The sequence below is a fragment of the Arvicola amphibius genome, chromosome 1 (assembly GCF_903992535.2).
Source record: "Arvicola amphibius chromosome 1, mArvAmp1.2, whole genome shotgun sequence".
Taxonomy (NCBI): Eukaryota; Metazoa; Chordata; class Mammalia; order Rodentia; family Cricetidae; genus Arvicola; species Arvicola amphibius.
The window spans coordinates 192,583,729-192,721,757 of NC_052047.1; the positions used below are offsets into that span (position 1 = coordinate 192,583,729).

The 138,029-nt window shown below is 45.3% G+C and overlaps 2 protein-coding genes across 7 annotated transcripts; one reads left to right on the forward strand and one right to left on the reverse strand.

Annotated features, from left to right (window-relative positions):
* The first annotated feature begins 14,547 nt into the window (after positions 1-14,547).
* Positions 14,548-79,019, forward strand: Mxi1 (MAX interactor 1, dimerization protein). Of its 3 annotated transcripts, none has more exons than XM_038312391.1 (6): positions 14,548-14,836; positions 34,955-35,087; positions 50,578-50,607; positions 74,042-74,156; positions 74,777-74,948; positions 77,304-79,019. In XM_038312391.1, exons 1-6 carry the CDS (start codon positions 14,563-14,565, stop codon positions 77,465-77,467), a joined length of 888 nt encoding a protein of 295 aa, XP_038168319.1. In that variant the 5' UTR covers positions 14,548-14,562; the 3' UTR covers positions 77,468-79,019. The 3 variants fall into 3 exon arrangements, with proteins under 3 accessions (XP_038168319.1, XP_038168328.1, XP_038168337.1); XM_038312400.1 differs by lacking the exon at positions 14,548-14,836 and adding an exon at positions 33,342-33,577; XM_038312409.1 differs by lacking the exon at positions 14,548-14,836 and adding an exon at positions 34,077-34,259.
* A 6,801-nt stretch (positions 79,020-85,820) lies between these two features.
* Positions 85,821-97,617, reverse strand: Smndc1 (survival motor neuron domain containing 1). 4 transcript variants are annotated; one of them, XM_038339690.2, is made up of 6 exons: positions 97,407-97,617; positions 96,313-96,432; positions 91,316-91,458; positions 90,563-90,724; positions 87,660-87,813; positions 85,821-87,031 (listed from the first exon to the last, which is right to left on the reverse strand). In XM_038339690.2, exons 2-6 carry the CDS (start codon positions 96,430-96,432, stop codon positions 86,894-86,896), a joined length of 717 nt encoding a protein of 238 aa, XP_038195618.1. In that variant the 5' UTR covers positions 97,407-97,617; the 3' UTR covers positions 85,821-86,893. The 4 variants fall into 4 exon arrangements, with proteins under 4 accessions (XP_038195618.1, XP_038195626.1, XP_038195610.1 ...); XM_038339698.2 differs by lacking the exon at positions 97,407-97,617 and adding an exon at positions 96,956-96,983; XM_038339682.2 differs by lacking the exon at positions 97,407-97,617 and adding an exon at positions 96,809-96,949.
* Positions 97,618-138,029: the final 40,412 nt, after the last annotated feature.

A 138,029-nucleotide genomic window follows, 5' to 3' on the forward strand; every position in this document is an offset into this window, starting at 1 on the left:
TTGTTATTCTGTCTTCTCTGACATCATTCCGGTGTAGGTGTTGCTATTCTGTCTTCTCTGACATCATTCCGGTAGAGGTGTTGCTATTCTGTCTTCTCTGACATCATTCCGGTAGAGGTGTTGCTATTCTGTCTTCTCTGACATCATTCCAGTAGAGGTGTTGCTATTCTGTCTTCTCTGACATTCCGGTGTATGTGTTGTTAGATGCTAGCGTGTCAAGTGGAGAAAGGGTGGGACCACAGGTTTTCCATGGTGTTTGGCTGTAGGAGGGTGACTATTATAGTGGAACTTTCTGTTCTGGAAGGTAGGTTGGCCCTGGTCATTTGGCCTTTTTCTGGTCTATAATTCCTGGTGTGTCTGGGATGCTAGCTTTTTTAGATCCATGACTAGAATATAGAAGGTAAAAAAATAAAATCCAGAGAACCAGTTCAATGTTATTCTTCTGACCTGAGCTCCCTGGCCAGTCTGCACTTTCCTCTTCTTTCTAAGACATCTTACATGTGTTTTTCACATGATGTCCCAGTTTACATGTGTTTTTCACATGATGTCCCAGTTTGGAAGAACAGATAAGAGGACGTTTAACTTGTATTCCTGGAAGTAGTTTTCTCCTCTCCATTTTTGTTTACCTTTTAGCCAAAGCACAGTTACTCTGGAATATCAATTCCAGTTTTTAGTCTAACTCACCAACTTCTCAAAGTTCTAGAAGTCTCTTACCAAGAGAATGTCTCCAGGAGATATTTTGAGTCATTCTTTCCAGAGGCACAATGAGGCCTAAATAGTTTGAGCGCATTTCTGGGTAGCTCTGTTCTCGCAGTAAACTTAACCACATGAAATGGTGTTATATCTTGATAACTCAGAGGGAGAAGACAGCATTCCATTTGCTATGATTGCCTCGAAAACTCCACCATGACCAACTGCTGGGTCTTGCCAAACCTCTAACCAGCACCCGATGATGTGCCCCAAATTAATTATCGGTAACCCCCACTTCACGTTCCAGGCTTGATCTCCTGAAGATGCAGCCTAAATTCCTATCAGGCGTTCTTTTCACCAGAGTTGAATCAGAAACAAACCTCTGGATCTTATCCGGGAAGGAGGGGTCTCCTTGGTGTCCCTGGAGCCAGAGTCTCTCAGAGATTTCCTGGACAGCTTCAAAGGGAGCCCAGAACCTCTATGGCTGGTTTCATCTCAAGTCCTGATGGAGACAGACTTTCTCTCAGGACAACGATCAGAAAGAATGTTTGTACATGTCCCCTTGTTAAGACAACAGTAGCGCAACCCCTCCGTGGAAAAGACCCTAATAAAATGGTGTTCTTCCTTGGTGGGAGGCAGCTGTTTCTCCAGCTCTGAACTCTGTTTGTGGGGGGGGGGGAGGGACTGGAAACCCAGTGAAGACTTTTCCATGGGTTCCTAGTCTGTTCTTAGGGTCATCCCCATGTTGAACAAACACGGGCAAAACGCTGCCTGTTGCAATCAGACAGAATAAGGCCTTTTATTGCGCTATTACTTGAGTCATTTGGGAATTTGGGGGAGGGCTGGGGGGCGGTTAATTGCGACAGATGGTCAATGCAATTATCACTAGAAAAACAGGTTTGTCCTTCAGAAATGACAGCAGCAGTGGACTCTCAATGGCAGGTGAAATTTTAAAAAGGATTAGGGAAGGATTCCTACCAGGAGAGGGACAGGTGCGTCCAGAGTGCCCTGGTGATGGGGGAGGGCCTTCAACTTTTGAGCGATGCCTTCAGAATAGCCCGTTCGCATCTCAGCTCCGTCCTAGGAAGTTTGACAATGGTCAGGAGTGGTGGGTTTGGGATCATAGTAAAGAAATCGGGGGTACAGACAGCTTGAGGGTGGAAGTTTCCCCTCCATCCTGTGAAGAGAAAGTGTAACCTGAGCATGGCGTGCTGTGCAGTTTTAGTGAACCAGATGTCCATATACATCTGAAGAGAGGGCAGGAAACCCACAGCTCTCAGAGTGCCTGCCCCACGTGAGCCCTGCTGTTGCATTTCAGAGCCCTGGGAGGAGGCGGCAAAAGCTCCGTAATTCTCCAGGGGTGGCTGTGAAGGCAAGGCCAGAATTCCCACAGGCCGGTGGGTCGCAGAACTGTGAACGAATTGATCATCTGGCCCAACCCTGAGAGGCTCAATGACCTGCCCTAAGTCATCCCCGGCTACTGCTAAGCTCATGACTCACGCTGCTGGGTCCCTTTGTTTCTGTCAGCCCTTTCTTTTATTCCATGAGTGATCCCATTTTAACAGACGTGGCCCACGATTTAGTTTTCTCCTCAAAGCAGCAAAGGGATTGCCTATGAGGGTCTAGGCTGTATCCACAACCATAGGGAGCAGCAGTCCCTGCTCCCCTTTTGCTACCGAGCCTGTGAGGGGCTTCCAAGAGTTAGGAATGAAATAATAACTTCTTGACAAAGCCTCCTCTACAGCGAGCACTGCGCTAGACATTTTATAGACATAATTACATTTAATGTATCTGGGTCATGAAATGTTTTGGAACTGCAGAGATGGTTCAGGGATAAATCACTCATCGTGCAAGCACGAGGACATGAGTTCAAATACCCAGCACCCTCTCTCTAGCCAGGCAGTGGTGGCACACGCCTCAGGAGACAGAGGCAGAGGCAGGCAGATCTCTGGGAGTTTAAGGCCTGGTCTACAAAGTGAGTTCCAGGACAACCAGGGCTTCACAGAGAAACCCTGTTTCGAAAAAACAAAATAAAACAAACAAAACAATAAATAAAAACAGAGCCCCTCTCTCAATCAACATGGAAGATGAAGATTGGCACCTGAGGTCATCCTCTGGTCAGCAAGTGTACACCATAGTATGTACACACCTACACACATACACCTGCACACACACCTATACACTTACACCACATATATACTCACACCTACATACACACACCACATATACACATGTACATATGCACAAACCTACAACACACATACACACACCTACATACACATACACTTACACACACACCACATATACACACACCTACATATATACATACACCTACATATACACACATATCACATATACACATGTACATATACACAAACCTACACACACACATACACACATACACACACATACATACACATACCACATATACACACACATACCACATATACACATGTACATATACACAAACCTACACACATACATATACATACCACATATACACATACCACATATATACATACACCTACACAAACACCACATATATACACACATATATATACACATACACTTACACACATATACCACATACACAGCACATATACACAGACACAAAGATTTTTTTAAAAAGAAAATGCAATTTGTATTTATTCAATGTCCATTTCTTCATGTATAGGGCATGATATTATAACTCATGGAACAATTTTAAGAGTGAAACAAATTGTGCATGGAAACTAGGCCCTAGAATATTTGAAGCATTAATTACATAAATATCAGCTTTTACACTTATAGATGTCCCCTTCTCAAGCCTCAGGATTTATGTTTGCTAGACAGCTACACCACCACTTGCCTGAATTACAACATCTTTAACACAATATGGGTCCAGAGTGGTACTGTAGGCCTGTAATCCCAGTACTTGGAAGGCAGGAGGGTTATGAATGGGATTCATAGTGATAACTTCTTTCAAAAACAAAAACAAAACAGTGTAAGATCACACAGCATGCATTTATTCTGCATTAAAAATGTTCATGTACAAAGGATGTAAGGTTAAAATTCACAATACAAGAAGACATTTATTGTGGAATATTATTTTAGGATGTGTAACATCTGTTCATGCTGTGTAATGTTTGTTTAATGATGCAAAGATGTGTTGCAATTCTTTTATGTTACATTTGTTTAACTCTGTGAAGCTGTGTTACTTTGCCTGTCTAAAATACCTGATTGGTCTAATAAAGAGCTGAACGGCAAATAGCATGGCAGGAGAAAGGATAGGTGGGGCTGGCAGGCAGAGAGAATAAGCAGAAGGAGAAATCTTGGAAGAGAGATAAAGGAATGAGAAAAGACGGAGGAGAGAGGATGTTGATAGAAGTTTCTGTCCCATTTGGTCCCATAGCCATTCAGTCCCAAAGAAACACACAGAGGCCTACATTAATTATAAACTGGTTGGCCTATTAGTTCAGGCTTCTTATTAACTAACTCTTACATCTTATCCCATAATTCTTGTCTGTGTTAGCCACATGGCTTGGTACCTTTTATCAGTGAGGCATTCACATCTTACTTCCTCTGTATCTGGGTGATGACTGCAGACTGAGCCTTTCCTCTTCCCAGAATTCTCCTGTTTTGGTCACCCCACATATACTTACTGCCTGGCTATTGGCAATCAGAATTTTATTAAACCAGTATAAGTGACAGATCTTTACAGGGTACAAGACCATTGTCCCACAGCAAGAGAACATCAGGTGCCAGTCACCCAGCTACACAGCAAGCCACGGAGTAAGAAGTAAAGAGAGGTATATAGAATAGAGAAAGATAAAAGTCCAGAGGCCAAAGGTAGACAGGATAATTTAAGAAAAGCTCCTAGAAACAAGTCAAGTTAAGGCTGGGCATTCATAAGAAAGAATAATTATTTATTTATTTGAAAGCTGAGTGGTGGGCCCCCTCCCAAAGAGCCAAAGAGTAAAAACACAATCAACCACAGACATTTTTTTTTTTACATAAGTTCAATATAATGTTTAATACAGCTTAGTTCTTGCAGGATGTGGAAGAGGAATCCGTGAAAGGAAGAAGGCTGTCAACCCTACCCTCTATCTTAGGAACTTTCTACTTAGTTTGTCTGTAATGATGATGTAGTTCACTGTCACGGGTCTGGAGCAGGCTCCTGCATCTGTTTGCCAACATGTTATTGTTGTGTGCCTGCCTGTCTGGGGTGGGTGTTTTTAGAGTGTAGTTATATGGAAACAGCCTCTGATTATGCTCCTGACTTTGGCAGGTACATTATAATTTCTGACAGTTGTTTTGACGTGATTCTTTGGCAAGGCACACATGTCTGTGAGGCGCTTGGGCCTTTGTGCATCGGGATGATGCATGACTCTCCTTAATTTAACTATTCTGAGGCTGAGGGTGTGACTCGGTGCAAGAGGATTTGCTCGGAGTATATGAGGCCCTCAGTTCAGTCACCAGCACAGGAAAACATTGTTTAGCTTTTCTGACACATCATGCGTTATGTCTTTGTAATGCTGAGGCAAATGTGATATGCAAAGGGTCAGTTAAAAACACGAAGAGTAAAGGGGGAAATGCAGAGAACCTCTCCTCATTCTCTGTCGCGACTATTCCTGTGGTATATGGGAGGATACAGAAGCCAGTCTGTGTAAATCCTGCTCTAGACCCTACTTGGAGTTTTCATTCAAGTTGTCTGAGGGACACAGGAAACAAAAGACTTGTCTTTACATGTCTGTATGTGTGTTGTGTGTATACTCCACGTGTGTGACTAAGAAATGAGTTTTGTGAGGGCCGGAGGTCTTGCCTGCTCACTGTCGTGCCCATATTCCTAAAATTAGCCTGGCACATGGCAGACTCACAGTGTCTTCTGATGGCATGAACTAATGTGCATGCAGAATGCGTGCTGATGAATCTGTTACCCTGGATAAACACACTGACTTCAGAGCTCTTTAGTTCTGTTACCCATGAGCCCTGTGCTTGGGTCAGGAAAGGGAGGCTGAGAACAATTTATACAACTTTAGGGCCTTAGGAAAAAGAAATCAAAGGGGGGGGGGAGAGGGAGAAAGTGGAGGGGAAGAAGAGAGATGGAAGAGGGGGAGGAGAAGGAGGCAGCTATGACTTCTTAAGGGGAGGATGATAGCTTATACCTGTAATCCCAGCACTTGGGAAGCTGAGGCAGGAGGATTACAACAAACTCAAGGCAGGCTAGGTTACATAGTGAGTTCCAGTCTGGATTACAAAGTAAGATCCTGTCTCAAAAGTATAATAATGTAAGCTTGGTGGTGGTGGGATTGCACCTTTATCCCAGCGCTCAGAGGGCAAGAGACAGGGGTATCTCTGTTGGCCGAGTTTTCTGTCCCACCTGGTCCAGCCTGGTCAGGCAGCCATTCAATCACAAAGAAATACACAGAGGTCTATATTAATTATAAACTGACTGGCCTTTTAGCTCAGGCTTCTTATTAACTCTTATAACATATTAGCCCATAATTCTTGTGTGTGTTAGCCACATGACTTGGTACCTTTTTCGGTGAGGCAGTCACATCTTGCTTGCTCTGTGTCTGCCTTCCTCTGTGTCTGGGTGACCACTGCAGACTGAAACTTCCCTCTTCCCAGAATTCTCGTTGCCACCCTATACTTCCTGCCTGGCTACTGGCCAATCAGCATTTTATTAAAAATAATACAAATGACAGGATAAAAGACCATTGTCCCACAGCAATTCTCCTTGAATTTGGGGCCAGGCTGGTCTTCAGAGAGAGTTCTGGGACAGCCAGAGCTACATAAAACTGAGACAAACACACACACACACACACACACACACACGCACACATGCACACATGTGCACAAGCGTATGCACATGCGCACATGTACACAAAGTAAAACGTTTGTCAGGGATTAGGGACAGCAGATTCCAGTGTGAGAGGCCAGTTTTTCATAGTCCCCAGGCCTGTGGCTCATGGCCTTGGGTCTGGAGCTTCCACATCTTGAAGATTTTTCCTCCCACTGTTCTGTCTTTCAAAAAATAACCAGAGCGCCAGGCCTGTAATTCCGCTCTTCTGGAGGATATGACAGGAAGCTCACAAGTCCAATACTTGGCCATAGAGTGAGTTTGAGGCCAGCCTGTGCAGTGTACAGAGAGCCTCTCAAATAAAAAAGTAAAATTGGGGGGCCGGGCGGGATTGAGAATACAGTTCCATGGGAGAGAGCATTTGCTTAGCATGTATGACTCTCTAGGTTCAGTTCCCTGAACAGAACAAAACAAGAACAAATGAGAAACAGGCTTTTGCAGAGATAAGGCAGATTAGGACTAAGACACCGTCTCTGCACTTTGGTCTAGAACTTAACCAGCTCTGTGTGGTCACGCTGTTCTTCTCATGCTGGTCCAAGGCCTGTTGGGCAGTGACGTTCCAGGCTGTAATTAACGGACATAGGGAAAGTGGGGGATGAAGGAGGAAGTTGTCTAATGAAGCCTTGTTACCTCAAGTGAGGACAGTGAGACCCCCTGGGAGGGGGGCAGCATTGCGCAAAACCACACGCGGTGCCCTGGAAGAAATGTCTCCCTACGCTGGTCCTCTAACTCTTGCTCCCTTCTTCTCATGGCTCTTGTTTGTTTTCCCTAAAACCCTTCCAGGACTCTCAATCTGATTCTCTCCCGACATGTGTGCTAACAGGTCCGCTTCCAAGCTTCCTTCCGCTCCCTTTTTACAAGGCAAACGTGGTTCTCCCCGTTTTGCAGACGAAAACACAAAGGCTCTGAGAAGTTAAATGACTTATGCAAGGTCACACGGCATATGACTAGGAAGAAGACACCATTCTGCTTGCAGTTTCCAATTCCTGTTACCTAATATCTCGTTAGATCTCTGTTGTCTTGGTTTGCAGCATGAGCTGCCTTTTATTGCAAATATAGAGAGCCATATTTAAGCTTGTTAATTGCTGAGATCTCTTCGCGAAAGCTTAGAATCTTTGGCAGAATTCGTCTTTTTATGTCCATATCTGTACACACCAATGCACGTGCAGATGCACGCACGCTATGCATGTCTGTGTGTGTGTATGCATGGAGGCCAGGGGACAACCTTGAGTGCCGTCTTCAGGCATGCCGTCCATCTTCCTGGAAATAGATCTCTGTGTGGTTTAGAGCTTACCAGGGAGGTTGAACAAGCTGGCAAGTGAGAGCTCACTCTCATCTCTCCCTCCCCACACTGGGGTTACAAGTGCACACCACCACAGCTGGCATCTTTATGTGCATGCTGGGCCTCAAACAAGGTCCTCATGCTTTCAAAGCAGGTACTTGACCGACTAAGCTATGACCCCTCCTCTTCAATTCACCTCCCCCATTTTCGTATAAGTATGGTGAGGATGTGTGTGGGCACGTGTGTCCAGACACTCGTGTGAGCACATGGAGATGACGGGTATGTGTGTGGGCACGTGTGTCCAGACACTTGTGTGAACACATGGAGATGACTATGGGGTTGATGTGTGTGGGCACATGTGTCCAGGCACTTGTGTGAGCACATGACATCAGGAATCATTCTTAATCACCTTTCCGTGGCATTCGTTAAGGCAGGGACTCTCAAAGCTTGCTATTGTGGCTAGTCTCACTAGCCAGTTTGCTCTGGGAACACTCTGCCCCTGCCTTTAAAGGCTTGACTTGCAAGCTGGCCATCAGATGCACCTGGTGTGCTATGTGGGCTCTGGGCATCTGAACTCCCATCCCTGAGGCCATCTCTCTAGGCCCTAAATATGGAATATTGATAGCCAGGCATGGCAACACATGCCGTTAAGCTCAGGAAGGGAAAGCAGGAGGACATCTGAGAGTTCGAGGCCAGTGTGGTCTACATAGCAGGTTCAAGGACATCCAGGGCTACACAGAGAGACCCTGTCTCCAATGGTCTCCCGATATAAAAGAATTTGGGAAACAGTCTAGAACATGTCGATGAGGGGAAGACTCCAAGGGATTCCTGGTCTTGCCCTAGGCCACATCTGATTGCCTGGTAATTAGAAGAAAGAAAAACAAAATGAAAAGGAACTTTCTACATGGGGCATCTTATTCCAGAGGAGCCCATCTTGTCCCCAGATCTGTTGTTATTCAACAGTAAAGACAGAGGACAACAGAGCCTCTGCGCCTTTTCGTAAAGGAACCTCAACCATCTGGCTTCAACAGGCTTCTGGCTTCTCCACAAAGACAACATTTAAGTATTTAAACTTTAATGTGAGCCGTAGAGACTGTCAAATAACTCTTCTCGCCACCCTGGAGCTGCAAAGCCGTGCTAGCCAGGAAAATGTATCCATCGCTCTGAGCCCCATGACCAAGCAAGGCCTCCTGCTTTATGTCATGTATGTTCTATAGCTAAGGGCAGGAGCCAGAGGACGGAAGTGTCCTTCTTGCCCTTTGGTGAGCTCATAGTCCAAAGAACCCTGTATGTGTTGGGCATTAGGTAGAAGGAGCTTGGAGCTTGGCTGAGCCTGGTCAGAAGAAAGAGGATATATGTCACCGAGAAGCAGGGACACCCAGTCAGCTCTCATCTAGGGCAGAAACTTCTTGTCCTCTGCCCAGGTCTCTACCCATAGCTGAGTGAGTCTGTGTGCTGGGGGGGGGGTGTTGAAGGTAGGGAGCGTGCCACAGAAGAGGCCGATGGCCAGTTACTCCACCTAAACCAGTAGAGGGTTCAGAGACTCAGGATTGTCCTTGTCCTTGCGAGAGTATTCCATATTCCAGTCCCTTGCCATCTATTTTAGGGTTCTCTCTGACAGTCAGAGGCAAGATTAAGACTGCCAAAGATGAGAAGCTGGCTCAGTTCACTGCCAGGTGATTAGTTTTCAAAGGCAAACACACTCTGAGTATGAAAAGCATGGCTAGGGAACTTCTGCAGATCATAACTCTGGCCACAGAACAAGGGGGCAGGAGGTCGCTTGACCGTGTTTATGAAGATTGAGTGCAAAGACCACGGGGCAAAGAGCAGGGAGGAACCTGACTGAGACCTTCTGACCAGGTACAAGGAAAAGCCAGAGGTTGGAGTGACAGCCTCAGGCAGAAAAGGCTAGGGAGGGGAGAAGGGATGAGGAAGGAAGAACAGAGTCCCTGAGAGCCCAAATGGTCCAAGAGGTAGAGCATCCCTCCCAGTGCAAGACAGGGAGTCTCAGTGGCAGCTCTTCCATCGCCTTCTCAGTAATTTACCGGCCTCTGTGTACATGAAGGCATAATTACAGGCAAAACAAGTCCTTTGAAGTAAGAGTATAGAATGTCTAGGGGAAGAGGGATAAATAGAGAACAATCTCACTTTAATATGTAAACGAGTTGATAGAAAAAAAATGCTACTAAACAAATAAATAAGCCCAATGAACACGAGGTTGGGAAAACAAGAGCCAGGCTGAGCAAGCAGGCAGCCCACTCTCCTGGTCCAGCCAGTGTCCTAGCTGACCTCATTGGGCATTTCAGTTCACATACCTTCCTGCCAGGGCGGCTGCATCCTCATTCCCTACCTGTTCTCTGCAGATATTCTCAGCAAGTTTCCAAAGATGCCTGTTTACTTCTGGAATCAAAGCCCCAGAGAGAGGAGGGGTTCCAAAGGGCTTGAATGGCTCCTCCTGGGAAGCAAAGCTAATCGGGAATGGAGCTGAGCTTGTAACCCCGAATCTCGCATGCTTGTCCTGTGATAGAGCCCCTGAAATACCACTCTTTCTTCAGGGGCCAAACTTGATTAGAGAATCTGTTAATTGGGGGGTAGGAGGGAGATGAGAGAGAGAGAGAGAGAGAGAGAGAGAGAGAGAGAGAGAGAGAGAGAGAGAGAGAGCAAGGCGATGCTAATATGATTTAACACTTGATGGGCTCTGAAAAAAAATAAGGAAGGGGCTTCAGGCTTTAGTTTGGCATATTCATTGTTCCACATACATGCTACCAAAATGAATATATGCAAGTAAAGTTTCTGCAAGACTCCAGGGGCACAATTGCAGAAAGACTTTGGGAAACAAAGAGGCATTTCTCCTGCCTGCACTGTGTCTCTTGTGTGTCGCTGCCTGGTGCTAAGAACTCCCATAATAACCAGAAACAAAGCCCCTCCGATGGGGGGACCTGATTTGGCACCAGCAGTGGTTTTTTTCCGTGGGAATGACGTTGGGGCTGTGGCCGACTGTGGGAATAGTGCAAGTCAGCACTTTTTTTTGTAGATTTTCTTCAAACCATTGTTTATTTTGGCTTTGGTCAGATCCGTAGCCCAGCTTGAAGATTCCCACTGGGTTTTCTAAAGCCCACAGACCTATGAGAGATGGAATAGGGAAAATAAATAATTACAAAACACCCTTTCCCTACCCCAGCGGTCATGTGTGGTGTGTGTCTGTCTCAGTGGGTGTATGCGCACACACATGTGGTTTGCAGTACCGTATATATGCAACCATTCCACCAGTAAGGAGTTAAAGAGAAACTCTGGATTAGCGGGTTCGTGATATCACTATCATCTTTTATTTGGGGCAAAGGAGATCAGAACTGTCTTTAAAAGTACCAATTATTGCAAAAAAGGAATCAAATAAAGATTGTTGGGGATTATGTCTACACAAAGCTTTCCAATAGTCCTTAGATGCTTGTGGACATTTAAACATGAAAGTTCAGAATCAGAAGGCTCTTAGAGAAACAAAGAGAAAAAGTTAGTCATTGTGCTGGTTATGGAATATGAGCACTCATGAATGATAGCTCACAGCTTATCAGGAGGTCCTCGTTTTAGTCTAGCCCAAGGGTGCAGAGTTCAACCACACAAAATCTGTCCCAAGATGAAAAAGCGAAGAAAGGCTAGGTGGACAGTTGCTGTATTCTGTTCCAAAATTGGAATGTGTTTATTTCTAAATGCCAGAAATGGTCTGTTCCTGTCGTAGAAGCAGGTCAGTACATAGGTCCGTCTTTTTTTAAGTGTGTGCCCGTGTGGTGCACACAGACACATGCATACATGGCACACCTGTGGAGATGAGACAACTTGTGAGAGAGTCTTCTTTCCTTTCATCATGTGGATTCCAGGGATGACAGCCAAGCCACTGAGCTTACCCCTAAGTGCCTTACTGGGTAAGCCATGTCACCTGACCATGTACATTCTTTAAAGATCTATTTCATTTTATATGTGTACAAATGTGTACCTGAATGTATACATGTGCGTCACATGTTGCAGGTACCTGAGGAGGCCATGCTGGATCCCTTGGAACTGGGGTACCAGGGAAGTGAGAGATGCAATGTGGGTGCAGCATTGAACTTGGGCCCTCTGCAAGAGCAGCCAGTGCTCCTAGCGGCTGAGCTATCACTCCAGCCCCTGGCCTGTGTTTGTTTTATTCATTTATTAAAATTTTCTGTATGTGTTTGGGTGTTTTGCTTTCATGCATGTCTGTGCACCACATGTGTGTGTGGTGTCTGCAGAAGTCAGAAGAGGGTGTCTGATCCCCCTGGAACCTCAGTTACAGATGGTTGTGAGCTGCCATGTGGGTGCTGGGAATCAAACCTGGGTCCTCTGGAAGAGCAGCCAGTGCTGAACTACCTCTTTCCTATACATTTATTTTTTAAATGTATGGATGTGTCCCTGGGGTTGAAACCCAGGGGTTTGTGCAAGCTGGGCAAGTTGCTTTAACCTGTGCCACAGCCCAGGGTATAACATTTTTCAGAACACACAAAGGTCTTCTTGCAGGTTCTATATAAGAGGTGTGTATACAGGCTCTATGTGAGGGGTGTGTATACAGGCTCTGTATGAGGGGTGTGTATACAGGCTCTATGTGAGGGTTGTGTATACAGGCTCTGTATGAGGGGTGTGTATACAGGCTCTGTGTGAGGGGTGTGTATACAGGCTCTGTGTGAGGGGTGTGTATACAGGCTCTGTGTGAGGGGTGTGTATACAGGCTCTGTGTGAGGGGTGTGTATACAGGCTCTGTGTGAGGGGTGTGTATACAGGCTCTGTGTGAGGGGTGTGTATACAGGCTCTGTGTGAGGGGTGTGTATACAGGCTCTGTATGAGGGGTGTGTATACAGGCTAAAGAACATTTTGCAAAGAAAATATTCTCTATTTAAAAAGTTATCATTTTCTGTTTTTGTGACAAATATGTATGAAAGTGTTAGGGGCTGGTAATAGCAAGACACAACTCCAGGGGGCAGCACTCTGTGCAAGTGACTCCTTTAGAGAACAAGACCTGGTGTCCCAGGCAGATGTGGGGGCACACATTTTTAATCCCAGCACTCAGGCAAGAGGATCTCTGTGAGTTCAAAGCCTGCCTGATCTACAGAGCTAGTTCCAGAACAGCCAGGGCTGTTATACAGAGAAACCCTATCTTGGAAAAACCAAAACGAAAAGAAAAAGAAAAAAAAAAACCCAAAACAAGACAAAGTGAAAATCTTTGGAAGGATTTGTTTTGAGATGTTTTCCGGTGAAATGTGGAAAAGTCTTGTTTACCTCATTCATTCTGACTTAGATTCAAGTTACATCAGCAAAGAGGACCTAGGTTCCAGCTGAAAAAGGTCTCACAAAGGGGCTACTGATGTAGCCCAGGGTGAGAACACGTGCCCAGCATGCACAGAGCTTTGATCTTCAGCAACAAAACAAAACAAAAACTTCTCAATACCACCCAGGATGTGCCAGGTATAGTTTTAACTTAGTCCACCCACTCCACATCTTATCAGAGGTTTCAGGGATGTGGAAATGTTACCCAAGGTGGGTTAGAGGATTTGTCCTGTCTGCATGTAACAAACCTAGAATTCCATCGCTTCTTTAGCGGGCTCCAGAACACTTCTCAGCTCTCCCGGTGTCTCCCACATACCTGTCAGGCCTGGCCGCTCTGTTTGTCAGGATAGGGATAAGGGTATAGGGGTGGGGGAGTGAGTGCCGGCTGCTCTGAGGGTAGTCGAGGTGGTTCCCAGCCTGCCACTTCTCTCTTTGGGCCACTCTGTCACATAAAGGGGAGTCAATTGTGGAGCTACCCTACCGTGAGCTTTGCACAGCTGGACTGAGTTGTGTGGAGAGAGGCTCACATCTCCTCCCCCTTCCTGGAAAATAACTTTGCATTTGAAGGTTGCAAAGGAGTGGGTAATCGGTAAACCGGAGAGGGCAGCCTCAAGATTTCATTTGCTTGTGTGAAGGTACACACAGGTGTGTGCGTCTCTGTGTGTGTGTGTGTGTGTGTGTGTGTGTGCTCACGCGCGTGCGCGTTCACGCGGAAAATGTTTGTGTTGGGAGGAGTTTCTAGTTACTGGTGCTGTTTCGATTCTCCCAATCAGAACTGGACTTTTATTGTTTGATTTTGAAACAATGTCTTAACATTTAGCTCAGGCTAGCCTTGACCTAGCGATCCTCCTATCTCAACCTACCGAGAATTGGACTTTTATTTAGTAATAATAATTTTTTAAAAAGCCCTAGCAGCTGTTATTTACTGGGGACCTACTACGTGCCAGGCATTGTGCTGAATTATTTTACTGTGAAGAAAAACGTTTTTGTGCAGATGCACCTGGAGGACATCGAGTATTTTTTTTTTCCATTCGTGTTAAAAGAACAGTACTCTTTTAACTAGGATTTGGGGAGAGGCGGGGAAGGGTGCTGGGATCGGCCAGGGGGCGGGCCCTGCCTCCCTAGTCTCCATTTATTTTGACCGGTCTGATGGCGACAAACTCGCACTAGGACCCAGGCGCCACAGCGCCTCCGTCTGTCCTGTAGGTTCATTCAATCTCCCATACACACAGACCCACACCGCGAGAGCGACACACACTCACACTCACAACTGCACTCAGCGAGCCTCGGGAAGGCAGGCCCGCTCCTTGCCCGGACGCTTTCTCGGCTCCAGCAGGCCGGCTCTCCCAGGGGGCCCGCAGCTCGGCCGGCCGAGCAGCCCCGGACCAGGACCAGCTCGCCGGACCCCCGTGCCTCCATGGGCAAACGCGGGCGGCCGCGCAAGGAGGCGCGCTGCGAGGGCTCGGGGCTGGTCCCCGTCGCGCCCCTGGCCATGCCCCCGGCCGCGGCCGCGCCCCAGCCCCCGGAGCAGCCCGAGGAGCCGGCGGGGGCCAAGCCCCGGTGCCCCTTCTCGGACATTTTCAACACGAGCGAGAACTCGATGGAGAAGCACATCAACACTTTTCTGCAGAACGTGCAGATTCTGCTCGAGGCAGCCAGCTACCTGGAGCAGATCGAGAAAGAAAACAAAAGTAAGTTTGGGGGCCCCGGCTGCTCGCCGGCGCCCAGCTCTTTCTTTCTCGCCCCCTTGGGCGACCCCTGTCGCCTGCTCGGCTCGCTCCCCCCCCCCCCCGCCCTACACACACGCACACATACATGAACCCTCGGCAGTAAAGCCGATGACACGGGAGAAAGGACACGCACGCACGCACAAAGCTGCTAAAGATGTAACAAAGACAGCGAGGGGGAGAGGGGGCCTGTCGGTGCCTTGGTCTGTCGGTCTCCAGCAGGCCCGGAGGACGGCCTGGCCGAGGAGTGGGGGAGTGTTGTTGTTTGCTGACAACTGAGCTGGGAGGCTGCGAGCTCGTCTCTCCGAGGTCGCCTTTCTTCCTTTATTTTTTTTCCTTTTTCTTTCCGGAGCCTTCTCGGGCAGACAAGTGTTGTTTTTTGTCGCTCGTTTCCAGGGTTGGGTGGGGATTAGAAGCTGAAAGTTGGAAACGGTAAACAGAGCTCGGGCTTCCAGAAAGAAAACACAGACACATCACAACAATAACAACCACCACCACCACCAAGCAGCTCTCCACGCCGTGGGCCCTGGCTCTGGCTCTTCCTCCTGCCTACTTCGTTTTTCCTCCCTTCCCACTGGGCTCGGGCCATCGTGTCTAGGGACACAGTTCCCCTATGCCTCCTTGGCCCTGGGATGCCACGGCCTCTGGTCCCCTCCAAGAAACAGGCCGGTGGAGCCAGGCAGCGCCAGCAGCTCTCCCTGGACCTGCGGTCCAGCGCGCGCTGGGTGTGGGGGAGACTTGGCGAGGGGGATGTGGCTAAAAGCAAACTTTAGGATTCCACAGAAACAATAGTTGGGGAAGAAGCTGTTGTGTACGTTTTCTTTATTTTCTGAGAGACGCACAGGGCGAGCAAGGCAAACGCCTTACTGGGTACCGTGTGTCCCCCCCCTTCTCCCTCCCCCCCCTCAGGTGGAGACCGATGCTAGGAACCCCACCCGGGCCTGGGCTTCCTTTCTGTATTTGTTTCCTTTTTGTCCTGCCAGTCGGAGCCCCCAGCTCTCGCCAGGCATTCGACTTAGCACCCTAAGGGGGGCACGCGTGTGCTGCCTCTCCAGCACTGTCCTCAGAATAATAGATGTGAGAAGGAAGACCGGGCCGAGGGGGGGAAAGACTCACAGAGAGGAGAAAACCGAGATGTGTAATCTGCCAGAACAAGTAGGAAGATCAATGAAAAAGCGAGAGAGCTGATTGCAACGTGTCAGATCTTGCACGCCCCCCCCCCCCCCGCCGCCGCCACCACCACAACAACCATCAAAACACAAAAACACCTTCACCAAATACACCCGGGCCTTTAGGGTTAAAGTAACCGAGTGTTGGCAGCGCAATTGTGGGGACTTGGTAAGACCAAAACAAGGATCTGTGACGGGAGGTCGGTGGTGCGATCTTTTCTTTCTCTTGTCGCCTCTTTGCTCAGAGTGCCTGCCTATCTTGCGAGAGGCACATCGCAGTCAGGCTGTGTAGCCGAGTCGCTGCACGATTATTCATTGGTGTGTGTGTGTGTGTGTGTGTGTGTGTGTGTGTGTAGGGGGGATGAGGGTGCGTTCATCTGGAGAATAGTTTCTGAAAAGCCCAGGCTAGTGGGGAGCTGGGTGAAGAGGTGGTTTTGTTTGGTGTGTTTGCTTTTGTTGCAGGGGGAGGGGCGCGATTTCTTTAGTCGTCCCCCTCCCGGATCCCCCGTCTCTGGAGTCTGTCCCGTGGCGCCGACTCTAACTCGGGGGGTGCACCCAAAGAGGGCACCTTGGCAATGATCAGCGAACCTCGTTCCCCCCCCCGCCCGCCTCGCGCAATGAGATATGTTAGGAGGTGGCCAGAGATTCCCCAGCGTCTCGTGCCCCCCCCCTTTCATACCCGGAGACAATCGGAGCCCTACCCCCCCCTCCCGCGCCCTGGCCGCCTCCACCTCCTTGTTTACCCCGTGTCGGGGCTCCGGCGTGGCCACCAGTCACGTAAGCAGAGAGCCGGGCGCGCCCGGCTGGGCTGCCCCGCGCGGGGCGGGCCCGTGGTAGCCGAGCCAGGGCTCCAGAGGCCGGTACAGTTGAGGGGCTTCCTCCCGGCCCCTCTCCCAGGGTGTCCGCTCTGCAAGCCCACCAGCCCTGGAGAGGGGCTCCAGAGCCTCTGCACCCCAGTCAAAGTCAACTTCATGTGCGTAATCAGCCCCTCGGCCCGCAGCCCCCCTCCTCCGACCGGCTCCCCGCGGGAGTATTTTTAGCACTCTCGCGTCTTTTCGCCGCTGCTGTTTGGCTCGAAATGACGTGATGCCAACAGCCCCCAGATTTCCCCGAGAGCGTGGGGCGCTGCGCCGTGCCTGGCTCGGCTGCAGGGACTCAGCTCCAGGCCCTCACTCTCTCCGCGACAGCTCACGTAGGCGGGGGTGACCCTCCCGCAAACTCAAGGAGACCACCCGTCGGACCCCCCAGATTATTTTAACCGAAGTGGCTCACTCTGTCCACTTTACCCCCTCCACTCTCCTCCTCCCCCCGAGTATGGCAAACGCCGAGCCCTACATCTGTATCGCTTTATTGGGGGCGCTTCTCCGCGCAGCCGGCGCTCGCCGTTGTTTTCTGCTCGCTGCACACAATGCCCGCGCGTCACGGCGGTCCGCGTGTGCACAGCAATAACGCGAGTCGGGGGGCGGGTCGTGCGTGCGCCGGGCTCGGGCACTGCGGGTCGCTCCGCGCGCGCGGGGCTTGTTTTGCTCCAGAGCTCTGCTTTCCGAAACGCTTACATCATTCAGTTGTTGTTGGGGGGTGGGGGAAGGAGAGTGGATCTGGGCGTTCCGATAGGATTCCAGCATTTCCCTGGCCCAACGCTTTTTGGAGGAAGGAAAGACCCTCGTCACCTATGCTTTGTAGTTATTATGGTGGGAGTGGGTGCCCAGGTTTTGTTTGTTGTGTGAGTCTTTTTTCTTTTTTTTAGGTCACTACTGCAAAGGGCATGGCTGGCGGGTTCAGGTGCACAACCTCCCCGCCTTCATTTCAGCGAGTTCCCCTGTAATCACTTGATCTCAGTTTCTCCGCCTCCTCCTCCTCCCCCTCCCAGCACTAGACACATGGTTTCCACATGGAGACAAACTTCTTTCCTCCGACTGGACTTGACCTAGCTGCATCGTCCAGCCAATCGGCAGCATCCGCCTCTTTTGACGTCACGCGTTGCTGAGGCCGGAGGCTGGGGGGCGGGGCAAGGACGTGAGCCAGGAAATCACTATGCGCTGTGGAGCAGCCAGCTGGTCCAGTCTTTTCTTAAAGGGACTCTCTTGTCGGTGACAAGCCAGCCCTTTCGACTCCATTTCGTGTTCTCTGAGCTCTTCTTGAGATGCGCCGAGAGCGTCTGATCACGCGTTCACATGTTTGGTCTCCAGAGTTTGCAAAGTAGTCACTTGGCTTATTTTCCGCTGTAGTCAGAACTACTTTTTATTGCCTCTTTGAGGTTTCCGTACTGGGAGTGTTCACCAAATTTTGGCCGGCCGCAGTGATGAATTATTTCCATTAGATGGGGTGATTTTCTTGAGGGAGGAGTTTGAATAATTTCTCAGTGTTGACCATGCACTAGCAAGGAAAGGGGTTCCCTAGGTAATGCAGGTACAGTCTTCTGAAATGTCACCTGGTATGAAGCTTCCAGAAATATTTATCACAGTAGGCAGTGACGCTGTTTTCACAGGCTCGGAAACAGCCCGTGGCATCATCGCCTATACACCCGTGGAACCCACTGGAAGGGAAACAATTACGGAGTACTACTCAAAAAAAGGTTTCTCTCTATTTTGACAAAGCCTAAAACTTACAAAATAATTGTTCTCTGAATAAAACTGGAAGTTGGGGGCTGGAGAGATGGGTCAGCTGTTGAGTGCGTTCTGTCCTCGCAGAGGAGCTGAGTCGTGTTCTGTTCTCAGTACCCGTGTTGGGCATCTCACAGCCAGCTTTAACTCCAGTTCCAGAGAGACCCAACGCCTCTGGCCTCCATGGGCATTTCCACAGATGTATACTCACATACCTGCACATATAAATCCTAAAAGCAAAGCCCCTGTAAACCGGAAAAAGTTACAGTGGCCCGAGTCAGCTTCCGGTGTTTGGGGCAGGTGCTTTGGAGGCGGCAGCAACAGGGGAGTGTGCCTGGCTGAGAACAGAAGCCGCAGTGTACTCTGGAATGGACTGCCCAGGTCTGAGGTAGGGCGTGTTCCTAGGGGCATGGACAGGCCCGAAGCAGCTTCCTCCTGTTGGTGTAGGAAGCTTCGGCTGGAAGTTGCTGCTGTGTGGTATTATTTGGCCCCACCCTGCCTTCCTGACTTAATCTTCTACGCCTGGCCATGAAACCTCAACTCTTGTCCAGCAGGTCCACCAGCAATCAGGGTTCACAGCCATGCTTCCGTCCTTGACTCAGTTGAGGACACCCTCATTCACCTACTCCCCAGGTTTCTGTGTCCTACCCTTCGATCATGACTTAGGCTAATTCCCACCTCCTCCTTGAAGGCTATGGGCTGTTTCAGCTCACAGGCGTTAATTCCTGAGTCAGATTAGTTAAGAGTTTGGAATACATTGTAGTCAGAAGGAGCAGAGGCCCAAATTCCTACTCTGTTGTTTGGACACAAGTTGCTTAGACTCTCCAAGGCTACCTTTCGTAAGTAGGGCATGTGAACATAATGATACCAGTTACCTTACATCATCACAAAATGACTGAATCACCAGCTTTAAGCATTTCGAGCACCTGAAATACAGTACATGCTCAATAAATCGTGACTTATGGGGCTGGAGAGATGGCTCAGCAGCTAAGGGCTTGTTGCTCTCACAGAGGGTTTGAGTTGTCTTTCTAGCACACACACCAGGAAGTTCACAACTACTTTGACTCCAGCTCCTGGGGATACAACACCCTCTTTTGGCCTCCTTGGGCAGCAACGTGCACTTGGTAAACACACACACACACACACACACACACACACACACACTTTTTTTTTAATAACTTACCTGAGCGTGACAATCTTCAGTTTGTTTCCTATGTGTTAGCTTTATCTTTGCAGGGATAATAACGTCTTGCGTGTGTATGACTGCAGGATGTGCATGCATTCAGTCGGGTGTTGGATGCATGTGTGCTTCTCTCATGTGTGCTCTGTAGAAGCCAGAGGTACTTTTGAGAGTCCATTAATGAACTTGAAGTTCACCGATTGTCTAGAATGGCTGTCCTGTGAAGTCTGGGATTTGCTTGTCTGCCTTGCCCCCAGCACTGGGGTCACCAGTGGGCGACTTCATACCTTGTTTGTCCATGAGTGCTGGGGATCCAAACTCAGGACCTCATGCTTGAGTGGCAAATGCCTTATTCGCCGAGCCACCTCCCCAGCCCATTTATTAAGGTCTTACAGGATCAGACTCACTACCGTATTTTCATATGCGTCATCTGTAAGGTAGGCACTTGCTATAGATTCCTTCATGGATTGCATTTGCCTTTTCTTGACTGTGGCATACGGTCAGATTTGGAGGTCAGAGGCATGATCAAAGCTGGAAGTTCTGAGTTCTGGTTGTTTGGGAACAATAAGTCCAGGGCCTGCAAGGAGATGATGGGTCAGTTCTGGACAGCTGCATCTACATTCTGTCAATAGCTGATGGCCGAAGAATGAATAGATCCTTGGTTAGAAAGTAAGGGACGGGCTGGAGAGATGGCTCAGAGGTTAAGAGAACTGACTGCTGTTCTAGAGGTCCTGAGTTCAATTCCCAGCAACCACATGATGACTCACACCCATCTATAATAAGATCTGGTGCCCAGAACACTATATACATAATAAATAATTTTTTTAAAAAAAAGTAGAACAGATTTAAAAAAAGAAAGTAAGGGGCTAGAGAGACTTGTGCTAAATTGGAGGGCATTAATGTTCAAACAGGTCATATCTCTGCAGGGCAGGCATCTCTGGATGAGTCCATTGCTTCCATAACAAGTACTGAGTGTCTTTCCCCCTGCAAACACTGGGGGTTGTTGATTCACAGTGGGGTGGACAGGTAGGGGGTTCATTTTCAGAAGAGCAGTATAAAGATGATTGCTAAAGCAGGCCCCCGTATCCCCCACATTTTAGACTGTTCTTGGATTGGATGCAGGTCTAAAATGTGATAGATGCCAGAAGAATGTCATTCTGGCTTTCAGAACTCCGGAGCTTCCAGGTACTGGGTATCCCATGAAGGGGATCCAGGGGGTGAAGACAGGATTGTAGGAAGTTAAAGCTGAACTAAGCTGTTGCTGCTATGGAGGGCTGGGGGCTGGGGGCTGGGGGCTGGGGGATGGAGGGTGGATGCTCCCTCAATTACATAGGCAAAGCAGCAATGGTTCAAACATCTGTCTTTAAGTCAAACCATTTTTCACTGGCACACCCAGATGTGGCGTCTTCCTTTGGAGATGGCTGAGCAAGAGCTCAGAGGTGAGACAGGAAGACAGAGGGTGCCGGCACACAGCAGCTGTGGCAGCTAATCACATGGCCCAATATTAGAACTGCCTGCCATTGTTGAGTACGGAAAATGGTTAGCATGAGACTAGCCAGGTCTTATCTTTTCCAGTCCACAACCACCCTACAGCGCGTGTGGTTTTATTGCCTCTGTTCTGCAGTGGGGGCTGGGGGACTGAGGAGCAGGGATGCTGGGTAACCTCTCCAAAGGTCATGTGGCTAGTAGCTGAGTTTGCCACCTGGGCCTCCAGTTCCAGAGCCCACATGCCTTCGCCAGCATACACGTGTACTCATTTAACAGCCGAGGAATGAAGTCCAGGCAGGTGACATGACTTGCCTAAGGTCGCCCAGCAACACCAAGTGCAGCTGGTATCTGGAATGCCCTGTTGGTTTTCCAGTCTTCCTGTACACACCTTGTTTAGAGAAGTGAGAATGAGCAGCCAATCAGAGAGGTTTTTTTTTCCAATTCTTAGTTATTCAACTATCCAGGCCTTAACTCAAATTCAGAGCTCCTAGGAAACACTGCCCCTTCCTGCTGCTTGTCCCAAGTCTGTCCTCTGGGCATGTTAGAGGACTGGGGGCTGTTGCTATGGTACTGAGGCCAATAGCAGGTTCGTCAAATTCTACATCTTTCGCCAAAAACAAAAAGAAAAAAAACCCAAAAAACAAACAAAAAGAAAAAAAAAACAGACCTTAAAGAAGCAAATTGGCCACTAAGATTAAGATTTGCATCAGTCATTGTGAGGGTTTTTGTTGTTGTTGTTTTCGATCCCCTGACTCCCTGCCCCACTCCTAGCCCCCACCACCACTTTCTATAAATACACTTGGATAAATATTGATTTAAACTGGGTTTCTGGAGGAGAAACACATGCTTACCCTGGCTTGGTTTTCACTTAGATCCCACCAGCACGTCAGGCCTGACACACCTAACCCCACACAGCCAGCCCTGGCTTCCAAGTGACCCTGTTCTTTTGGGGAGGTGAGATGTGGTTTTGTGGCTTTTCGGTTTCTTTTTTTTTTTTTTTAAGCGAGAGAAGGGAAAAAGAGGGAAAAGGGGCAACAACTGAGCAAGAAATGAGACATTCTGCAGAACAAGGAAGAAGCAAGTGGTTTTCAGTGGGCAGGAATCCCATTCCCTCCCCCCCCCCCACCACCATTTTCAGTTTTGTGTTTAAAGGTTGCAGGTGGTAAAACAGCCTCCTGGCCACAGGGAGTCCCTGCAGCCCCGGAGCACCCCCACCAAGGGGACACACACACACAGAGGGCAGAGAGGGACAGCCACTTGTCCGCGGTGACACAGCAGAGGCAGAACAAGGCCTTTCTGTGCCACGATCTCCTCTGTGTGATAGGAGACGGGGCCACAGACAGAGCCCCATGATCTCCTCTGTATGATTGATAGGAGACCGGGCCACAGACAGAGCCCCACGATCTCCTCTGTGTGATAGGAGACACACAGACAGAGCCCACGATCTCCTCTGTGTGATTGATAGGAGACCAGGCCACAGACAGCTTTTGTTTTCCAGGTCAGGTGCTGGTAAAACCAGCACTTCTCAAGCCTGCCTTACTGAGCCCAGGGTGTGTCTGGTTATTGCAAAGGTCATTGCCACATTCTCTGCAGTCTTTCAAAATGAAGCTAATTTGACTTTGCTGGACTCAGAGAAATGTTTTCTCTCATAGATGAGGGGAGGTGGGGAAGGAATCAACAGGCTGGTGACAGCGAAGCTCACTCCAAGCCTTAACTGGAGGAGGAAAACTCCAGTCTTTCCGAGGGGACCAGGTTGGGTGCAGTTCCAGACTCAGAGTGGCGGAAGAGAAAGAAGTGGGGGAGAGAGAAGAGAGAAAGGGCTCAGACCAATGGGCACCTGCCCCTGGGATCCTGAGCTAGAGGCTCAGTCTTTGCTTCCTCATCTTGGCAGGATGCTGGGCTGGGCCCCTCGTTTGAGAAACACTGGGAAAGTTCAGGTGAGTCCTTAAGCAACAAGTCTCCAGGAAACACATCGACACAGAACCCCTTTCAAAATACTTAGGCCAGAGAAATTCCTCTTAAAGGCTTTTATTTTATTTGTACTTTCTTTGTAGACCAGGCTAGCCTCGAACTCACAGAGCTCCACCTGCCTCTGCCTACAGAGTGCTGGGACTAAAGGCGTGTGTCACCATGGCTTGAAGGCTTTTGGAATAAGACACTGAGTTATGTTGTGGACTAGTAATCGCCCTAAGTCAGTTATGTGCATTCATCCACTTATTTGTTCAACTGCTGCCTATGGAGCTCACATTTGCCTTCCATTCGGCGTGGTGCTAGGAGAGCAGAGCGCAGTTGTCACTGTCTTGTGCTGGGTGCTCTATTTCGGTGTCAGGATTAGAAATTTTACTCTTTTTTTTGAGAGTCTCATATAGCCCAGGCTAGCCATGAAACCTACTATGTGGATGAAGACGACCTTGAACTTCTGATTAACCTGCCTTTACCTTCCAGTGCCGGGGATCCTAGGCATGCGCCACCATGTCCGGTGTATGGGTGCTGGGGACCAAACACAGGCTTCATGCAGGGGAGGCAAGGACTCCATACACTGAGCCTCGTCTCTCTTCAGAAACTCAGTTGTCTCAAAGTGAACCCCAACAGTGGGTACAGTACTGAATTGATATTTGTGTATTTGGCTCTATCCCCCATTATGAACAGAATAAAAACTCATTCTGAGGTTTCAAAAGGCATCCCTGTATTTAATCTCAGCGTTTGGGAGGCAGAAGCAGTTGGGTCTCTGAGTTCAAGGCCAGCCTGGTCTACAGAGCGAGTTCCAGGACATCCAGGGCTACACAGGGAAACCCTGTCACAGTGTATGTGTGTGTGTGTGTGAGTGTGTGTGTATGTGTAAGAAAGGAGTTCCTCCCTACCTGCTGCACCACCACACACAGCTGCACCCTAGCCCCCAATCAAGCATTTAAAAAGCCTTATGTTTTTGTGCCTCTAACGTCAACAGATCCGATGGGCCCTTCTGCACTTGGAGAACATTTCCACCAGGTCACGATACCCAGCCCACTGCCCAGATAGCATGTCCTTGGCCACCAAGCTCCAGTGTCTTCTAAGGAATCAAAAGCCCTGCAGAATTAGAAAGATAAACACGCTGTCCTGAGGGAGGACGAAGATTAGGAGATTTTAATTTAAACCAAAAGGGAGAGATTTGGGCTATCTGGCATTTGAAATGGTTTACTTTGTATATTTATTGTCATTGCAAGGACACAGGAATGAAGATCATTTGGGAGTTTCAACAGACAGGCTATTGTTTTAACGTAGAGGGCAGGCCCAGGCCATGGGTGGCAAACAGGAGCTGCTGTTGTCCTTGCTTTAACTCGACAGGGGCCAGAGCTCCAGAATGACTCCCACAGCAACCTGACCATTCCTGCCATGTCTGCTTGTCCCTTACATTCTGATTGCCTTGTGTACAACCTCCCTTTATCCTTTTGGACCAGCCGTGAAATTCAGCTTCATGCAAAAAGAAATATCTAAACCGGCCGGGAGCTAAACTCTGTACTTGGTGCTCAGAGAGGGAAGCATGCCGGCTCTCCAGGTCAGGGGCATATCTCAGTTCAAATATTAGCCAGATAGAAACCAATACCCAATTCTAGTCTGTCTCCTGGGAGTCTGGTAACCAGTCCCCAAGAGAGCTGCTGGCAAGCGCAGCCTCCTCTCTGTTCTCCAGAGGAATGGTGCTAATGCCCCCTTTTACTGGGCATTTACTGTGTGCCAGCACAGTGCTAAGGGCTCGATATTAAATCCTTGCGAGCATCCAATAAGCAGGTGCTGTAATTACCTTCATTTTTATAGCTGCCCAGGGCTTCAGCCTTAGCCAGGCTGGCTCACTTTCCCAAGCCCACATGCTAACAGTGGTCGGCCTGCAGCTTAAACCCACTGTTCTTCCTTTGGGGTTTGGGAAGAACCTGGGGGAGCCTGAAGTTAACAAGAGGCAAGACATGGAGCCTGGGGTGTTGGTGGTACAGGCTGAAGGCTCCAGGAAGACTGCTCCCTTGAGTGACTTCCTTTTCTCAGCACTTATCCTAGAGAGGAGAGAAGCAGCCAGAAGCAGCCAGGGTTTTTCCAGCATTGACACAGAAGCCATTCCCTGGAGACTGATGGTTTGGGGTGTTTTTGCTTACTCCCTTATGCCACCTTGCCAGCACCCTCTGAGAAACTCACCGGACCAGTAGGGCACCTGCAGTGCTACAGGCTGGCTCTCAGGGCTCCGGATCCACACCCTCTCAGGCTCCAAGACTTCCTGGGACGCCCCAGCTTGTAGGACAACTGGGCTGGCGGTGCTTGGCGCCAAAGGCTTCTGCCGAGAAGGCAAACGAGGAAGGCAGTGTGGATTTCTGAGAGGAGCTTGAAGTTCCAGTTGCTGCCGGACAGTGTGGGCCAGCTGGTTCCTGTCAGCAGCGTAGGTCCAACCCCCTCTGGTCCTGAGTAGGGCTCTAGAGACAGGAGTGGTGTTAAATATAACTGGGTTCATGTCACTCACATGTGAAAGTCCTTCCACGGTTTATTTCCTGCCTCACTTAGGATAAAATCCAAACTCCTTGCCCTAACTTCCATCCTTGCTTCTCAGAGTACAGAGATCTCTAGGGCAGGTCGTTGAGCCTCCCAGCCTCCATGCCACCTGCTAAGCCAGAAGCTGCAGTTACCATGGTTCTTTGTCATAATTTACAGTTTTACTTGCTTCTCCTCAGTCTGTCTGCCTAGACTACAGCACCCTGAGGAGAGGGAGCAAGCTCAGTTTTGTTCATCAGTGCATAGCACGAGGTGGATATCTAGGGAATATTTGCTGGATTAATGAATTTTCTGAGCTAACTTTTAAGAAGAGAACCACTGTGCCAGTCGTGGGGGTCTGCAGCTATCATCCCAGCACCGGGGAAGCAGAGGAAGGAGGATAGCCTGGGATACATAGCAACATTTAGAATAATCTTGGCTGTACAGTGAGCCTTGTCTTGAGAAAAAGCCACAAAACAAAACAGAAACTGAGAGCTATTATTTAGACAGCAGTGCAGAGTAGTCTAGAATACCGCAGGATGTAGCACCGTTGGTTCCCACCATTAAATTCCATGGAAATCCCATTCTAACAAAGTTGAGGCCTAGCTCAACCTCCTCAGGATGAAAACCATAGACCTAAGCAACTTTGCCTGGTCAAATATGTGTGTGTGTGTGTGTGTGTGTGTGTGTGTGTGTGTGTGCGCGCGCGCGCATGTGTGAGCACAGGAGTGGGGGGTGTTAGAAGATCCACCTTCGAATCTAGTCACTGCCTGTGTGGCTTTCTGGGCCTCATCTGTTACACAGGAATCTCAGAGATGTGCTGCGGGTTAACCTGGCAGACTGAAGAGGCATCACAGCGCATAGTTTGTGGTGGTTTGAGTTAAAATGGCCCTGCAGGCTCTTAGGTAGTAGAGAAAGTATTAGCTTGGCCTTGGTGGAGTAGGTGTGGCCTTGTGGGAGGAAGTGTGTCACTGGAGGTGGGCTTTGAAGTTTCAAATGCTCAAGCCAGGCCCAATGTCACTGTCTCTTCTTGCTGCCTGCGGATGCAGATGTAGAACTCTCGGCCACCTCTCCAGCACCATGTCTGCCTGCACACAACCATGCATCCTGTCATGACGATAATGTACTAAACCTCTGACACTGTATGCCAACCCGGATGAAATGCTTTCCTCTATAAAGTACTGTGGTCAAGGTGTCTCTTCACATCAAAAGAACAGTGACGAAAATACATTTACAGGGCAGCAAATTGGTAAATGGATTCGTTTTGTTCTAGGCTCTGTCGAGATTCCTAACATTCTAGAATCAAGGTTGGAGCTTGAAGTGGGGGTGAGGTGACATCATGGATCTCTTCAGACGAGCAAGAGCCTGTGTTTTATTGTAAACGCTGTACCTGAGGCTGAGCCCCAAGCCCTGAAGCAGAAGGGGCTAGGCGTGTGACTTAGTGCCCAGGGCGTGCTGGGGCCTACTATGACCCTTCACCAATCTGTGCCAACAGGAAAGAGGGCAGGGAGAAGGACCACTCCAGGCTAGCCTCCTCAAAGGGCCGTGGCAAGAACTTGAACCCCGCCTTTAGCAGTGGAGTTGGCCTCTGGCATATTTTTAGTTTTTGGTTAGTTTATTTGTTTGAGACAGGGCCTTGCTACATAGCCCTTCTGGCTTGGAACTGCTATGTAGATCAGCCTGGCTCCAAATTCACAGAGATATGCCTGCTTCTGCCTTTCGGAATTAATTCTGGATTAAAAGTGTCTCCCTAGACACTCAGCTCTTTTGATGATTTCATTTCATTTATTCATTATTTTTCGAAGGCTCTAAAATGAAGCTGCTTCTAACTGGGGTGGGGAAGTCAGTAGATGACAGCCTGCTGCACAACCTTAGACCCAGGGGCCCCACGCTCACGTAAAAGTCTGCATGGTTGCAATTTCAGCACTGAGTGACTGCAGGAAGAGACAGGGGGGTTGCTGGTTTGGTTGGCCATTCAGCTTGGCTGAAAAACAGAAACCTCCAGGTTCTGTAGGAGACCTTGTCTCAAGAAGACATAGCACAGAGGAATAAGGCAGGATATTCAAAGTCTTCCTCTGACCTCGCATTGGGCATACATTTACATGCACGTGTGTGAACACACACACGCATACACACACATACACACACATACACACGCACACGCACACGCACACACACATCAATAGGAAGTTAATTTAAAAAAACAAACAGGGAAAAAAGGATCTTTGTACTAGCAAAACCTGAAAAATGAGTTAGCCTGGTAAGGTGGTACAGGCCTGCAATCCCAGAATTTGGGAAGGTGGAGGCACGAGGATCAAGGAGTTCAAGGTCATCCTTGTAGTGAGTTTGAGGCTAGCCTGTGCTAAATTAGACCCTGTCTTAAAACAAAACCAAAATTACTATTTATTTATTTATTTATTTTCACGATGTTAGGGATTGAATCTAGGATCTCAGGCAGGCTAGGCAAGCTCTCACCCCTGAGCCGCACCCCAGCCTTTTCTAGTTTATTCCTGTTCTTGAATATAGGTGAAAAATTCTAAGTAAAGCACAAATTATAGGTTTCAGAAGGGCTCCGAAAAAAATACCATCCCATGGTTGACCAGGTCGCATGCACAGGCATCGCTGACATCATGAGATCATACGTGGCTGCAAAAACAAATTACAGGCGATTATGTGACACTCGAGACAAAGATGAGGTCTTGAGAACAGGACTCGGGAGGCATTGCGAAGGAAGGAGGCTGCATTACTCAGCAGGGACCTGGGGGTAGAAACTGTGTCCTTAGAGAGGGACCCGAGGTCAGGTCTGAGGCTTGCCATCGTCACCGGTGAGAAAGCAGCTGACAGGCAACCTTTCTTTAGGGAAAAATGAGCCTTGAACAGGAAAACAAAGCAGATTTGGGTTGCTTTCGGATCCTTTAAGAATGTAACTTAACCGTGACATTTACAGGATTGAGATGGGGGGGGGGGGTCCCCACAGGCCTAAAAGATCTGAAAACTTACTGTCCTTTAGAGAGTGTGTGTGTCCCTTTTCCTTTCTTTGACGCGTGTGTCAATCCGAAAAGAAAATTCTAGAGAGAAGAAGGGAACATCTTAAGACCTATGTTTCAACTCTTTCTCCACCAGTATGCTGGCTGTGTGGCTTTGGCATGTTGGCATACTTCACTGAGCCTGGATGTTCTGAACTGAAAAAATAAATGGACTCTCAAGCTGAGAAATCGGTTTAGTGATAGAAACTTCCGGGACAAAAACTATGAAACATTTTTGGGGAACATTCACTTGGCATCAATCTACCAAAACCCTTTTGAGTTCCTTACCCCTCCCTATGATGGCCCCCACCAGGGTTGGGTTTGAGGTGTGTTTTCTCGGGTGAGCAAACACATTCATATTAACAGAATCCTGCAATGCAGACTTCTTGGATCCAAGTTCATGTGACACACACACAGAGAGAGAGGCAGAGAGAGAGAGAGAGAGAGAGAGAGAGAGAGAGAGAGAGAGAGAGAGAGAGAGACAGAGACACAGAGAGAGAGACAGAGACACAGAGAGAGAGACAGAGAGAATGAAGAGGACATTTGAGAGCTTCATACACCAATACAACCACCAAAATAGGCAGCCGTAATAAGGGTCATTTAATACCATTTAATAAAATGTAAAAAGCCCTTTTCTAAGGTAAGAGATGGGTCAGGGTGGAAGTCAAATGCAGCTGTTTGAGCCTTTGCCAGTGGTCTGATCTCACCAGAAACACTGGAGTTAAAAGCAACAAACTTCCAGATTCAGCGATCTGGGATTAACCACCGCCTCCTCTGCCGCTACCCCCTCCCCGTCCTCTCCGTTTCTCCCGAGCCTGGGCACCTGGGTCGCTTGGTGCGTTTCCATGTGGTTGGGAAGTCAGCCGGCAGCCCTGGCGACTGGAGCCCTGGGAGACGGCAGCCACCTCTCGGTTTAGCATTACGTCATCCCTTTAGACCCAAATTTATCTCGGCTGCACTCAGCCCCGCTGCTCCGAGCTGCCGGTGACTTGAGAGCTTATGCACCAAGTTAGACAAGGCTGACTCACTGGGCAGAGCCAAGGTTTTCAGTAGTTCTTCACGTTTTTGGACCCTGGAGGGAGAGGAGGCTGCTGCCGTCATGTGGGAGTGGGTGTGTTGGTGTGTGTGCAAAAAATGGGTAACTGTTCATGTAGTTGATTTCTAGGACCTCGGAATTCATGCTCCCCTGTCCAAACCTTGGTTATCTGACAGACAGCCTTACCGATAATTGCTGAAAACTGCCTACATGGCAAACACTGTGCAGATTCCAAACCCGAACAACGCCAGTGTCCCCAGCAACAATGACTACGGACTTGTGACTGAACTCCCCGGACTTTTCCTCCTTTCTCCATCTCAACTATCTGCCGAGACTATATGCTAATCAGCCTCCAAGTGTGAGTCTGCAATATATCCCTTGGGAATTGACGTCTACCAAACTGTACCCGGGGAGTGGAAGGGCAGGAAAGGCCCTAAGAGTGGAGAACTTGGCCTGTTTCTTCTGAGGCAGATTGAGCCCATCCACTCTCGACTGTGGTAGAGCTGGGGGTCGAGAGGAAAAGAGACAGAGATAAGAGGCAGGCGGATCTCTGTGAGTTCGAGGCCAGTCTGGTCTACAAGAGCTAGTTCCAGGACAGGCTCCAAAGCTCCAAACCCTGTCACCAAAAATCAAAAAAAAAAAAAAAAAAAAAAAAAAAAAAGCAACCCGTGTCTTCCTGTTTTCCCAGCCATGTTTGAAGTGCAAATTGGCTGCGTCTGAACAAAAGCAACACCAGGGCTGCCTCTGGGCTCCCCCTGGCTAAGCTGAGGGGGATGTGTGGATAGCAGTCTCTTTAATTGCGCGTGGAAAAGGCTGGAGATTTCTGTACATGTGTCAGCCCACTGTCACTGTTGCCAGTGCTCCTCCACATGTGCAGGTGGCCTTTGGGGACTCCTGTGTGGCTTTCCACCCCTTCGTCAGCCTCTTGGTCCGCGCTCTAGACTAGTTCATGTGGTGTCAACTGTGACATCTATCCAGACTTTCCCACTAACCTTCCCTTGGCTTTATAATTTAATCTATGGAATCAATCTGTGGACATTTTCAGGTTTTACTGTGTTTCTTGATTGCATGCTACACGGGCTTCCCTCTCACTGGTACTGTAGACAATCTTGCTATAAAACTGACTTAAATTCCCAGAGTCCTTGGAATTTGGAGTTGAAAACTTTAAGGGGCTCTGCAAGTGATAAAAGTGAACTTTTAAGCCCATAATCTTTCTTTTCTCTGCCCCCCCCACGTGGTTTCACAATATAACCAGGAACTCACTAACTCACTATGTAGACCAGGCTAGTCTCGAACTCACAGAGATCTATCTGCCTCTGCCTCCTGAATGCTGGAACTAAAGGCGTGTGCCACCACACCTGGCCCTTAACCTTATTTTTTTTTATTTTTCTGAATGAGTGATACTTGTTTTTTTGAGACAGGTTCTCTCTTGGCTGTTGTGGAACTCACTGTGGAGACTAGGCAGGCCTCCAACTATAGACACACGCCGCACACTCGCACACACAGAGAGAATTTCTTCCTACCTCTATCCAGTAATGCACTTGGCGGGGGATGAAGGGCGGCTGTTACCAGTCCGCAATGGGAAAACCCATATGATCTATCCCACAGCTGAAAAAGCACAGACCTTCTTTAAAGTCTAGAAAAGTCCCCCTGCTCCACTGTGGCTTGAGAACACCTGCTCCTTTTGGGTTTCACTGAAATTGATGAATATCTATTTCTTAAATGCTGTGCCAAGTGTAATATTTAAAAGGGCCTGTGATGTCACTGGGGATACCACTCATGAAGAAGAAGGAGGAGGGGAAGGAAGCAGAGAGAGGGGAAAGGAGGAAGAGGGAAGGAGAAAAACCAAGTAGAGGAGAGAGGGCATTAAAATGCAGCACAAAGCTCATAATGTTTTTGAGAGGGTAAGCGATCCATCCCAAGATGTATCTTTTGCAGTAGCCGTAACATGACCACAAGGAAGGGCACATTGTCTCCTTACCAAGAAAAGCAGGAGAACAAAGTCGGAGTGAGACAGGTTGTGGCTGGTTTCCACAGCTCCCGCTTGCTCCTAGAGCGTGCAGCACTTCCGCCATCTTGTCTTTTTTCCTTTCCCCGGAGAGTTCTCAGCTGGCATGGTTTTGTCTCAGGGGACATGTGGCAGTATCTGGAGGCATTTTTGGTTGTCAAGGGATGGTGGTGTGCTACTGGCATCGAGTGGGTAGAGCCTACGAGTGCTCTGGGCATCCAACAATGCACAGAACAGACCCTGGCTTCCAGGAGGAATCATCAGATCCAAAGCATCAGTAATGTCAAGGTTGGGACATCTCCTAGACGAAGGGCTTGGAGAAGAGGGTAGTTAAGAGAAGTGAGTGGCTGCTTTTCAGTGTGAACCCTGCTTTTTGTTTTTCTCTTTGATTTTTTGAGACAGGGATTCTCTGTGTACCCCTGGCTGTCCTGGAACTCACTCTGTAGACCAGGATGACTTCCCGAGTGCTGGGATTAAAGTTGTATGCCACCAGCCCGACCCTCCCTGCTTGTTCAAGTCCCTGCTGTCAGTTTCCTTAAGAGAGGAGACCATGGGCGGAACAGCCATGTTCACTGAGCGCCTAGAATGGACCTAGTGATGGAATTATTCCATTTAGACTTCACAAGGAAGCTTACTAAATAGGTATGTTTCCTGGGAACAAACTCCATGTCTGTTTCTCTCAGTACTATATATGTGAAGTCTGGTTCAGTGCTGGGCACACTTTTGACCTCAACACCATGCATAAATGGAAGACTTTAAACCCATTTTACATAGGGGGAAAAGGAAGCTTGAGGAGTCCACGCAGCCAGAGCTCCGATTCCAATACTAAATCTTTATGTCCTTTCCTTGTAGCATCAGAATAGGTTTCTGTCTAAAAACACCAGCGAGACACCGAGTAAGAATCCAGTCCACAAAGAAAAGAGGTTGGAAAACCTTTTCGTCAGTGTCGCGGCAGAGAGGGAGGACCGCATGGACGTCCTCTCTGGCTCTCATTAAATGACCTCATGTTTCTGAACAGCAATTTTTGCTTCTCAAAAATTGCAGATACGCTATTTCGCTGTGAGGAAACCGAGGCACTAGAGTGCCACGAGTAAGCAGTAGAGGACAGATTCAGTTCAAAAATGGATGCTTTAGGCCTTGAGCACCAGCTAAGAAATGAGTCTCCTTGGGAGCAGACCCAAAGCTCAACCAAATCTTTTCCTCAGAAGCAAAGTCATGTAAATTTAGTTAGTCCATCCCTGAACGAGAAAACGAAAGCCAAAGAGACTACATCTCCCAGAGGACATCACGGAGTCCTCCATGCGCAGGCGCACTGAGGCGGCCCGTGTCCCTAGACTCCCGACGTGCAGTGGCGGGGGCTGGACTACATTTCCCAGGAAGCATCGGAAGGGGCGGGCGGGGGCGGTCCTCGCCACTGCTCGGGTCCCTCCCTCGTGCTCGCGCGGAGAAGTAAACAAACCGCGCGCGGGCTGCAGGCTGCGCGGCGGGCGCGGCGGGCACGGCTAGGGCGGCGGAGAGCGCGCCGAGCCGGGGCCGAGCTGGCCCGCCCGCCCGCCGCACATGTCCCGGGGCGTCGTGGGACTGTAGCCGTCTGTGGCGCCTCCTGTCGGCGGGGGGGTGGGAGCGCGGAGCCCATGGAGCGGGTGCGGATGATCAACGTGCAGCGCCTGCTGGAGGCCGCCGAGTTTTTGGAGCGCAGGGAGCGAGGTAACGGCTGGGCGCCGTCGCTTCGGGTTCCGCGCGGGGAGTGCTGCGCGGCTGGTGAGGGGAGGTGGTGCGCGCGTGTGTGGAAGTGCGTGCACCGGTGAGAGGAGGTACGCGCCCGCGCGCGGGGAGAGGGGCACGCGCGTGTGGGAAGGAGTGTGCACGCGTGCGTGCGCGTAAGTCCGCGAGCGCGGGTGGAGAGGTGGGCGCTCCGGGAAGGAGGTTTGCTCAGGAGTGCAGGTGAGTTCCCGAGTGGAGGCGTGGGAGACGCGAGCGAGCGAGCGAGGGCCGGCAGGTGCGCGTGCGTGCCTGCGGCGTGAGCGGGAGCTTGGGCGGGGTAGGGGGTTCCGGGGGAGGACCCGGGGAGAGGGCGGAGGGCGCTGGACCAGAGCTCTTGCAACTTGAGACTAGTGGGTGGGAGCTGGGGAGGTGTGGACGCAGGTGGTGCGGGAGGCGGGGCCTGCGCGAGCCCGGGGCGGAAAAAATGTCCCCAGAAGAGCGGCTGGGCTGCGGGAGGGACGGACGTGCTGTGAAGTGGAGACCGGAGGGGAAATGGAGAGACTGGGGTATTGGGGCGTGAAGAGCAGCAATGCTGTCGTCAGGAGAGAGGGGGACCTTCGTAAGGCTTTGTGATCGAAAGAGTTGAGGCACACAAAAATGCGGAGCCTACAGAGGCAGTGAAGAGGTGAGAGTCAAGCGAAGTAATTTTTTTTTTGTTACAAGGCAAGTGAAATCTTTTGGGGTTGCATGGGTAACTGGTGTTAGAAACTAGGACTTTTAATAAGAATCCGTGGTGCTGGAGAGATGGCTCAGCCGCTAAGAGGCTTTGCTGCTGTAATGGGGACTCAGGTTCAGTTCCCAGCACTCAGGTAGGGCCTTCCTCTGTGACCTGTGGCTTTAGTTCCAAGAGATCCACCGTTTCTGCAGGCTTCCAGAGAACATGCACACATGGTACGCTTACATAGATTCCTTCACACTTATATACACATAAAAATGAGATCTCTCCTTTTTAAAAGAATTCTTCAATGAAAAGGTTTTAGAGAGGAGGGGGGAGTTTGCTTTGGAAGCTGTATCGTATCTCTTGGCAGCAGGTTGGACTGCGTATGCTTCCTGATTGATGTCCAGACAATGAATTTGTTCCTTAGGGTAGGGTCTTGTCACATAACTCAGGATCTTCTCACCTGGGCCTCCTGGAATTAAAGGACTGTACAGACATTGGCTACACACTGGGATTTTATCTTCTAATCAGAGAGAGTAGAAACATTTTACTTTTTCTACTTTCAAAAAAACAAGTGTGTTGTTACAGGGCCTTGCATTTGTAGATCCATGGATTTGGCTGTTTGTATCCTTCTTATACCTTTCTTTCCTTGCTGTTTTTAGAGTGTGAACATGGCTATGCCTCATCGTTCCCCTCCATGCCGAGCCCCCGGCTACAGCATTCAAAGCCCCCACGGAGGTTGAGCCGGGCACAGAAACACAGCAGTGGGAGCAGCACTACCAGCACTGCCAACAGGTAGGGTTTGGGGCGGCTGGGGAAGAGAGTGAAGGAAGCCAGACTCCAGGACAAGCACTGTTGACCACTTTCCCTCTGATTCCAACTCCAGAGCATCCACCTCCCCCCCCCCCCGTGGGGATTTATCTATAAAAATGAAATGCAGAAACCATACCCTGGCTTTGTATGGAAGAAAATGCAGGACAATCTCAAGAAGGCAATTAAAATGTTCTTGCTGCTGTGATTACAGTGTCTTCATCTTCAGCCTAGAGGACAGTGAATTGAGAACTGTAGGCTGTGCCCATGCTTGTAGCCAGATGCTAAGAGTGTTGTGGGACCAGTTCTCATTTTTCTTTCCAAGTTTATGATAGCCCCAGAAGAATTCTTAAAAATCAGAAATAGCCCTGGCGAGATAGAAAAGAGAGTCAAGGCTTTGTTAAAGAAATAAAAATATTTGGATATGTTAATGGGCCTTGTCTGTTAGATAAGGGGTGGGGGAAGAACCATGCAGTGCAACATTTGAGTCTTATTTCATGGAAACTGGTTGGTAAGGAGGTTTTAAAGCAAAGATAACCAAGATTCCTGTCCTAGGACGGATTTTTTTTTTTTCCAGAGCATGCTTGTCTACAGGAGCTGAGACATAAGTGACTTCCCCTTCTGGTTAGCGTTTGGCTGACTCTTCAGAATTTTGGTTTCAGAGAGCCAGTAAATCCCAAGGATTTGTGTTGATAAGCAGTTTTTAAGAAACCTTTCTTAAGACAAGGGGATTTTTCCTTTGATAAGAGGGAAGTTAAATGAAACCTTTCTCGTCCTGTAAACATTGTCTTTATTAAGAATGATGTATTGGGCTGGGTTGGGTCCCTGCAGGTCCCTACAGGCTGTGGGGAGCTCCAGCCAGGTGGTTTGGGTTGAGGAGGTGACACAGTAACATCGAAGCTAAAAGAAGCTAAAAGGCAGAAAACCCTAGGTTCCTGTAGATAACAGTTGCAGGTCCTGAGGTTGAATCTTTCTGAGCTGCATTTTGACATCCTTGAGACAAAACTGAGTTTATCTCCCTCCCTCTATTTACACCTTTAGAGCAGCATGTTCTCTCAAGACTGATATTTTTAAAATTAATTTTCTTAACTATAAAAATAGCCTTATGTCTAATATGCTATATTTATTTATGAGTCTAGATGATCTCTTGTGGTATGATTTGTGCATGATATGTGCATGTATGTGTGTTAAATATATAATGATAAATGTTTAGAACACGTATTTGATTGTCTTTGTAAATTTTTTGGTTACACTGTTAGGAATTGAGATGTATTCAGGAATTTATCTTTTAATCCATGTGTAGATTTGTCGTAGTTACTTTTCTGTTCCTGTGACAAACACCACAACCAAGACAATGTATAGAAGAGTTTATTGGGTACTCTCTTACTGTTTCAGAGGGTGAGTCACCATTGTGGTGGGGAGCAGGCAGGCAGGCAGGCAGGCACTGGAGTAGGAGCTGAGAGCCTGCATCAAGGCAGAGAGAGAAAGAGAGAGACGGACAGGCATTTAGACAGAGTGCCTGACTAGGATGGTAGGGGCTTTTGAGACCGTCAAGCCTGCCCCCAATGACACACCTCCTCCACTAAAGCCCCATCTCTTACCCCTTCCAAAACAGTTGCATCAACTGGGACCAAGCATTTGAATATTTGTGCCTTTGGGGGCCATTCTCATTCAGACCACCACAAGATTTAAAGGAAAAGTAAGAGGATTTTTTTTTTTTTTTGACATTTATGGAAAGAGTGCCATTTAGGAAACTGGGCCTGGGTTCTGTCTTGTTATAAGTGTTTAGATCCTGTCTTCTAGAAGTCAGATCTTTGACTTCATTGCACGTCTCTTCTGGCCCTTACTGTTTTCATCTGTAAAATAAGGTGTATTAGATACTTACCAGGTCCCTCCCCCTCAGTTTTGATTGACAGTTTTAGAACCTGGTTACTGTAGGTTAATGATAAATTACATGTATCACCTCATCATTACACATGTGGCGTTTTTCTAACAGTTCATGGGCAGCAGAGACATTCATAAGACATGCAGTTCTAGATTTTACTAATTGCAGTTCTTTAATTTGAAGGTTTTGGTCCCTTATTTTATTTTTTACACTTAACACTGGGCTCACCTTGGGTTTGACTAAGATTTTCATTCATGCTCCTATTACTAGGATTTTTTTCTTTTTCTTTTTTTGGTTTTTTTGAGTCAGGGTTTTTCTCTAGCTTTGGAGTCTGTTCTGGAATTCACTCTGTAGACCAGGCTGGCCTCAAATTCACAGAGATCTGCCTGTGTCTGCCTCCTGACTGCTGGGATTAAAGGTGTGCACCACCACCGCCTGGCAGGATTTTTAAATATGAAGCCATAGTGTTAATTATTGTGTCTTAGCATAATATGTCAGATACATTTTAAAACTATAGGCATTTTAGGATTTTGGTAATGTTCAAGGGAAAATATATTTACCCTGCACCACTTAAAACCAAGGTTTTTTGTTTGTTTGTTGTATGTTTTGTTTTTTGGTTTTTCAATACAGAGTTTCTCTGTGTAGCCCTGGCTGCCCTGGAACTCATTTTGTAGACCAGGCTGGCCTCAAACTCAGAGAGATCTGCTTGCTTTTGTCTCCCGAGTGCTGGCATTAAAGGTGTGTGCCACCACTGCCCTGTGAGAAATAATTTTTTCATGGGAACATAAATAACAAGCAAACAAGAAAAAGAAATTGATATTTTTGTTTTGTATTTTTCCAGACAGGATTTAGAAATCGATAATATATTATCTTAAGGTAGGTCCAGGCCTATGCATGTTAGGTGAAGGTCTGTGATGGAGAACTAGCTTATTAAAGCAAAACGCTAGGAATTATTTATTAGTCATTTGTATAAATTTTCTGGTCCATGGAAATAGGGAAGCTAAATATAAATTTCTAATACCAGGTATTTTGGACTTGGGTCTGTTTATGAGGGTCACTGTAAGCTTCCTGTCATCTCAGGCTTACCATGAGCCTTATTTATACTTACCATGATTCTTATTTATACTGGTTCTATAAAACAAAGATGATGTATTGAAATTCCTGTTGTGAGAGACCAGAGTGTATATGACACTATTTCCTGTTCAGTCATCTGTGTAGAAGTTGTTCCTCTTTGTAGCTTAAACATTGATAACCTTTCCTTTTTTAATCGTGTTTGTCCCTGGGGAATGAACCCTTCACTTGCATCTGCTAGCTAAGTACCCTGCCACCGAGCTGTACCCCCAGCCCAGGGCTGATGTCTTCTGTTACCAGTGTTACCATACTGTCTGTCATGAAGCAGTATTGTTTCCTGATACTGTAGCATCTTAAAGATACAGTGACTGCCTTTCCCCCTATTGTTCTCAGGTATACTGTGATGTTCCTGATACAGAATGTTACTCTGTAAATTTATGTTTGGAGTTATTGACTCATAACATAAATTTTCTCTTCCCCTTCCCCATAAGTCTTGAAATCATATTTTTACAGAAGTACAAAGGAGAGAAAATGAATTATATAATGTGATATTATAAATATGTACCTTGCAAATGCTAGAAATTTTATCTGGCAGTTGGGAGGTAGGACCTATAATATATAATTATTTTTTAAACACATCCTTGATTTTTCCGTAATCTTGGTCATGCCTTTTTGGCACGTGCCCTAAAATTGAACTTACTAAAATGCTACTTAACTGCTGCTAGAGAAACCTGTTACAGCCGATATCTACATGGGAACAACAAAGCTCAGAATCTCAGCATGGCTGTTAGGTCTTACAACTGAGAAAAATCTCAAGAGTTGTCATTTTTAAAGCTGTGCTAAATGAGCCGTGGCTTAGGTGTCATACTGTCATAAAAATTCAGAGCCAGATATTGGGGTAAATGCTGAAAGACAAAGGAGCAAGCCACAGCCAGCTCTTAACCCTGCTAACTTCTCGGCTGAAAAAGGGCCAAGCTCCTGTCTCCTCCCGCCTTATATTCCTTTCTCCACCCAGCTGTATCACTTCCTATCTGTGTACAGACCTCCAGACCTCTGTGGTTAACTAGTGGCTAGCTCTGCCCTCTGGTCTTTCAGGTAGGCTTTATATGTTAGAGCACAAACAAAATATCACAAGAACTCTTGTAGTCTCAGCCATCGTCTCCCCCTAACAAGTGGTAACCTCCTCCCTGGTCTGGTGCACTTGGGACTATTATTCTCATGAATTACACTGGCTGCCTTTAACATACCATGTTTCCTTCTACTCCAAGGTCCGTGTATGTGTTCTGTTCCGCGTTGGCAATCATTTTTCCTCCCTCCTTGCCAATTATCGTCAGTGTAGTCATAACTTCCTCCGGGAAGCCATTCTTAATCTGCTGTAGAAGATCAGGTCTCTTTGAGATAGGGTTTCATGTTGTGTAAGGTGACATCAAGCTTGGTTTGAGGCCCAGGCTGTCTTTGAACTCCTGATTCCCCCGCCTCTGTCTCCCAAGTGCTGAGATTACAGGCGTGGGCCAGCATGCTCGGCAGTAGATGAGATCTTTATTCCATGCCACCCCTGCTTTCCTTTTATAACACCCATTGTACTGCAGAAATACCATCATCTACTTGTTTCTAATATTTGTGGCCCATTTGTTAGGCTAAAACATTCCGTAAGGACATGCCGTTTTCTTTTCCCTTCTGTGTGAACTAGGGTCTTGTGGAAGGCAAGATGGTCTCATCTCCCACGTGCTTCTGAGGTTATAGGTGTGCACTGTTTGCCTGGCTTTTGTTGTAACATTTATCTCTACCACCTGGCAACACGTAGTAGGTGTTACTCAAAGTATGGAAGATTGTCACACTCCAGGGGGACAGCTTATGAGGAAACGGAGTGTTTCTTGTACCAGGTACTATATTAGACTGGAAGGAAAAACAATCTAATAGAGTGCAACTCCTGCTCAGCAAATTCTTGTACAATCGTGTTGTCAGAAATGTTAAGGATAATACATTTAGAAAGGTAAAGGGCGGGTAGTAGGTGAGGATTGAAAGTCTTCACGTTTGAGACAAGTGTACATTCTTCTAAAACAAGTGTGTCACTGCAGACTGCAGAGTGTTACATTTCATTTTAAAGAGCACTTGTTGTCATCCCTTGTCATGAAAATGCCGTCAGAAGAACTGTCAGTGTTGGCGGCAGTGCGTATGTGAACCTGTGACACATACGTGCTCCTTGCCTTGTCGCTGTCTTGGGTGAGCTGGAAGAAGTCATCAGCCAGTTCAGGCTTGAACTTTGAGTTGGTGTGTGATCTCTTTATTGCCACGTGGCTATTCGAGAATGCGGAAGCACCAGTAGAGTTCCAGCTGCCCCTGCTAATATAAAGGAAGATTTTACAAAACCCGTCAGGTTTTCTTGTGCTTACAGAGTTTGGTTTAATATAGTCTTTAAACACAAAGATGTTTTTTGTTTGTCTTAACTTAGAAAGAATGATTGTATTTTCTATTTCACCTTTATTCCCTTTTGATTGTCTTCAAGAGTTTGTAATTTTTGACAGGAAAGTAGGATGACTTTTTCTGTTTGTTTTTGTTTTTTGGAGATGGGGGTCTCATTAATTAGCCCTACCTAACCTGAAACTTTGTAGACTAGGCTGGCCTCCAAGTCACAGAGATCCACCTGCCTCTACCTCTTCAGTGCTGGGATTAAAGGTGTGTGGGATTAGGCCCAGCACTTTTTTTTTTAAAGATTGTTTAGTGTGTGTTTTTTTAAATGTAGGTGTTTTGTCTCCATGTATGTCTCTGAATCACATGTGTGCAGTGTCATGGAAGCCAGATGAGGATGTTGGATCCCTTGGAACTGGAGTTAAGCTGTTTTGATCCACCCTGCGGACCAGCGCTTATTTTTAAAGGGTAGTTACAGAGGATTTTTCTCAGTGGTAGCAACTTCAGTGTTTTATCTTTAAGAATGTTTCTGATGTTTGGAGAATTGCGTGGAGAATCATTTTCATGAAATTCCTTTTCCAGTTTCTATATTTTTCATATTAAAAACAGTTTCTGGGTCTTAGTGCTGTAGAAAACTCGTAAAGCTTTAGAGCAAAATTGCAGACTATTAGCAGTTAAATTCTTCATGATGTTGACAGTATTCTTTAGTACTTCCTACATGGTGAGTAACAAACAGGTCCTTTAAAAGATGTTTTGTGGTACTGTCTTTCACCAAAACTGAGTTAAAGGAAAAATTTTCAAGAATTATGTGTCGCACACTAAACGAACTCAGATTTCCATTCGGGGCTTCATTGAAGCCCAGGCTTGCTCTTAGGTTTCGAAGACTTGAAGGATTTCTTGTATGTCAGTAGACACATGACGTGGAACTCCTTACGTCTTTAGGAAATTCTTGGTTTTATCTGTTACAGTTCTCTCCTTTAAATACATGTGGCCACAAGATGCTGTAAGTGATTAGCTATGGCACAGATAGTGATTAATGTTAATAATGGGGACAGTGCCTCCCCCAGACATTATGATAACAGATAAAGCCCAGTGCCCAGTTTAGGTAACTCTTTGAGTTGTTGGTCAGTGAGATCCATAGGTTCCCAGAATTACAAGCTCTTGCCATTGCTCTTGGTTACTCTTCAGAACTTGATGGTTAGAACTTACAGCTGAAGACATCACAAACTTGAGACATAGGACGTGAAGAGATCAAGCAGGTACGGACCTAAAAGCTTCTTCTCTACTGGTTAGCTTTCATGGAGCTACAAGGTTCAACAAATGCTAGCTACCAGGGAAGAAAGGTTACTTGCAGTCTCACCCAGCTGTGAATCTTGTGAGCTGCAGTAATGCTGGCTTAATACAAGATGCCCGCTCATATAGTGGAGGCACAGATGTTACGGAATAACCAATCACTTTTTTTGCCTGGAGATTAAAGCTCACTTCACAAGATGGAGCATATGCCTGATACTGTCATATGTGGCTGGGTAGGTCATAGACCCAAGGAAAGAATATAGGACTACTATTCTGCTAAGTGGACATCATATTAAACCGGCCTGTAAGATTAATTCATTCATCTTTCAACTCTCATCGAAGACGCTTCATTTTATAGTAGATGGTGATTAATACAGAGACCCGCCCTGGCTGGAATCTGGAGAATAAAGAGGCGGAGCACTCACCTCTAAATGTCTGTGTCACATTGCTTCCTGCGAGGCTCAGGAACCATCACAGAAGGGCGGGAATAAGGATTTTAAGCGGCAGAGCTAGTAGAAGCCTGCAGAAAAATAGCATGTGAACTCTCACCGCCTGGGACTGCATGCAGAAGACCTGCACAGGATCAAGCCCGCCAAAATCCCAGCGAGGATGAAGGGGGATCAGGAAGTCCCACCCCTCTCTGAGGAGGTACTGACAGTTGATACCTGCTGTGGGAGGATGTCAGTTTTCTTCAGGGATTCTGGCTCTGACGGGCTACTGACACACCAGTAGATGGACCCGTACCTGTGCACATACATGTGGCAATAAATGGATTTAGTGAACATAAAATTTAAACAATAAAAGCACACAGAGTTGTTAGGGGATAACAGTGAAATTGGAGGGAGGTGATGGAGATGGATTTGATCAGAACATATTGTATGCATATATGAATATTAAAACTTTTAATATCAAGCTGAGTTTGAAGACGTGTTCATAGTTGCAGCCTGATAGCATGAACTGATATGAAGAAAAGCTTTCTTACCTTGATTTCTTCTTAGAAATGAGACAGCATGATCTTCATTTTTGATACACTTCTGTATCATTTTTTTTCTAGTGAAGATAATTTTCCAAATATTAATCCAACCAAAAAGATTTGATAGTATGACTGAAAAACTGTATTTCCAGATACTATTTTTAGTTTGTTGTAGAGCTAATGTAATTTAAGCATGCATTATAGGTCTCCCCCCCCATTTCTTGGTTATGTATATTTTTTATTTTGACTTTCTGTTGTCCTAGTCTGCTTTCTGTTGCTGAGATAAATATCATGACCAAAAGCAATGTGGAAAGGAAAGGGTTTATTTGACTTACAAGTTATAGTCCATGATCAGGGGATGTCAGGGCAGGAACCTGGAGGCAGGAGCTGAACCAGAGACCATGGAGGTGTGCTGCTTGCTGGTTTGCTCAGCTCCCTTTTCTAGACAACCCTGGATGGCCTGCCCAGGACTGGCACTACTTACAGTGGCCTGGGCCCTCCCTCATCAATCATGGGTTGGGAAGATTCACTGTTGACCTGCCTACAGGCCAGTCTGGTGGAGGCATTATCAGTAGAGGTTTCCTCTTCCCAGACGACCCGTCTGTCAAGTTGGGGGCGGACATATTAGCCAGCACATCTACAATTAAAAATGTTGGCACAGTGCCAAACGGTGGCATATGCCTTTAATCCCAGCACTTGGAAGACAGAGAGAGGCTATCCTCTTGAGTTTGGGGCCAGCCTGATTTACAGAGCAAATTCCAGGACAGCCAGGGCTACACAGAAAAACCTTTTCTCTAAAAAACAAAACCAAAAGTTAGCACATCCCCATTTGGCATATGTAGGTGTATTTACATAAACACACTGTATTTCTGTTCTCATGAAACTTCCCACCTAATGAAAGAAATACTCATGTGAATATATTATTTCAAAATATGATGAGCTTCATCTTGGAAACACAGAACCCAGTGAGGCGTGTAACAGGGCCTGGTTATCTGATCCCCGAGGGAGCTTCATGGCTTTTGACTATTATAACCTTGCTTTTCTTACCCTGAACATATAAAAACTTTCTCTAATAAAGTTTCCATACAAGGATATGGTATGTGTCATGTTCCCTTCCCTGTACCTGCCTACTTCCCCTTGTTCCCCCCTACCACCGTTAATGTGCTTTCTTTTCCTACACAGTTTGACTCGACTGCTGTCATACATAATGATTGTGTGTGTGTGTGCGCGCGCGCGCGCGCGCGCGCGTGTACATGTATACAATGTCTGGAAACTACACAAAGGAAAACATCTTTTTCTGAAACTGACTTAGTTCAGTTATTAAAGAAACCTATAGTTGCATCCATTTTCCTGTAAGAATTTTATTTTTCTTCATGGTGACAAAGTCCTATTGTGCAAATATTTTTCTCATGTTTGCATATCTGTGACGTCTTAAGTTATTGTAGATATTGTAGTTTTGTTTCGTGAGTGGTAGTATATTAAACCAGTTAGTTGTCTTTTGATGACATTCAAATAGTCTGAGGTGTTTTCTTGTCCTTCCAAGTGACTCAAGGGCTGAATTATGCTGCACGTACCTTGTATTGTAAACATGGAGACTTAAAACTGTGTCAAAGGGTGCATTCCTGTGGGTACAGAGGTGCATGCCTGTATTCCCAGCACCCGGAAGACTGAATTTTAGACCAGCTTTGTCTACATAGTGAGACGTCATCTCAGAAAGAAAAAGGGGGAAAAAGGTAGGCTCCATCTTATAAAAATAGTAATAATTATCACCTGCGTGTAATATGCTAGTTGTGCATTTATAAAGTCCATAACATACGTTATCATCTCATTTCGATCTCAGAAAACTGTATAAATGGTAATTGTTTTCTTCAGTTTGTTCTTACATAAGGATTGTATTTGGATTGTATTTCATGCAACATCCTAGGTAGAACTAGAGAAGGAAGTAAAGGTCCTGGACTTGTTTCTTCAGGATTAGCAAAGACTTTTTAGTAATAGTTCACCTGAAAATTAAGACTCAGACCTAGATTTTCTGTGCCAGTGTTCTGCCTTTGCATCAGAAGCCCGAAAAAGTGGTCCATGGCTGATGTTTGTGATGCCATTTGAACCTTTATTTTATTTTCCAGTAACTGTTGAAACTGCTAAATTTGATAAAGCTGTGGACTGTCTTGCATTCTGCATTTAATTAATGAGCCAATCCAGTAAATCTTTGAAGACTCTAATAAGAGATCGCAAGGCCATGCCTAGTAAGTTTGCCTTGATAGTAAGAAGAAACGCGAGTTTCCAGGCTAGTCCTGCCATCACATGACCTGTATAGAAACTCTGACCAAAGTGTTCTCATCACACTGAACGTGCTAATCTTAGTTTCTGTGTTTGATCTTACTCTGAGGCCCAGACTGTTGTTGAACCTGAAGTGATTCTACTCTTCAGCATCCCACATGCCGGGATGCCAGGCCTCCATCCTCACACTTGGCAGCAGGGTTATCTCTTCCACATCTGCAGGTTGCCGGTGTGTTGTCCTCAGAAGGCGGTGTCACAGTTTTGTTTTTGTTGCTGTGGTGAATTGCCCTGAGAATCCGCTCGAGAGACGAGGTGTAGCCTGGCTCACAGTTCCGAGTTAGGCTCTGTCAGTGCACGAAAGACACTGCAAGGCTTCAGACAGCTGATCCCATTGCATTTATCCTCAAGAAGTAGTGCACAATGACCGCATGCCTGCACGGTAGTGCGTAATAGCGCAGAAGGATCGCATACCTGCATGCTAGAACGTTGTAGTGCAGAATGACCTCATGCCTGCACACTTGTATGTAGTAGTGCAGAATGATCGCATGCCTGTGATGGAGGAGGGTCATCTGCATAATAGTGCAGAATGGTCACATGCCTGCATGCTAGTGTATAGTAGTGCAGAATGGTCGCATGCCTGCATGCTAGAACGTCTTAGTGCAGAATGGTCACATGCCTGCATGCTAGTGCATAGTAGTGCAGAATGGTCACATGCCTGCATGCTAGTGCATAGTAGTGCAGAATGATCGCATGCCTGCATGCTAGTGTATCATAGTGCAGAATGGTCGCGTGCCTGCATGCTAGTATATAATAGTGCAGAATGGTCGCATGCCTGCATGCTAGTGTATAGTGGTGCAGAATGATCGCATGCCTGTATGCTAGTGCATAGTAGTACAGAATGATCGCATGCCTGCATGCTAGTGTATAGTAGTGCAGAATGATCGCATGCCTGTATGCTAGTGCATAGTAGTGCAGAATGGTCACATGCCTGCATGCTAGTGTATAGTAGTGCAAAATGGTTGCATGCCTGCATGCTAGTGTATAGTAGTGCAGAATGGTCACATGCCTGCATGCTAGTGTATAGTAGTGCAGAATGATCGCATGCCTGCATGCTAGTGTATATTAGTGCAAAATGGTCACATGCCTGCATTCTAGTGCATAGTAGTGCAGAATGGTCGCATGCCTGCACACTAGTGCACAGTTCTCCATGCTTACACAGTTCAGAACCACCTTCCTAGGGAATGGTGCCTTCCAGATTCAGGGTGGGACTCCCTGCCTCAGTTAACACAATTAATAAAACCTCTCACAGATATGCCCACAGGCCAGCCTAGACCAGAGACCCCTCCTTTTCCAGGTGACTCTGCATTGAGTCAGGTTAACAGTTCAAATCAACCCCCACAGGGGTAATCACACAGAGAGCAGTTGGCGTGTCCACCAGCCAATGGGTGGTCCAGGACAGGGGTAATCACACAGTGTGGATTAATTACTGTGCTCGTTGTAGGTTTTGTTATTAAGGGGAAACATAGTATGAGACTGTTCCCTGCAAAAGTTTACAAAATTTAAATTTTGCCATCTTTACTTACTTTTACTTTAGTGTCTTTTACTGCCTTTTTCTCAAAAAAAAATTAGATATGTCTTTAGTGGAAACATGGACAAAAATACTCTTTAAAAAAGTAAAAACTGGAAAAAAAAGTAAAAACTGGGTGTGTACATAAGATAATAAATAATAATATAGTCAGTATACTTTGAAGTTTTGCTCCACTGATTCCCATAGTTCTCCTTGTCTACCCTTTTTGGATATAGGCATCAGAGACCCTCTCCCTGCAATAGCTGCAGTTTTCTGGTGTGTGTGTGTGTGTGTGTGTTATGGGCTTTAAGTTATGAATTAGAAGATACTCAGTTTTCATAGATAATATTTAGTTCATTGCGTAAGAGCAGCGTTCATTAGGTAGTTGAAGGTTTAGAAGTAAATGTGTGGACTAATTGGAGACCGGCTCATTAACTAAGCGGATATGTCGTCTCTGTGCCGGGACGGAGGCTGTCGTTTTCCTCTCTTGGCAGTGATTTTATTCAGGTTCAGTTTTCTCGTCAGCTCTTTCACTGCACCGACTGTGCCCTAAACGCTGAGGAGTTTGTGTTAGAGTTCTGTTGTAGTCAGAGAAACACGGGTATCTACTCGTGCGAGATAGAAGTGCCCAGTATGGGCCACACAGAAAGTCTCTCTTAAAGTGATGTTATTGGCAAAGATCGCCTGTGATTCGGTGCTAAACCAAAGATGTTTTTCTGTCTTTGGACGTTGATTCAGCAGAGAAGAGCCGTCTGAAAGGAAGAGCTCGCTGGCGTTTGCTCTCAGAGCTGCGTCTCACTTGAAGGGGAGCATCAGCTAACCAAGAGGCTTTTCAGAGTGCCCGAATCTTGTGGAGAACTTGTGATTGAATGTTCCCTGACACATTGGGACAGCTTGGGTGGACCACAGGTTGTCAGAGAAGCAAAAGGTTGTTTGGGAGTGTGTGGGTCTGCAGGAGATCAGTTTACTCATTATTACTAGCATCATCTGCACTGATTTCTGGGTGTGTATAATCAGGCATCTTCGTCTCATACAGCTGATCCGAGGTTCATCCTTGTATCATCCATATAGTTGGCTAAATGGCCAAGGGGCTTAGTTACTTGTCTTCCAGTTTCTCTTTTCTTTGTAAGAATTATTTCCAGGCAAATTTCATGTGTAACTGAACACCTGTCAATTTGTCTCATGCAGTATGCTTAACAGTGTTTATAATAATAAAGATTTAGTTTTGTAAAAAAATAAAATAAAATTACTGGTGCTGGAGAGATGGTTCAGTGGTTGAGAGTGTCGGCTGTTTTCTCCGGAGCTCCAAGGCTCAGCGTCAAGCCCCGTGTGTGGCTCACAACTGTCTAACTTTAGTGCCTGGGAATCCAGTGCCATTTCCTGGCCTCTGAGGGCACCAGGCACATGGGTGCTACACAGACATACATACAGGCAAAACACTCATCATGTAAAAAAAAATTTTAAATGTTACCTAGACGGGGTGGTATGGCCTGTGATTGTAGTATTTGGGGGGTTAAGGCAGGTGGATCAGGAGTTTCAGGCCAGGCTGGGTTACCTTGCCTCCAAACAATAAGGAACTAACATTTCCTATTAGTAAGTAACTAATGTTCCCTGTGATTTTGCACGTTTTTTTTTTTTTTTTTTCTCTAACTCTCACTATAACCTGGTGTGGGACAAATGCTGGCCAAGGCATGATGATATTTGAATTGTACAAATTAGGAAACTGCGAACCAGGTTAAGTAACCTTTCCCAAGGCTACACAGCTAGTGTGAGTGCCAGACTTTTGTTGCCTGACACTCTGGGTGTGTGACTTGTGTACGTTGGTGTTCCCTGGTGCCCCTTTGGACTGCTCCGCTCTGCTTGTTTTCCTCTTCCTTCTAGTTGAAATAATCCCTTTAAGTAGGTTCCAAACTTGACCGATACCAAATATGTCCATCAGTTAAGCCCCAAATCCGATGCTACCTTCTCTGGGGTTTTCTCAGTAATCCCATACTGTCTGCCCTCCTGTGACAGTTTGTGTCTTTCTTTGTGAACTTAGTTTACCTTTAGTTACAGTGACTCCTGTACATGTGTGAGTTCACCAGCCTTTCATTTCAGTGTAGAACACGGAAAGCAGTCAGTATTTGCTCTCTTAATATTATACAGAAAAGGAGTGAACACTGGAAGACCAAGGCAGTATGGAAATCGTTAGTATGTGTGTGATGCTTTGTTTCTTGCTGTTTGGGAACCACATTAAATTCTGTGGTGGTGTAGCTGGACGTGTCTTGGGTTTCCTGCTTCAGTAAAAAGGTTCAGATTTTTATCGTTTGGTTTTTTTTTTTTAAATAAGACAAAATAATAAGTCTGTTCAGGACGGGCAGAAGGGACCTGCTGTTTTAATTTTGTTCACAGCAGTGGGCCCGATTATGCTCCTTTGGTCTTAGCCTTTTATAATAGGTTCAATATAGTGTTGGAATTCCACCATTGGTTATCAGTGAATGGATTATTCTTTGTGTTTATGGCTACCAGTGGGATTGCCATATAGGTAAGCATAAGTTTATGGTAAACTCGCACCTACTTTTCTATAAATACAGCGTTGCTGTTGATGGTATACTGTGGAATTTTATAGAGAGATTGTCTCTTATTCTGGTATTACTTATCAGTTTTATTTTTAGAGGAAGGCAGCTAAACATAGACTTTCCTTGCCAAGAGGGCACAGGAAATCTCACCATTGATTTTGAAGGATTTTTAAGAAGTTAAATTTCTCAACCATGCCTTTGGGGATTGCTGAGATATCTCTGCTGTGCACGACTGGCGGTCTGAGTTCAGTCCCTGGCACCCACGTAAAGGTGGGTGGAGAAACCCTACTCCATAGAGTTGTCCTCTGGCTTCTGTGTGCACCACGGCATACATGCCCACACATGTACACACGTATGCAACATTAGTAATGGGTAAATTATATCTATCATTTCCTTTTTAACTTTTTTGCTTGAGCATTTCACGCAAACCAAAAAAAAAAAAAATCAAAACTTTGAATAAACGTAGAGTGGTAGAGCTTTAAAGCTCTGAGCTTTAAGGTCCAGGTTGTTTTTATAGTCTCTTTAGCCTGAATTGTACATACATTTGCTGCTCATTTGGCTGAACTCTTGAGAGTTCTTTTTTCTTTTTCTTTTTTTGAGGGAGAAGTGCTTCTATTAAGATAATCTCTTTGCAATGAGTATCAGTCTTTTTCATCATGTGGAACTTTAATTGCCAATAAAGCAAAAGGTAGACAGACAGACAGACAGACAGACAGACAGACAATAACTCAGTCCTCTGGCTGTTGAACTCAGGACTTCAATTCTCACAAATTGTGAGGCTCACAGAAATACTTGTTAAGATTTATGAATCTACTGTGAAATATCCATAGGGAAGGAGGATAAAGTTAAAGCAGTCAGTTATGTAATATTTTGAAAGCATTTGACATTAACAAGGGTATGTAAAGTTATATGGGGCATTGTAGCTCAGCTGGAGAGTGCTGGCTAGCATTCATGAGATTGTGGATTTGGTCTCAGTGCCACATGAAACCAGGTGTAATCGGGCATGCTCCCAGCACTTGGGAGGTTCTCAGTTACACTGTGAGTTTGAGGGTTCCTGGACTACAGGAAACACGGGCACTCACAACGTAAAATGATCAAAGTTTTAGTCCTAACAACAAGAACTTAAATTCTCTTTTATCAAAGTCATGTTTTAAATTCTGGGCTATTACAGTAGTAGCACACTTATTTAAGGGAACTAATGTAGCATAATTGTGATTCTTGGTAACTAGCTCACTACATTTTGCTGTTTAGCATAGATTTGTTAGCCCTTGTAACAGTCATTTGAGGCAAGTGTCATGACTCAGGTCAGCTGAGTTGAGGTACAGAAGTCTGAACGCTGTGTTGTTGAACTCCCTGGTTGTGGTAAAGTGCTGTTGAAGCCGGGGTGCCTTGTGGCCTTATTAACAAGCCTGGCTAACGCTCTCTCTTTTTTCTTCTTTTAGATCTACACACAATGAGTTGGAAAAGAACCGGTGAGTCAGTGATGAAGTGCAGTCTGTGTTTGTCTGAAAGTAAACTTACCGTTTACCTGAGAAAGGAAAGTGCTTAACAGCGATGGATAGTTGTTATTTTATTTTTAAGATGTGTAAGTTATCAATTGTGATACATTGTGTTTTCTGGAAAAGGTGATTTAAGAAGTAAGCATGGTACTGAGCTCACTTGAACTTGAGTTTGTGGGATGGCTTCCTTTCTGTCTTTGAGAACGGGTTAGCTGGGATAGGTTCATGGCTTAAAACATGGTCTGGCTAAAGGATTGTGTTTCTGGGTTAGGTAATAAAGTGACAGACTTGAGTGCATTGGATCTTTATGGTTTGCTCGCCCGGTTATTCATCCCGGTTATTGCCAATGAGAACTGTGTGGCCTCATTGCGGGACACACTGGGGAGTTCGCTGAGAACGGAGAAGGATGTTTAAGGCCATTTGGTCCTTAAGGAACAGGAACTCAAGTTTTGTGGGTGTGAGAGAATTGGGTACGATAATGGAGGAACAGGGTACTTACTAAAAGATCATCAGGATGGTCACTTAACTGTCATTTGAAGAGTCTTGAAAGGCTCTGTTAGTGAGTGAGTGAGCAAGAGGTTCCACATTGAGCATGAGCGGTGGTCATGTGCACGAGGTACTAGGTTCCATCAGTGGCACTGCAGTAAAATGAAACAGAAACTTAGAGCACGGAGTGCCAGGTGTGGCGGCACACATCTGAAGACCCCAGCATCTGTGACTCTGAGGCATAGGAGGGTCTTGAGTTCGAGGTTCACCTGGGCTGTGTAATAAATTCAAGAACAACCTGGTCTCTTTCAAACAAGATCCTGTCTCAAAAACAATGGGATTGGAGAGCTGGCTCAGCAGTTAAGAGAATTTACTATTCTCACAGAGGACCCAGGTTCAGTTCCCAGCACCCATGTGGTGGCTCTCACAACCACTTGTTACTCCAGTTCCAGGGGATCTGACGCCCTCCTCCGATCTCCCTGGGTACCAGGCACACACGGTGCACATACATACATACATACATACATACATACATACATACATACCAGGCTAAACACTCAAACACATAAATAATACAAAAGCAACAAAACAATAAGACAATTAGAATATATCTTGCTTGGGCCACATGAGTTAAATATTGCTAAACAAGTGGATTTTGTAATTATTTCCTCCTTATGGATGTGGCTCTCATTAGAAACCTGGCAAAAAGCTTTTAACACACGTAAATACAGTGTTTGGTAACGATGTGGGTAAGGACTTTGGAAGAATTGAGTAAATTTTATTTATTAATGCATATCATCGCTGGCTTCACCACAGCATAGAAATGTGAAGGTGGTGCTCACCCCTCGTGTAAACAACACCCTGCGAGTTGTTGAGTCCTCTGTCCTCTGCCATTCTAGACAGCCTTGCAGGCTCAGGCCGGGACCTTAGGCTTGTTCCATGGTCTTCTGCTGACCGTCTCGCAAAAGCTGACCGACAGCTTCATTTCTTTCTTCTCTGATTATTTTTCCCTTCCGTGCTGCTGCTTGTCTGCGTGCTTTATTCTTCTTTCCATTCCCTGGGCCGCCACTGAAAGGTAACCTTTCCGAGACACAGCCGTAAAGGCTTCTCTCCATGAGGAATAAAACTGTAAGGTAGCAGCATGCATAAGAGGGCCAGTGCCAAAAGGAAAATCAAATTGAATACTTACGTCTTTCCTCTGGAAGGCTGCCAGCTTGTGGTTGAGCAAGACATAGGAAGATTTACAGGGGTGGGGGTGTTTCTCGGGAAGACAGCACAAGAACGTTTAAAAGCTCAGCCTGTATTCCTGGATATTTTTAGTGCCCACCAAGTATTATTTAATAGTTGTTATTTCCAGGGTACAGTTTTTATTTACACTGTTAATTTAAAAAAAATTGGTCACCGTGGATTTTGAGGCTTTTGAGGTCAGCGGCCTTAGCACAGGCTCTTCACTGAGGGAATGAGTCTGTCAGAGCAGCAGAGCAGCCTGTCTTCGTCTGGAAAAGGCGTTCCTGGAGTAATTTTGTATTCTTGAAATTTTGCCACTTTATATATACATATACATATGTGTGATATATTTATGTCAGAAAAAAATCTTTTCTTTTTAGTTTGCTCTAAGATCTCAACCTAAGGCTCTCTCACTGAGGCCAGTGCAGTGGGAGTGAGAGTAGGTGGTGTACAATGTTAACGCATAGTAGGGAAATTCGAGGCAGTTCTCCTAAAGCCCTGAGCTTGCTGAAGCCTGGGTTCTGGCCTCGAAGAGATAATAGCTAACAAATATTGAGGTTTGTAGTCTTAGGTCTGAAAGCCCGAAGGTGGAGACTTGGGGCCAGGGACCCCCATAGTATTTGGTTCAAATCACCATTCCCAGATGCCTGTAGCTCCCTTGTTCCAGAGCTTTCAGCGGCTCGGACACTTGGGGAGATCTCTGGAACTGGTTTCCTCCTGGCGTCACTGAGTCAGGAGGGCGTGCTGAGCTGGTGCAGAGCACGTCCCTGATCCCTGATCACGTCGCCTCCACACAGGCCCTGACAGGCCCAGCACGTGCATGTTCAGCGACTCCACGTTCCTTGGGAACCCGTGTGAATTGTCTCACAGTAAACTGCCCCTCAGGAACCCCTGTGAATTGTCTCATGGTAAACTACCCCTCAGGAACTTGTGTGAATTGTCTCATGGTAAACTGTCCCTCAGGAACCTGTGTGAATTGTCTCATGGTAAACTGTCCCTCAGGAACCTGTGTGAATTGTCTAACGGTAAACTGTCCCTCAGGAACCTGTGTGAATTGTCTCACGGTAAACTGTCCCTCAGGAACCTGTGTGAATTGTCTCGCGGTAAACTGTCCCTGAGGAACCTGTGTGAATTGTCTCACAGTAAACTGCCCCTCAGGAACCCCTGTGAATTGTCTCATGGTAAACTGCCCCTCAGGAACCTGTGTGAATTGTCTCATGGTAAACTGTCCCTCAGGAACCTGTGTGAATTGTCTCATGGTAAACTGTCCCTCAGGAACCTGTGTGAATTGTCTCACAGTAAACTTCATGAGTCTTCGAGATCCAGGAATTAGGATTTACTTGTCTGTTGGCTTTCCATATGAGTTTGGTCCTTTGTCAAAGAAGAAACTGTTCAGTGCAGGTCTGGATGCCACTTCATTGGGTTTTCATTTCCTTAACTCAGATTACTGGTGATGTTTTCTGCAGATTCAACAACTTCAGCAGGACTTTAATGGTCAAGTACCTTAGTGCTGACTGCAGGGGAGACCATTCAACCTTAGGAGATGCCATTCAGCTGAAACACAAGGCTCACCCTTATTACCGCTTTGGCAAAGCTGGGAGGGCCAAATGAGGACACTGATCTAAGAACGCCTCTCTAGGCGGGGGCAGCGGCTGTGATAAAGAGAATTAAGTTCAGTGGATGGTAATGGGTGTGCTCCATACGTAAAGACGTCCGCATCCCTGAGGGAAGGATGCTCCCTATCTCACAGGGCTGTTCTGATTCCAGAAGGTAGGGAAACAGAAACTGGGGGTCATAATGTATTGAAAACTGGCTATTCTGGCCATTACAATTACCATTTGAAACAGGATGGATGTGAACATAAAACAGTCCTGACCATGCCCCTGGCTGATATGGTGCCTATGTTATTATTAAACTTTCTCTTTAGTGACGATTAATAAATACGCGGCATTGTGATACATAAAATGAAAAATATGATTCAAGCTTTATCCTGTATCCTTAAGGTTAAAGTCATCATGGTTTGGTATTCTTAGGTTTATCCTCTAATGACGTGATCTAGTTTAGGGACCTGTTAATGTCTGAAAGGGGCACCGACAGTGTTTTCAAACTGGAGCCTGTTAGTAGTGTGTGATTTCGTGAGCCAGAGAAGAGAGTAGAAAACCCTGTAAATGCAGAACCGTAAAACCTGTTTAAACTCGATCTTGACGTCAAAATGCTGTGTGCTGTAGTAAAAGACACTGCTGTATCACCAGGAAGAATGTGTGCTGAGCTGTGACGCTGTAGGAAGTGGTCAGTGTGACAGACCTACAGAAGCAGGACGCTGGCACGCAAAGTTCCGTCCGTGCGCCGGTGAGATGGCTCACTGGGTACAAGTGCCTCCTGTGCACAAATTTAACAGTGTGTATGTGTACTCCAGCCCGGGCACAAATCTGACAGTTTACATGTGTGTACTCCAGCCCGGGCATGAATCTGACAGTTTACATGTGTGTACTCCAGCCCGGATCCACTGTGGAAGGACAGACTTTGTTTCACAGGTCACCCTCTGACCTTCCCATGTGCATTGTGGCACGTGTGCCCACGCTCTGTCATATACATCATATACACGTGCATATGCAATAAAAATTATGTCCAGAAAGTAAGAGATCACGTTGATTGGTGGGTTAGCAGAGCCCATCACATTACTAATAGGAGGTAAGACCAGAAAAGCAGTGTGGGTTGGGCTGTGGGATGGTGCTTGTATGTCATTTGGTTGGCGGTGATATTTGAGGCTTGTGTTTGTTCTTGTAGTGCTGGGAATTGAACCGCAGGGCCCCAGGCTAGGTAAGTGTGCCACCGAAATAATTACCCAACCAAGAGGATATGAGGTTTTGTAGGGAAGATAAAGGGGTGACCAGAGCATTGACGGAGGAGGGGCTTACCAGCTGGTGTTGCCCGCCTAAAATTCCTGTCCTATCAGGGCGTGAAGGCCGGCCCCTACTACGTAACCAATTTGAGGCCAGCCTTGGGTACATGAGACCAATTAGTAATTAATGATGAAATAAAATGTAGCTATAGAAGATGGGAGACCGATTTGGGTGCTTTTGAGATGGTCCGTGAAGTAAAAGTTCTGGGGACAGAAGAGGACAGGATGAGAAGTACTCAGAGTACTGTTACCTGCCCCTGCTCAGTGTCTTTCCAGTCTCAGAGCGGCAAGTGTGGTCTCCCGAGTATGCTGTGGCATTTCTCTGTGTGCAGCCCCTCAACTGCCTCCTAATTAAATCACATAAAACCTATGGCCTGCGAGTCCCACGACTAATGTCCCACAGGAGAGTCCCAGTTTCCTGTGCTCCACCCCCACCCCACAGAAGCACTGTGCTTGCCTGAGGACTTCGTGCTTGTTTTCTTCTGTTGGGAAGCCTTTCCTCCAGTTCTCAATCATTGCCCAGTTCTCAACCTTAGATGTCTCCTCAGTGGTAGAATGTTTCTCTGTCATGTGTGAGGCCCTGGGTTCAAACGTACAGATGCACTCTATCTACCTAGCCAGTGTATCAGGTTATAGTTACTAAGGAAAACTGAGGAATATATAAAATACCCTCAAGATCTCAGCATGAGTGATAATTTCATAGAGGGAAATAGAAAATTTAATGAATTATTGAAATGTAAGCAAAGTATATGGTCTAAATTTACAAGTGGGGACATTTTATGGGATTTTTTTACCTGGCAGAAAACAAGTCTCTTTTTTGAGATGCTTGCTTGGTGCCTCCTCCTGTGCACTGTGGTACTGTGTACGACACAGATAAAAGGAACCAATGTTCTTTATAAAGTTTATACTTTGTGAGATCTTACTCATTTCTTATTGTTTGCAAATGGTTAAGCATTTTTATGAAGAAAACTCACGTATGCATAGTAAAAGGATAAAAATCTCAAATCATTTTAACTTTGTCTTAAAATTTTATTCTTTTTTTATTATTTTATCTTTTTGAGACAGTCTTGGTCTGTACCCCCGGCTGGCCTAGAGCACAGAGAGCCACTTGCCTGCCTTTACCTCCTAAGTGCTGAGATTAAAGGCACACTAGAATATTTGATGTGTTCTGTGTATCACAAGTGTTTGGTCATGGTAATGAATACTTTTTTTCTGGACTCTATCATGTCCCGCGGACATTTAGATAAACTGGATTTCCCTTTTGACATTGACCCTCTGTATGCATGCTGCTAAATTAGAGTTTTATTTCTAGAGCCCAGAGAAACAGCCGTTTCAACAGTGATTGCTTTGGTCTGCCCTCATCCGACTGTTGAGGATTCCTTGGTGGGAAAAGCATTTCTTAATTTGGTTTTAGCTACAGGTTCTGTGTTCTTGTAGGACATTTGTTTAAAAAAATACTGTACACTTTTATGCACAACAAGCACATTCTGGGAAAAAGAACACCTGTCCTATTAGGAAGAAATCCTTAAACTGGCTAGGCTGAACTTTCAGTAATGCCTGAACTAATAGTATTTAAAGCAAAATTAAAGTAGGTTTCTGTAGTTTTTAGCATGTTTGTCTCACAAAGCAAAATTATTTATTTGTGTATAATTAAATGTCTGAGGAAAGTGCATGACCAAAAGAGATACATGTCATCTTGGCACTCCTGTTAATGGGGAAAATACCATGTTGACTTTATTTTTGGTTGGAGTTCTTGTAGCAAGGACACCTTAGTTGTGAAAGTGTGCGTGTGTTGTATGTGTGTGTATGTGTGAAGGTTTTTTTTTTTTAAGGCAATGATAGTAAACCAATCCATACATCTCCATAGATCATCAAACTGATCTGGCCTACACTAGTCCTCAAAGCCCAAGTCGCCCCCACCCCCGACTTGCTCCCCACCTAGCTGGTGAGTGGCAGAGCTAGGGTAGAGGCCTAGATTTCCTAATCCCCAAGCTAGAACTCACTCATGCTACTGTCTAGGCACATATAAAACAGTCTATTTTTCAGAAACCCTGTCCTGATCGTACATAGCGGCCTCTAAACTCTTGAAAGTTTCCTTTTATGTCACTTCTTTGACTTGTCATCTGCACGACTCTGTCTCTTTAGAGAGCACACACCTCCCTTCTAGATTGGACGCACCCAATGTGAACACAGGCTTTGGTAACACAAGGACCTTGCCTTCAGTTTTTAGGTGCTTTTGACTAACAGGTACCCAAGTGAAGTGATAACTTTGTGTAGCAGGTTGCGTCTTTTGTCAGATTAAGAGGAAGAAGTTAAATGTCAAGTCAAATTTAGCCGTGCCTCCTCCTGTTCTTCCTTCTCGTGCTCCTCTTCTTCGTGAATCCTGCAGCTTCAAGACAGAAAATATTTTAGGAAGACACAAAGCGAGATACTTGCAGCCCTGCAAACATCTTCCCCTTCCAAAAAAATAGTTTTGTTCTTCACTCCTGCTTCAGAGAGAACAGTTTGTTCCCATAGGATATTCTAGGTAATATGACCCACTTAGGAAATATGTGGCTGCGAAAGTGGGTGTGTATCACGGGACAGTGCCTCGAGTGGACAGATACAGATGCCGTGGTGTGTATCACGGGACAGTGCCTCGAGTGGACAGATACAGATGCCGTGGTGTGTATCACGGGACAGTGCCTCGAGTGGACAGATACAGATGCCGTGGTGCATCTTCCATGCTTCAGCTGGTAGAGCTGACCAAGTATTCAGCTATAATTTGACTTCTACTATAAATGGCATAAAACCCAAGACCCATCTTTTTTTGCTCTGAAAAAAAAAATACACATTCTTTCACATTTTTTTTTAATTGAGCCAAGTTCAATTATGTAGCATAGGTTGGCCTTTGAGTCATTTTTTAGCCTAACAGCAGTAAGTGTTTGGCTCCTTTAAGAACTGATAATTTGTGTAAGATGAATTATTGGACTGGGGAGATGGCTCAGTGGTTAAGATCATGTACTGCTCTTCCAGAGATCGATCGGTCTGTCTGTCTGTCTCTCTCTCTCTCTCTCTCTCTCTCTCTCTCTCTCTCTCTCTCTCTCTCTCTCACACACACACACACACACACACAGAGTATTTTTAAATGAATTGGCATTTATCTATCATTTTTAAATGTTTCACTGGACTCTAGGGGACGGCTCAGCAGGCAAAGGCACTTGTCTCCAAGCCTCACAGCCTGAGTCCAGTCCCTGGGATCCACATGGTAGAGAGAGAATCAGCTCCCCAAGTTTTCCTCTGACCTCCATGTGTAGGACACATGAGTGCTCCACATACACATAAATAAATAGAACAAAAATCAGTTTCAGTTGGTCTTAGAATTTACCAGACCAGACGGTGGTGGTGCACGCCTCTAATCCCAGCACTCTGGAGGCAGAGGCAGGCGGATCTCTGTGAATTCGAGACCAGCCTGGTCTATAAAAGCTAGTTCCAGAACAGCCAGAGCTACACAGAGAAACCTTGCCTCAAAAAACCGATAGATAGATAGATAGATAGATAGATAGATAGATAGATAGATAGATAGATAGATAGCCAAAATAAAATATGAAAGTTAAAAATTTAAACTTTTGTTTAAAAGAGTAGTTGTCAAAATGGCTCAGCAGCTAAAAGCACTTGCTGGGATCTTCAAAAGCTCTTAACCCGAGTTGCGCGCGCGTGTGTGTGTGTGTGTGTGTGTGTGTGTGTGTGTGTGTACAGTGAGCTTCAGATAGCCACTTGAGTCTGCCCACCTTTTGAAGCAAGCCTGCAGTTACAGGCATCTGCCACCCTGCCTGACTCTTCTGTGGGTTCTGGGAATCTGAATTCAGTGCCTGGTACTTGAGCAGTGGGCGTTTAAGCCAAGCTGTGTCCCAGCCGCCCTGATGCTTAAGATGTTTTTGTTATTGTGTGCATGCCATGGTGGACGTGTGGAGAAAACTGTCACTGTTGGTCTCTCCTTCCATCATGGATTCTGGAGGTCACACTCGGGTCATCACAGGAACTAGGTAGAAGATTATAAAGAACACCTGATGCCCTCTCCTGGCCTCCACACGTGCCCAGGCATATGCACCAGCACACATGCACACACTCACACATACTTCAGTATTTCATTGCATGACATTCGAGTGATATAGAAATGTTTTTAAACACTGGCTTGAGAAAAGAACCACTTAGCACTTCCGTTTTAAAATACTATTTTTCAGAGGGTGGCTTTTTATTGAAGGAACTTTTGGAAGTGGTATAAAGAACTACTTTATACCATTCTACCTCTGTCTGGGATTGTTTATTTATTAATTTATTTAATTTGGGGGAGGGGGTTTCAAGACAGGGTTTCTCTGTGGCTTTGGTGCCTGTCCAGGAACTAGCTCTTGTAGACCAGGCTGGCCTCGAACTCACAGAGATCCACCTGCCTCTGCCTCCCTAGTGCTGGGATTAAAGGCATGCACCACCACCGCCCAGCTCTATGATTTTTTTTGTTTAAATTTTGGAAATCTGGATTACAAACATGTCTGAATTTCACTTTGTACTATGAACCTGTGTTTTCTGTGACGTGAAGCCTACTATCCAGGGTTTCTCGGTGCCTTGATAGAGCCTGGAATCATGGGGTGCAGAGGGCCGGGTGTTCTGCAGGTCCAGCAGTGGGCATCAGGGAAAAAACAGCTTCTCTGTTCCCAGAGTAACATAGTTTAGTCTCTGCACCCCATTCCTGCCTTCACATTTACATTGAAAGTAGGAAATACTCAAAATGCAGGTTTAAGATTTTCCCCTAACTCCTTGGGTTTGTGTTGAACTTCCTTTGAACACTAATCTGTGACAACTAATAAGTAGTTGTCACATATCTGTGCTGGTGTCTCCTGTATACTATTAACCTCAAGATGGAGTTTTCTGATTTGAAATCTCTGGTGGAAAGAGGAGTTCATTTGAAGTGGCTTAGTTCCCGGCACTGACAGACTCCTCGAGGTAATTACAAATCCACCGACAAGTACTTATTAGCGTTGGACTCTGCTGGTTACTAGGGAGAACGAACAACAAGTCCTGGGTCCTGCTCTTGATTATAACCTAACTAGGTAGAGCACAGATGTTATTACAAAGCCCCTGTAAAGAATATAATTAAGTGCTGGGTTGTGAGTGTGGCAGATGGGAGTTAAGGTAAATTCATTGTGGGGAGCTGTTGTGGACTCCGGCTGGTGTGAACAGCCTGGTCACGCTTGCTTCTTTCTGTGATCTGCATAGTATTCCAGTACTTTACTAAAACAGGTCTCAGGTTTTCAGTATGTCCGTTTGAATTCAAGTGTAGTTTGTCCCTTGCTCTGAGGTGAAGTCAAACCGTTCAACGTGGATAAGATAGACGGGCACCTGAGTGTTTTCAGAGAATGGGGTACAGCCTTTTGTTCATCTGGTTTATATTGCTTCCCTGCTGTGTCCATGGCATCTCAAATACAGTCTTCTGTTTTTCTGAGACAGGGTCTCACTGTAGTCAACAGTGGCCTTGAACTTGTCTTCCTCGGGCCTCAGTTTCCAAGTGCTAGGATTATAATTTACTTATTTTTATTTTATGTGCATTGCCTGCATGTATGTCTATGAGAGGATGTTGGTTCCCCTGGAACAGGAGTTACAGACAGTTGTGAGCTGCTGTCTGGGTGCTGGGAATTGAACCTGGGTTCCCTGGAAGAACAGCTGGTGCTCTTAACCACTAAGCCATCTCTCTACAGCCCCCCAAGTGCTGGAATTAATGATGGTAGCCCCACTCCAAGTTTATACAGTGCCATTTTTAATTGAAAATAAAATTATTTTCATACAGTGTATTCTGGTCATGGTTTCTCCTCTCTCATCTCCTCCTAGATTCTTTCCCACACTTCCAACTCCATGTCTTCGCTTTCTGTTAAAATAACAGACAAGCAAATAAAAAAGACAAGGATAAAACAAAACAAAGAAGAAAAAAGAAACAGCATAGAAATGTAGCAACACATTGTGAGTTTGACATGAGCTTGTGTGGAGGAGATTTAATATAAACACACATGCACACACACACTCAATACAGACTCATACAAACAAAACCCATCAAAACACAAAATCTAGAGGCCATGACGTACAGGCAAAAGAAAGATAGATAGATAGATAGATAGATAGATAGATAGATAGATAGATAGATAGATAGATAGATAGATAGATAGATGTGCCCTAGCAAAGTGTTAGGAGTCGGAAAAAATGTTTATCCATTTGGCATGTGTTTATTTCTCCTTCTGTTCCCAAGGTGATTTGTTCCTTGACTCAGTGACATCCTAGTTAAAAGTGATGAGCAGCAGCGCTCTCCACCTAACATCAGAAGTGATTCTCGCCGGGCGGTGGTGGAGCACGCCTTTAATCCCAGCACGCGGGAGGCAGAGGCAGGCGGATCTCTGTGAGTTCGAGACCAGCCTGGTCTACAAGAGCTAGCTCCAGGACAGGCTCTAAAGCTGCAGAGAAACCCTGTCTCGAAAAACCAAAAAAAAAAAAAAGTGATTCTTTTATATTGTGCTGAGTATTTGACTAACACTTTCCTACATTGAAAAGTTCCTTGAAGGTTCTTCATAATTGCATTATAGAAGAAATTATGTCATAAGTAGTTAATTGACATCCAGCTGAAGTATTCATATGTTGCTTAATTTCCCGACAAACCCCATGATGGAAAGACTTAAAAATGAACTTGGAAAATACTGAAATTAGATTATCGGGTTCTGTTAAATTGTTACATATGTCTTGCTTAATTTCTGTTTATTAATTTATATCCACCCAATTATAAAGTAAATTTGGAGGAAACAGCTCAAAAAAAAGTCCCAAAATACCATGGGGCTTGTTTTGTGTTGTCCGTCTGGTAGTGGGGGTGGGGCCTGCTCTCAAGTGTGGTTTGTGTCTCTAGTGAGACTCCCTCCTTGCAGGTGATCGCAGTGCCATTTTTAATAGTTACAGTTGTCCCGTGAAGAATTTTCCCTCTCTTTGTGGTGCAAATGTTCGTGAAGGCCCAAGTGCCTTGTGAAAATAAACAAAAACTTGAGATTGCCACACTCCACTAGAAGATTTTAGCTGTTTGGGGCTTACAGGAGTAAGATTAACATTTACGGCAGTGTTAAATTTTGGTGTTTTTAAAGAAAAATCGAATAAATAAATATTGAGTATTTCAGCATTTCAAAGGATCCTGCCCATATCTTTTGCGAATAACAGATGTTGGTGACCCCAAATGCTGTTTCAGGCCTTTGACCCTTCATTATTTGAGAGGAAATATATGCAGACAGGTTTGGCAAGCATAATCTCCAAGCCCTATCGGCTTCTCTCGTTGGACAGCAGTTTTTACTTCTTGTAGCTGTGTGCAGACCTGGTTGCCTTCTCAACTGCTGTGATGGATCGCGGAGTTTTCACTGTCAGGGCTAACAGAACATGTTTCCCTCCACTTGGCTTCTCCTTTCTCTCAGATCCATGGAGTTAAATGAATTCTTCTATCTATGTAATCAAAGTGTGCAGTTATTTCTCAACTAAAAGTAAATAAAACCAAGGAAAATCTTACTAATAAAGAAAATTGTATAGGGAAAATTAGCAACATTGAGCTAAGCCTGGAGGAACACAAGGTTAGTCCTGGAGTTCCCGTCCCTCTTTTATTTTATATTCCATGAGCTTTTCCAGCAGAATCTGATTGGACTCAAACAAACGCAGATAGAAGCAGCTTAGATACAGAGCTGTGACTGTGGGCTTTAAGTTAGCAACTTTGGCTCAAGTCACTTAGAGAACCTTCTTCTCTTCAGAGACAGCGTTTAAAAATACAGTTTTAAAAGATACAATCCTTAAGGCACATTCCATTGTGCTTGTTTTAGAAGGACTTGCTGGTCAGTCCCTACTACACACTGAAGAACTTCACCAAAGGGGCTCCCACTTGGCGCCAGGTGTTTTGCTATGCTAGGCTGCCCCCAGAAGAAGCTCAGAAACTGCTCTTAATTTGGGCTCTGTGGTTAGGGACACACACGTGACATAGGGTAATGAAAGACAAAACTCAGACAGTTGAGTAGTTTAGAAATAAGACGATGTATGAAAACATGAGTTCTGTGTCCTTACCGAGATGTGGCGTATCTTACATTCTGTGAGCTTTACGTTCCCGGAGGTTCTGAATGGCCAGCTAATGCTTTAAGTTCGTGAAGCAAAGCACAGTGGCCAACATTTGTTCTTTGTTGTCCATTTCCTGTCCCAAATTTCATCATCCCTCCTCTCCCCCAAACAAAGCACAGCGTTTTGATTTGGGGAAAATTACGATAAAACGGGACTTTAAAAATAATCCGAGCTAGCTTAACTGAATTGGCGGGTGTCCAGCGGAGTCAAACCGTTTGCCATCTGCTAGGAGTGGGCATGCTTCCCCCTGCGAATCACCCGGCTCTCTCCATCTCAGGTTCCTCGTGCTCAGGCCAAACTTAACATCCACATTTTGGGGATGCGTCAATCCTAGGCTTGCTCTTGTTCGTTTAATAAATCATGTCTTTCTTCCTACGTTTATATACCCCCTTAAAACAAGCTGTTATACTAACACATCTGAGAAGTGGGGCCATCCCAAAGGACACAGGCTTCCATTGCCACTTTTATCTTCTAAACAGTTAAGTCGTGAAGCAGGCTTCAAGGGCCTTGTGCTGTGGAAGATCGCCACTGTATTGAACTTCATTTCTCTGCCTTCCTGAACGGCAATTTGATTGCAGTAGAGCGGTTGTGCCTAGCTCTAGATAGGAGTGGGATTCGTTGTGAGTTTGACATGAGCTTGTGTGGAGGAGATTTAATTCGTGCAGCATCCCGTGTCTCACGGCAGCTCATCTCTGCGTCTCCCATCTGATTTGCCAGCACGTAGGAAGTTTGTTTTGGTTTCAGAATGTACTTTACCCCATGGTTGCTGGCAGGGTCCAGTGCTATTGACATCACTGTGTTTCAAATAGAAAATTAACAAGTAGCTACTGTTGTGATTGCAGATTGCTTTCCCAGTCCCTGTGAGAGAATGCTTTTTCCTCTGGACAGTAATACTGCTCAGCCCCTTGGTACCATTAAACCAGCCAATGGGGGCTGCCAGAAAAGGGATGAACACCCACAAAAGACTGAAGAATAAAAAACTTTTAATAAGGCAGAAGTCTTTAATCTGTTTCCAAACTGATGTGAAAGATAATTAAAAAAAAAAATCTCTCCCACCCACAGCTAAGTTTTGACAGTAGTCCAGGCCAGAGCCTGATCCCTCCAGAGAGTAGTATCCTTTCCCTCCACTGAAACCCTGGAGAGTTGCCAAAAGAAAATAAGCTATTTTGTATTTAGAACAAATTGCCACTGTTTTCTCCAGCGATGTAGCCCTATTTTCCCAGACCTTGAAACCTGGAATACAGAAAGGTCTTGTGTGGCTGGAGAAATATGCTGAATGAATGATGAGGCTGGGTTTTGTTTTTGTTTAAAGAAAAGAAAAAGAAAAAACCCAACAACCCCAAATCCTTATAAACAGGTAGAGCGAGGCCGAAGGCATAGAAAGTAGACGGAGCGCAGAGTGCACATGGGCGAGCAGTTCTTGTTACGTCTTAAACACTGGAGGCTCCTGCTGGGATTTCCAGTGAAGAGCATTTGCTTCTAGAACAGGATCTTAATGATTTTTCTTTCCCTGAGTGAGGCAGGCTGTCTAAAATGAGGTCTTGAGCCTGGCATGGTGGTGAAGATGGTGAGTGAGTGCCAGGCCCATCTACGGAACAAAAGTCACAGTTTGTTTTTGTTTTTGTTTTAAGAAAAAAGTTAACTTTTCTTTAGAGATGAATGCAGAACATTTTTAAAAAAGTAATCATTTATGTGTTCTACCTGCTAGTCTTGTAAACTCCGTGTAAAGATAAGGTCATCTGGATGTGGTGGTGCACACGCCCTTACTCCCAGCACTCGGGAAGCAGAGGCAGGTGGATCTCTTGAGTTTGAGGCCAGCCGCAGAGTGATCCAAGACAGCCAGGGCTATGTAGAGAGACCTTGTCTAGAACAAAACAAAACATGAAAGCTGTCGGGATTTTATTACTGTTTTCTTCCTCTACATCACTGAATAGGAATTTTTCGACTTTTTCCCTTAATCCTAGGTTTTTGATCTATTTGTTTTCTATTTTGCTTTCTTCATGATTGCTTTTGGGCCATTATACTTGTAATTGTTACTACTACTTGCACTTAAAATTCTTTTAAAAATGTATTTCCATTATAAGTGCATGAGTGTTCTGCTTGCATGTATGTCTGTGCCCATATGCATGCCTGGTGCGTGTGGAACCAAATCCCATATCCTCTGCAAGAGCAGCAAGTGCTCTTAACAGCTGAGCCTTCTCTCCAGCCCTTGAACTCGAAATTTTAAAGAAATTTTCTGCTTTCTAAAAACTATAAAATCAGTGTAGTGGGGAACTGCGGGCCTGCTTTTCGTCCTGCCCGGATCCCACATGGTTAGCTTTACACCAGAAATATCAACACACAAATTGTATTCTTTTAAACACTGCCTGGCCCATTATTTTCAGCCTCTTAACTCGCATCTTGACTAACCCATATCTAATAATCTGTGTAGGACCACAAAGTGGTGTCTTACCGGGAAAGATTCAGCATGTCTGAACGGCTGGCTCCATCGCATCTCTCTCCCTGAGCAGAGGCACAGCAGTCTGACTAACTTAGGAGAGGTGTGGCATCTGACTGAGCCATCTACCTCACTTCCTTCTTCCTGTTCTGTCTACTCCACCCACCTAAGGGCTGGCCAAGGCAGTTTCTTTATTAAAACAGAAGACCCTCCCACATCAAGTCAGAAACTTGAAATTGACCCAAAAATGGACTTTAACAAACTTTAATTTCTAAATTTCATTTGGCATTGTTGTGCTAGCTTCTTATCACTGTAAATACTTTGATAAAGTTAACCTATTCATGGGTGTGGTTTTGAAAGTATGTGGAAGAGAGAGAACATATGAATTTGGGTGCCCATAGTCATCAGAAGGGAGCATTGGAGCCCTTTGAGCTGGAGTAAGGGCGTTCATAAACTACCCAGGGTAGGTGATGGGATCTGAGCTCCCGGTCTTCTAATAGAAGAATAAGCCCTTTTAACTGCTGGACATCTCTCCAGCCCCCATCATGAGTCCTGTTCTTCAACCTTCTACTATTATTAAAAGAGATATATATCAACTCTAATCAGGTTGAAGATTTGTCAGTTTCTCATTTCTTTGGTAGATCACGCCTTAGCATATATGGTGATTATAATTGCATCGGTGTTATTTATTCAGAAGCAAATCTCACAAATGCTGCCCTAACATCCAAGTATACTGCTTATAGACTCTAGAATTGATTACTAGGCCAACTTTAGTGAGAGAGAGGGATCCACATACATGTACTAGAAGTTTACTGCTTCTCCCTTTATGTGCCCACTTGGGTATTGGGAAAATGGAAATAATAAAAAGCATAAATTTAACCTCAACTAGAATATAATAATGATTGGGGCTGGAAAGATGGCTTAGTGGTTAAGAGCTCTCGATGCTCTTGCAGGGAGGACTGGGGTCTGGTTCTCAGCATCCATGTGCTCTGTGTCACAATGGTCTGTCGCTCCAGACAGAACTCTAATGCTGTCTTCTGGCCTCTGTGGGCATTGCACAGATATGGTGGTGCGCCTACACACATTCAGGGAACATGCAAATACGTCTCTTAAAAAAAAAGTATAATTAATACAAAACCCTGGTATTAACTATTAAAGTCATATGTAAAGGAAAGTCTCACGAAAGAAACATTAGTTTGACTGTGAGTTGAAAATTCTAACATGACTGGGTGTGGTTGCACACACCTATAATCCCAACATTCAGGAATTGAGAGAGGCCAGCATGGTTTACATAGCAAGATTTGAAAAGCAAAATTGTATTAAGTGCTCACCGTTTGGACAGTGGCGAGAGAGGCAGTCCAGACGGTGGACAGGGCTAAAAGCATGTTTGGATGTGGATGAGATACACGAGGGAATGAGTGTGGGAAATGTGGCTGCAGGGGTAGGGTAGGAAGTAGAGAGCAAAACTCTATCTTCAAAGGGGCAAAGATTGCTCTTGGCAACTTTGAAGATCTTTATAGTTTCTAACTCAGCGGCTTGGCAGGTGGGGCTTGCTTTCTGACGGGATGACACTGTTTTGGACTCACTGGCCCTTGAGGTTCCTACCTCTGAGCTCCAGCCTACATGAAATCTTTCTTTAAAAAGTATATAAATTTGTCATAATTTGTCAAGTACTCAGATTACCACTTCCTTTACACATTACATGGACAGACAGACAGACACACACACACACACACTCTTACGTTATCTTTGTCTCATTTTTCTTAGCACTGCTCCCCTGTCCATTCTTTACTTTCCAAATCTTGGAGATACATAATCTCAGCCATTGTCAGAAATGACATTCTCAAGTCCAAAACTCTACTTAGCACTTTGAGCACAGATTTCTGGGGTCTTAGATATTGGAAATAATGTGATGCTTGGTGGCTTGTTTTTAATTAAGTTTAAAAGTTTGTTTGTTTGTTTGTTTGTTGTTTTTCAGGCAGCGTTTAATTGTGCTTTATACCCCTGACTGTCCTGGAACTAGCTCTTGTAGACCTGGCTGGCCTGGAATTCACAGAGATCCACCTGCCTCTGCCTCCTGAGTGCTGGGATTAGAGGCATGCACCACCACTGCCCATCTTAAAATTTTAAAATTGTGCATATATGTGTGATCTCTGTGTGTGGGTATGTGCACATGAATGCAGGCACCTTTGGAGGACAGAGGACATTGTTAGATCCCCTGGAGCTGGAGTTGCAGGTGGTGGTACGTGACATAACGTGGTGCTGGGAACTGAACTCCAGTCCTCTGCAGGAGCAGTGTTAGCACGGCTAACCCTCTTAACCCTCAGCCATCTCTCCAGCCCCACCTTCTTCTATTTCATAAGTGCATTTGGATTGGGTCTGCTTATTTGTATGTAAAATACTGTTTTCCCAGATTTTTTAAAGAAAAATAGGACTTCTGGAAGACACCGTGTTTAACCTTAGGTCTTCAGATACCCTCTGGCTCAATGGGTATCTCCAGGGGTGTGCATAGCCCACCCTCCGAACTACTTAGATTTATTGTGAGCAAGTGGTTTTGAAGGCTTTCCAGTAGGTGTAGCGATATTCTTAGTGGGCTAGGGGTCGGAGGACAGAGAGCTCATGAATTTGTGTCTAGTCCAGCTACATTTCAAGTTGCAGTATATAGATGAGCCCTTTCATGCCAAAGTTAACAATATGGGGTGTATGAGAGAGAACTTCATTGTGACCCTTGTTGATATTTCTGTGGCTATTTTATGATACCAGCTGAGAAGAATATGAAGTAAAAGCAGTTGCTTTTTGAAAAGTATGAAGAGGGTCCCAGCTCTTCTGTTGTCATGGAGCCCCATGGCTGCCATAGTCAGGTCTCACACTGGGGAAAGGCCACTTGCCGGGTTCCCACCTGGGCGTGCAGTGGAGCCGTGAGCTGTAGACGAAGCACAGTCACCAGATCCTGGCGGATGGGAGCAGCTTGCCGAGCGCCCTTGTTTCATGAACAGAATATGATCATATATGTTTTCATAAATAAAATTCACGAGCAGAAAGCAGCGTGCTTGATTTATCTGGATCCATTTTTAATGCTAGTTTTTAAAGTAAGCAGACAGATTTTTGTCTATCTTTAGAGATTCTCAATACATTAAATTATAGAGAAACTTGTGTCTATAGAATGTGTAGGATAGCAGCTAGGACTGTCATATGCAGGAGCGTGGAGGGAGTGAGGAACCTGGCCACTGGCCAGCGAGCTTGAAGAATGCAGCTCCCGGGAGGACCCGGCCCATTGCGTAACGTTCAGCAGAGAGGAAAACACCAGCGAGCGCTGTCCCTACCCTGCGCTTGCTTTCCATTCTGATGTAGTTCCTTGGCAGAGTCTCGGCATCCCGTAGTGGAAGAATGAAGGGCTGTGCCTCCCGGGGCATCGAGCAGCACTGTTTGTGGGTCAGCAGGGTTAGGTTTCTCACTGTTAGGCAGGGGGGTTAGAGTTTCCAGAGAGGACTCAGGAAACACAGAATCAAAAACACTACCATATCATGTTTGTTGTTGGGGGTCCCTTCTTCCCCCACCTCTATGTGCTGCTTTTAGTTGGTGCACCTACCCTTTAAACTGCCCTGTTTGTTTTGTGATGCCCTGTTCAGGACTGCAGTTCTCACAAGGATTGGAATAAAAGACATCGGTTCCTTCAGGGGAAAATGATCCCACCCGACTAAAATAAAGGCAGACAGATGCCAACTGGTTTTTTTGTTGTTTTCTTTTGTTTTGCTTTTTTTTTTTTTCCTGGTAAGGGGCTTGTCCATTTTGAAGGTGTGGGCAATTTTAATAGGCTTTTCTAATAGAGTTATTGGCTAGGAATTGCTGCTTGAAAAATCTCACTTTAAATCAGGCTTCAAAGTATCTTGGAAAATAAGAGTGCATTTGTCATCTCTCCATGCTTCCGGTCTTAGCTAGCAGGCTGCATTTTCCTCAGCGCCGGCCCCTGGTGCAGTCTCTCTCTCCAGCCTTGCTGTATACTGTCATTCATGCCGACTTAAACATTATAGTTAAGTGTTAAATGAGTGTTCAGTGAGCGCTAACCAGGAAGTTAACATTAAAAGAAAAAACAACAAAAAGCAAAACATTTTCCATCAAGTCTAATTCCATCCATCTTATAATGTGACGCGCAGGGCCATACCTTTTACAAAACGTGGTTCTGGATATCAGTTCTTCTTAGAGGCTTTGAAAAACATCATTATGTGTTTGGTCTTCCTCAGTGAGTATGGATTTGCAAATCAAGCCAGACCTTCTGTGTCTCTTGTGACCCACAATTTGGCAACCCCTAACAGGAGGTTTCTGAGCCACCAGTCACATGGGAAAGACCAGATGGCATCAGAAGACAGGCCTGTCTAGGTCTTTAGGGCTGAGCCTGCAGTCTTGTTAGCCACAGAGACATGGGGTAAAGGCTACAGAGAGGCAGTGTGGTAAGTGGATGGAGTGGCCATGAGGTTCTTTTTCTCAGAATTTGCTGTAGAGAGAAAACTTGCACAGCAAGGAAGGGCTGACTCACCTTATGCTTATAAGCGGAGAGTACCCGCTGCTTTAGAGGGGGTGGCAGTAGACATGTGGGATTCTGGAAAGCACTGCTCCCTCTTGGTCAGCCGGTGGCCCTCAGCGGCCAGTAAACCTTCCTTGCTTTCTTTCCAAATGCCTATTTCACTTTCAAGTATGGAAACTCGAGGAAGCAGTATTTAGCATCCACAGACACGCTTCTTCCCTTAGGAATGCCCCTGGCTCGCTGGTGAGCCATATGCAGACCCTTCCTTTGGAGAACTGAATTCACCCGGTGTGGAGGGAGAATGGTGTCCTGACCTGTGGGCATGGCATCTCTGGGTATGCTTTCTCGGCGGACTTGGAGTATATTTATATGACTGAAGAAATGATAGCTACGAAAACCTTTTTCAGAATGAAATTTTGCCTTCTCTATTCATTTTGGGCATCAGACTTTTTCTCTTGGCTTATTACTTGATAAATTTAAGTAATTTATTAAAACTCCGAGATTATTGAATTTAGTTGGTATGCCCTTATAGAACGCCACCTCAGCTGTTTTCTCTTGTATGAAAGAAACGAAGGCATTTATCAACTTACAGGGTTTGTTTTATATGGGTTTTGGTTTTGTTTGTTTGTTTGTTTGTTTTGTCATTTAGCCGTTTTCAGCCCTGGGGATTGAACCAGGGTCTGATGTTTGTTGGTGGTCATTTATCACCGACTCTTGTCTCCAGCCCATAGTAGCAGTCTATTTAGGTCCCTTTTCCCCCTGTAATTACCTGGAAAATCCTGGCTTCTTCAGAGACAGATTCATTAGCCTTACATTTCCAAAACTAAGTTTCACCTTTTTTTAAGGGCCTGCCACATCCTCCAGTAAATCCCCCCAAATTCAGATTGTTTGCTTGGTAGTTGTGTGACTCTTCCAGCGTGAGCTAAGTGGGGCGCGCTGGAGTCGGGACCAAAAACCCGTCAACGTTTTCATTGTTTTAAGCTATTACTGTTGTTGTTATTTTGCTTTCCTCTACCAAATAAATGTCTGACATGGTACTGACTACACAAAAGTAACATGGCAAGTAAACAGTTGAGTACATTTAGAAAAAAGGGAAAGATGAACGTGCCTTTCAACTCTTCGTTTAAACGTGCTAGTATTAGCCTCTTCCTGGTTTTCCCCTTTAAATTTGATGTTCTGGGACTTAACACCGACCCTTCCAGTGGTTATTTTCAGCGGAGAACTTAGCATGACGAAATAGGAGTATGAATTGCCCTGTTCTAAGTCAGCATAGAACTAGCTTTAAAAACTAGAATGTTAAAAGATAATTTGCTACATACCCCAGAGTTCTGGAGTTGAGTAGTTTGAACAAAACCAGCAAAGCCGCTCTGTTGCGAGGTGGCCGCTTTTTTCGTTCCCGGCTGCTCAGCCCCAAAATAACCACACAGACACTGTATTAATTAAATCACTGCTTGGCCCACTAGCTCTATAGCTTCTTATTGGCTAACTCTTACATACTAATTTAACCCATTTCTAGTAATCTGTGTATTGTCACATGACTATGGCTTACCGGGTAAAGTTTCTTCCTACTCCAGCGGGGCTACATGGCTTCTTTCTGACACTTCCTTTTTCCTCCCAGCATTCAGTTTAGTTTTCCCTGCCTACCTAAGTTCTGCCCTGCTGTAGGTCCAGAGCAGTTTCTTTATTCATTAGTGGTAATCACAGCACACAGAGGGATATCCCACATCACCACTCCTCTGACATGCTTCCTTAATTTTAGTAGTTGCTTTGTTTATTGAAGAGGCTGAATTCAGCGCAGAGCCTCTAATTACTAAGAAAGGCAGCAGCCTCCATTGCTCCCTGGAGCCAAGTCATAGGAAGATACTGCTAGGCAAACACCACAGCCACCCTAATGAAGCGTTTGAAGGCACTTTCACCACGTGTGTGGTTTTGATTTTAGTCTGCTCACCATGTCCACCTCATCACCTGAGAGAGTTAGGGTTAGTACCATAGAGCGACTTCAAAATGGCTAAACATGGAGAAATAAAGACATTCCTTTATCTACATTAAGTATGTCCAGTTGCAGCCTGGCGTCGGTTATTAGGCTTAACATGATGAGTTTTGGAATCTGTTCAGATTGTAGCTGGGTCTCTGGGCGCTGAGATAGTCCTGGCAGTTCATCAACCTCTGACCTCGCTACCCTCAATCATCCTCGCTCTGGGGACATAATGGCCACGCATCACCTCTTCTTACTTCTCTTTTGAATTGCTACATTTGAAATATTCACTTGATGTTGTTGTATTAAAACTCAGTGAGCTAATGAAACTATTTTAGTCCCCTTTGAGAAGAAAGTGAAGGCTTACTTATTCCTGCTACTCAGGCTGTTTGCAAAAAATTCCGATCCAGCCCCAAAGGAGTCCACACCATGCACCCTGCACACCGCGCACTCTGCACACCCTGCACACCGCACACACCGCACACCCTGCACACCGCACACCCTGCACACCCTACACACCGCACACCCTGCACACCGCACACACCGCACACCGCACACCCTGCACACACCGCACACTGCTGAATTGTTAGGGTGGTGGAGCCCAGGCTCAGACAGGAAGAGCAGCGGTGTTTCACGTCCCTGTCATATGCGTGCTTATTGTTCGGGAAGGCAAATCCATGAGGTTCTCTGGTAGCATTTCCAGGAAAAATTCCCTCTGGTTTTTCCAGAGAATGGTCTATCAGAGAATTCAGGACTTTTAAGTAAATAATTCTGTCGCCCCTTTTCCTTGTGTAGAAAACAAGGGTAATAGCCGGGCGGTGGTGGCGCACGCCTTTAATCCCAGCACTCGGGAGGCAGAGGCAGGCGGATCTCTGTGAGTTCGAGGCCAGCCTGGTCTACAAGAGCTAGGTCCAGGACAGGCTCTAAAAAAGCTGCAGAGAAACCCTGTCTCGAAAAACCAAAAAAAAAAACCAAAAAAAAAAAAAAAAAAAAAAAAAAAGAAAACAAGGGTAAGTCATGAGAATGGGAGAGAAAAAGTTTGGCTGATGGGTAGTAATCCACTTAGGGTAGGACACGGAGGACTTCGGTGTTGACGGTAAAGCCCACCTATCCCACCTACTTAGTCACGCAGCTTCGCTGTCTCCGTTATGCCGGGTCATGTGAAATTGCCGCTTGAGAAGCACTGAAACTTGGTGATCAGGAAGTGTTTGTGTGGTTCCACCTACTTCATAAACAGATCTAACCCCATAAGATGCCTACGATTACCGAGCAGTGTGTGTGTGTGTGTGTGTGTGTGTGTGTGTGTGTGTGTGTGTATTTAGAAGGTGGAAGGAAATGGAACCTGGGTGCATTTTCTATCTCCTTGAGGTACCATAGCTGGAACCCCTGCTCTAGCCTGTGTTTTTAGGCACTCAGAAATCAAGTTCTATTGCTTTAATCTCCTTTTTCACGTTAGTAGTACAGTAGGGAGTTTATGGAACGGACTAGAGAAAAAACTAACCCATGGGCGGTGATAATGTAAAGTAACTGTCTACAGAGGACAGAAGTGGCAGGGGACGGAATCAGGCTTCCCTCCCCCTGCGAGTGCAGGTGCTCTGAACAGGGAGTGAGAGGTGGCTGTTGGCTGAATAACTGACAATGACTCTCTGTAGACTGTGTGTGTAGTGGAACCCAGGCTGTGCTAATTGATGATGTCTTTCTTAGACGAGCTCACCTGCGCCTGTGTTTAGAACGCTTGAAAGTTCTGATCCCGCTGGGTCCAGACTGCACCAGGCACACAACACTCGGTTTGCTCAACAAAGCCAAAGCACACATCAAGGTGAGAATGTCCACTTCCAGCTTTGCCCCGGTCTCCGGGTCCTGGGTTAATCATTAGCAGCGATTCTTATTCGTGCTTGAGTGCAGCTCTCTAGACGGTCCTCTTCCCGAGCTGACCTCCAGAGAAACCTTTGTAAAAATCTCACCAGCTGATCAGATGGAACACCGTAACATGATTAACTGAAATTATTTTTTTGACACTGTGACCATTTAGACCTGAGAACACTAGGGCAATAATAATTACCTTTCTGATACCCAGAAGGAAGGCTGCTGTGCCCTCTTGTGGAGATGACGTTATCTGGCTGTATCTCTCAGTATTTTTCCATCAGATACCACACTGCGGGAGGTTTCTCTTTTGTGAAGGTTACCTCATGGACTTTTATAGTTTCTTCTTGTTCAAGTAGTATATGCAGCACTTGTACACAAAAAGGACATTTTTGTGTTTAAAACAATAAGTGCTTCTCCATATTTATATATACAAGGGTACATAAATACCCATATATATGTATGTGTGTAGATGTATATCTGTTCATATTTTCTCTGCCAAAGAACAGTGTTAAGCAAAAATCAGTTTTAGTGCTTTAGACTGGACTATATACAAATAAATATTCATCGTTTTAGAAACTTGAAGAAGCTGAAAGGAAGAGCCAGCACCAGCTTGAGAACTTGGAACGAGAACAGAGATTTCTAAAGCGGCGACTGGAACAGCTGCAGGGTCCTCAAGAGACAGAGCGGATACGAATGGACAGCATTGGGTCGACTATCTCTTCCGACCGCTCGGACTCAGAGCGAGGTAGGCAGTGTCCCTTTCCTAAGGACTCCAGGAGGAGGACCTGCAGGCACCCTCACGGTCTGGCTTTCGCTCTCCTGGTGCTGTGTGAGGTCGAGGTCGATAGGAGTGAACGCTCCCATAGCAGTGGTCCTGACTCCCAGCTGTGGATGTGTGCACCAGACACTCTGCTGCAGACTTGCATGCATGTCTGCACTGTCCACTTAGAGAGGAGTTTAGACTTACAGAAAACACATAGTTCTTATCTACCTTTCATTCAGTTCCCTCTCACAGTTACTGAGACTAAGATGCTAACACTGGTAAAATGCTAGGCTTTGTCCAGATTTTATTAATTTTGCCACTAATGTCTTTTGAAGTATTTTGGACACTGGCCAGTCTCTTTATAGAGCATACTTCAGTTTGAATTTTTTTGGGGGGGGGGGGGGAGGTTGTTTTGGTTGTTTTGTTTTTATGTTCTTTTGTGTTTTGCCATGTATCTCAGGTCCCCTGGAACTAGTTACAGACAGCTGTGAACTGTCATATGGGTTCTGGGAATTGAACCTGGGTCCTCTGGAAGAGCAGTCAGTACTCTTAACCGCTGAGCCATCTCCTCAGCCCCAGAAATTGTTTTTAATGTTTTCAAATTATTAGGTTGAGGGTATACATTCAGGACAAGAAACATCACAGCAGTGATACTGTGCCCTTCAGTTCATTGTCAGGGAGAGACACTGACATCTTATTGTTTGTGATACTAAGTTTTATTTGTGTATTTTAGAGTATCACACCATTTCTCTTCCATGTGTTCTAGAGTGTTTGTCTTTGACAAAATTAAGAAAAGAAATCACCCAAGAAAGGTTTGAATTTTCCTGATCTGTTCATACCTTCAGCCCTACACCACACCCCCAGAATGGAATACTGATGGTTGTTTGTTGTTTGAGACAGGGTTTCTCTGTGTAGCACTGACTGTCCTGGAACTCACACTGTAGACCATGCTGGCCTTGAACTCAGAGATCCTCCTGCCTCTGCTTTCTGGGTGCTGGGGTTAAAGGCACGGCCACTAGTGCTAGTGCCCAGTTGAATTCTGATGATATTTAACCTGACATTTGGGAAAGTAGAACTCAAGAATTCTTGAGAACTTTAAAATATTAGACAGTGTTTTGTTTGGTTGGTTGGTTTGGTTTTCAAGACAGGGTTTCTCTAGTTTTGGATCCTGGCTTTGAACTCACAGAGATCCACCTACTTCTGCCTCCCAAGTACTGGGATTTCCACCACCGCCTGGCTTCAGCTCTTCTCTTCTCTTCTCTTCTCTTCTCTTCTCTTCTCTTCTCTTCTCTTCTCTTCTCCTCTCTTCTCTTCTCTTCTCTCTCTTTCTTTTTAAGACTGATTTTTTTTTCTCCTTTTGATGGAAATTTCCCCATGTACTCAGAAGTACAGGACAGACAACCATCAAACTCTCACGTGTGTGCTCATTAGTGATGACAGCAGATGCCAGCGTTCTGCTGTTCTTCCTTTATGGTTGAATGTAAATAAGTCATCAGGTTTTGAGAAAAAAGAATATTGAAAAGTCCTGAGTTTTTAATTCTACTTCATGAGAAAAAAATATTTGACTTCCTTTTGGTTTTTAAAATGTATATTATGAGTGTGGCCAGGGTTATGCACCATGTATTTCAGGTTGTATTTGAGGACTGTGCACTTGCTTGTCTTGAGGCATTTGGTTCAGTTCCAAGCATTTTTTTTCTCTCTCTTACACACACACACACACACACACACACACACACACACACACACACGCACACACGCGCGCGCGCGAGATGGCTTGAGGCTATATTTGATGCAAGAAAATCAAAAGCAAATCTTTCACACTAAATGGTTGACTTATTTTTGTTTCTAAATATATAGAATTCCTTACAATGAGTCATAGACATTTATAGATCTGTCTGTAGAGTGATACCACCAAAAATTTGGATGCATAAGCATACATTTTCAATCTTTAATTTTTATTTTTCCTCCCCCTCCCCCCTCCTTAAAGCAAGCCTGATTAATAAACAACACTGTGAATTAGTTCTTGGTTTAATGCAAAACAGATGTTGTTAAACCACTTGGGTTGGGATCTTTTAATATTAAGTCCTAATTCTCAAAAAGGCCAAGTGCTTTCAGTGGGAGGTCCAGACGGACTGGCGTCAAAGGGTTTTAGTAAACTTGCTGCCTAAATTAAGACCACCTCTGTATACTAGATTCCCCTTTGTGGAAGACATCTCTGATGACCTCACGGAAGAACCTTTAACTTTTGAAAGTGCACATATAGGTTACTGATGTTCCTTTTCTCTTCCCCCCCCCCCCCCCCCCCCCCCCCCCCCCCCCCCGTTTTCCTTTTTGCAGAGGAGATTGAAGTGGATGTTGAAAGCACAGAGTTCTCCCATGGAGAAGTGGACAATATAAGCACCACCAGCATCAGTGACATTGATGACCACAGCAGCCTGCAGAGTATTGGGAGTGACGAGGGTTACTCCAGTGCCAGTGTCAAACTCTCCTTCACGTCCTAGAGCCCAGCACGACAGCAGTGCAGGGCGACACACCCACCGGGCCAGTTCAGTACCGTCTCTTCAATTGGGTTCATGATGCAGTCTCCTTCAAAACTAAACAAAACCATACTTGAACAAAAGGGTCAGAAGACCTGTATTTAAGCAAATACTTAACAAAAAGTGGGGTCGAGCCACCCCAGTAGAACAAATACTCATATATCGGGAAGAATGTGGCTCCTAACAGCAGCTGGAAGCCTGTAATTATCTGGAGTTGACTTAGTTGACTTCTAAGAGGACAGTGGAGATTCCGTCTCCTTTCCTAGTTTGCTCACGCTGTGCTGAGTAGACACTGAAGGGTGGGGTTATGAACCCTTCCTGAGCTTCTTGGCCCTAGAAACAAAATCAGACTTAGAGTAAGGAAAAGACAGGATAATCAGGCATTAATCTTGGATAGCTAAAGAGCTATTAAAACTCAGTCTCAGTTTATCATGAAGCCTGTGGATGATCAATTCTTTAAAAAAAAAAAATGAATTTTTAAAAAGCTCATTTCGTGCTCTACAGAAGGAGAGACTCCCATGAAGCCTTTCGAAAGAGATCACCACGCAGCTCAGCTTTCTGTTGGATTCCATGCTAAGCCAGCTAACCTTACCTGCATTGTTAGCACTAGGGCACCCAACCGCCCGCTCGCACCCTTCAGCAACATAGGGGCAGCCCATGCATGACAGCTATATCACAGAAGAAAAAGCTCCATGTGCCTCTGTGTCTGCGCCGATCTGAAGAGTTGTGCACGCAGCATAGCAGGCCAAGGTCTGAGCCACGGCAGCATTTTTATTTGAGATTTTGATAACTGTTTATATGTGTTGAAAACCAAAATGGCATCTTTTTAAAGCTTGTCCATAAGTAAACATAGATGTCTTTTATAGTGGAAAAAACACGTGGGGGAAAAATCATCTATTTTGATGCAGCATTTGATAACGATAAAACACCTCACACCTCACTCTTTATAGTGCACAGAATGAATGAGGTCTGGGCTGGGCAGACAAAGGTCAATGCTGTTTTTGTTTTCTTTTAGGATCATTCCCCTTTACCAGCTTCTAACCATCTGCTATCCATCTAGGCGTACTATCATAGTTAACATAGTTAAGTTCAGCACTTGTCTCACTTACTGTAAGGTCTGCATTTTCTGCAGGCGGTCTCCTTCCTCACGAACCCACTGTGCAGGTGCTACTGTTGCTCTTACCAATCTTTTCAGAAATGTTATCCTCTAAGTGAACTTTCCAGCCTGCACTTTGATGTCATTCGTTCCCTTTGTCTTTCAAACTCTGAGGTTTCCCTCCGGGCCTCTGCTTGGCCCTGGGAAGCCTTTCTGGAGACCTTACCCCCAGCTGTTTGGACTTTGTATTCTTTAAATAATTTAACTACCCTTAATTACTTTTAAAAAAAAGCTTTATGATTTTCATAACTTATTGCTGATTTTAATGGGTTGATAATTTCAGTCCTGTAGTTTTATTTTATGTTTAGATAGGGCTGGGCAAGGAAAAAGAAAATAAAAACAACCATATTTAGCAGTGCAGTCGAGTTGTGTGTTAATGTCAGGACTGTCTTCTCGTGAATAGCTTGTTTCCTACATGAGCTGTACCATCTTGTTCTCATAAGGCCTCAGTGCACACTACCCATGTTCCTTCTGTGCCTCTGAAAGTACTTCTTCCTCATTGTGCTGTCTGCGTGAAGTCCTCTGAAGCAGATGTGTGTGAGACCCACTACACATCAGGTGCGGAGGCCTCCCTTCCAGCCACTCCCAGCTGTGTATTCGTCGCCTTTGGGTTTTCTCTTAGTCAAAGTAAATGGAAGCCATTAAATGGCTTCATTCTTTGTTGTTGTTTTGTTTGGTTGGTTTGGTTTTTAGAGGCGGGATTTCTCGGTGTAGCCCTGGCTGTCCTGGAACTCACTCTGTAACTAGGCTGGCCTCAAACTCACTGAGATCCACCTGCCTCTGCCTCCCAAGTGCTGGTATTAAAGGCGTGCGTCCTCACACCCAGCCAGCTTCATCCTTCTGTTCCCAAGATGACTGACATTTTCAGTCCAGGACAGGAATTTGGAACATCACTCACGCAACTTTATGTGCTGCCGTTTTCTCTATATACAGGACAGTGGGCTTTTGTTATGCCTTTGTTATGAACCTGCTACACATACATCAACACTAGTTCCCCAGGTTTGCTCTTGGGGAGGGAGGACACGGGTAGGTTGTGTGATTAAGTATTAACTCTTTAAAAAGCCAAGTTATGCAAGAAATAAAAACCAAATAATACTCGAGTTATTTTTGTTAATACCTTATCTGTGAAGGCAGAATTACTCGAGTGCCCACATCTTTAGGTAATTATCTCCTAAGTACATTTTGCTTTTCCATCAGAAATTTAGAAGTAATAGTAGTGTGTGTGACAGCTCCTTGCTGTTGTACAGTTAAGAAGTGTCTACCCAGCTCTGCAGCCTGACGAGTACTTTCCTGGCATGATAGTGGCTTTCAAACGTCACAAAGATGTCCTCTTGGGAATTTCTTTGGCCACCACATGCAAAAAGTCTGCAGATCTCACTGCCTCGTTTGCCTTATTTAAGGTATTATATATTATTATATTAAGGTATTATAATATATACACATAATATATAACGAATATATATATTATATACGCATTATAATACCTTAAATAAGGTATATATACCATATATATGTGTGTATATATATATAGAGAGAGAGAGACAGAGACTGAGAATGGCTGGCTTCAGAGAAATGCCTGCCTCTGCCTCTACCAGTGTTCTTAGATGAAGAGGTGCAGGTCACTCCCATACCTGTTTATATAGCAGAGCCTGACAGAATGATTTCTGGTTAGCAGAGGTAAGGGAACTCTAGGAGGAAAGTTTGTTTTTTCTTAAGTCTTCACAACAGCTGCTCAACCACCACTTAGTTGAGACTTACAAAGATCTTTTTAAAAGATAAGAATTGAGGCAGGGCCATTAGTTTGACTGGTTCAAATATCCTGACACATGATTTAGTCTAAAATACTCTAATATAAAGCTTTATTTCTTTCACTTGAAACCACTGTCTTCCCTTTACCATCCCAACTAAAATATCCCAGGACAAAAACCAAAGTAATATCCCCAACACACACCAAAAACAGCCTTCAGCGAGAAATCTAAGTGCCTTACGCTCTATCCGTTTCCAAAAACGCGATAAACTCTGGGGCAAATGGCTTATTTCTCCACCGGGCCGTTTCCTACTACAGTGACTAATTTACAGTAGGTCTTGAAATGTCAGTGTTTAAACCAATACATGTAAGTTATTTCCATGCCCTTAGAAAGCTGTAGTGCTAAAAGGAAACCGAGTAATCATGTACATACATGTGAGGGTATGTGCAGCTATGTTTGTACCAAACAATGTGGGCATCAATCATTCTTTAAGCACCACGTATCTTTATTTTTATTATTATTTTAGACTGCCTCTCACTGGCTTGGGACTTACCAAATAGACAAGGCAGGGTAGCAAGCCCCAGTCCAGTCTCTGCTGGGATTACTAACACTCCCCCATGTATGTATTTTGTGTGTGTTTCCTCGCATGTATGTCTGCACAGGTATGCCTGGTACCCATAAAGTTCAGAAAAGGGTATCAGATTCCATGGGACCAGACGATTGTGAACCACTATGTGGTTGCTGAGAATTGAAGAACATACAAGTGTTCCTAACAGTTGAGCCATCTGTTCTCCAACCTTCTCTAGGCTGTCCTGAAACTCACTGTGTAGACCAGGCTGGCCCAGAACGCAGAACTCTACCCGCCTCTGCCTCCCAGAGTCCTGGGATTAAACATGTGCCACCATGCCTGGAGTTTAGGCCTTCAGCTCAGGTCCCTTGCTCTCCAGGGACATAGTTTACCAGCTGAGCATCTTTCCAGCACTATCCACCTTTTTTCTTTTTAATGAACGCAATCTCTATTTTCTTCATCCCTAATGTCAAATTTTATTTTGACCCAATTTTACAGAAAAAGAGTAGTTTCTTAAATATTAGTTTACACACATAATCCAAATAGATGTGATTATAGACAATACTTCACCTGGCTTAAAATTTTTATATTCTAATTTCTTTGTGTTTTGGGAGAGGGTTTCTCTGTGTAGCTTCTGAGCCTGTGTTATAACTCGCTCTGTAGATCAGGCTGGCCTCAAACTCAGATCCACCAACCTTTGCCTCCCAAGTGCTGGGATTAAAGGCGTGCTGGCTCTTAAATGCTTTTTAAAAGAAAGATTATGTAAAATAAATTTATTGCATTTTAATGATTTTGTAAACCCTACCAGAGGCTGAGTCTGCTCTACATCGATGACGTCCACTGCATCACTGAATGTGCCCAGTTAATATTTAGTGATATGCTCAGCTATAAAGGAAAATTGTCTGTGCACCCAATCTAACAGTAAATTGCTTTTCTGGCTTTGCCCAGTTGAACCAAGGGCTTTATGTAAATGCCCTTCCACCCAATACACTGTAACTAAACTGTTCCAAGGATATTTACTACCAGACAATTTTACTTGGTTGTTTTACCCTTTTTCAGCCATAATTTATCACTAATAGCACAAGTAAAACACTATACTTTTATAAACATTGCCGACTGGACTGAATAAAATGCTTGCCTAGTATGTACAAACCGCTGGGCTTGATGCCCAGCATCCCATAAACCGGGTGGAACGAGGCAGACCCGTAATCCAAGCACTTGAGAGATGATGGCAGGAGAATCAAAAGCTTAGTCATTTTCTGTGATAAAGTGAGTTTGAGACCAGCCTGGGCTACATGGTGCCATCTTGACAAAGGAATCGGCCAAGAGACTTAAGTTATAGAGTTCTGTTTCTTTATCGTGGAATATGCTTAGAAATTTCACTGCCAAGGCAGTAACTGAACTTTTGGTGTTCACAACAGAAACAGAAAAGCAGCACTGTTTTTGTTTTAAAAATGTAGCGTAAGCCATACATTAATGTATGTAAGACATTAATACATACATTAATGTATGTAAGACATACATTAAAAAATAACTGAGAGTTTGTGAATAGACAAGTATCTCACACTTTGGAAGTCAGGCCAAACAAACCTGCTTTTGGAGGAAACTGCAGGCAAAACCAAAGGGGTATTCGTTCCTTCTGCTACTACTATGAGTGATGAAAAACTGGACAGCTACCACCTAGTAGTCTAGCAGCTGATCTTGGGATTTAATTCTAATTTCTAGGATATAGGAGTCACGTGTTTCCTCCAAGCCTGAATCCTCTTTTTGGGGGGGGTGGGATGGGGTGTCAAATTCCGCTGCATTTTAGATCCTGAGGCCAGCCTGGTCTACATAGTGTGTTCTTACAAAACTAAAGAACACATACTACAGAGAAACCTTGCCTCAAAAAACAAAACGTGTATTAAGTAAACACGGGTCGAAGGAGGTAGGGACGAGGTTTCACCATGGAACTAGCAAAATGAGGATATGGGCCTCAAGCTGAGAAAAAAAGTAGCTCTTGAAAAGCCAACCTTTAAGCCGGGCGGTGGTGGCGCACGCCTTTAATCCCAGCACTCGGGAGGCAGAGGCAGGCGGATCTCTGTGAGTTCGAGACCAGCCTGGTCTACAAGAGCTAGTTCCAGGACAGGCTCCAAAGCTACAGAGAAACCCTGTCTCAAAAAAAAAAAAAAAAAAGAAAAGAAAAGAAAGAAAAGCCAACCTTTGCAATGAGTTTAACATAGCTCATTTAGCTATGTTCTTAAATCTGTAACACAAATATCCCAGTGTGTTCCTAAGATAAACTGCTAAGGTCACAGAAGCTACCAGTGTTTACTGTGGGAACTAAACGACTAAGGTCTAAGATTTGGTGTTGTTGACTCAATTTTCAGTTGTCAGCCACTAGGCCTATTCAGAACCGCACTGAGCCACAAAGAACCACCTTCAAGTAAGCTGAGGACCTGGAAAGTGTCTTTACAGAATACATTGGCTAGACTGGACAAGTGTTTACAGCGTCCCATCTGTTGTATTGGTTTCAGAATCACTTATATCTCCACCTACACACACACACACACACACACGTGTGTACTTCTAATAACAGAAAAGGGAACAAGGTTACTGTTTCTTGTTAAAGCTCTTGAATTGCCTGGTGTGCTTCCTTCTCACTGCAGCAAAAATTCAATTTACAACTCAAAAATCCTAGATAAAATGTTTACATATATTCTTGGATTTATAAATTACTGCTTACACTGACTGCTCCATAGACAAATAATACGATTCAGCAGATACCTGTTGAACCCCTGTAATTATTTTAAACAAATACAAAACTTTATTGGTTTAAACATACTTCCATTTTAATATTTCGGTTATAATCCAAGCTAGGCAAAAAGCCAAATCAAACTCTGAGTACATTTTTGGCTGATGTACAACATATTAATCACCTCTGAAATGTCTAGTTGTAAATTAGAAACTCCTAACCCAAGTCTAAGAACGTCATCTGTCCTGTTACTTTAAGAGAGGTAGCCGTTGGTATTTTCAAGGGAATAAACCCAGCACACAACATTAAAACTATACTGGATGGACACACACCAACAAAACAAGTACTTTTAAAATTTGAGTTAGAATAACTTGACACCTTTTGGTTTGGTACCTAGTCTTCATACTTAGACTAATAAAGATGCCACTAAATATACTTCTTCAGAAACCAGAGCTGTTCTCTATTTAACCTGCAGCCTGGTTCTCAGCTAAGGGTGCACAGCAGAAGCACCTAGTGTTTGGAGCAGACTGACTTTGGCCTGGGCAAGTCTGGAATAATACCCAGGCAAGACTGCTTGAGTTCTTATTAGAAACTTCATCACATTCCCATTAAGTATGTTCTAGTGTAGAAATTAAGTCAGGATTTACTTGATGACATTTCACTAGCAGTATTATGTATGCTTGCACTACAGCTCTGAGTAAGGAAGTCACTGTCATTCCACAGTAAATGGCAGGCATCCTTACAGTGTCACATGTATGTCAGGTACTGTCCCTCCCTCTCAACACATTCTTGAATGCTCGATTCTTGAAGAAAGTAAGTTACAGAGAGCTAGAGTGGAGAGTCAGGGTTCCAACAGCAATCCGATCCCGATCCCAGAGTCTCTGCTCTTCTAATATGCTCCATAGGTCTTGCTACATACATGTTAATTACAACGGCATTTACTAATTGTGGTATTGTTAAGTTTCTGGCTACTAATTTTTGGACAATTATAGGTCAACTTCAAGTCAATCAAGCTTTGAGAAGACTTGCAACCTACTTAAAGAGCTACAAATCAGTATTTGAATTTCAGTTCATCAGTTTCAGCTTTCAACTCAAAAGTTGCTGGGTGGTGGTGGTACACGCCTTTATCCCACTTGGGAGGCAAAGGCAGGTGGATCTCTGTGAGTTCAAGGCCAGCCTAGTCTACAGGCGAGTTCCAGGACAGGCTCCAGGTTCCAAAGCTACAGGGAAATCCTGTCTCCAAAAAGCAAAAACAAAACAAAAAAAAAAGTTTGTAACGAAACATGCTACACCTAGGGTTCCTACTTAATTTTAGAATATAGAGAGCATAACCACTTTATTTGGAAAGTGGTCCTCATCTTTTCAACTTTAGCATCTAACAGCCAGGTCATCTTTCCGGGTCGTAACTTTTAGTTTAGTTCAAAAAAACTAACATCATCAATGGAAAACTACGATAGCCCAAAGGGCCACATTTCATCTCTGACACGAGCTGCTGGTTTTATATTGTACACCTATTTTCAGAACAAATGTTAAGATTACTTCTATTCCTTTTCTGAGACAAAGCCCTTAAAGACTAAGGCAGAATGGTCCAGTTATTGTTTTAAGTACTGCTCTAGCATACCAAGGCAATATCAAACCATTTTACCGTGTTTTCAAAGGATTTCCTTGCAACTGTTACATCATTTAAAACTTTCATTTAGGAGTTCTCCCGCTACCCCGCAAGCCCTGGTGGTGGGGAACTAACTGAAGGTCTTAAACATGCTAGGCAAATACTACCACCATCCTTAGCCCAAGTATCCCTTTTTTCTGTTTTAACCCATGTCTTTCTGTCATATGTTATTTATGAAGAAAATCATAAAAAGTATTCTACCTCACCGTCAGAAAAATTAGTTTACCAAGTCAAAATTCATGAAATTTAATTTACAAATAGTTTCATACACACCCATTAATCCTTTAAGATTCAATTTTTTATACCCAATAAAGGAATTCTTAGGGATTTATGAAACACTTCTCATACGCAGTGTTCTCTTCCGTAGTAGTTCTGTGTACAAGTCTTAAGGCTCACTACACCAAGGCTGGCTGCTATGGATTCCACCCCTTTGTTAACACACTGGAGATTTAAAAACACTTTATTTATTAAAGTTAAACATACAAAACTGAAATTAACACACACCCTAAAAATTGTCTTCTTCCAATAACAGGAAGGCCCTTTTTCTATCTGTGTTTTTGGCTTAAACTCAACTTGGGATAACTGTGGTGCTCACTTATACCAACAAATGCTGGCAACTTGATCTAGTTAATAAAAATTACAAACTCAGCTACATGAACATAATATACAGGGAAATTATGGTCAGATTAATGCACAAGAAATACAGGAAAATCTAATCATGAAACATTCAGTACTCTTGTTCATTAATTTAGCCTTGGTTTTTTACAAAAATAGTATCTACATTGTATACAGGGCTATACATCAGCTTTTTGTTTTCCCATATAAACATTACACATCCCCAAAAATGGAAGCACTACCACAAGTGAAAAATCAACAAAGAAAAAAACAATACAAAACACCAAATAAACACGAGAGAAGGGAGCACATCCTACACATGGTTTGTTTTTTAATATAAAATTCAAACTAATGACCAAAAAATACAATGTGAGTCAATTGTGGAAGTGACCTAACAGACCCAGGAAAGAATTCAAGGAAAAACCTTAAACTAAACCCTGTCATTTATAAATTAACCCATGCTCGGGCTTGTCTGGACAACGGCCAGGTTATCATCAAACTGAAGATATCTTTAGTAGGTTGGCATTTTGCCATCGTGTTCCAATGAACTGCTGGGATACATCAAGTGCAAAGCACCTGAAAACTCCAAATTAGGACTTACAAAATGTCTACTCAACATCAGTTAAGTAGGGGCCTGAAGTCATCTAAGTGCTGATTTAAGCAGCATCTACCTAGAAAAGTTGCCTTGTTCAACAAACTCTGAGGGAACTGTGGTAAGTAATAATGAAGAGTTAAATGAGAGCAGTTATCAAATGTCTTCAAGTTTCATTCTACCAAAGCCAAACAATGACAACAATGTATCTTCTTACTCATCTAGCAAATAATTTACCTTTAGAAAAATATAAGAATAAAAAGGTAAATGTAAAGCCCTGCAGAGATGAAATCCAACAGTTTTTCTCATTATTGAGGCATCAAATGCCTGACGTTATATTTTGATGTATCTTGATACTGTGTCATGGGCTTGTCAGCAATTCCGCAAGTTCCTACTCCAACTTTGCCCGTTACACTTTCTGGCGAAGCAAAAATACTCCTCTTTACCTGGGAACAAAAGAAAACCGGTTCTGATCAGTATGTGAAACCAAATCTCAACCTTTAATGCTAAAATACATTCAAGTTGCAATATTTACAAAATGTATGGCTTTTGTAGAAAATATCACTACATACTAATATAAAGCTTATCTGTCTCAAGATTGTAGGTTTTCATTCTCAAATTCCTACTTAAAGTATGAGCTGTCTATTCTGGTATGAATTTGATGGCAAGACCCACTGTGGTGCCCTCTGTCCTGAGGCAGCACTGACAACAATGAAAAGCCAAGCTATGGGTGAATGTCAGGTCATCCTTATTTTGAGTAGCTGAATTGTACGTTATTTTACTAACAAAGCATACCCAGAGAACTTAAAAGCTTTTTTAAACAGATGCTCAAAATGAAAGTTTGTTTTTAAAAAAAGCAGAGCTCTGCATATTTTCTGCGAAGTTTGAAGGCACCAAACAGTCTTAAAAATTTCTGATATAAACTCGTGGCTAATGACTACTTAAAAGAATTTTAAGTCAAGAACTAATTTAAACTGTGTCCTTTGGAAAGCCTATACCTCCTTTCTTCATTTTGATGTTATTGTAATGAAAGCTATACTTTCAGATCTACAACATGATGAAAGACATACCAACCTGGCCTTTTTTGTTTTTAGAATAAGCCCTGTTGTTGAACTGCTGCCATTTCACCTTCTGGTCCTCTCTTTCCTGCTCAAGTTCTTTTATTCTCTGTGCTTTTTTCAAAGCTTTTTTCTTTTTATATTCACGTTGCTGGGCAATCATTTCTTTTCTGTATGGAAAACCCAGACATAAATGTCAATAATTAAAACTTAAAATATGACTTCTTTGTAACAGTGCAAAAGTAAAACTTACATACTAATTTATTAACGAAAGTACAACTTTTCATTTAAAACGAATGCTAAAATCTGGGTATGGTAGCATGACTGTAATGCGAGGTGGTCACAGGAGGACCAGAAGTTCAAAGTCCTCCTTGGCAAGCTGGAGGTCAGTCTGGGATACACCAGAACTGTCTGTCTGTCTTACAGAAAGAAAAACAGGGCTAAAGAGAGATGGCTCAGTGTGTAAAGGCATCTGCCACCAAGCCGAGCCTCATGAGTTAACCTGAGATTGATCCTGAGAACCACAAGGCAGAAGGAAAATCAACTCCTTCAAGTTGTTCCTGACCTCCACTCATGTTGCAATGCACACATGAAATCCACACAATAAATAAATAGAAATCAAACATCGCCACTCACTGAGTACTACTAGACATTTTCGGGGTTTTTTTTTTTTGTTTTGTTTTTTCTGGTTTTTTGAGACAAGGTTTCTCTGTAGCTTTGGTGACTGTCCTGGAACTAGCTCTTGTAGACCAGGCTGGCCTCGAACTCACAGAGATCCGCCTGGCTCTGCCTCCCGAGTGCTGGGATTAAAGGCGTGCGCCACCACCGCCCGGCTTTAGACATTTTCTTTTATAAAAGAAAGCAGACACAACACTTGCCAGAAGTGACAAAGAACAAAACCCCATTTAGGTCTATTACAATGTAAATCAAATCTTTCTTTTGGTTTGTCAAGACGGGGTTTCTCTGTATAACAGCCCTGGCTATTCTGGAACTAACTTTGTAGACCAGGCTATCCCCGAACTCACAGAGATCCACCTGCCTCTGCCTCCCGAGTGCTGGGATTAAAGGTGTAAGCCATCACCCAGCTGTAAAACAAATCTTTCAACAAAGAGTTTTTATTTTTTTATACAGTTTTTGCCAGCTGTGCTTTAGGAATATGAATATCTGATGCCTGTTCATGCCTATAATCCCTACTACTTGGGAGTTGGAGGCAGTTGGATCAGGAATTTAAGTGTGCCTCTGCTAAGCATAGAGTTCCAGGCCAGATTAGGCCACATGAAACCCATCTAAAAGAAACAAAATCAACTTTAATGGCTAGCTAACTCTTTACCAATTTCTAAAAGTACAGTTGGTGAAATATATGCGACACTTGGGAAAGTGTATGAAGTAATTTAATGCAGATAAACTATTTCATCAACACTGAAGAAAGACAGCAAGAGATTGGAAGAGTGGCACAACCAGCATTCTCTGTGATGACCAACAGCAAAACCCTGGGTGTCCACAGCTAGGATTCTAAGTAGAACCAGGGCCTAAGCTACCAATATACTCTGCTTGCCTACATGAACTGACAATAGGAAAGTAAGGTTTTTAAGAGAAGAGATCCTGATTCCCTTGCACCAAATAACCATCTACATGAGGCTAAGTGGCTTTCCTTATAAAGAAGGCAAGAATAAAACAAATTAGGTTAAATAAGATTTTACAATCTGATTTCCTTATTCAAGGTGTTTAAATGTTATTTTAACAAATGGTATTTTTCAAAACTCAAGAACATTTATGTAGCAACTTAAATTTTGGAAATTCTTGAAAATTCATAAACATATTTATCGGTTACACACACAAAGAAAAAAAAAGGAAGGAAGGAAGGAAAGAAGGAAGGAAGGAAGGAAGGAGAGAGACAAGACAAGGCAGTGCTGGCAGTAAGGTTGCATTTATGCACAAATAAACACAGGGACTCAGAAGTGGCTGTCAAGGGCTGACCTTGACTGCTGTTATCTAATAACTTCTATTTTCTGGCCCCAGGTTTTTAATCACAAGGTTTTGTTACTTCTGTACCTGCCACATTTTTTCTGTGAATAAGACGTGCCTCCCAGGCATTTCAGAGATTTTATCGAAAAGGCTAAGGCTGTTACACGCTATTTCACACGTGGCAGACGTTAGTTTTTTCACCATCAACTATAGTGATGGGTCAGGCAAAACAACATATATATATATATATGTATCTCCATCCAATGTCATAGCGCTTTCATTGTGTACTTTGCTAATCCTTGTTTCAGTTATTAGTTTAGATGCTATTTTCATAAGGAATCTGTCCTGGTTACCATGGTATCTTTTTTGGGGGGTCCCCTTAAAACTACTGCTATGTCCCTTCACAATTTCTATACTTAACTGTTTATGCTTCCCCCACCAACTTTTGTGGTACTGGGTACAATTATACTTGTTAGGCAAAGGCTCCACACCTAAGCTACACCCCCATCCCTAGGACACTCCCTTATGTGTTTTTTCTGAATATAGCTTCAGCAGGTACAAGGCTCAAGGCAGTCTCCACTGTGGTTTAGCCTTAGGATCTGACTTACAGAAATACAGTATTCTTAGTGTAGTGTCCTCTTTATTGAATACATCAGTATAGCCTCCACTTTACCTTGGCACACATACTGATCCGATGTTGCCTAACTGTAAAACAATGTAAAACAGTGTTATAACCTCACTCCAATGTAGCCTGAATAGGTTATCTTTGCAAATTACTTCAAGCACCTAAATGGGAAACCCTAAAATGCTAAAGTCAGTTACTTTAGCCAAATGCAACCTAAGCACTTACTTAAGTACCCAAGTACTCAAAAGACTGAGGTAAGACCGGGGAGCACAAGCTAGCCTGTGACATACAGCGAGCCAGCCTGTCTTGGGGAAACAGAAGTCACTTACTTTGACATGGGTTTGTTGCCACTGTCCTCTTTTGCCTTCCTTCCTTCTTCTACGGGTTTGAGGTTCAACAACGGAGTCACTTCGGCATTGCCATAACCAGCAAAGGTGATTGCAGCGGTGCCATTTTCTTCATCTATCTCCTCGATCTCCGCTTCGTAACACCTGCAAAGATATCATGGCTGTAAGCAGGTGAGTAAAGATCTAGTACTCAGCCTACAAGACTTATAATGTAGTGACTCAATTATCATGTCTCTAAAATAAACTTCTGCAATCAAATGGCCCTCTTAGCAAAATGAGAGATTTAAAGCAAGGCATCTGACATCAAAAGCCCTAATTAAAAAATTTGCCAGAAAAAATCCCTTACACATCTACTTGCTATACTTAATCTCACTGAGAAAAGCTAGTTCTTAAAAGATTAATTTCAATGTATGCACTTGAGCGCAATGAAATTACCAGCATTCACTTTTTTTGTTGTTGTTTTCCTTTTTAATTTGAGAAAACAAGTCAGAACATTTTAGAAAACAGCCATTCATCTTTCTTTCCTTCAGAATACAAATCACTCTTCTCCCCAAATTTTAAACTAAACGTAAAATTAAGCTGTTAATAGCAACCACCCAAGAATAACACCAGTTTCATAAATCACATTACCGACACAGATGATTAAAATAGGGTAGTCCAAGCTGAATAAAAACATCTTACCATTGTATCTTATTAATTCATGTTACAGTTAGAGGGTTGTTTTTCTACACTTACTGTCCATCTTCACTCCAGATCGCCATACATTTGTCCCCTACTTTCCATGAATGAGTAGGCTGAGTAGAAGCAAAACTGTCTGAACTTGCAAGAGTTTCCGAAGGCTGAGTTGACAGAAGGTCTTTGGTCAATTCTATAACTTCCTAAAGAAGAAAGCAAAAGCCGTAACACTTGTAATTTAATACTGTCAACTACTTTGTTTTATAGCATTATTTCTCATATCACAAAGCAGTTATGTACACTACACATACAGCTCAGTGCTTATGAGAATACTGTTTTCACATCCATAGAGACTGAGGAACAGCACTATACACTAATAAATAGTGAAACTGTGGTTTAAGCCTACATAGGCATCTTCAACTTAAATATAAAAACTATAAAAATAAAACTAGACAAGTTTCAGCCACTTGACTTCTAAATGTCTTTTGTGACTGACCATTTCTCTTCAGTGAGAATCAAAGACTGAATCTGATTCAAGGTTACTTTTACAACCAGCATGTGTCTTTCGTGCAACTACAGTTTTATAGAGCATTACTTGGCAGAAATATCAACCGTGTAACCAACATATCTCCTTTATGAAATTCCCAAAACACTGGAAAAAGTCTCATTAAGCATACAATGTTTCTACTTATACCAATTTCTATTAAAATACTGTAAAGCATAAATAAAAGAAACCAGTAATTTTTCACCCCATTTAAGTACTAATTACCAAGTTAGAGCAAACAGCGTACACCTACTTAAACACAGTAGCACAACTTCACTTTAAGAAAAAACACATAACTAACCTACAAAGGCAGGCAGCGCCTCTCTGGGTGGCAAATACTTTCTAATCCAGGCTTCTATGTATTAGTTCAACTCAAGTGTGTTAGGGGTGGTTAAAAACTTGCCAAAAATATGAACAGGTACTTAACTACTTATCTGCTACGTCCTTACTCTAATACAGACATACATTTTACCTGATTTTCAAAGAATTTGCCTACTGGTTTCCCACACTGTTACACTTAAAACATCATTTTCTATGTTTGAAGACAAATATTGCAAAATCAAACTCTTAGTTTCTTCAGGCATCCAATGAGGTTTCGTAATAATTGTTTTGGTTCAATAGCCAAGAAAAGTTAAATTATTACCTCTCCTAAAGATTGTAAATCTTCCTGGCTACTTCTAAAAAACTAATACTTGAACCAAAAATATAGATAGATAGATAGATAGACAGACAGACAGAGAGACAGGCGAAAAAAGAATATTAAGTATCTGGATGAAGGTAAGTTTTGTGAATTTAAAAAAAGCTACTAAGACTTGGATTTGAGCTGAAACCCAATAGAACCCACCCCAAGGTTTGCCAAGTAGAGAATTATTTTCTAAGGCACAGGAGGTGACGCTAGCTTTATAGTCATTAGTCCTGCAGCACTCGAGACTGAACCTAGGGTCCTGTGCAAATCAAGTAAGTGCCTTCAAATATTTTTTTAATTAAACAATTCTATGTAAATAAAGTCGGAGAGTTTCCAGTAATATAGTTATACAAAAAGAAGAGTAAATTACCCAATTTTGTTCTCAGTTAACCAACTTTAGAGCTAGGAATACAAACCAACAGCCCTGACTCAAGAGCCCACAGTCTTTATCATTAAATATTCACATCTCCTTCCATGTAATTAAAGCACAAACATGCATTCTACCTCTGGTAAGAAGTCTCAGGTTTGACAGAACATTTATTTCCCCACCACTTTCAAAAGAAAATATATTCAAAGAAAAGAATCCTGAAAAGCTATGCATAATCTTCAAAACCCTGTGCCACAATGGCCCTTCTTACAAACAAGAAAATCCAGGGCATTTACTTCTAAAGTCCTGTAACTCTCGTCATCTTACACGTCCCTTCCAGTAATTCATAACAAACCTCAATCTGTCTTCACATGTGTATGGACCAAAGTGTTAGAGAAGCTGGTTTATGTATGAGGGTCCTTGAAGGTACATACCATTAATTACTTTTCCTCCCCCAAGTCTGAGTTCTGAAACTGCTCCTTCATTGACAGATGGGCAGCAGTTACAGTAATCGGCAATTCCAGGAAGCATCAGGTGTTGTGATCTACATATCAGCAGGTCAAAGGGGGTGCACTCAAGCACTCTGCTTCCTGAAGGAAGGCGTTTCGGGGATGCAGAGAGCCACTGTAATATATGAGACAAGTGACTTGACCCCTGCCTCCTTTACAACAGTTTACTCAGCAACACAGCCTAATAAATTGACTAGTTTTGTGATTACTATAGACTGCCTGGGGAATGAAAGAGCTAGCCAATCTGATTTTACTATACCTATTTCTCTTCTAAATAAAAATAATTTTTATTCTATACGAAATACAGAAACATGGAAACCTTACTGAAAAAATAAACATAAGGAATTAGAAGCCACTATGATAGCCCCACCCCAAAAGAAAACATAGAAGCCACAGGCTTAAAATAAAAATAAAAAAAAAAAAACCCAACCAAACAAGATTTAAATAACAAGACGGATGTCCCTAAAAGCAGCAAGTGGGTGGAGGGAGACCTCTACCAAACAGAAGCTAGTTTCTAGTTTCAATGCAAACAACCAGGTTGGAAGCATATATTCAAATATTTTTCATAATTTTTACCTACTATTAAGTGATAATTTCCATCTTCCAACAGTTTTCAGTTCAAACCATACCTAGTAACCAAAATCAAACTTCTCATAATGAAATAAGAGGGGAAAAAACCCAAAACTTATGAAGACTGGCCAAATAAAGAATTCTATCCTGTCAATATTTATGGTATTATTAGTACTTAAGCTTCTAAATCTGCAACATCCAATATTTAATAAACTGTAGTTATTTAAAACAAAAAAATTATCTCCTCAGTTACCCTGGCCATATTTCAATTACTTAGTGGCTACATGTGGTTAGTGGCTGTAAGTGGCATTGAACAGCAAAGAACAGTCAGTCACCATACCAGACAGTGCTGTTCTAACTGGCTATAGAAAAGAAGACACTTTCGCAGATATGACTTCAAAGTCATTATTGCTTTGCCTTTTCTTTTTTTTTTTTTTTTAATTGAGACAGTCTCACAATGTCACCATAGCTGGCATGGAACCCTCTAGGTAGACCAAGTTGGCTCAAACACACAGAAATCTACTTGATTTGTTTTTTGTATTTTATTGACTTTTTTCTCCCTCCAGTGCTGGGAATTGAACCATAGGGTATTTTTTATTGTAAGCAGTTACAGCCTCTGCCTCCAGATCATTATTATTATTAACTGAGCCCTAGAAAAGCCTTTCAGGTAAATACTCTATCTACCCTAATGGTTTCTCCCTACATACTTTCCACTATAGATTTTCATATCAAAATAGCTGACCCCATACTCTAATTTACTCTAGAAACACTAAAAAAGACCTGGTAGTAATGCTGCTAGAAACTCAACTCCCAACTCTCCGTCTACCAGCTCTTCATAGAGCACCCAGTGCCCAGCAGCACACATGTGTTCTAAGAGAAAGGACTGTTTTGACGTCACAGAGGCGGACGGGGCAGGTCAGTGTGCCCCTGTCCCTTCACGGTCAACTCATACTCGGTACAGGTGAGCAAATTAAAGGAGCAAGCAGGAAGCACTGGGTTATGTTTACAGAAGCCCTGGGAGTGGGAGCAAGTGTCTTCTAAACACCTCTTCTTACTGAAGGGCACCTGCACCTCATCAGCCTGGCTTCTATAACTAAAGGAGAGTCTTATTAAAGTAAAATTATCCAACGTAGTTTGTTTTAAAAAATAACATTTACATTATTTTAAGTCTAGAATCAGAGTTTGAAAATGTCCAAGTCATTTTAAATTACAAATGAGATCTTTCAGAATCTCAAATCTATTAAGCCCTCTCAAGTTGTACTTGAAATTTTGTGGAGTTTGTTTTGAGGTAGGGTCTCACTATGTAGCCCTGGATGGCCTGGAACTCAGAGCTCTGCCTTCTTCTGCTCCCTGAGTACACTTCCTAAAGGTGTAGACAGCTGGCAAAACCCAATGGTATCAATGGCCATCAAGAAGATAAAGGACTGTTTAGATGGGACATAGAAGCAGCAGAGATCAAAACATCCTGAAAATCTCTAAAGGATCAGGCTCAGAAATTACGGGTGTTTTTTAGATCAGAATTTTAATATACAATATTTACAAAATACGTATTTTTCTTAACCTGGTGTTCTGAGAAGCAACAGAGTTTGAGTTTGTCCCAAAGCCCTTCGGGACATGTCCTTCCAAGTTTCATACTTCCTATCTCCCATGAAAAGTTATATCTCCTTTTCACACCAGTCCAACTTAGACAAGGCTCAGCAACTACAAAGTCGAGTCTTCAGTTCAAACACTTACATAACACCCACCCACAGACAGTTATCTCTGTACACATTTTGTGTAAACACATGTGTTTTTATAAAACATATACTCCATGAGCGTTGAAAAATAAGGCCACATTTCATTTTCAAATAATCCTGTGTCATCAAAAAGGACCTTAATCTGGTGATAATTTCCCCCTCTAATAGCATTACCTTTTCAACTACGTTTCCTCACCAAGTCGTTAAAAAAAATGAAACCGCTGCAAGGTTTCTTATCATGAAATCCTAAAAGCACACACAAGATTTACAAACCCATGAGTGTTTCATTCATTTTGATGTACACCAAATGGAAGAAGCAAATTTAGAAGCCCCGGTGTCTGTATGCAGGTGCACATATATCATACAAATAGGGAGCATCTTCTTTTTTTTTTTTTTTTTTTTTGGTTTTTCGAGACAGGGTTTCTCTGCAGCTTTTTAGAGCCTGTCCTGGACCTAGCTCTTGTAGACCAGGATGGCCTCGAACTCACAGAGATCCACCTGCCTCTGCCTCCCGAGTGCTGGGATTAAAGGCGTGCGCCACCACTGCCCGGCTAGGGAGCATCTTCATAGGTGCTTTGAGTGCCCTCTTGAAAAAGACAAATACTTTCTCAAACAGCATCAGCTACAACAGTCCACCTCTACTTACTTGCAAGTCCTTCTTCAATTTCAACAGATCTTCATTTTCTCCGTTTCCAGACAGAGCAGCTTCTACTTGCTGGAGTTGGGCTTTGTAGCTAGCCAACTGTTTTGCTAGATCCTCGGACATCTGAGAAAAATGAAAAGCAAAGACCATACAAACTAAGTCAAATATCAAGCTACAAAAATGTTCCTCTAACCCGCCTAAGTTAATCACTTTTGTTCCCAACTCGAAGTTTTATTCATTTTTACTTTCTTCAGATTTAGCTAGTCCACAAACTTCAAAGCAGTAAGTCACAAACACGTCAGATAAATTCTATACAAAAAGACCTCCCAAACAGTATGCTACAAGAAAAAAAAAAGTGATTTCTTGGAACTAGGAAGGCAGTGTGGGGCTCAACAATGAAGACTTCGACGTTCTTCTTAAAAGCTGGAGAAGTCAAAAATCAGAAAAATCAGCACGGACTTCCAAAGTCAGATGGAACTACACAAATCCCTTTCTTTACCATTCAACTGTAAGTGTGCGTAGCTCCCCAAAACACACACTGTTCACAAATAGGTAATCTTAGAAATCCGCCTTTCGACAAACCCAGCTCAGCGTCCTACAAAGTGAGACACAGCTAAACCCTCCCTTAGAGTGCACGCAAACATACGGGTCCTCGGGGGACCGTGTCCGGAACACTCCTGTCCACCGGAAGCCTGGAATCCGGACAGACGCTTCCAGTCCGAAGGGTTCAAACAAGGCAACCACCTCTCCTCCCGGCCACACAGCACTCCAAAGCCCGCCATAATCCTGTCCACCATGTCAGACCAGGAAACTCAAAGCCTCAGCTCCCATGGAAACTCAGCCTCAGCAGACCTCTTCGGAAGGGCGCAGGCATCTCCCCTACCCGACAGGTTCCCCAGGACGGCCACGTTCGCCGCCTCAGCCCGCAGAAGCCTCCCCGCCGGCCAGGGTCGCCCACTCGGGGAGCCGAGCAGCCGCCTCCACGGACCGCCCGAGCCGGGACCCCGCTGCGAGGCCGGCGCCCGGGCTCCCGGGCTCCGTCTCAACTCCAGGCCGAGGCCCCGGCGAGGCCTGACCCTCCCTCAGAGGCTCGTTACCTTGGGCGGGGTTGGGGACGGGACGGCGGGCTGGGGTCGGGGAAGCGAGCCCAGCGGCGGCAGGGGCAGCTGCAGCAAGGAAAATAGCCACGACGACGAGAAGATTCGGTCGGAAAAGGAAAAACTCCGCCGGCGCCGAGGGGGGGAGGGGAGAAAAGCCGGGCTCAGGCAAGAGGAATAGACAAGGCGAGGGAGATCTCGCGAGACCAACAAACTCTCGCGAACGTGCGCTCGGGTCACGTGACTCCCGGCGTCCTCTAAGCGGCCGGCGTCTGCGGCCTCAGAAGACGGAGTGGGTGGGGCCTAATGGGCAGGAAGTGGCGTGTTTGGGCTGCGCCAGGCGCAGAGTGCCGGCTCGTCTTACGTCAGTTCCGCCTTGTGGTGGGAGCGGCGAGTGGCTCGCTGGTCTGGGGGTGTAGACTCGCGAGCCTTTCAGGCCCGCAGCGACGAGGAAGGGATTTAGTCCTGAGAGCGGGTCGGGCGTGGTGGCGTGACTTCACTCCCAGCCCGGGGAGGCAAGAGGCAGGCGGATGTGAATCTGAAGCCAGTCTGGTCCTCCTAGCGAGTGTCAGGCCAGGCAAGGCTGCCTGAAGACCCTGTAAGTCAAGAGAAGGGAAGCTTTTTTTTTTCTTTGAGACAGGGTTTCCCTGTAGTTTCTAGAGCCTGTCCGGGAACTAGCTCTTGTAGATCAGGCTGGCCTTGAACTCAGAGATCCGCCTGCCTCTGCCTCCCGAGTACTGGGATTAAAGGCGTGCGCCACCACCGCCCGGCGAGAAGGGAAGCTTTGTTTTGTTGTTGTACAGAAGATAAATATAGTAGTAAAGGGCGTCGGAGCGATGGCATGGGAAGAGTGACCGTTTGAGGTGCTTAGACAATATCCATAGACGCTAAAAGCCACGTGGAGAAAGGGGGGTGTCTACAGGGTCAAGGTGTTGCACACAAGTATGAAACATCAAATCTCACAGATGATTAATAATTACAATGATGAAATTTGGCATCCACCTATTTACCCAGTGATCAACCGCAGCACCACTGATGGTGAGACACCCTGACTTTATGACCCTCTTGACTGATTCAACATGAGCGACTGTCACCCATGAAGGAATATGATCAAGTCTTTTAGTTTAAAGGGAATAGAAGCATAAAGGAACATGTTGAATGACCGTGTGGAAAGAACCACAAATCTAGAATGTGGACGTTCTCTTGACTCAAATTATTCAAGAGTCATGTAGGGTTTTTTGTTGTTTTGTTTATCTAGACAAGAGTTTCTCATTGTAGTCCTGGCTGTTCTGGAACTCGCTCACTAGACCAGTCTGGCCTGCCTCCGCCTCCTGAGTGCTAGGATCAAAGGCTAGCGCCACCACCACCTGGCAAGAGTAATGTGGTTTTAATGAAAAATGTTTTCCATCGTCTTGGGCATTATTTGAACTCTTGATCCGCAGTACTGTCTGGTGCGGTTCAGAGGAACTTCCTGGCTGGAGAAGTGTGGTGCTGACGGCAGGCTTCGAGAGTTTAAGGACTTGCATGCCACTTTAGCTTTAGCTCTCTACTCTGTGCATGCAGTTTATGATACCAACTCTCAACGAACTGCTGCAGCTGCCGTGCTGGCCTGTCGTCTGCCCTGCCATTTTAGACTCACTCTCCAGAACCATAGGTCGAAATAAAATCTCTTAAATCGCCTTGCTCATGCTGTTTTATCACAGCGGCCGAAAAGGAAGTCATGCTATTATTAAAAGGAGAGGACTATTTTAGATTGGGAGATAAAAAGACTAGCATGGTGGTGATACATGTGCCTAGTCTCAGTATACCAGAGGCAGACCTAGAATCAACATTAGTTTGAAGGCGGTTGGGACTGGTCGGTGTGTAGATGTTTACTGGATGGGCCAGGCTGGTGATGTGAACAAAGGCAGTGCATTCACTGACAAGATCAAGGTCCTGGAACCACCAGCCCCTACACACAGAAAACAGTGAAGATTTGAACATAGACAATATTAGATGATGCTTGTGTTAGGAATTTTTCCTAACACGAGTTCTCTGCTGACACAAAAATCCCAATCAAGCCAAATCACAACAAGCCAAATTAAAATATCCAGGTTTAATGGAATTTCTGTGCTCTTGAGTGGCCCCAAGAGGGAACCGGGAGGCTGCTAATGCAACCACCAGGGGGAAGGATAAGAGACCACAAGGAAACTTTCCAGAGAAGCAGTTTAAATAGACTGAGGGTGTGGTCAAGATTTTGGCGGGCTCGTCTTGACCCTCCTCCAGGAAGGGGTCAAGACTTGATGGGCATAGGGACTGGGCCTCTAAAGATGGAGGCCAGAGACAGGGGCTTACAGCTTGGGTTCATTCTTGTTTGATGCAAAATTGCTAATTTTATTATGTGTGAAATTTATAGTTACTTAGGGTAAAGGCCCATGTTTAGGTATTTAGGAGTACCTCCATGTAGTATGGCAAAAAAAACTATTACATAGTTGAGTGTGGTGGCGTTATGAGGATAAGGAAATGAAGCTAGCCTCACTGCAAGTGACTTCAAAGTTAGCTTAGGCTACATGTGACTCACTTAAAGAACAAAAATGATGTAAAATTATAGTGAGGAGCTGTAGGCAGGCCTGCTTTTCGTCCCACCCGGCTCCCGGCCACCTGGCTAGCTTATGCCCCGAAATAACAACACACTAATTGTATTCTTTTAAACACTGGCCCATTAGTTTCTAGCCTCCTTACTGGCTAACTCTCACATTTTGATTAACCCATTTCTAATAATCTGTGTAGCACCACAAGGTGATGTCTTACGGGGAAGGATTCGGCATGTCTGACCTGGTGGCTGGCTTCATGACGTCTGTCTCAGAGAGGAGAGTCATGGTGATTGCCTGAAACAGCTGCCTAACTTCCCTTCTTCCCAGCATTCTGTTCTGTCTACTCCACCCACCTAAGGGCTGGCCTATCAAATGGGCCAAGGCAGTTTCTTTATTAACCAATAAAATCAACACAAACAGAAGACTCTCCCACATCATAAAATATTTACAGTATTCTTATATTATGAACATACATGTACCTATATATGCACATATATGAGTGTTCACATGAAATTTAAAAGCAAACTGTTATCAGTAACTGAATATTTTTTTAATTTTTTAAACAATCTTTTACATACCAAGCTTACAGTCCACAACCCCAGAGAACCTAGACAACAAGGACATACATGGATCTAAGTGGGAAGGAGAAAAAGGCAACTTCTCCTGAGTGAATTGGGAGTGTAGGGGTCATAGGAGAGGGTAGAAGGGGAGAGGGAAGGAAGGAAGGAAGGAAGGGGAGCAGAGAAAAATGTATAGTGCAATAAAAACAAAACAAAAAAACAGGCAGTGCACACGCCTTTAATCCCAGCACTCAGGAGGCAGAGGCAGGCCAATCTCTGTGAGTTCAAGGCTATCCAGGTCTACAGAGCAAGTTCCGGGACTACTGAGAAACCCTGTCTCAAAAAACTACAAAAGAAAAAAGAAAACCCGTAATTCATTGCATTTCCCATCAGATCCAATCAGGGGCAAGTATATATCCTGACATCTGTCCTGCCTGCCCACATGTGATCAAGCATGTCTGATGTAGATGGGTCAAACTGACTTGTTAAGGGTAGTGAAAACACACGGCTTATTATCTCCCATAAACAACAGCCTCCAGCATTTCAGGAACTATCTGTTCTTGGGCAAGGGGCTTACAGATCAGAGGCATTTTTTTTTCCGAGGATTTCTAAGATATAGTAATTAAAACTTAAAACATAACTTTGGCTCTTACAAAAGGATGGGTCAGGCGACAGGGAAAATGGGAAGGCTAGGAGGAAAAGCCATTAGTAAGTTGGTGAAGGTGTTACTTAACCTTGCACTCAGACAGGAGTTAGGTGGACCTCACTTGCCCTCTGCTATGTAATGGGGCTCTGTGGCTTTCTGCTATAACTGTAGCAGTAGTCTTAACGTGGTCTCTTTTTGGTTTGGGTTTTTTATGTTTTTTTACTGGTGCTCTGTTTGCAAGTATCTGTACCACCTGTATGCAGAGCCCATGTGAAATTACCTGGCATGAGTGAGAAGGACAGAGAACATGCAACAAATCCGCTTAAGAGTTTCTTAGAGCCGGGCGGTGGTGGCGCATGCCTTTAATCCCAGCACTCGGGAGGCAGAGGCAGGTGGATCTCTGAGTTCGAGGCCAGCCTGGTCTACAAGAGCTAGTTCCAGGACAGGTTCTAGAAACGACAGGGAAACCCTGTCTCGAAAAACCAAAAAAAAAAAAGTTTCTTAGAGGGGGTGTGTACAGGCCTGGGGAAGTAAGTGTGCAGAGAGAGAGAGAGGGCTGAAGATGGCACCGCCAAGCACATGTGCACAGGGTGATGGCACAGGGTGACTACCTCATATGCAGATGACAGGGCTCATGCATGCATGAAAAGGCTTAGCTGAGTCATATATGGATCATGCAACCACGCATACACACGTGGGTCACGCGGGGTCCTTTAACATCCCGGGGCCATTAGGCACTTCTGCCTGAGAGCTTGTTAACACATGCATGGCCCTAGAATCCGGAAATTTTAGCCTTGTTATGGCTGAAATCATTACATTTCACCTTTTTGTTTATTTTAAAAATTTGGAGAGTTTGGAGTCTTTAATGGATGGGAATGGGGTGTCATAAGGTCTCTTGTGACTGCTGTCTGCTGATTTTGTGGGCATTGGAAAGTTAAGATGCTTGACCATGTCCTGGGGTGGCTGATTACTTTGTGTTTTTTCCAGGCTCTGGAACTGGCTGTCTGGCAGTATGGACCTCAAAAGATGCTGGAAAGGCAGAAAATTATGTCTGGAAAAAAATTTAGATCCTGGTGATTAAGGGAGGAGAGTCCCAAGATGGTAGATAGTTTTTTTTGGGGGGGGGAGAGGAGTGGAGAACAGAATTTCCCAGGGGTTCCCGAGACCAGGAATGATAAGGGAAGAATTAAATGATACTTATTCTGAGTGAGTCTGGTCCATTTAGATGGGTCCAACTGGCTTCCTGGAGCTTATGAAAAAGTTTGAAAAGAAATTTTAGGCATATTAAAAGCTTACGATTACGATGATAGAGTATTGGAATGAAGGATGGTGGGGAGGAGGGAGGAAAGGAAGGGGAAATTGTTGGGAAGGCACTTGTTCTCTTATTATCGTGGCATTACCTTAACATCCAGGAGACATTGCTGCAGTCAGTGATAAACCTGTTGTATTAAAGTCTGTTTTGTGAGTTTTTGGAGTCTGGGGCTATGAATGTCTATTGGCCAGGGTTTTCTGTTCTGCCCAGTTCCTGTAGTTGTTAAGTCCCAAAGAAATCATACAGAGGTCTACATTAGTTATAAACTGATTGGCCCATTAGCTCAGACTTCTTATTAACTCTTATAACTTATATTAGCCCATTATTCTTGTCTGTGCTAGTCACATGGCTTGGTACTTTTTTCACATCTTGCTTCTGGATTGCAGAGGGAGCTTCCCTCTTCCCAGAATTCTCCTGTTCTCATTGACCGGCCTCTACTTCCTGTCTGGTTGTTCTGCCTATACTTCCTGCCTGGCTACTGGCCAATCAGTGTTTATTTAAAACATAATTGACAGAATATAGACAATTGTCCTACACCACTTCCCCCTCTTTTGTTTTAAACAAAAGAAAATATCCACAGTCCATTTTTTGGAAATATGGGTGTAGTTTTTCAGGCTACTTCCTGCTGTTTGGGGGTGCTGATAATCTTATGGGGACCTAAAGAAAATTTAGAATTATGATCAAGTCCTGACTGGAGTATCCTGTGAGGTTTGATCATCTCAGGCAGCAGTCTTGAATCTGTTCTGGATGTAGAACTCTGAAATCTGGGCCATCTGTTCCTACCAGAGATTTCTCAAGTGGTCTTCCTTGATCAAACCTGATTTTTCTTAACTCAAAATGAATCCACAGCTTCTCATTTCCTGTGGAAACAAAAGCAAATCCTCTTCTCCAAAGTAACATACCCTTTGACTTCAATTTTCAAGTCAAGGTATTTTCAAAATATCTCTCTTGGATTAATTCAGAAGCATGTATAAGCAAATATCTTTTAGCAGCTGTTACTCCTTCCTCAGCATTCAAACAATTCAAAGAGTGATGGAGGACTTTCATTGGTTAATTAATAAAGAAACTGCTTGGCCCAATAGGTCAGAACATTGGTGGGTGGAGTAGACAGAACAGGATGCTGGGAGTGAGGCAGACGCTTCAGGCAGTCGCCATGCTTCTCTCCAAGACAGACGCAGGTTAAAATCTCTCCTGGTAAGCGACCACCTCGTGATGCTACACAGATTACTAAATATGGGTTAAGCAAGATATGAGAATTAGCCAACAAGAGGCTAGTACTAATGGGCCAGGCAGTGTTTAAATGAATACAGTTTCCGTGTAATTATTTTGGGTAAAGCTAGCCAGGTGGCGGAACACAGCCCGCCATTCCATCTACAAAAGAGCATAATAACATACAGTATCCAGACTCTCTGTGTATTATTCATCTTTACGTAGCTCTATTTTAACCTATATTTCTTTTATTTTCACTTTTAATTTTTGGCTTTTTGAGACAGGGTTTTTGTGTATCTTTGTCCTGGAACTCACTCTGTAGACCAGGCTGTCCTTGAACTCACAGAGATCCACTCTGTCTCTGCCTCCCAAGTGCTAGGATTAAAGGTGTGTGCCACCACACCTTGAACTCACAGAGGTCTGCCTGCCTCTGTCTACCAAGTGTTGGGATTAAAGATGTGTTCTACCATACCTAACTACTCTCTTTTTTAAAGACTTTTTTAACTTTTTTCTTTTCTCTCCCATGCGTGCACATATTTTTAAACCATTTAGAGGTTTTTTCGTCTTTGATTCTCTCTTTACTGTAGATCTCTTTTTCAGACCACATGAGTCTTTAATTTGCTAAGCAATATAGCTAGGATTAAAGCTGTGGCTTTGACGGCTGGACCCAGCCCATTCCTTAGCTTTCTGAGATTCCAGCCTCATGGCAGAAGGAGCTCCCACAGCAAATGTCCCCAAACTCATTATTGTTTCTTACCACCTGGGCTTTTGGCAATCCTTGTACCTCCGGCTCTATGTTTAATGATGGTCCCTGTAACAGCAGCTGAGTGTTTAATCTGGAAATTTAAGTATGACATTGGAGATATGGAGAAGTTGGTAAAACAGGAGGAAGAGGAAGAGAAATGGAGTTTTTGACACAGAAGGGTTGAGTACGGTGATGAAACTTTTATTTTTCTGGAATTGGAGAAAAAGTGACTGTTCTTGGTGTCCTCTGGTGCTGTGGGAGCATATTCTGCTCCTTCAGCCAATAGCCTTTAAGATATCAGCCCAGTTGGGCGTGGCTCTTATACCATAAAAGCAGCGGTAAACGTGTGCCCGCTCTCTTACTTCCAGCTCCCACATCAGGCTGCTAGACTCTGTTTCTGTTCACACAGAAGGCTGTTGTCTAGGACAGTAAGTTTTCCCCTTAAATAAATAATCCTTTTATTATTCATAATTCTGAACTGGTGTGGGTTGTTTTGTGACTTACGTCATCATCTGGCACCCATAAGAGGTACCAGGCAGGTTGGCATGACTAAAAATGAATGAGTGAGATAAATACCCCTAAAAACACAGTTAAGTGGTTGGGTCTGCTGAAGTAGATAAGGCTGTCTCCCTACCCCAACAATAGGAAAACTAGAAGGAGAAGTAGGCCCCCAGAATTCACTCAGTACCAAGTATGTGGCTCCAGTGTCCAAGAGAAAGGAGATGGGCCATCCTAGTATCGTGATGTTTACCCATGGCTCCCTGTTACAGATGACAGTTGTGGTCAGGTCAAAGGAGCCTGGGCAGCCTCACTCATCCATGGCCAGACCTAGAAGGTAAACTTGGGAATTTTCTTGATTTGATGTCTCCATACCATGATGTACACAAGGACAATCAACTGCCCAATGTCCTTCCCTGTGGCATCTTGGACAAGGTCTTGCAGGACCAAGATGAGGATTAGAGCATGCTTGGGCCTAGTGACCAGCTCTACCACATTTGAAACATGGGCCTGGTGGCTCTCGAGCCCCAGGGAGCAAGGGATAGCACGGATCGGGCAGTCTGTCACCCCACCAACATCACAAGGCTTATCTCCCCTCTGTAGGCATGGTGTGAAATGGTGACGAGCACCGCAGGGCTTGTAGGAGAGCATCCTCTACCTACAAGCAGGGTGTTGAAGCCTGACTGGCTCTGGTAAGGGTGACTCGGAAGCCAGAGAGGCCATGGCAGGGACCACTGACAAGTGGTCCAAAAGAAAAGAAAAAAAAGAAAAGAAAAAAAGGAGAAAGAAAAATCTGAGGGACCCTGGGCCCCAGTTGTAGGAGGACTGACCCTGGGTCATCCAAACATGCTTTCAGCTAAGGAAAGCAATCCAGAGATGAATGTCAGCGAAGGGCTCAACCGTAACCAAGAAGGCCGTGGTTGGGGGCTGCTCTCCCCACCCCCATTTCTAGGAACACCAGAAGATTTCTGGGAGCTCAACGGTCCATTCCTCAGGTTCGGAGAAATGGTTAAGCTGACCAGAATGGGGAAAACTCACCAATTGAAGCTGGTAGTATGCATAGAAATCACATTCACGCAGATAGAACACGTGATTGTTGTGTAAAAAAAAATACCCAGTTCTAGATCCCAACCCTGGGAGAGGGGCTCGGGAGGGGAGAGCCTCCTGAGTCTCACAGCATCAATGAAATTCCCTGGCACTAGTGAGAAGGAAACAGAGAACACGCAACAAACCTGCTTAGGAGTTTATTAGAGGGGGCATGTACAGGCCTGGGGAAGTCAGTGTACAGAGAGAGAGAGAGGGCTGAAGATGGCGCCTCCAGCTTTTAAGGGCTGCCTAGCGCATGTGCACAGGGGGATGGCATGGTTATGTCATACACAGATAATAGGGCTCACACATGCGGTCAAGGGCTTAGCTGAGTCATATGTAGATGATGCAACCACACGTGCACACGTGGGTCATGTGGGTCCCTTTAACATCCCCGGGGCCATTAGGCACTTCTGCCTGAGGGCTTGTCCGCACACACATGGCCCTAGAACCCAGAAGTGTCAGTCTTATTGTGGCTGAATTCATAACACCATGGATGCCAGAGAGGGTGTTGGATCTCCTGGGACTTGAGTTACAGTTGGTTGCAAGCAGTCTGTGGGTGCTGAGAATTGGCAGTCTTCTCTTAACCATGGAGTCTCTCCAGCTCTTTAAGATGACCTTTGAAGGTGGAATTACTGTATTCCTCTGCACCACAGCTCCTGAGAGTAGCCTCTTTACATGGGTGTTTCCCACCCCATATGCAGGAAGCCTCGTCTTATCTCTCTTAGAACAAAGGCAAAAGGTAAAGATACTGGACAGAAGTTTTAAAGCGGGCAGTGGTGGTGCACGCCTTTAATTCCAGCACTAGGGAGGGAGAAGCAGGTGGATCAAGGCCAGTCTTGAGTGAGTTCCAGGACAGACTCCAAAACTACGTACAAAAACCCTGTCTCTGAAAAGAAAAAAAATATTGCATTTATATAATAGAACAATCTTTTTTTTAGGATTATTTGAACCAATCAACCATAAATTACAGTGGGTATGTGTTCCCACACATAGATAGGGAAAAGGGAACCACTTGACTTTTGATTTTTAATTTGTGTGTGTACGCACACGTGTTTCTGTTCAAACGTGTGTTTGGGTGGAAAGGTAGGAATATACAGGATAGCATACTCAGGGAGAGCAGAAGGGCCTCAGGCATTAGTCCTGGCCTCCGGCTACGTTTGAGATAGTCTTGTTCACTAAGGCAAGCACGGATCTTCCTGGATGGCTTGGTAAAATCTGAGATTTTCCCATCCTGGTCTCCCATCTTGCTAGAGAAGTTTTAGGATGGCAGATTTACTGCCATGCCCATCTTCCACATGGGTTCTAGGAATTTGAATTCTGGCCATTGTATTTTCAGGGCAAACGATTTACCCACCAAACCAGTGGTTCTCAACCATATAAGATATTTATATTACAGTTCATAACAGTAGCAAAATTACAGTTAAAAAGTAGCAATGAAAATAACTTTACGGTTGGGATCAGTACCACACGAGGAACTGTATTAACAGCCGCAGCATAGAAAGGTTGAGGGCTGCCGCACTAAGTGATCTCCCAAGGCCATAGAAGCTCTCATTTTTTTTTTTTTTGGTTTTCGAGACAGGGTTTCACTGTAGTTTTAGAGCCTGTCCTGGAACTAGCTCTTGTAGACCAGGCTGGCCTCGAACTCGCAGAGATCCGCCTGCCTCTGCCTCCCAAGTGCTGGGATTAAAGGCGTGCACCACCACCGCCCGGCTAGAAGCTCTCATTTTTACAAAGACCAAATTGAACTCCAGAGTTTGGGGAACAGTAGCCTAGAATTTGATGTGGCCATGTACTATACTATTTTGCTGAAAATAAAACAATTACCGATACACTAATACTCAAAAATTCCACTAGGTGGCAGTCAGGATCTAGGCATCATCTAATACTAACTAATTTTCTTTTTCTTTCTTTTTTTTAAGAAAAAAAAAACTTGTTTAATACTTTTTAAACTTTTTGACAGTGATGGAGCCATGGTGCAGAAACATTGACAAAGGGAAGTTTGGGGGAAGATGAGGAAAGAAAAGTAAATAAGCCTACTATGACCTAATAATAGTAATAAACAAGTAACCAAATGATGAAGGGGACGACACAGCCCCTGCACTCAGCTCTGATTGCAGGTTAATGAACAGCTTTTTATGTGTGCTTGTTGTGATTCTCCAATACATTTTATGAATTCCGTCATGAAACCTTTCAGATCACCATGTGTGGTTCATACCTGTGTGTTGTTAAAATGTACATAGGAGCTAGGCGGCAGTGGTGGCACGCACCTTTAATTCCAGAGGCAGGTGATCTCTGTGAGCTCAAGGCCAGCCTGGTCTACACAGGGACTTTCAGGACAGCTAAGACTACACAGGGAAACCCTGTCTCAAACACACACACACACACACACACACACACACACACACACGAAATGTGGCTGACTTTGTTTGATTCCTAGTACATCTCGTGCATTTAACACACACCCACTGCTGTTCCTGAAGTGCTCTCTGTGGTCCTGGCGGTGCATTTTGCAGATAACTCAGATTTCTGTGCAGTCATTAGAGAGTAAAGTGGGGGGCTGGGACAGTTGCTCTAGCCCTAAGCCATCCCATAGGGGGAGTTCTGGTGCTGGGGTAGCCCTCCCTCACCCTGTGAAGAACCAGCTCTCCTGCTGCCCCAAAACCCAAGTCACTTACTGAAGGAGAGTCTAGGCCATAGAGCACGGTGTACACCACAGTAGGCAGGAAAGCCATTCCTGGGTTTGGTGTCACTGATGCGAGTTTTGCTGCAGAAGTTCCCCACATTAGAAATGGTGACATCTGGGGCTAGAGGGATGGCCCGCAGTCACGAGTCATGTGTCTTGGTAAGGACTCAAGTTCAGTTCCCCTGCACCAAAGGTGGGCAGCACCCAACCATCTGTAACTCCCTGACGCCCTCTACAGTCTGCCCTGGCACCTACACTTATGTGCCCATACCCCGTTCATATAATTAATATTTTTTTAAGGAACTGTGAAAGATGCCTCCCTTTGGTCATGTTTTCCTTGAGTTCAAGCGGATGGGGAATGGCTCTGCACTTCCTGCAGATGCCGCCTGCACAGCATTCTCTGGTCTGTGCCTGTGTGGTACAGGAGCTTGCTTATGCATAAGTACCTCAGTTGCAAAAACTGAGTGCTTCCTTTGTTGAAAAATTTTCTTATTTTTACACGTAACTGGTGATTATCATTTTTGCTTTGTTTTGTTCTTTTGAATCAGGGGCTCTAATGTGTAGCCCTGGCTGGCCTGGAACTCAAGTAAACCAAGCTGGCTTTGAACTCACAGAGATCCGCCTGACTGAGTGCTAGGATTAAATCCACGTGCCATCACACCCAGTCTTTGACTGGGGGTTGTTTACTCTGCCACACCGAAGGCTGAGAGTGAGTCTCGTATTCTGAAGAGGGCGCAGAGCGATGCCGTTTTCTGAAAGCACACTCTTCGCAGGTAGTAAATGCATGACTGAACATTTATTTAAAAGATTTTAAAACTTTTGTTTGGCCTTGGCGTCTCGTTTTTCCTGTTACCGCTGATACTTTTCCTGTTTTTTTTTTTTTTTTTTTTTTTTTTTTTTTTTTTTTCAGTTTCAGCCGAAGGGGCTGCCCCTTGTTTATTATGTATACAAGTGTTCTGCCTGCATGTACCCCTGCAGGCCAGAAGAGGGCACCAGATCTCATTACAGATGGTTGTGAGCCACAGCATAGTTGCTGGAAACTGAACTCAGGACTTCTGTGCTCTTAACCTCTGGGCCATCTCTCCAGCCTCTATATTGTTTTTTAATTATTACATATAATTTTCAATATAATAATATTTTAAGACATATGTTATATATTTCAAATTATATATATTTTTAAGACAGTCATATTATGTAGCCCAAGCTAGTCTTCTAGTCTTGAGTGGCTTTTCTCCTTCTCTCTCTCTCTCTCTCTCTCTCTCTTGAATTTTTGATCCTCAGTCTCCCAAGTGCTAGGCCGATAGGCATGGACCATCACATGTGATCACCAAATCTCTATTTTTTGTTTATGTTTTTTGTTTTTTCAAGACAGGGTTTCTCTGTAGCTTTGGAGCCTGCCCTGGAACTAGCTCTTGTAGACCAGGCTGGCCTTGAACTCACAGAGATCCACCTGCCTCTGCCTCCCAAGTGCTGGGATTAAAGGTGTATGCCACCACCGCCTGACTTCCAAATCTCTATTTTATGATCAAAGAAACACATGTTGCTGGTCTCAGCTAATACAGAACAGCACAGTGAATGGAGTCTTCAGTCCTAGCACGGATTCCTCCTCTCATAGCATCGAGCACTTCAGCAGGGAGACTGTAGCTTCAGTAAGCCTGTGTTTCCTCCCCTTGTAATGTCCTTGTTACCACCCCTAAGACCATGATTCTTAAGTTTATAGAAAGGCTTTTTGTTGTCTTCCCTGAAGGATCCAATCCATAATTACTCATTCCTACCCCCTCTCTTCCTTCTGGCTTTTTAGGCCAGCACGACAGGCCTGGCTTTTGTTATTCCTCTGCTAGTGAATTCTAGTAAGACAGACTTCCACCCACGGAATCCTATCTCACTCCTCCATCACTGACCCATCTGCTCCCAGGTGTAGGCATCTGGTGTGGTCACTGTTGATGCCCCTGAAGGAGGATGCTCAGAACTCCAGCTGTCTGCTACATGTTCAGTTCTTGACAGAGAAAAAAAATTTTTGTAGATGCTCTTCCCTCTCCAACGCCGACCTGAAATTATGCTGATTCATCCTTGAAATTGTTGAAAACATAGGACTGTCATGGTTTGAATGCCCCCACCGAAAGCTATGCTCACATTTAATTCCAATGTAAGTTGTTAAGAAGTGGGGCCAGATGACCTTTGGACGATGACTGGGTCGTGAGATCTCTACCCTTGTGAATTATTGAAGCACTAAGTTCTCCCTTCACTTGGTGTAGCAGAAAATAAAAGCCCTTAGAAAAACAAAATAGCCACTGGCTCTGACCTTTATTACCTCAGTCCGAAATGGCGGTCCTGCCTCCAGGAATCTCAGCATGAGACTGTGTCTGAGAGCTGTCTCCTCCCGTCATATATTCCTCTCTAGGGCTGGGATTAAAGGTGTGCACCACTATCACCCAGTTTCTATGGCAAACTAGCGTGGCTGCTGGGATTAAGGGTGTGTGTCAGCACTGCCTGGTCTGTAGGGCTGGTCAGTGGGGCTGTTTTCCTCTCTGATCTTCAGGCAAGCTTTATTATTAAAATACACATGAAATAGCACTGCATCTTGGTTTGTTGCAGAAGCCAATCTGGTTCTCTCTGTTGGCTGAGCCTTCTCACCACGTGCTGCCTGCTTCACACCGGGATTTTGCAGAATCCTGCCAACCAGAAGCCCTGCTCAGGCCCTTAAAGTTGGACCTCCCCCTCCATAACTGTGAGTTTAGAAAGCCTTCACCCTTCGTAAACCACCCAGTTTGCATTATTGAGCGAGGTAGCAGCAAAAACAGACTGAGATAATGACTGTATTGAACTTTCATTCAAACCAAACACCATTACAAAGTTGCTGGAGAGATGGCTCACTGGTGAAAGTGCTCACTGTGCCAGCACAAAGATCCGAGTTTGGATCTCCAGCGTCCACGTGGCCATATACATCTGAACCCCAGCCCAGCAATGGGAGTGAGGGAAGAAAGCAAGATCACTGCGCCTTGCTGGCCCCCAGCTTAGCTGCAAACCTGTGAGCTCTAGAGTTCCAGGGTCAAGAGAATAACCCGGCATGCTATGCTGGCCTTTACCCATGTGCACAGGCACATACACACACACAAAATAAATAAGAAACAAAAGGAATTGTTGAAGATAAGTCGAATCATGAAATATATTTGTAATAAAAATTACTGTGAGTCAGATGTGGTGATGCATATCTTTAATCCCATGTGGAGACCGGGCTGAGCCAAAGCCTCAGAAATAATCAGGGAGTCCTCGGTCTCTGATGCACACATAGGTACTACAGCAGGTGGTCGGTTGGCAGGGAATCTGCTCTTGCAGGGTTCGGTGTCTGTCACTTTATGGGGCCCAGGTGACAGAGTTACTGAGACTTTTCTTGGTGTTACATCCAATAAGTTTCAGGATATGATTTTAATAGACTCATGGTGTGCCTACAATCTCAATTCATCTCCCAGGAATGAGTCATTTATCACCCTTGCCTGCTTGGCGGCACATGGCAGATGGTGCAGGTTCTGGGTCCACCTGGGGCGTCAAAAGCTGCTTACAAGATGGAGGCTCTTCGGGCAGGGCACAGCCTAGAAAGCCACCGTAAGTATAACATGGAGTTACTTAAGTTCGGGCATCACCTAATCCCAACATCAGCTGTTCAGTAAAACGAATTTGAAGCTCTTCAGAAGAGTGTAACAGAACTATGGTCTATGTATTAGTCATGCTGCGGAGATCCCAGTCCCCGGACACTCTGGGAAGGGCAACAGTGACACAGTCATAGTCAAGAGGGAGGAAGACTGACTCTTTGCTGTTGTTACTGTTTTGTGACAGGGTTTCTCTGTGTAGCCCTGGCTGTCCTGGAACTCACTCTGTAGACCAGCGATTATTTTATTATTAATAATAATTATTATTTTATTAATATTATTATTATTTTAAGATGTGTTACATCTGTTTATGCTGTGGAACATTCGTTTAATGATGCAAAGATGTGTGGCATTCTTTTGTGTTGCATTTGTTTAACTCTGTGACGCTGTGCTACTTTGCCTGCCTAAAGCACCTGATTGGTCTAATAAAGAGCTGAACTGTCAAGAGCAAGGCTGGAGAAAGGATAGGCGGGGATGGCAGGCAGAGGGAATAAAGAAGAGGAAAAATCAGGGAGGAGAGAAGGAGGAGCAAGAGGGATCTAGGAGCAAGAGAAGGAGCGAGAAAAGAAGGGGCCAGCCGCCCAGCCGCCCAGCCGCCAGCCACCCAGCCACACAGCCACCCAGCCATACAACTAGTCATGGAAGAAGAGTGAAAGTGAGGTTACAGAAGTAAGAAAAGAAAAAACCAGAGGCAAAAGGTAGATGGGGTCATTTAAGATAAGAAACGCTGGCAAGAAACAAGCCAGGCTAAGGCTGGGCATTTATAAGAAATAATAAGACTCCGTGTGTGAGTTATTTGGGAGCTGGGTGGTGGCCCCACCAAAAGAGTTAAGCAAAAAACAATCAAACAAACAAATCCCAACAAGACCAGGTTAGCCTTGAACTCAGAGGTTTGCCTGCCTCTGCCTCCTGAGTGCTAGGATTAAAGGCGTGCGCCACCACCACCTGGTTTAGAATTATTTTAAAATAACTACAGAAAACCAGGTGGTGGAGGTGCATGCCTTTAATCCCAGCTCTTAGGTGGAAGAGACAGGAGGATCTCTATGAGTCTGAGGCCAGCTTGCTTCACAGACTGAGTTTCAGGATAGCCAAGGCTACACAGGGAAACCCTGTCTCAAAAAACCAAATAAATATGTAAATAAAATAACCACTGTAATTCTGCTCAAGGACATGAACAAAATTATGCTCATCACAACTGAAGAAAGGAACCTCAATAGAAGATCAGATTCTTAAAGAAAAGAAAAAGGAAAAGTTCTAGAAGCAAAAAATAAACTTAAAAATAAATAAGTTTCATCAGTTTAGTGTGCCATGGAAGGTGCTTCCAGCTCAGAGCCCTGCCAGTATTCCCAGCCTTAGCCCAGTCACACCGCTGGGGCTTCTGAAGGGGCATTGCCTGTGGCTTTGCTAATGTTGATCAACTTTTCTTCTGCTCCTGTTTTTTTTTGGGGGGGGGGGGGGGTTCGAGACAGGGTTTCTCTGTGGCTTTGGAGCCTGTCCTGGAACTAGCTTTTGTAGACCAGGCTGGCCTCGAACTCACAGAGATCCACCTGCCTCTGCCTCCCGAGTGCTGGGATTAAAGGCGTGCGCCACCACCGCCTGGCTTTCTGCTCCTGTTTTTATGATGATTTGTACTCATCCCTCAACCCGGAGCTCAAGAACCATGTCATTTTGGAAAATACCCCTGAGGTGTCACCCTGGAGCTTCATGTCCTCCCTGCTGCTCCTCGGTGAGGCTGTGTTAGCCTGTGCTAGCTCATTTCTGCTGTGTCTGGTGTTCAGTTCCCCTTTCCCCAGTGGTTTTCCTTTAGATCGTATTCGTCTGTAGTGTTTCCAAACATGGCAAAGGGAAGGTGATGGGGCTTGCCGAGCATGTGAATGCCTGAGTCAAACAGAGCTGGAACTGGTCACCTATAAGGAACCTATCCATTTCTTAGCCACTAAGTTCTGCTACAGTGATCCTTCCCAGAAGAAAATATCCCGGTGAGAAAACCAAAAGAGAACCTGGGCCTGCAACCCACAGAGAGGGGCCTTGCACATGTGCTTAGGAAGTTCTTTGATTCTTTCCTTTTCCCCCACTGTCCCGGGTGAGAGCCATCCTCTTGCAGAAGTTGTGGTATAGCCTTTACTTGAAAGATACATCATTTCTTTTTGTTTCAGAAGCTAATCATCACTACCATGCTCTCTGCAGTTTTCTTTTGACTAGCTCAGACTTCTTACTTCACAAATAATGCAAGCAAGGGTCTTGAAATGTAAGAGAGATGTAGTAGAAGTCCGCTTGTGTGTTCCTGGCTGCCCAGACTCCCCAAATAACCACACAGAAACTATATTATTTGCAATACTGTTTGGCTAATAGCTTAAGTATATTTCTGGCTAACTCTTATATCCTAAACTAACCCATCTCCGTTAATCTGTGCATCGCCACGTAGCAGTAGCTTATCGGCAAAGTTTTGGCATGTCTGTCTCTGGTGGTGGCTCCATGGCTTCTCCCTGACTCTGCCTTCTTTCTCCCAGCATTCAGTTTAGTTTTCCCTCCTAGCTCTACTCTACCATATCACAGGCCTAAAACAGTTTTTTTTTAACCAATGGTATTCACAACATATAGAGGGGAATCCCACATCACCTCCCCTTTTCTGTTTAAATAAAAAGGAAGGTTTTTAACTTTAACATAGTAATTACATATAACAAAACAGTTATCAAGCAAGAATTACAGTTACAAAGTTTATATCTACGTTATCTTTTATCATGGCTAAGGAAAACTATAACTACATATTTTTCAACTCCATCAAAGACTCCAGAAGGATATAACATTACCCAAGTAAACAGGAAGTACATTGTAAGCAACTTCCAAAACTCTAGAATTGACAGAGATATCTTGCTGCCTGGACAGTCACCCAAAATTCTTCTGTACCATTGGGGCATCTACCTTCAGTTTACAGACCCATAGTAGCCAGTAGACTTTTCCATGAAGCAGGAAATTTCAAAGACAGTTCCTCCTATATTGGCAGTTTGTCAGTCACCTTCTTCTGTGTCCTGCAGAATGTCTGGCAGACTCTTTCATGAAACAGGAACCCCAAAGGATCATCTCACCTTTAGGCAAGTTCAGCAGTCATCTCTCCGTGGGTGATGCATGTCTACTTCACACAGCATAACATCAAGCAATCCAGGAAAGAGCAGTTTCTTTCCCAGATGGCTAACCAACTCCATAAGGAGCCTCTTTGATGCCCATCTTCCTCTTGAAGTAAACTGGTGCTGCCAGGAGCAGATGTGTCTCATTGTCATGAAAAGTCCTAACTTCTTAAAATTTTAAATGCCATATTCTGTAGTCTTTGAAAGGTTTAAAGAATGCTCACCCATTTGAAATACATCTCTGTACATCTAGAAAACCTAACGTGACTACAAGCTTAACTATTATATATGATTATCTATTAACCTATATTTCTTTTCTTTTTTTTTTATCCCTAACCCTAACCCTAACCCTATAACCTATATTTCTTAATTATACATTACATTTTTAAATGAGCTGGATGAATACAATACCTTAATCAAGATCAGAAATACATATACACAATATAAAAAATTGACCTTAGATTTGTATCAACAAAACGAAATCCATACCAAACACAAATCTCTATAGCAGAGAGACACTATTTCTTTATGTCGGTGGTTCTCAATCTTGCTAACGCTGTGACCCTTTAATACGGTTTCTCATGTTGTGGTGATCCCCCCCCAACCACAAAATTAATCTAGTTGCCACTTCATAGCTATAATTTGCTATGCTATTATGAATCTCATAATGTAAATATCTGATATGCAGATGGTCTTAGGTGACCCATGTAAAAAAATTATTCAACAACCCCCATGGGGGTCAAGACCCACAGGTTGAGAACCACTGCTCTGGTGAGTTTGGTCCAGGCTACACATGGAGTGCCTGTTGTCAGCTCCTGCCTTTTGTAGCTGCAGGGAGACTCCTCTGTGGTTCACTAGCCTGCAGTTTATTAGCTGTGGCAGGAGCACCAACATAACTAAGCAAGTCAGTTGCCAAGAACAGTGAGTATGGCTGAGCTCAAAAAATCATTATCTGTCCACATATTTCTATGAATGGGGTGCATCCATCAAAATGAGTGGGTGACATTTGTCCCAGCCTGGTTGGCTGAGCCAGGGCTGGATGAATCACTTTCTGTGTTATCGGCAAAGCTGGTCCCTGCCTGGTGGTTGGCACGCTAACCCTCTGAAGGGATCTTCGATCCGAGTCAGAACTAACTGAATCTGAAAATGGAATCCGGTCACTGAGCCGTGCACTGATGCCTAGCACCCCTGGGCTCTTCCCGGCACCTTCCTAATCGCTGCTGCTGCCTGCTGGTTTTGACTGTCTTTGTTGACGTTGAGGAAGAGTGGTCATGCCTTCTGGTCTGGGTAGCATGCAGAGGTGACCTCACAGGGTTTTTCCACCTGGTGGGTGGGATTTTGGGAACACGAGTGTGTGAAAGCCCCGTGTTGCCTTTTAAAATCCCCTGGTGCTCAAAGAGGAAGCTCAGTGAGCAGTGTGGCAAAGCACCGGGAATCTCAGAGGACGCAGTCACTGGGCTCTGGAAATGAACCCCGGTTTCTCCAGTTGTTGGTTCAAGATGAGCAAACTTCCCTTTCCCAGGAGCCAATATGCCAATGAGCCAGAGATCAGCTTGTCCTCTGACAAAGATGACAAATGTTCCATCTCTTCCTTCCCAGCTCCTGCTGCGTCCTTCTGGCTACACCCTCCCCCTGCTTGTCTTCTGAAGTCTTACTCACCTCTGAGGTCCCGCTGTCTCCCAGGCTCCTTCCTCTATATTCACCCAGTGGGGAGCTTTTCCTCTGAATTCCCTGGACATCTGTCAAAATCCCTTCATTGACATTTGCTCTAGATGCTTCAGGGACCATGCTAGTTCCCATGTGACAGCGTGGATGGCGCTGCTTAGCTGGCAGCGAGGCATGCAGTGCTGGCCGAGCAATGGAACCCCCGCTGTGGCTCTTTACATCCACCAATGTCCAGGCCTCATCTCTCTAGAGAACCACTCTATTGGTGATTTGGGCTACCCACCGGTAGAACCCCTCACTTCCATCACCGGAGGATCAACCTAGTTTACGCACAGACGCTCCAAACAAAGAAACCCAGGTCCTAAATGGTGGCTTGGGCAAAAGCCTGAGCTCTCTAAATTGGGCTGTCTCTTTGTAGGTACTAATGCCTAGGTGACTATGTTAGTTCTGTTGCTTGTAGTCAAAATGTCTTCTGGCTACCTTTTCTCTCCTTTCTCTTATTTCAGATGTCACTTGAAAGTGTTCTGCTTAAGAAGGACTGACTGAGTGAATGAATGAATTCAGTCATTGAGAGTGTCTGTATCCTGAGGACTGAGGACATAGTATAGACCAAACAAGGTCCCTGTCCTCGTAGACTCTATGTTCTTGTAGAAATAAAACTTCACTTGGAGGTCAGACCAGGAACTTCTCTAGGGAAACAAGCTTTATGTCTCCACAACCGCAAGTAGATTCTGCCACTATGTGAGGTTAGAGCAGGAACCCCTGGGCCCCAGGCTCACTGCTCAGGAATTCACCTGACTATCAGGGTAACTTTTTGTAGTTAAAGAAAAAGGAAATGACAAGGGAGATCTTGAAGAAAACATTGTCTGCTGAGTGTATGACTCAGAGGAAAAGCTACATACAGAGTTCCTGATCCGGCACCTCTGTCCTCGGATGTGCTACGTACAGCGTTCCTGATCCCGCACCTCTGTCCCCAGATGTGAGGCTGGAAACTGTGGAATGGGTCTGGGACCACAATGTGGAAGGGGTAGAAAAACTTTGTTTCTTTTTACTTCATTGATTTTATTTTAATGTTTTGAGGCAGGGTCACGTAGATGAGGTTGGCCTTGAACTCACTGTGTAGCCAAGGCTGGTCTTGAGCTCCTAATTGTCCTGCCTCTGTCTCTTAAGTAATGGGATGACAGGCTTATGCTACTACCACACCCAGCTCTGGGAAACCTCAGATGCTGGGAGCAAAGGAAGCTATGGTCTGTTCCGTGTTGCTATCCCACTCCACGGGAAGCTTTCAGGAGTGGCAGGCCCAGCTCACGGCCAGGTCTTCTGTCTGCAGGAAGACAGCATAAAGATGCCTTCTGCTCAAAGACAGAAATTTACTTGGAACTCTTATGTGATATTACTCTACCGTATATTCTTTGCATAAGAGATGAGATGGCCCTGCCTGTCACATTTCCGGAGAACAGCAGCTAGGATAAGCGAAGGAAGAGTCACCCGGAAAGTGAACTGATGTGGTGAGATCAGGGCCGGCTGACCAGAGAGCAGATTCCAAGGAGCAGGGCACTGGGTAGGGCCTTTGATCTGTGGAAGATCAACCGGGACACCTCGGCACTGGAGAAGCCAAGAGGAAGGCCTTTGACCTGGTCCGGATAGCTGGCTCTTGTCATAAAACTCAGCAGCAGCTGACAGAAGGCAGCCTGATAAGGGTGGCTTCTACAGGAATAGGTGTCTGATAAGCCCTGTGTGACACACCACATAGATGTTTTCCCGACGTCTCAGAGCTGTCGAAGTTCAGCTCATCACAGTGCTTTCTGCTGCAAGATGCCGCCGAACATGGTAGAGAGAGCCCGAAGGAGGGTCCTTGCCCTCAAGGAACAGATATTTCAGTAGGAGGAGACTGTTGCTAGCAAGTCAGCAGTACTTAATGCACAGGGAAGATTCAGATCTGAGAATGAGCTATCAAGATTGATGGGGAGGAGCTGGAGAGATGGCTCAGTGGTTAAGGAGGCTTGCTGCTCTTCCAGAGGACATGGGTTCAATTCTCTGCACTCACATGGCAGCTCACAACCATCTGTAACTCTAGTTCCAGGAGATCTAATGCACTCCTCTGGCCTCCAGGGACATAGACATGGTGCACAGAAATATATCCCGGCAAAAACAGTCATATACATAGAATAAAAATAAATCTTAAAAAAAAGATTGACCAGGAGATACCTGTCAAAGCAAGGGAGGTTTTTTCTATGAAGGTGAGTTTAAGTTGGGGTCATAGCTATGTGACGAGAAGAGGCAGCTGCTCAAAGACTAGGGCCACGAGCACCCCAAGCAGAAGGAAGCTTCTGAAGCGGGAACAAAAGCAGACTGAGGAAGGGACAAAGAGAAGGCACTGTGACCACAGCACTGTGGATAAGGGAGACAGGGGAGCCGGGAGTCCGCAGAGGAGGACGCCTAGATCCCGGGAGAGTTTGGAGTTTACTCTGAATGCAGCGGGTACTCACAGTGTATCGCTAAGACCTGATTTACTCTGGAAACATGAGTGAGGCTAAGGAGTGAGGGTTGCACTGACACAGGAACAGGGAAGCAGGAGAGAGCTTAGGAGAGAAGATTAGACATGGTGGACCAGAGCTGCGACAGTAGAGATGGATGTGGAGAAAGCGGAGTGTTCGGGACACACTGGAACACAGGAAGTCGGAGGCACTAAGGGTTAGAAGTGAGGTGTCAAGAAAGAGATGACCCAAACATGACTCGGTGTTAGCCTGAGCAGTTGACTGAATGCCAGTGTCATTGATAAAACCCAAGAATCTCTCACTGGGGCAGGAAGGAATTCATATTATCTGTCTCAGCTGTGTGAGACATCCACGCAGAGATGACAAATGGCCATGGGACAGCGCATGCCTGGAGTACAGGGGTGGTATTCAGTCTAGAGCTGTTTGTGTGGAAGCCATAGATGGAGATAGAGATGGTTGGAATGAGGTCACCCAGTTAAAGGGCTGCGGATATAGTTACAGAGCCCTGAGTACTGCCCACTCTGAAAAGAAGAGAAGAAAAAGAAGGATGAGGAAGGGCCCACGAAGAAGGAAGAAAAACAGACATCCATGGTGTCACAGAAGCCCAGACACGTGTCTCTAGAACAAGGGAGTTGGTGCCCAGAAGGAATATTGCTCCCTGGTTGGCTAAGAAGATGAGGACAGAGACCTAATCACAAGCTTTGCAAGATACCCCTGATAGGGTCCTGCTTGGTGGATGGCTGAGGACGACAGCCACGTGCAAGAAGAGAGCCCAGGAAGGCAACTTCTGATGAGGTCTTCTTTGAATTGAAATGAAGTTTACATGAGACAGAATCAATCATTTAAAAGTAAATGGCTTGTGGGATCCAGTGCATTGGCAGCGTGGTATGGTCACCGCCTCTATTTCAAAGCATTTCTGTCTTCCTTGGTGGGCGTGGCACCTTCTCAGAGGACCTGCTTTCATGTGACTTTAGTTACTAACTTTTATTTTGGATTGAGGCGCTGGAGAATGTACCCAGTATCACACAGTGTAAATATCTATACGCCTGAGCCCTGGCCCCACTTCAACATGCTAGCTTAGTGCCGGCGTTCCTAAGTTTCATGGCATATTAAATGTGTTTCATGACACAGCTCCTCTGCAGAGGAACTGGCCCAGCCCATTCCACAGTCTCCTCTCCCATGGGTGCTACTGAAACACAGCTGAGACATCCCCTGACCTTGGTAGAGGCAGAGTCCCACCTCTTTCCTGTCCTTCCTCTCAGAAACCGAGGGTTGCAACTGACATCTCTGTGGTCCCACTTGTCACCAACAAGGCAGCTGTGAAGTTAATGACAGGGCAAACAAAAAGCTGGCGATAATTAGGCACTTGGATGTTCAAGCATTATTGTTATTCTGGGGGGAAAATCAATTAGCTGAATAGGAAAGTGCCATTGAGACAAACATTTATTTTTCTCCCAGCATGGCTCCAGCTGGGGAGCTCAGGTTCAGAAGGCACAAAGGTGTTTCTTGTTTAATAGAACTGAGAGATGACAGGGGCTTTGGGGAGTTTGTTTTTGTTTCTGGGGGAAGTCTAGGGATGTAGCTCAGTTGGTAGATTGCTTGCCTGGCAGGGGTGAAGCCCTGGATTCAATAGCCAACATTTATAAATTATGCTAAGGTGCGCCATCCCTGTAACCCAGCTTTTGAGAGATGGAAGTGGAGGGTCAGAAGTTCGAGACCATCCTTGGCTATAGAAGGAGTTTGAGGACAACCTGGGCTATAGTCTCTGGTTTATATTTTGTTGGGTGGGATGGTATGAGACAGGGTTTCCCTATATAGTCCTGGCCTGAAACTCGCTCTGTAGAGTAGGCTGGCCTCAAACCCACCTGCCTCTGCCTCCTGAATGCTGGGATTAAAGACATTGCTACACCACCAACCAGCTCAGACCCTGTTTTAAAAACAAAGCATCAAAGGCTGGACAGTGGTGGCACTCACCTTTAATCCCAGCACTCGGGAGGCAGAGGCAGGCCGATCTCTGTGAGTTCGAGGCCAGCCTGGTGTACAAGAGCTAGTTCCAGGACAGGCTTCAAAGCTACAGTGAAACCCTGTCTCAAAAAACCAAAAAAAAAACCAAACCAAACAAAACAGAACAAAAGAACCCAAAACCAAAACAAACAACAAACAAAATCCCAAAGCATCAAAATCAAAACAAGTTTCTGTGTGTGGATATGGGGTACACTCACCCATTTGGGTACATGTGGAGGTCAGAGGTTTTTGTATCGGAATGGCTTCTTCAATAGCTTCTCCCTTTACTTTTTTGATACAGGATCCTCATTAAAGTTAGCGCTTAGCTGTTTTGGTTAGACTGGCTTGCTGGTCTGCCCCCAGGGAGTCACCTGTCTGCCCTCCCCACTCCCCAGCACCAGGTTACAGAAGTGCTCGGGTTTTATGTGGAAGCTAAGGATCCAAACTCATCCTGACATGCTAAAAGCAAACAGTTCACCTACTGCACCATCTCCCCAGACCCAAACCCTAAGGTTTCCAGGGGGGAGGTGTGATCACAGGACAGTCATTTATTATCTGGACTCTGTCACCTTGGTAACAGTGACTGCACCCCCTTTTCCTTCTTGTTAGTAGTCACAAAAGTGCTGGGTGGAAGCCTGGGTCTATTCTCTGGTAGGAGTACTCCCTCTGGAGAGCAGCTCTGATGGTCTATAGAGAAAAGCAAATGGAGCAATGGCATTTTGGTTCAGCTGCTCATTGTTCAAACATCCGAATTTAGCCAAGTGGATGTTCTCCTAAGGTCGTATATTCATGCTATTGTGTGTGTGTGTGTGTGTGTGTGTGTGTGTGTGTGTGAGCGCGCGTGTGTGTGTGTGAATAACACACAACAACACAGGAAATGCTCCTCCTAGTGCCTGGCATGTAACAGGAACTCAATAATTATTAGCTATGTCCACTTGGGTGGAAGAGGTGATCCTTACAGCTCTACGAAGGCCAGCCGGGTGGAGCAGCCTAAAGGAGGTCAAATCCTGCACCTTCCATGTGCCTTTGGGGTCTCCTGCAGCTCGAGGACTCTTGACCATCCTGGCTCTCCAAGACTCCCACCCAGCAGGGCCTTTTAGCTTCCTCTGTGTTTATCGGCTTTCTATCCTTGCTTGGGCTCTTAGAATCACAAATAGCCTCGGCAGAGGGAGTCAGATGTTCTGAGTCTCCCTGTGCTAATGGACGGCCACCACACCCCCTGCCACCACAGCTGGTGACAAGGCTTTCAGCATAATGGAAGGCATTTGAGGATCTATTTTTCTCCCGTGGCAGAGAGCATTACTCACCTACTGCTGTGTGTCACAAGGAAGGAGAGCAGAGAACACAATAAACCACCGAGGATGAGTCCAATTGCAACAGAGAGGCTGGGCTCCGAGGCAGGAGGCTGCTGCTGTTTTTGCATTCCTGAGAGTCAAATTGCAAGGTGTCCTGAACTTTTTGCTCCCTTCATCCCCGGGGGAAGAAAGGCAAATGGGACTGTGTTCCACTGTGCTACCAAGGTAGAGAAACGGAGAGGGATGCTCCAGAGCTGCTTCCTAAGGCCTCCGGAGACGGGACAGCAGGGCGCCAGGCTTTTCCACCCCACCTCCCAGCTCTTCGGTCTTTCTTTCTCTCCTTGGTGCCCGTGGCTTTTCAGCCAGCCCTAAGTCTTTGTGGGAAACGTCCCTGCTCGCTAGCAGTGTCAAAGGCCCTCTCAGAAAGCAGCCAAAAGAGGCTGTGTTCATCCAGGGGAGACTTGCCTCCCTGGAAGGGGCCACCACTGGCCTCTAAATCATGAAAAAGCTCTCTTCTGAAGGTGACATGAGGATTTTCCCCAGAAGGTGCCAAGAAACAATTTCATGACCACTTGGTGGTCATTGTACATTTTCACATAATTTCTTTTTTCAGTAGCAGAATCAGAAGAGGCAGAGGAAAAGGCAGTCGGATCTCCGTGAGTTCCAGGCCCACCTGATCTAAATAGCAAGCTACAGTCTAGCCAGGGCTACATAGTGAGACCTGTCTGAACAGCAACAAGAGCATCATCAACAACAAACAAACCAGAAAGAAAGCTCTAAAGAAGGTTGGGGTTATGTGGGGTGTAGGATAGAGACAGACAACACACGCCATTGAGAAATTAGCCAACCTCTGTCTTGAATGAGGCATATTTTGAGCATCTTCACAGGCCACTGGGACAAACACCATGAAAAATACACATTTTGACATGATCGGTGTACCTGAGGCCAGTAGTACCCAGTGGCTGGGCATGGCAGCCCCGGGGAGCTTGCAGTAATACAGGCTCTTTCTGTGTTCTAAGGGATTCTGGGCTCCTGGGCATCATGTGGAAATCTCCAGTTTAGAAATCTCCCCAGGTGGTTCTGATGCCCCTGGCTTTGGGAACTATGTCCAGGACCACGTTTTGAAAGGAAGAGATCACATGTCAGCTACTCTTCACTAGGACACTCATTTATTTTTAAGAATTGGTTGTTTGAGAGTCTGTCTCACAAAAACAAAACAGAAGTTGCTAAATTAGTGTCTCCTTGGCCAAGTATGTGCTACTCTTGCTCACAATGGCCCGTAACTCCAGCTCCAAGGGGTCTGGTGACCAATTCTGGCTTCTGTGGGCACCTGAGCACACATGACACACACACGGCACCCACACATGGCACAGGGGTGGGGGAGGGAGAGGGAGAGAGAGAGAGAGAGAGAGATAAAAATAAATTCAGTCTTTTAAAAATCAGAAACTTGCCAGGTGGTGGTGCACACCTTTAATCCCAGCACTCAGGAGGCAGAGGCAGGTGGATCTCTTTGAGTTCAAGGCCAGCCTGGTCTACAGAGAGTTCTAGGACAGCCATGACTACATGGAGAAACCCTGTCTCAAAAAAGAAGAAAATCTAGCCGGGCGGTGGTGGCGCACGCCTTTAATCCCAGCACTCGGGAGGCAGAGGCAGGCGGATCTCTGAGTTCGAGGCCAGCCTGGTCTACAAGAGCTAGTTCCAGGACAGGCTCTAAAAAAGCTGCAGAGGAACCCTGTCTCGAAAAACCAAAAAAAGAAAATCTATTAGAATTTCTTAACATTTTCTCACTTATTTTTGTGTGTAGAGGGGTGGTGGCATACGAGTCGTGACTCATATGTGGAGATCACAGGACAATCTGTGGGAGGTGGTTCACTCCCTCCACCATGTGGGTCCCAGGGATCGAGCTCAGGCTTGGTGGCAAGAGTCTTTATCTGCTGAGTCATGTCAAGGGACCCTACGTGGGGGAGATGAACTTCGTGCAGCAATGAAGTGAGTAGTTGTGAGAGCAGCCCTGATGGCCTTTGCTTTTACCAATTACTAAAAAGAAGTCTTTCACTTAATTAATGCCCAGTCTTTTTTTTTTTTTTTGTCTCATTTGGGCCAAACTGCAAACCAAACAAAAGAAACCAGTCTTCAGACCCAGCCCTTGGATTCCAGAAACATGTGTGGCCTATGGTGAACGATTTAATCCCTTTGTGTTTGCCACACGTATTTCTACCACGAGCTCATTTGTAGGCACACTCTCCACAGATCCACACAGCGTTACACACACACACACACACACACACACTCACTCCACATTCAATGATATACACTCACACACAGACATTTAATACACACACACACACTCCACATCCAATGATATACACTCACACACAGACACTTAATACACATTTGAAACATGATTACTACAGAGCCCCAAGAATTAGACGGCTCAGTCCACCCACCCACCCACCACACACACTGTCACCCACACTCAGCACGCACTACTCAACAGATACACATGAGCAATAAACACATTCCGCACATACTCTGCCCATAAAACATACGACATTCTTGAGATGGTTACATGGTCTCAGTCCCTGTGATACTGGGATTTCTTTGACTTTGTTGTCCAGCAATCTGAAGGCATGACAACCTGTAAGGAGCTGGGAATGATTAGCTACGCTCTACGATGTTGGTTTCATGTCCTATCTGCCCAGAGACCAAAGGAAAGGATACAGGACAAGTTCTGTCCGTGAAGACGTCACCTGCCCTGTGAGCTCTTTCTCTACCTACCCCTTTCTACCTTCATCTGTCATTATGAGAAAGTTGGCCCAACCAGGTCAACAAAAAGTTAACATGTACTATGGCTTTTAAAGGAGAAATAGGTCGTTCTGAATTATCTCCCACAGAGCTTAATAGTTTAGAGAATATTTCAGAAGCCGCCTGACCATTTGGATAAATTAATTGACGTCAACTGTTATAAACCCGAAACTTCAGCAAAGAATTCCGTTAGCGAATGGAATCGATGATCTTGTCATATCTAAAATTAATTTGCTTTTGTAACCGAGCTCTGACGTTAGCAACATTCTTCAAAAAAAAAAAAAGAAAAATGTGAGAGCCCCAGAGAATTCTGGGTAATAGCATGTAAATGGCGAAGATCGCGGTGTCCAGTGTTCGCTCCTGGCTGGCACGAGACTCTGGGACCATCTTATTTGGCAAAAACTGCGCTGGGTAGAATACTCCGCCCCCTTAGTAGGGCTGTTGTCAGAGTCTGCTGGCAGGGACTCATTGTCCTTACCGCGTTCCTCTTCGCCGCGCCTGCCAGCTTGCTCTCTTTCGTTCAGCTCCATTTTCAGCATCCCAGGCCTGCAGTGATATTTCGATCCTCCCCCTTCCAGACTCCAAGCATCTGTTCAGTATGTAAACGTGTCTGGGGCACAGGTGCTCCACTCCCAGAAACCCCAAGGAAAGTCACGTGACTTCCATGAAGCTTTAGTACTTTAGTTGCTTTTAGTCTTTATATTTTATTTATTTCATGTCACAACATACCAGCCTGCCACTATGGAAATTAAAACAAAAACAAACAACCAGATCCATTACCTGACATCGTTTGAAAAGCAGTAAAATAGACGTTAAAAATGTAAAAATTCTTCCTATGAAAAGACACAGAAAAGATGGGAAAGATCATAAAATGATGAGCGCAGATTTGTGGTACATGAATTGTCCAGGGAGGAGGGGAAGGGAGGGGCAGGAGTGGAGGGGGAGGAAGAAAAGGGATTCAAGCGAAGGTGGATGAGACCCAGTAGCAGACACTGCAGAAAGAAGTCCTAAGGCCTGGTGAACCTCCCTATAACCGGGATAATGGTTCCTAAAACTACACGGGCTGGAGACAGCTCGGTGGTGGGGTGCTTGTGTAGCAGGGGTCAGGGCCTGGCGTCAGTTCGAGACTCACCACCAACGGTAGCATTTTGGGATAAAGAGGGCATGAAGTCAGGGTCCTGGGAAGGATATTTGTGTAGGGATAGCGCACAGTGCAGTCCCGTTCACTGAATTCAGCCTCTCTCTTAAACTCACCTTCCCACGGTGTCTCTGGCAGGCAGGTTTCTCAGAACCATTTTTTTCCCTTCCCATGGGTCTCAAGAACCCACCACACGCATTCAGGCAGGGGTTTCCCAGCCTCCAAGAGCCAGCCCTTCACTTGAACCTCCTCTTGTTAGCTTCTGCTAGGCTTCCTGCCCCTTTGAAGTCCTAACTGTGTTCTCTTGTGGACACCCTCCTGGTGTTGCTTTCTCCGAAGCCCTGACCTCGTAGCACCAACATTCAGTTGCGTAGGGAGAATTGTTTTCCATGGTAAGTTCTCCTAATCTTTTGTGCTTTGACTTTTAGTTTGTTTGAGGTTTGCATGGATCCATTGATTTTTCTGACCTACCCAGGAACATTGCTATTTTTAAATAAAAGCGGGATGGACCAAGTAATAGCAATCGGAAACCATCTCCACTGGTGAAAGTGACCTCCAGGGCAGGCCAGCCTCCAGGGCTCTGACACAGTGATGGGGGGGCTCCACCCTGTGTATAGGAGATCTGGGGCTGGGGCTGCTCTGATGCCAGCCCCTGACGGCAGCATGGTTCGTCACTGCCTCTCTGTTCCCTTCCCTTATGATCTGTGAGCTGCGCTCCAGCTGGAGTGCAGGGTTGGTGGGAGTTGCCTTTTTTCTCTCCCACAAAGCCCTGGAAGTGTCCAGAGCATGGGTCATCGTGTGGTAGCCTCTGAGTTTGCCCTTATCTCTATATGAGATGGCCTTCAGTCCTACCTAGTAGGGGCGCACAGGAGTCTGATGGGAGTGGGAGGTAGGCAGAGAGGCAGCTGGCTGTGCTCTGTAAGGGCTCAGTCTGAGCACACTATTCCGGTCCACCCACCAGGAGTGATCCTCAGGACGCAGCTAAGCGCTGGGGTGGAGCAGCTCTCCCTGTTCATGTTGCCTCCTCTTAGTCCCTCAGTGGCTGCCACACTCCACCCCCTGTCGCAGATGACTAGCACAGGCCAGCCTAGTCAAACGCCATCTTTCCCCGTTCCTTGAACCCTACCAGGGCGATGTGTTAGTCCTCACAGGGACAGAGCTGGTAAATCACTAGATGTCTCCGGCCTCTGGGGGTGCACAGCACAGTGAAGCACGGGAAATCCCCACAGGAGTCGCAGGTCCGGGAACACTCGCGGCCCAGAACATGAGTAATAACATACAAGATCAAAGCATCCCGGGAACGGACCGACTAAGGTCCTTCACCACGACCCCTAGAGAACAATGGCCGTCACCCAGAAAAGCTCAGAGCTTTCCGGAACACCAGATGGGGTGCAGGCCTCCATGTGCCAACTGACAGGTCAAATCCACATGTGTTTTCAAACTACCCTGTAAGGCGACTAAGTCAAAACCTGATTCTCAACCTATTTTGAAGACAGATAGACTAGGACCCCGGACCCTAGACTTGACCTTCTTTTGTTGAGAAAAAAAAAAAAAATCTCATTTATTTCAGGCTGAATGAGGATGACTTTAAGCTTCTGGTCCTCCTGCCTGCATCTGCCTAGCCCCGGGATAGGGTATCACTGTGGCCCATTCCGTGTGATGCCTGCTGGTGACAGAGCCCAGGGCCCCATGCGTGCTAAGCCACTACCAGCTGAGCTGCATTCCCAGCCTGACCAAACACCTTAAGTTCTTTGCTCAATGTCATGTAGCAGCCCCAGACCTTGAACTTGGATTTCTGCCACCTTACGAAGACCTGTGCTATGGAGGGGGTCCAGAGAATGGAAAATTAAGCTGCCTGCATGGCATGGATCTTGGCAGACTTGGTAGTGTAAAGGCAGCTCTGGGAATTAGGGTTCTATGGGAAATACCGTGCTAGCAGCAAAGATGGACCAACAGAAAAGGCAGAACTCAGAGGAAGACAAACCTCCAGCAGGAAGCTGGTTTCCGTGCACACGTCTCCCAGCTTCTGTTCTATCTCTTCTGTGTGTTGTGTCACTGTTATGGGCAAATAGAGATACACCAAGAATTCCCCCCCCCCAGTTTTAACCCCCAAATTCCCACTTCTGTATGTATTTTGTCATTTTCTCTTAGAGAAGGCAAACACTCAGACCCGTAGTCAAGCTCACAGCAGAGAAGCCTGGCAAAGAAAGGATGGGAAATTATGTTTGTACGACCAGGGGTTGGCAAACTGTGGCTTTCTGGATAAACCTGGCCTGCTTTCTGTTTTCGTAAATAAAGTTTTATTAGAACACAGCTTCTCTGATCGTTTCCATACCGTCTGTGGCCACTTCCACACTCCAAGAAGAGAGCTGAGTAGTTGGGATGGGAATTGAGACCTGTAAAATCTGAAATGCTTGAGGTGTGACTCGCTACCCTCTCCACTAGATGTCGCCACTGGGGTCTGAAGCGTGAATGTCTACAAGGTAAGGGAAATTGGGCTTGGACAGATGGCTCGGTAGTTAAAAGCACATTCTGCTCTTGTAGACCTGAGTTCAAATCCCAGAACTCACGTCAGGCAGCTCACATCCAGGGAAACTCAACATCTCTGGTCTCCATAGGCATACACTTATGCATATGTGCACATACACTTATGCATATGTGTGCATACACTTATGCAGATGTGCACACACCTGCACAAACAGATCCATAGTTAGAAAGAATATAAATGGGTGCTGGAGAGATGGTTCAGTTGCTATGAGCACTTGCTAGTCCTCCAGGGGACCTGAATTCAGTTCCCAGCACTCATATGGCACCTCATAACTGCCTGTAACACCAATTCCAGGGGATCTGATAGACTCTTCTTACTTTCTTGGGCATTATACATATATATAGTACACATACATACATGTAGGCCAAACACTCACATAAATAAATCTTGCTGTTTGTTTGATTTTCTTTTCTTTTCTTTCCTTTCATTTCATTTCCTTTTCTTTTCTTTCTTTCTTTTTTTTTTTTTTTTCTTTTCTTTTCAAGTCAGGGTTTCTCTGTGTAGCCCTGGCGGTCTTGGAACTCACTCTGTAGACCAGGTTGGCCTCAAGTTTACAGGAATCTGCCCGCTACTGTCTCCCAAGTGCTGGGATTAAAGGTATGCACCACCATACCCAGCCACATAAATAAATATTAAAAAAGAAAAACTTCTTTGGAAAAGAAAAACGGAAGAAGAATCCCCCTCCTAGTTACAAGAAGTGAGGAACTCTTCAGAGTGGCTGCTTAGTGTTCAGAAGGGCAAATCGTACCCAGGGCTCACTGAGGGCCAGGCAACACTTGAAATGGTCTCCACATAGAATTTATTATTATGGGGGCTGGAGAGATGGCTCAGCGGTTAAGAGCATTGCCTGCTCTTCCAAAGGTCCTGAGTTCAATTCCTAGCAACCACACGGTGGCTCACAACCATCTGTAATGAGGTCTGGTGCCCTCTTCTGGCCTGCAGGCACATACACAGACAGAATATTGTATACATAATAAATAAATAAATAAGTAAGTAAATAAATAAATAATAAATATCTTTTTAAAAGAATTTATTATTATGATCACCCTGTTATTCATGAGGAAACTAGGGATTCCAAGAGATCAAGTACCAGACTTCACACTAGGGTGACACATAGCAGACAGAGGGAGGACTTCCCGCTGGGTTGCATAAGGAACCCGGAGTGCCTCTGTCTCTCTCACTCTTTGGACTCCTGGGCATTCAATAGCTCCTTCCACACGAAGGTGTGGAGCCAGGCTGATGGAGCCACCGTGGAATGCTGTAACCAGGAGCCAACCGTTTCTCCAGGTGGGCACTTCCATCGCAGCAACCACCACAGGTGATATGTGGCGCCTGCCACTCACCGGGGAGCACAGCTATTTACAGGGTGCTGACTCTCCTTTGATGCACTGGCCTGGGGAGGGTGAGAGCTGTGACAGAGCAAAGCCTCTTCCGGCACAGAGACAAAGCGCTCAAGCCACGGCACAGTGATCTAAGTCAGAGTCACCGGCTGAGTAAGGTGGGGAGAGACTTTGTGGTCGCTATCACGATGCTCGGGGACTAGTCAGCCAGGCCTTGAGGATGGCTCACGTCTACCCAGGCTGTAGGACTCTTTAAAAAGCCTCTCGTGAGTAACTGTAGAGAATAAGGCATGGGCGGGGCGCGCCCCCTCCCATTAGCACCAATCAGCTGTCTTCAACTGCCTGAATCTCCAATCACAGCTAATTTCTTAACCCCTTGCAAAAGGTGATTGGTGCAAGAAAATTGAAGCCTTGGGTCTGCAAAGAGGCAAAAGCAAAGCAAAACAAACAAACAAAAGAAATCCGTGCTGCTTCTTTTATTTGAGGTGGGCGAGAGGAAGCAACTGCTGGAGAACGCTGAAGAGGACTCAGGTAGTGCCTAGGAGCAGACACCTACCTACTGAACTAAACTCACTTGCCCCTAGCGCTTGCTGTTCCCAGATATCCGTGATCAGGCTCCACCCCCTGCTGCTGGGGACAGGGGAGAGGAGAGGAGCTGGCAGCTCAGAGGAGGCTGGCCCCAGCAGTTGGTGTCACCGCTCTCCACCCACACGCCCCCTCCCCAGGCAGGCGCCCGGAGGAAAAAACAGGCTGTACCTCAGTGCTTTCTTTGTGGTAGAAATCTCTCACCTCCCTCCCTCCCCACTCCCACCATCCCAAATATGAAGAAAAATAAGAGGAAGGATAAAGACTATTTGGTCAGTGTTCCCTTACTCGTGAGAGATAGTTTATACAAAGCAACTGTCATGGAGTTGCGGGTGTCAGGTGTATATATATATATATATATATATATATACATATATATATATATATATATATATATATATATATATATATATATTTCCACCCCAAACTGAATGGGAAAGATCATGTGCGAATAACTGGCTGCTCTCCGCACAGCTCCACTATTTGGAGGCAAGCCCAGAAGGCAGAAGGACCTGTTTCTGAGTTCCTTAATCATGCCTTAGTGCCTGCAGCCCTAAGGGAAACCAGGGCTTATAATTTTGCTGACAGCCCCTAGCCCTGTAGCTAGCAGGTAGGCTAGCTGGAGATGGGGGCGGAGCAAGGTGCCCTCACAGTTCCAGTGGCTGTTAAATGTTAAAGGAAAAAGAGAGAGAGAGAGAGAGAGAGAGAGAGAGAGAGAGAGAGAGAGAGAGAGAGAGAGAGAGAGAGAGAGAGAGAGAGAGAGAGAGCGCAAAAGACCTAGAACTCCAGAGTGTCCAGTTTGGAGTGTGTTCTTGCTGGGTGGAGCCTCTGCTCCGAAGGGCTGGGCACCGCTCACCATTCCTCTGTGCTCTGGGTGGTGAAGCAAGCACCCAGCTGCATTCAGGCCTACGGTGTCAAAATGAGGAGCGGAGGGCATTTATTCCAGGAGCCAAGGTCCCAAGCACATATGTTTGTTAGCTTTAATTGTTACCCTGCACAGCCTAGAGTGACCCAAGAAGGGCGTCTCAGCTGAGAAATCGCCCCCATCATATTGGCTGGTCGTCACATCTGTGAGGGTTTGTCTTCATTGTTAACTGATAAAGAGGGAGGGTGCAGCTCACCGTGGGCGGCACAGTTCCCTGTGCAGGTGGGTCTTGGGTTGAATAAGTTAAGAACGAGCCAGCAAGCAGCCTTCCGCCATGATTTCTGCTTCAAGCTTCTGCTTGAGTGCCTGCCCTGGGAGGGTACGCCAGGTGAATTCTTCCCTCCACTAAGTTGCTTTTGGTCAGAGCGCTTTATCCCAGCAACAGAAGGGAAGCTAGAGGGCTACTCCATGACGTCATTAGTGAGTGCCAGTGGAGAGCACCGCCTGCCGGGTCAGAGACACCAAGGAGTCAGGCCCTGCTCACGCAGGGCTCCACGTGCAGTGTGGCTCATGGACCCGAAACCAATATATACAAAACCGAAAGTCCCTTTGCTGTGACAGAGAGGTCCAGGCCTTAGCTGGTGGTTTAGAGATAAGAGGCCGATCTGGGGGAGGCGTGGCCTGGAGGGGGTAAGGGTTCCTCAGCACACCTGCAGGGCACCCCGCGTGGGGCACCAAGGGCACTCCACCCACCCACACGGGGGAGGAGACAGCACAGGACTCACTCAGATACAACTCTCCTGGGACTTCCCCAGGGCCGTCTTTCTCTGTAATTTATCATGTCCCCCCTCCCCCACGCACTCTCGTTTCTTAACGTGTTCGTAGACACAGGGGCATTCCTGTTTCCTGTCTTCATGTGTTTCTGAGCCATCTTTTCTGCCCGCAGCCTTACACCAAGCGAAGATACACGTCTGGAGGTGAGAACAGAAGACACGAGAAAGGCCTTTTGAGTAATCTAATCCTTCCTGAGACTTCACTCTGCTTGGTGCTAAAGGCGGAGTGAAGGGGATGGAGCCAGGGTTCAATACCACCCTGATTATTGTATCCAAGCGTACTGGATCGCCTTGAGCAAGTCTCTCTCTCTCTCTCTCTCTCTCTCTCTCTCTCTCTCTCTCTCTCTCTCTCTCTCTCTCTCTCTCACACACACACACACACACACACACGTATGTGTTGCCTTGTGTGTGGCATGGAAGGAGTGTACTAGATTAAGGTTACCTACCTTGGGCCCACAGATATGGTTTCAGGGTTTACAAAACCCTCAAATTGTCCGTGAAGAGGCCCACAAGTGTCACTCAGCTCCCGTGGAAAGCTGGGAGCACCTGCCAGTGTGGTGGCATCCACAAGTCAGCAAAGTTCAGGTCTCTAACTGTGGCATAACAGGTTCATTTACTGAAGAGGTAAAAGTGATGGGGTCTCAGAGAGCACAAAGGGGCAGGGGTGTCCTGCGGAAGGAAGGCCAGCTACAAACAGGAAGTACAACTTTTCGTTTGCGGCAAACTACCTTCAGAGAAAAGTTGTGAATTTGAGGTGGCCGTGATTTGTCCACCCCCCCCCCGTCCTTAATAAATACTCGTTTTAACCTAATTTTGTTTACACACACACACACACACACACACACACACACACACACACTAAAGCATGGTTCAAACTGCAAGTCTTTGGATTTCATGAAACCTACATCTATTCCTGGGTCTGCAATGCGACTCAGGCCAAGTTAGCAGAGGATGCCTGCATAGCTTGTGAGGCTTGCCCTGTCCTGTTTCTCTTCCTTTCCTTCCTCAAGCCCTCCTTTCTTTTTCTTTTCTCCTTTCTTGTGTATTTCAGAGACTGGGGAGGAAATGACCCGAGCAAGCGGCCAAGCCCCATGGGACAATGGGCCGGCACTGGGCACTGGCATGGGAGGGGCGCCTGCTCTGACTCAAGCCGGGTCAGCCAGAGCCCACACCTTCACAGCAACCTCGGTTTCTCTTTTCCGGCAGCCCAGCTGCGTTCTTCATGAACGAATCAGACACCTCTCACTTCCCCCACAAACGGAACTTGGTGTTTGGATGACGTGCGAGACAAGTCATTTGTGTAAAATACCAGACCCCCACCTTCAGTCTTCAACCCAACCCCAAGACCGAAAAAAAGAAAAGAAACAAAAGCAATATCTGGGCTTCCAAGTCCAGACTTTTCTGAGTGCCTGTGGAGACTCTGAGGACCCATTTGATCTAAGTTCACGCCCCTGTCTGTGTGACTTAGGTCATTCTCCTTAGCATCTCCTGGGTCTTTAGCCTTAAAGAGGTAACACCATGCATATGTCTATGGGAAAACTGGAGCGACACCAGGAGATACCGTGAATTGCCTTCTTCCTGGGGGGACAAGATGACATAGAACACTGGTTCTGCTCTAGGGTAGAAATGCCATCAGCTGACACCTTCTCCCACCACAGGACAGATTGGCCAATGGTCTGTGCTCTGTCCCACTCTGAGAGTGACTAAGTTTCCCACACTGGATAAGCCCAGTGTCCACAAGAGCCCTGTAACTTCTCAAGACACAACAGAAATAGAAGATTTAATCTCGGACTCCACCCACTTCCTTCCTGCTCACGGGCTCCACAGCTGGATTGTGATGGTTAATGAATAAACTACCCAGGAATGATGCTCACTTGCTGTTCCTGGCTGAGTTAAACAAAGCCAAAGTGACAGCATTTGCGAGTTCTGGGAGACGGCGTGGGCTTGTATCATCTGACTCGATGACCTAGAGCTCCGCCCCCCTCCCCGGGTTTGATCTGTCAGGAGATGTCTGAAGATAAACGGGGCGGTGGGGGGGGGGGGAGGCGGTGACAGAATTTGAAGCCAGAGTTCTAGAGCCTTCATACCCAGACTGTCTGAGCTCGGGGCATGCCATGCATAGACACTCTCTGAACTCTGTTCCTGGTTAGGGGTGACTTTGAGGTCCACGTCAGAGACAGTTTGACATCCAAGGTCTTCTTACTCTAGTGCCTGGCTCCGGAAGGTCCTCCACCAGGACCCATCCTCTCACCTGCACCACCTCCTAGGACTGCAAAGTTTACCCTTGGTTCCCTTCCAGAACTGAGGGCCCCCCCCACCCCCGCACCCTCAGGGTAACCCGGGGAACTGTGCACACTCATTCTATGCTTCTCATTTCTGGTTCCCTTCATCTACAGGAGATGATTTTCAGTGCCCCCGCAGCATAGTGGAAACTACAAGCAGTGCTAGGCTGTATTGGGCACTATGTCTTCCCTGTACACGGGACAGTTCAAATTAGAATGCTAAGAGATCAACAATGCAACTGATAGTAAAATAGAACAATTATAACAATACATTATGATGAATTATTTGAAAGTTATAAGTTGTTTATTTCTGGAAATTTGCTTTTAATATTTCTGGATAACAAACTGTGGAAAGGCCACGGCTGAGGCACACTACTATTTACCTACGTTTTTACAGGAGGAAGCTGAGGCACAGATAGCCCTAATGACTCAGAATAAACGAGGTGTCAGAACTCGAAGCTGGTTCTATGCTATTATGCTGTTCTGCATTTTTGTGGACGTGGTTGTTCGTTTACATAGCTGCTCTCTCCCCTTGCACTGTGAGCTCAGGCTCTTTTTAGCGTGAAACCTGTACACCTAGTGTGAGGTCAGTTTCCCAATTGCTTTGATCTTGTTGCCATGTGGTTGCTGGGAATTTGTAGATGGAGACTCCTCTTTTGTTTCCTTGCTGCCCAGACCTGAACAATAACACAGAAATGGTATTAATTACAACATTGCTTGGTCATTGACTCAGGCATATTTCTAGCTAGCTCTTACATTTTGGATCAACCCATTTCTATTAATCTGTATATCGCCACGAGGCTGTGGCTTACCAGGTAAGGTTCTGGTTGTTGTCTTTCTCCTTTGGCAACTACATGGCATCTCTTTGACTCCATCTACTCTTTCTCCTTATCTCTGTTTGGATTTTCTGCCTGGCTTTACTCTCCTAAGCCATTGGTCCAACCAGTTTTATTCATCAACCAATAAAAGCAACACATATACAAAAGGACATCCCACATAAGGAATTGAACTCAGGACCTCTAGAAGAGCAGTTATTACTCTTAGCCTCTGAGCCATCTTCTCTGAAAGTCCCTAGCTGAAGGCTCTAACACCTGTGCACCTGTTGCCAGCACAGGGAGTCATCAGGAGTCCTCAGTGTACCAGTCTGCAGAGTGAGGGGAGCCTCGTGCCCATCTCATGGACTTCCTCAAGAAGGTAAGGATTAGAAGGCGACGGAACACAGGAGGCCCCATTGCTTTTGGAGGCTTGTTCCTAGGATGACCTGGAGGAAGGACCAGAACTGTCTTCAGCAGCCTTGTGCAGGACCTAAGGTGGATGACATCTTCAATCTCCTCCACTCTCAGCCCTCCCTCTCCCATCGTCCATCACCTCAAGGCTGTGTGAGCATAGTCACTGCTTCTTGTGCTCTGTAGCAACCTCAGGCAAGGCTGTCTAGTAGGCCACAGAGCTGGACTTGAAAAAGACCCCCACTGCCTTTCAGAACTCTCTTCCCCTTTGCAGTGTCTGCTAAGATAGACTGTTGCAGCCTGCTGACGTCTGAACTGCTCTTCTTCCCAGTGAGGCTGGCCCAGCTGGCTGCCCCTTGGGCCATGGGACACAGATACACTCTCCCAGTGGACATGTCTCCAAGACAGACCGTCAGACCGAGGATACAGTCTGTAGCTAGGACCGATACCACAACAGCAACGAGTAGCTGGGAACCTTGAGACAGCACATCCCGCAGATCAGGCTCTGAGCCCACCCAGTCCATTCAGGATCTAACTTAATCCGGGGAACCAATAGGACGTTGACCACCCAGGTTAACAACGGAGAAGACAGAGGCTGCACAGGCATGGAGCACCTGGCCAGAGGCCACGCGGTGGCAGATCCTCTGTGCCAGGCAGCCAGGAGCCTTCTAACCGCCTGTGTTCCATTTCCTCATGGAAACGAGAGGAAGCTGATTCTGAGCCCACACAGCAGCTAGAGCAGCAGGTTTAATCAGCACAAATGGCTAAACGTGTTTGAGATTCCGCTCCACCACGGCTCCAGGTGGAGCAACAAACGGGAGGGACCGGGTTACTTCTAAGCCTGCCCCTCCCAGCATCCCCATTCCAACCCACTTTCCTCTCCCACCTATTTTCCAACTGCCTATCTTCTTCCATCTTCACCAGAAGAGGAGAGAGCGGAGTTCACTCTCAAGCTAGCTTTTCTTTGTTGTCTGTTTAATGCGTTTCGAGGTTGAGCGATGTTCCCGTTTTGTAGATGGAGAAGTTGAGACTTGGGAAAGAAAGGGATGAAGAGGGATTCCTCTCTGTATGCTGTGTATATGTTGAGCTAATAAAGAAGCTCAATGATAATAAATCATATTCACAGCATACAGAGGGGAATCCTACACCAAAGGACATTGTATATGAGGATGGATTTGTTAGCAGAACTGGCCTTGAGATGGAGCTGAAGGTAAACTAGAGGCTTGGCCGCACTGGGAGACAGGAGTTTCGAAATTCAGAACCTTGGCAAGCAGGGCCGAGTCTGGCTGAGAAGGAAGGAATAGATGGTCTAAGAAGGACACGCTTGTCCTCTACTGGCATAGCTCAGCCCAGCCCTGCCCTTCTAACCAGCCAGTGTCCGTTGTCACCACTAGGGAAAGAGACACTGTCCCTCTTGTAGACAGATGTCTGCAACGTGAGCTCACCTGCTGG

What these genes read in the sequence shown, in the direction of transcription:
- Mxi1 (XM_038312391.1), top strand. Translation starts at nt 14,563, where the DNA reads ATGGGCAAACGCGGGCGGCCGCGCAAGGAGGCGCGCTGCGAGGGCTCG. An exon ending in GATCGAGAAAGAAAACAAAA is followed by an intron (nt 14,837 to 34,954) that starts GTAAGTTTGGGG and finishes TGCTGTTTTTAG; the next exon opens with AGTGTGAACATGGCTATGCC. An exon ending in AATGAGTTGGAAAAGAACCG is followed by an intron (nt 50,608 to 74,041) that starts GTGAGTCAGTGA and finishes TGTCTTTCTTAG; the next exon opens with ACGAGCTCACCTGCGCCTGT.
- Smndc1 (XM_038339682.2), bottom strand. An exon ending in GGCAACAAACCCATGTCAAA is followed by an intron (nt 87,814 to 90,562) that starts GTAAGTGACTTC and finishes TTTTCCATACAG; the next exon opens with AAAAGAAATGATTGCCCAGC. An exon ending in CTAAAAACAAAAAAGGCCAG is followed by an intron (nt 87,032 to 87,659) that starts GTTGGTATGTCT and finishes TTTTGTTCCCAG; the next exon opens with GTAAAGAGGAGTATTTTTGC.